Source organism: Tenrec ecaudatus, chromosome 1 (assembly GCF_050624435.1).
Source record: "Tenrec ecaudatus isolate mTenEca1 chromosome 1, mTenEca1.hap1, whole genome shotgun sequence".
Taxonomy (NCBI): domain Eukaryota; kingdom Metazoa; phylum Chordata; class Mammalia; order Afrosoricida; family Tenrecidae; genus Tenrec; species Tenrec ecaudatus.
In genome coordinates this window covers 144957858-145101441 of record NC_134530.1, presented here as the reverse complement: position 1 = coordinate 145101441, position 143584 = coordinate 144957858, and the positions used below count along the sequence as shown (strand labels likewise).

Genomic DNA, 143584 nt, shown 5'->3' with positions numbered 1-143584 from the left:
ACACCCAATCAGCAGTGAGGAGGACCCCACTCCCGGTGCTGTCTCTGCCACCCTCGCCACCTTCAGAATGAGTCACACCGCGTGCCCTGGGCAGTAACAAAGTACCACATGCTGAATGGCTTCTAGAACAGGTCTTTATTTTCTCAGTTCTGGAAGCCAGGAGTCCAGAAGAAGTGTCAGCCATATTGATTCCTTCTGAGGAGAATCTACTTCCTCCTATGGGCAAATCTGGTCCCTGACTCTCCTAGCTTCTGGTGATAGCTGGCAATACTTGGTACTGCTTGTCATTCCAATCCCGGCTGCCATCATTGCACGGCAGTCTTCTGTCTGAACCTGTGTCGGACTCTCTTCTCTGTTGTAAGAACACCTGTCGGATTGGATCGGGACTCCTCCTGTTCCAGGAGAGCCTCGTGTTAACGTCAGTGATCACTTCTACGAAGACCCTGTTTCCACACAATGTCGTGGTCACAGGGTAGGGGGCTTAGAATGTCCACAAATCTTTTTTTTTTATTGGGGTGTGGCACATAGCAGCCCCCATCACCTGATATTGTCCTGTTGCAGTCAGCAAGCCCCTTGAGGGGAGGTAGCCACAGTGTCTCGCTGTAGGCATGGGGCTTGGCATGGACTCCCTCTCTGTGTAAACACTGAGGAGCAGTCAAAACATACAGTAGTACATGTACCACCAAATGGATGACAAATTAAACATGGCTGATTCGAATCAAAATGGCTGTAGTCTTGCTCACAACCCACAGAAGGGATGAAGGCAGTGATGATGGTAGTAAAGTGGAAATCATTAATAGGAAAGACGCTGCATGAGAGTCAATACCCAACAACCACAGAGGGGGTGTGGTGGTGCCTTTGAGTAAGTGTGGTGGTGGTAGTGGTGGTGGTGGTGTGTGCGTGTGTGTGATGCATGATGTTAGGGGGCATGGAGATCACAGAGTTGGCGTTTCCCACAAGCATGGGAATGGTGGGGCTTGTGTGATGGGTATGTCCATTATCAAATAGGAGAGAGGCAAGGCTTGGGGATGGAGAGCCGAGGGTCATGATCATGGAGGGGATGTGTGACGCCAAGGGAGAGAAGGAGACCCTTAGGGAAAGAATGGAGACGGACAGAGGAGAGAAGGGCGCGCAGCATAGGAAGGGCATTGGAAGGAGCCAGTGGAGCCTCGGTTGGACAGGTGGGAACAGGTTCCTGGGACATCTGAGCCAGGCCAGGCTCACCTCCTCACTGGCAGGACCTCCCCAGCCCACCTGAGTCCCATGTTCCTTCCCCCCATCGGCACACTGGACATGGCTGGGTCAGAGACCACGAGGTCCCTGCTTGGGGTCTCCCTGTGCAGCATAGCAGCCCCGGGACTTCACTTCAGGTCAGAATGAATCACTTATCTGTAGCATCTGTAGAGTTTAAGATAATAGATATTTCAATGTGATACATTTTCACTGCAGTGACCTTGTCCTCCCCATGCATCTGTTTGGTTCCATGGACGTCGTCCAGAGATGAGAGGCCGGTATCAAGAGCTGGGCCCCGGGGGAAAGGGTAGCGGATGCTTTCAGTGGAATGATAGCTGAGCTGGCAGGGGCAGAGTTTGGAATGCCAGTGACTATCTTAATCCTGCTCAGAGTCTTCTGGGTCCCTGCAGCTTTCTCAGTCAGTGTAGGAGATTGATGAGAGGTCAGTTGGAACGTACATGGCAGTATAGTTAATTGTATAATGATTGAAGTACTCACCATGTTTCATGTACTTACTGTGTCTTCTGGCCCTGTGCAGCCTCCCATGTATTTTAAAAATGACAGTCCACTTGTCCAGAATACACGAATGATGTTGTTGGAATAAGTTGGCATAACGGTCATTTGGGAAGCGGCATCATTCTCGTACCCGCTAAACAGCTCGGCTGTTCCCTTTCTCTCTTCCTTTTGGAGTGGTCATTAATCAGGCTCAGGAACCCAGCGCAAGGACCCAAAATCGTGGTAACCTTCCCTCCTTCGTTTATGCAACAAGAGATCCTTGACTTCTCAAGCGTTCTTACTGGATTTCTGCCTTTGCTCTCAGCTCCATCTGTTACCCAAACCAAAAGCATAATGAACCCGTGGGCGTCAAGTTCATTCTAACTCCCAGTGGACCCAAGTGTGGCAGAGTAGGACTGTGCTCCATAGGAATTACAAGGGTGTGTCCTTTTAGAGATGGACCACCAGGCCTTTCTTCTGAGGGGCCTCCAGATGGGTTAACCTATTCATCTTTTCAAAGGAGACAGGCCCTTTATGCTCCCCGAGGACCCAGACATGACACGACTTCCTAACATCATCTTTCTAACACATAGCTTTGATCTTGTGGCCCCCTTGCTCAAGACCCTCCATAGCTCCCTGGTGCCTACAGAACAAAAGAAATGGAGACTTCTCAACCTGGCCAATCGGACCCCCAGTGACTCCTGGTTCACCATGCCCTTCCATACCACCTTGCTCCGGTCTCATTGCTCAGATCCAATTCCTGGGGTCGGGGAAGCTGGTTTTGTGTCCTACCCCCATGGTAGGCATTTGTTTCATTATCAGTACTGAGTGCCCACAGGGCTCCAGACCCTGTTCTGGGCACGAGGGACACAGAAGAGAAGAGAAGATGACCAACCCTCAGAATTCCTACTCCGATGAGATCCGCATGCTAGTGGGGAATGTGGCGATAACAAAGGTAGATAGAAAACTGGCTGGCGGATATACACGATAAACCAAAATCAAAACTCCGAGTTTGAACTCAGCAAGTCGGTTCTGGCTCACGGGCACCTAGAGGACAGTGGAGAACTAGCTCTGTGGGTTTCTGAGACGGAAACTCCTTAGAGGAGCAGGAAGCCTCCTCTCTCTCCAACAGAGCAGCTCAAGCAGACGGGATGCGGAGCAATGTGCGGTGCTGTGGAAGACAAGAAGGGAATGAGCAAGTGAAATGAGGGACAGGGGATGTGGATTCTCCATATGGACGGTCCCAAGCCCAACCCCCTAATCTTTTCAGGGTCTTTGTCCACTCATCCTTGAAGACACTTCTGAAATGTCCCATTCATTATGAAAGCTTCTTTGATACCCTGGTGATAAAAATTGAATTTTGCCTCCCCCCATCAAGAAGATGGGTGGAGAAAGCCCTGACTGAACCTGGGGATGTGGACTGTCTGGAAAGAGGATTTTCTTTCTTTTTTTAAAATCATTTTATTGGGGGCTCCTACAACTCTTATCACAATCCATCCATCCATTGTGTCAAGCACATTTGTACATTTGTTGCCATCATCATTTTCAAAACATTTTCTTTCTACTTGAGCCCTTGGTATCAGCTCCTCATTTCCCTCCCTCCCTCCCTCATAAATCCTTGATCATTTATAAATTATTATTTTTTCATGTCTTACACTGACTGATGTCTCCCTTCACCCGCTTTTCTGTTGGTCATCCGCCTGGGAGGGGGTATTATGAAGGTCATTTTAATCAGTGCCCCCTTTCTCTGCCCCCCACTTTCCCCTCCCCCTCCTGGTATGGCTACTCTCAATATTGGCCCTGAGGGGTTTATCTGTACTGGATTCCCTGTGTTTCCAGCTCTTATCTTTACCGTTGTACATGCTCTGGTCTAGCCAGATTTGTAAGGTAGAATTGGGGTCATGATAATGGAGGGGAGGAAGCATTAAAGAACTCAAGGAAAGTTGTATGTTTCATTATTGCTACACCGCACCCTGACTGGCTCATCTCCTCCCTGAAGCCCTTCTGTAAAGGGATGTCCATTTGCCTACAGACAGATTTTGAGTCTCCACTCCGCACTCCCCTTCATTCAAGATATGATATTTTTGTTGAGTCTTTGATGCCTGATACCTGATCCTATTGACTCCTTGTGATCACACAGGCTGGTGTGCTTCTTCCATGTGGGTTTTGTGGTATCTCAGCTAGATGGCCGCTTATCTTCAGGTCTTTAAGACCCCAGACGCTGTATCTTTTGATAGCGGGGCACCATCAGTTTTTCTTTACCACATTTGCTTATGCACCCATTATGTCTTCAGTGATCTTGTCAGGAAAGTGAGCACCAGGGAATGCAAGGTTAATAGAACAAAGTGTTCTTGTATTGAGGGAGTAATAGTAAACCTATAAATATTTGTACATAGATCTATTTCCCCATCACCATATATAAATATATTTACATATGTAAATGCATGCATTTAGACCTCTATAAAGGCCCTTTGCCTCCTAGCTCTTTCCTTTATTTCCTTTGACTTTCCTGGAAAGAGGATTTTGTTTTGTTATGTCAGTGAGAGTGTGCCAAAGTAGGGTGGGTCCTAAACCTGGTTACTTCTGAGTGTGAAAGAAAGCTAAATTGGAGGCACTGGGCAAACTAAGTGATTGGCACAGGGTTGAATCCAAATGTCCTTTCTCTGTCCCTTTTCTTCTTCTGCTTTCAGCACGCAGGCACAGAAACCCCTTAAGGGAGCCATGCGCATGAGAAAGACTGTGATGCAAATGGTTTGTTCTCAGAAAGAATACTTGCAACTAACGTGTGACGAAGTTATGGCTTATGGTTAAACAATGATAAGGATATTTCAAGGAAGGAGCGACAGTATTTGAAAGGATGTTTGTGCACATGGTTTACTTGCACAAAAAAAGTCTGCGACAGAAAATTGACTCACTGACATTATGAAAAGCTTACTTAGGAGCCATGTGTAACTTATGCATAGCCCCCAGCCTTCCTGTAGAGACATTTCTCTCCCCATTTTGGACTGCGGTGAACTTGAAATTTTACCAAGTGCTACCACTGCTTCTTGGAGGAAGATGGGGGATTTCTACTCCCATAAAGAGTCAGTCTCAGAAGCCCACGGGGGAAGTCCCACCCTGTCCTATAGACCACTCTGTGTAGGCATTGATCCAACAGCTGTGAGACTTTCTACTCCTATAAAGAGTCAGTCTCAGAAGTCCACAGGGGAAGTTCCACCCTGTCCTATCGGCCACTGTGTGTAGGAATTGATTCAACGGCAACTGTGCTTGATTTTTGGTACCCAGACTCAGCTGTTATAAATACAATAAAACACCATAGTTTTTTTTCTTTCTTTCCAGAATTCTTGTTATGGTTTTAATACTGTGACACAAATGGTGTCAGGAGTGGGAATTCAGTGGTGCATTATCTTTCATGACCCCAGAACACAGAGAGGCAAGGCTCTCCAATCCACCGCCACAATTCCTGTTACTTTAAGATAAATAAACTTGAAGTCTAGCCTTTGTTTCATGAATGTTTTTAATTTTTTAGTGTTGGATTTGTTTTCTCCTAGGATTTTGTCTCTTTTCTCTCTCTCTCTCTCTCTCTCTCTTTGTAATTGAAATTTAAAACTGGTTTAGGTTCCCTGCAATTACTGCCAAGCCATCTCCAAGCCTCTCATTAGTCATTTGTTTAGTTCCGGGAAACTGAAAGTAGCATTCCTTTCTTGCTTCTTGTTTTACTTCTGCTTCCCTGCATACATTAAGGACCACAAGAAGGAGGACTGAGCTCATTGATGCGCTGTTACATCCAAGAAGATAACAGGTAGCTCCTAGTCTCATGCTGGGACAGTTTAGAAATACATGACTTCTACCAGTACCCATTACTTTTTTTCCCCTTTCTGATCATTGGTTACTCTGAGGTTGTTTTGGTTAAGATGTGATACATTTAAAGGTTTAGTGCATCTGGTTAATAGTTCTTACAAGAATTAAGGCTTAAAAAAACAAGAAAAAAGAATTAAGGTTTGATGCATAAAGTTTCTATTTTAGTTCATTTATTTGTCTATTTGTTTGTAAGCAATGTAAAGCCAATTAAGCAGAAATGCTACCTATCATGAAGAGTTGAAGATCCTAGTTAAAGTTTCTCAACATGGGCTCCCTGACTTATAACCAACGAGTCTATATACTAATCAGGCAAAAGGAAGTGAAAACTGTGGTTTAAGCATGAAGGACTAGAACACTCTATTAAACACCATAGACACGGGCAAAACGAGAGAGCATTATGCTTAGCAAAGTTTGTCCATTTTATAAAGATAAGTATTTCATGGCACTACTATCATAAGGAAACACAAAGATCAAGAAAAGTGGTTTCCACACCTTGGAATTTTATTTTAGTCTACTTGAAAAATGAATTTTATGCGGTTTAACAAAGCTTTCAAAAAGATAAGTTATTCTACATTATTTGTCTAAGAGATCCTGTAACACACCTAAGAGATGCAGTTAGGAGAGCATAATCATTTCCCTCTCAGATGTGGCATTTAGATTTCATGTCAGCTTGATCCTGTGTGAAAGTGGAGGGCTGGAGTCCAACCTGTCCATCAGATCACAGTCTGATGATGCGTCTTCAGAGGTAGTTGTTGCCCTACTGTCTTTCCCTCGGACCTGGGGTCCACGTGACTCTGTACCCACTGGCCTGTGACCTCCTTCATTCCATGCTTTGCCTTTAAGCTGTACCACTGGCCTGCAGCTATGTGAGTCTGAAGAACACTCCGACCAGCATCAAGCCCATGGACTAGATTTGAACTGGGCTGGGGCGTCTTCTTGATATGACATTACTCCTTGATAAACGTTCTTTCTCATAGGTAGGTGAGTGTCGCTGGATTTGTCTCTCTAGACAACCCAGCCCAACACACTAGCTTTTGGTGACAAAAATAAAGGTGGAGATGGCCTGATAGAACTTTGCAAGATCAATGACTTATCCATCACGAATACTATTTTTCAACATCACAAATGGTGACTAAAAACATGGATATCCCCAGATGAAATAAATAGGCATCCTAGTAATTACCTCTGTGAAAAGACATAATGGAGAAGCTCAATAAAATCAGCCCAAACAAGGTCAAGGAGCGACTGTGACCAAGTGGTCATATCAGAGTTCAGGCTGAAGGTGAAGAAAATTGAAACAAATCCACAAGAGCCTTTCAGAAATGCTCTTGAGAACAGACGTGCTGCACTGAGCACTAATGACAAGAGACCAGACGGGCTGTGGATGACATCAGAGCCGCGTACATAAAGAAAGCTAAGTGATTTGAAAAGAGAGGGGAGGGGGGGGGAAGACCAAAGTGGGTGTCAGCAGAGATTCTGGAACTTGCTCTTGAACACAGGGCAGCTAAAGGGAATGGATGAAAAGATGACGTGAACGAGCCGGACCGAAGAGTCCAAAGGGCAGCTCCGGGAGACAAAGCATAACAAAATGTGCCAAGACGTGGAGGTAGAAAACCAAAAGGGAAAAACCGAAGAGAACTGAAGAACAATTCAAACCTAGAATTTCCATATTGAAAGATTGTTTACACAAAACATTTAGCGATGCAGGAAACGTCAAAAGAAGATGGAGTTAATGCGCGGAGTCACCATACCAAAAGAACGGGTCCGTGTTCAGCCATTTCAAGAGGTAGCATATGATCAAGCACCAATGAGAAAAAACCAGTAGTACTGAAGGAAGAAGGCCATCCAGCATTGAAGGCATGGGTGGATGGGTGGATGGTGGGTGGGGGAAACAAGGCTGCACGAACTGATGAAATACCCACTGAGATGTTTCAACAAACTGATGGAACACAGGAAGTCCTCACTAGACCACACCAAGAAATCTGGCCACCTGGCAGGAAGAGATCCGCTTTGTGTACCCGTCCCGAAGATGAATGCCCCAGCAGACAAAGAAGTTGCCACACTATATCATTCATATCACGTGCAAATAAAGTTCTGCTGAAGTTGATTGCACCGCAGTTACAGCAGCGCGTCGACAGAGGGCTGCCAGAAAGTCCATCAGAACTCAGAAGAGGGCGTGGAATGAGGGGTAGCATTGCTGGTGTCAGATGGGGCTGAGCTGAAAACACAACATGCCAGAAAGATTGTTATGTGTGCTCTGTTGACTGCGCACAGGCGCTCAGCTGTGTGGATCATAAGCTCTCAATGGAGAGTATCTCACCACGCGCATGCAGAACCTACCCTTGTAGACCAAGAAGCAATTGTGCAAGCAGAACATACTGAGTGGTTTAAAATCAGGAAAGGTGTGCATAAGGGTTGGGGGTTGTCTTAGGTTGGATTCTCTGGGAAAGTGAAACCAGTGAAGTTCACATATGTATGTGTATAGATGGAGGTCTATACCGAGGAATTTCCCACACAGCTGCGCAGGCAGACAAGTCCCCAATCCCTGGGTCAAGTACCAGGTTAGAGGGTTCTCTATTGAACCCAAGATCAGCAGGCCAGAGGACAGGCTGCTGGCTACAAAGGCAAACGAGTCCAGGGTTAGCAGGTAAGATGGCATGCTGCCAACGACTCCTAGGATTGATAGCTCAAGTTCAAAGAGCTGAAGGCCGATGTGCCAGCGGCAGGATCCAGACCCAGGAAAAGATAAGCAAGTTTTTCCACACCGTCTACTTATATTGGAAGCAGGCCACACCCGTGAAATATCTAACTCATGGTGGGGTGATTCCAAAGTCGTATCTGCCAAACCACTGAGAAGCCTGGCCCGGCTGAAATCTTCACTATCACGCATACTTTCATGATAAGTTAGTCACTCTGTTAGCTGAGCAAATAGTCCGAGAAGCTGGGCTTCATGAAGAAGCCGCAGGAGGATTGGAGTAGGGCTTATTATGAACCTGCGATACACAGATGCCACAACCTTGCTTGCAGAAAGCAAGGAGGACGTGAATTACTTCCCAATGAAGACCAAAGACTGCCGCTTTCCATCCGGATTGCCCCTCGGTGTAAAGGAGCCCAAGTTCCTCACGACTGGACTAATCGATAACATGAAAAATGGAGAAAAGGCTGGAGTTTTCAAGAAGTGGTTTTACTTAGATTCACAGTTGGTGCCTGTGGAAACAGCTGTCAGGAAATCATGCTGCATCGGGCAAATCTGCTGCACAAGATCAAGAACAAAGATGTCCCTTTGAAGACCAAGGCGTGCCTGCCAGCAGGGGCGGGGGTGCCTGTGCAATGGTGTTTGCATGGCCTCCTGCGAGTGGACAGGGACGACCGCGGAAGAATCGACGCATTGCGGTGCTGGTGCTGGGGGAGAAGATGGGAGGTATTGTGGACCGCCAGACCTGATGGACACACTAGTTTGTCTTAGAAGAAGCACAAGCTGAATGTCTCTTAGAAGCAAGGAGGTGGGACTTTGTCTCATGTATTTGGGGCACGTTGTCCAAAGAGACCAGCCCCTGGAAGTGGACAGTGAACAAGAGGAAGGCCGTCGATGAGGTGGATGGACACAGCAACTGCACCAGTGTGCTTAAACATAGCAGCCACGGTGAGGACTTCATGACGTTGTGTCCACAGTTGCTATGGGTCGGAACTGGCTCACAAAGCGGGAGCAAGGCAAGTTATTGGGAAGTGTGACACATGGTTTAAGTTGTTGAAATGGAAATCGATGACCTGAAATGTAGACCCCCACCAAATTCACAATAAAAACTTCAACAATAACTAAATCTTCTCCTTATTTTAAAAAAAAAGGAAGAAAACAGATTCACAGGCATCTAAAATAACAATGCATGGTATTACAAAACTAGATTGTACTATTTCTTCAAATTACTCTGATTTAATAAGTAAGCATTTATTAAAGTGCTTATATAAATTGAACAAGGGATACCCTTGCTGATGTCAGATGGATCTTGACTGAAAGCAGAGAATACCAGAAAGATGTTGACTTGTGACTTATTGACTGTGCTAAGACAGTCAATTGGGCTATAAATAGGCTTGAGAAGAAAGGGAATTTCAGAACCCTTCCTTGTGCTCCTGTGGAACTTGCTCATGAACAAGAAGGCAGCTGTGCAAACAGAACAAGTCCTGGTGTGTGGCAGACAGGGGACTGGTTTTGCCACCACAACCATGCACCTGCTCACTCAGCCATCTCAGTGTGCCAATTTTGGTCAAAAAACGACATGCCTCTCTGGCCCCACCCACCTTACTCACCTGACCTCGCTCCATGTGACTTCTTTTCTGTCCCCGAATGAAGAGGGACAGGAAAGGACAGCAATTCGACGACGTAGAAGAGGTGCAGAAAAAACAAGGGAGGTGCTGTCAGCCGTCCAAACAGATGCGTTTGAAAAACGTTTCCAAGAATGGAATCGCAGATTTGACAAATGTATTAAGTGTAAAGGAGAGTACTTTGAAGGTGATAGGTTGTTTTGTAAAAAAAAAAATGTAAATACATAGCTTTTGGGGGAAAAATATCTCTTTGCTCGTTCTGGTATCCCCATGTATATCTTTCTGTCTTTTGGTATATGAACCCCAGGACTGATGAACCTCTAGGGACAGGAAGTAGAATAAGGATTGGGGGGGGGGGGAGGTGTACATGGCTGAGGGGACATTGGAAGGAGACGAGGTCAAGGAGTCCTTGAAGAATATATGTTTGGAAACTGGTAATAATCGCACAATTCTGCTTGATGTGATTGAACTATGGAATGATATGGTATTTGTATTAACTTCCAATGAATAATCAATTAAGATAAATATTTTTAAATGCATATGTCAGTAATGTTTGGGCATCGGAGTATAGCCTAACTATTGGGTGTTAAGTCTCAAGGTTAGTATGTGCGATAGCGGAAGCTCTTTGAATATAAGATTAGTCACTAGGCTTAAAGATAGTTTTACCTACATTTATTTGTAATTGACTTCCTTTGGCTTTGCATTGGCTTTGTAATTACTTTCTATCACGTCTTTCACTTTTAAGAAATATTATATGTCCCATTTTAAAGTTTGTCATCTACAAGTAAGTTTTTTTTAATTTTATTGATTCTCTGAAAACACTTAACCAAAATGTTTCAACAAAATTGGACTATGTCAGGCTTAGAAGAAGAGCCAAAATACTTTTTGGACAAGTCGAGCCTCTGGAGATTTTGAAAATCACATTCAAACACCTTTGTTGCAGAAGAAGGTGACCTGTGAAGAGAACAGCTACATCTCCGGTCAAGGAAGATCTTGTGCATGTCGCTGGAGGCGGTGACCTGGTTTCGTATTTGTCAGGCCTTTGCCAGCACTGCTCCTTGTGCCTAAGAACACAGAACACGATCCCGAACTTGTCGAAAAGCTACTGACTTCATTCATGAGCCTAGCTTTCTTTTCTGGACGTTTTTAGCTTGATAGTTTTACCATAGCTTTGGCGTTCAGTTGCATTTTTTGAATTACAGGCTACGTTGATTATCTTGATGATATGAATTGATTCTCTAACATGTATAATCAAGCTACGGCTCTTTCCAACGACACGGAGAATCATGCTTCTCAAGCTGAGGTGGGGAGTGGGGGAACCTACGTCTTTGAAGAGGACCAGCGTCACACCAGTTCATCTTTTGGAAATGTTGGGGCGCTCCTCCAGGGCGGTCTCCCGGGGTTCCCCCTGTCCCGTCCTGAAGGTCACAACAGCAGTGGGTCGGATACGGCGAGATGAGGAGTGTGTCTTCGATAAGTCGAAAGAAAAGCTCCTACCAAATAATTCCATGCCGAAGAAGGCCCCTATCATATGGATCAAGGACCTCTACAGAGACGCACGATCGGAAAGGGGCAATGTAAACCCCCACAATGCACCCAAACGGAGGCACCTCGCATGACTAAGCGCTTGAGACAGTTCACATCTGAATTTCGTTTGCCCGCTCTCCTTTTTCTTCTTCTGATTTCAGAATTTGTGTATCCTCCCTTGTCTGAATCATGTATACTTAGGAACATGATAAAAAAAAAAGGTTGTGTGCTCAAGTAGAAGGTTTATAGCTAACATCTGGCAAAACGATAGTTTATGGTTAAGGAAATGATAAGGATGGCCGAAAGCAGAGCGGACGTATGAGAATATGCCCCGAAAGACGTTTGCATACGGTCGACTCACACAGAAAGCCTGTGACAGAACATAGATTAAGGGACATGAGAAGTTAACTTTCGGTTCTCATGCGACTCACGTGTGACCTCAGCACGGCTGTGTACAAACCTCTCTTCCCCTTCCAGACCTTGGCGCGCCTGGCACTTTGCCATGGGCCGCCCCAGCTGCAGCTGCAACAAATCTATCCATTGCACCGTGATTTCTCTCCTGACAGGAGTTCTTGTTGTATTGTTAATATTTTACACTAGTCACAGGGTCCCCCAGAGAGGAAGAGAGATGCCAAAGAATGCCAAGGAGCTCCCGGGACTTCCGGCAAGGGTGGACCTTTCCCAGAACCAGCGCCCTGGTTCGCATTTCTAGCCTCCAAAACCCCAGGTCAGCGAATGTCTGCGCTTCAAAGCCGCTCACGTGGGGTCTTTTTGTCGCTGCAGTCCCAGGTAATTAAGACACCTTGACAAACCTCATGCCCCCTTTCTCTTCGTTTTTGTACTTCATTTTAAACTTGAGGTCAGTTTTGTGTAATGGGTTCCTGGTTGGGCTGCTCACCACAAGGACTGCAGTTCAATGCCACCAGCCACTCAACAGGACAAAGATGAGGCTTTCTACGCCTGTACAGAGTGACCGTCCTGAAACCCACAGGGGCAGTTCTACCTGTCCGATGAGGTCACTAGGAGTCAGAATCAACTTGATGGCCGTGGGAGAGTGCCTTAGAGTCATTGTTGATGAGTCCTCTTGGTGCCTGGCTCGGCGCTTGGTTTGGAGCTATGGCTGGTGGCTTAGACTGTGGTTCGGTCCTGCCTCCATCCCCTCCCCTCCGTGCTGGGTGTGTGCCCACAGGCAAGCTACATAGCCTCACTTGCTTTCCTTTGCTGTGTTTGGGAATGAAAATGCCGCCCCCATCTGTTTGTCCCCTGTTATCCAATAAGCCTGGGGAAGACTCTTTTAGACTCTTGCTCCCACTTCCACCATGACTTTCTTAGAGATCGTGCCTCCTTCTAACTCGAGGTCCCACCTTTCTGGGAGAAAGAACTTCTGTTCATTTTCTGAAAGGCTCATAGACCAGGGAGGGGGCATCTGGAGGAGAAGGGGAGTGATGCTCCGTCAGTTATAAAACCACTCTCCTACCTGGCTCTCCATCCTGCTTCCCGCTGCCCCTGAGCCCCACTCTGCTGGCCTGGCTATGTCCACTAGACCCAGGGGAGGGCCTCTGCCAGCTGAATCCTCATCCCCTCACCATCCCAGAAAGGGAACCCAGGGGAGGGACTACAGAGGGCCCTCTCTCTTCAGGTCCACACCCCAGTGACATGGGAATCAGCAGGTTAGGGGGTTTGAGAGGGAAAGGGAGGTCTCTGGGGAAGGACCCTTCAAACACAGCTCTGTAGGTCCAGAAACCCCTTAGGAATCCTGCCCTGCATCTCCAAGTCAGGGAGGCCGTCAGAGGTTTCTCAGTATGAGTGAGTTGGAAGGCGTAGTTGGACCAAACCGCTAGCACGTTCAGCTGCTAGCCAAAGGGCTGGTGATCAAGTCCACCCAGAGGCACCTCGGAAGAAAGTCTTAGCTAGTTGCTTTCCCAAAGTCAGACACTGAAAACTACAGTCCTACTCTGACACCACAGCGGAATCCACAGCAACTGCTTTCCCTTTCTAGTTTGGTGTAATGGTTACGCACTAGGCTGTAAGCCGCATGGTTGGCAGTTTGAAACCACCAGTAGCCCAGCGGGAGAAAGACTGGGCTTTCTACTCCCATAAACACTCACAGTGTCAGAAACCTGCTAGGGGTCACTGAGTAGGCCTTGTCTAGACAGCAGGGAGTTTGGTTGGAGGTTGGCATTTTTCACAGGCACCTCTCTGCAATGCTCCAAAACGGCCACAGGGTGTCACTATTGGACGATGCTGGGATGTTAGAAGGTGCCCTGGGAAAGCGCCTTCATTTGCTTAGGCTCTGAGAGATGGGTAGGGGACGAATCATATCATTCTCTCCCAGGGGTCTCTTGACCCTCACTGGGTCCCTGTCCCTGGCTCTCCTTCACCCCCTGCCCTTCCTGGAGCTACCTTGGCTCTGCAAAGGCAGCATCGCTTCCAGGTCACACTGCAATCTTCTACCTCCTTCCTCCCCTTCTTTTAAAAACTTGGGTCAGAGAGGCTGAGTCACAGGGAACCCCAGAGCTGAGCTCTCCCGGGCAAGGCCGTGCTGCCCCCCATGCCCCCCCCCCCCCCAGAGGAGGGCTCATTCCAACCAACAGAAATTTGTTCTTGGATACGTTTCTAGCCAATCCAATTCCACCTCCATAGCTTTAGGGGGAAGGCCTTACCCAATTGATTTGTGTCATGCTGGCTCCCGTCCTGTACATAAAATTCTCCTTCAGGTCTCTCAGTCCATCCAAGGCCCCTCCTCTCAATTCAAAAAACAAACATTAAAAAATGGCCGTAGAGTTGATTCTAGCTCACAGCGACCCTCTACTCAGAGTGGAACTTCCCGATGGTTTCCAAGACTGGAATCTGTATGGAAGCAGCCGGCCACATCGTTTCCTGCTGCCTGCTGGTCGGTTCAGCCCCGTCCACCTGTAGTTAGCAGAGAGCACTTCAGCACTGCACCAAAAGTCAGCTCCGCCCATGTCATCGGGGCTCTGAAGGGGAGAGAACGTGAGCAGGGGGCAGGCCTAGCTCCTTGTCCCTGCCTGGCAGTCAGCACTTTCTCCTGATGTCCAACTGAGCCCTCTCCCTGCAGTTGGGGCCTGTTTGCTTTCCATGAAGCCTCAGAAGAGCAAACTCCCTGTGTTCCCCTTGGAATGACCCTTCCTGGGCTCAGAGAACATCATTAAAATGCGGCTCAGCATAGGTTCGCACTGTTGTGAATTCTTTTGCAGGGCTTGTTTTCAAAGTGCTTTGGCTTCTCCGGAGTCCCATCCCCCCTCTTCTAAATAAGCAGAGCTAGGGCCTGGGGGAACTGCTGACTTGGGGATCACAGAGGCCTGGGCAGGAATCCCAGCTCGGGGCCCCTGAGGAGTGAGCAGCTCATGACCTTGAGCAGGTCACTCAACCTCTTGGAGTCTCTAACCCTTTGGTTAGGATAGTGGCCAACTCAGGGACTGCCCACTTAGAAACGAACCTCCCCCAAACCAAGCCTACTGCCATCAAATCGATGCTGACTTTACAGAAGCAAACAACCTCAGCTTCACCCGCCACCCACCCCACACACAGAAGCTGGTGGGTTTGAACCACTCACCTTGTACTCGGCAGCCCAATGCCTAAGATATATGAAAAGTATGACACTCCCTTCCTTCCCGTCCCCTTCCTTTCTCTTCTCTTCTGTCTGCTTGTGGCTCCCAATCCTTCGCCTGGCAGAGTGGTGAGACTAGACAGAGGATGAGAGTCCTGTCTGTGTCCTCCAGCTTCCCCATCTTACAGTTGAGGGGACGGAGAACCCAAGAGGGCATCTTAGTTATCTGGTGAGACTTAACAGAGTGGTACCAGCCCCCACAATCCATGGAATGGGTCCAAGGGGCGGTTGTGTCATTGAGGGGTAAAATTAAAGAGACATCAGACAAGCTAAAGCCTCTAAATGTTCACCTCCAAGACTGCCATGACTTCAGGAGCCAGGTCTGGGCAGAGAGAATATCTTTCCACCCGAGGCTTACATACACTCTAGGGGCTTGCAAGCCTTCCACCCCATAATTACAGGTAATCACATTGGTAACGAAGTGGGCTGTACCCTAACCCTAAAGGTCCCTGACTACATTGGAGTACAGAACACCAGTACCGGGGCGGGTAAGTGTGGAGGGGCTGTCTCCAGAGCCCACAGAGTAAAAGCACGTGACTGCCTCTGTAGCTAGAGCTGCCGGTAGATGGCAATCAGCCACGTGCCTGTAAGAGGTAACTAAGGTAGCATGATGGGAGGATATAATGGGGAAACAATATTATGGGGAAACACTATGATGGGAGGGCATAATGGGGAAACAATATTAATTATGAGAATGTGACTGGGACTCACCTCCAATGCACAAAGGTGAAGGCCTCCCTCCAACCCAGAAACCCAGCCTGCCAGGGTCCTTAATATATGAGAATAAAGGATCCATCCGCAGACACTCTTCCCGTTCTCAGCTCCTCACAGTTAGCAGCCCAACCCATAATTCATTATGGCCTTTTGTTCGTTGTCCTTGAAAAGTGCAGTGGACAGCAGCAACAATGAGAGGGACCTCTGTGAGGACGCTGTAGGACAAAGAGGTGTTTGGTCGGGTTGTGGACACTGTGAGTTGGAGTCGCCCCGGCAATAACATCCAGAGACCCCGGCGTTCTAACCCCTGGTACCTGTGGTTGCAACCTGGGGTAGAATGGGGGTCTTTTATAGGGCATCCAATTTCAATGAGGCCCTGCTTGTCACTCAGGATGACGGGCATGCTGATCTGAGGAAGAGAAGAAACGTGGAGGCACGCAAGGGGAGGGGACACCGCTGAGGCGGTGGAGGTAGAGATTGCAGTGACGTGTCTACAGTTTAGGCAACACCAGAAACAAAGACGAAGAGAAGGAGCAGACTCACCCCTGTAACCTCCAGAGGGAGCCTGGCCCTGCCAACCCTTCAGTTCAGTGTCTCTGGAACTGTGAGAGGAGAGACGGTTATCATGGAGAGCACCCAGCTCACGGGCATGTGATGTGGCAACCCTGGGAAATGGGTGCAATTGGAGCAGCTCCAAGCCCGTGGTGCAATCGAGGCTCCGAGGACAATGGGCTGTAAGAAGCCCTGAGAGCTCTCTCCAATTTTGTAAAGTGCTCGTGTGCGCACGGTGGAAGGTGGGACCACAGGGCTCTTCTTTTTTGTCACAGGTAAAACGGGGTCCCTCACGGAAGCTCCAAGAAGCAGAATTCCAGGTTGGCAAAAGGTCATCAACAAGTTAGCTCTGGCCATGGCCATCCACGCTCCAACACAGTAGGTCTGTGATCACTACCAAAGAGGCAGAGGAAGAAGAAGCATCAGAAAGTGGGGGAGGAAAGGCCCACCTTGAACATCTGCCTCTGAAGGTGCAAGAGAAGTGGATGGTGCCCTGCAGCCATCACTGAGCATTTTGATCTGGGATTCTAGAGGAGAATTCTGAGCGAAAGGAAGGCGTGGGGCAGGACAGAACTTCAAATTTGCAATGGAACCCAGAAGTTCTGGAGCCACAGACGATGAATGACCACTGGAAACTGCTGGACCAGTCTGAAACCTCAGACCAGAAGATCGTGAGCTGGCGCTCTGCTTTGCACCCAACATCACTTTGCTTCATTGGCCATGCGTGGGCCCACCATGAGCACTGTGCTCTGCCAGGGAGTTATCTACGGGTTCACACGGACAACATTTCCAAGGGTAGATGAGCAGCCTGGAGAGCAATGGGTTTGTGTTGGCAGCGAGCGGTGGAACAACTCAGAAAAAATAGTTACACGACTTGAAAAATGTAAATCATGTCAGTGGCTTGTACATGAAGGAGCTGTTGCAGTAGTGCACCCTTTGCTCTGTGTGTGTGTGTGTGTGTGTGTGTGTATACCAACACAATGAAAATAAACAGATGGCTCTATCCAAGCTCAGGGTGCCCCTGGAGCACCGGCTGGAGGACGGAGAGTCCCAGCCCGGGGAGTCCTGGAGAGATGACTGCGCACTCAGGCCCAGCCCATAGAGTGCCCCAGAGCTAGAGCAGTGGGAGCAGCACCGCAGAGCGGTTGACAGCGTGGTTTCTGGTGCCTTCGTGCCTCCACTTAGACTCGGCTCCTGCCTGGATTTGTTGTGCGACACTGAGCAAGCCCTCCCTTGACCTTTCTGTGAAAGAGAGAGGGACCTGCCCGCCCCTACTCTTTGGGGAGCTGCCTAGTCTATCCCTCTGGGCATATTCAAGGAAGGGCTTCTGGGCTCAGCGTGGGAAGACGTGGAAGCATCTGGAAGCACGCATCTCCTGAGTGCCCCCTGCAGGGTAGGCTCTGAGATAAACACCCCGTGTGCAGTATTCCATGCACCCCTCAGCTCGTTGGGTGCTCTGATGCCCATCTTGGAGACTCAGAGAGGCAAACACTCCATTGAGGCGAATAAATGATGTGTAATAGAACCAGGACCCCGTCTGACTCCAGTCTTCACCTAATCTGCCTGTGGGGAGCCCATTCAAGCCTTCCAGACAGGGTCCAGGGGTCAGGCAGGGGGCATCAGGGCATCAGGTCGAGAGGGCCTCTGCTCACCTGGTGGCAAATGCGGGCTGTGTCAGGCCAGTGGGCATCATGGAGGAGCTGAAGCTGGAGAGCCACGTGATCCTGTTTCCTCCGCAAAGAAGGGACCACCGAGCCTGTCGAGGTGGGGGTGAGGGTGGGGTGGGGGCCAGAAATATAATGCCTCCTGAAGCTTGAACCAGGGAGAAGAGGGTATGAAGAAGCGGCAAACCTGCCAAACCCAGGGGGACTGGATATAGGGGTGTCCCAGGAGGAGACCTGGCCAGACTGCCCAGTCTGGGGGACGTGTCAAATGCTGGCAACTCTCACACCATGAGGCGGGGAGGGAGAAGATGTCCTGGGCAGTGGTGCAGATGAGCCTGCGGCTCAGGAAAGAGGCCTGGCCTGAAGACAGGGGGACAACAGGAAGCCATGGTGGCTGCAGGGCAGCTGCCCGGGACATGGACACTACGGGAGAGGAAGAACCACCTATGTTCCGGGCCTTGTCCTCGCCCAAGCCTCATCAGATTGAGCTGGTTAGCACTCCAAGTCGGGGATTCCGTCGAAAGGGATCGGATCCCTCGGAGCAGGGGATCAGAGATGTGGACTGTCTGCTGTACAGCCAGGAGCAGACAGAGGTGTTCAGGCTCCCCACAAGTCAGAGAGAATGCCGAGTCAGGAAAGCCAGGAGACGCTGCCTGGGTGTTCTGGAATCATCCCCCACAGGGCAGCTGAATCCACAGGTGCTCCAGGGGCTGTAGCCCAAAGACACCTGCTATCCCAGTTCATGCCCAACCACCCACACTCCCGCTTCGCATGGAGAGCACAGCGGTGGCAATGATGACAAGGACGCTGATGTTAAGAGTCACTTGTCATCCAGGAGGAATGTGAAGCCTCCGGCCCGCCCCCCAGCCCGTATTGGGCTCAAATCAACCCCTCCCTGCTTGTGGAGCCCCAAGACCCCGATGGGGCCATGTTGTTGTTAGGTGCTGTTGGGTTCATTGCTGACTCATGAACCCACTGACCGGGGGCAGCTGCCCACAAGATGTTCTTACCTGTAATCTTTTGGAGAGCAAATGTTAGGTCTCTCTCCCCTGAAGCCCACTGGGTGGCCTTTGAACTGCCGGTCTTTTGGTTAACAGCCAAACACTTAACTATGGTACCAGCAGGGTTCTTGGGTGATTCTGACCCAAACTCTCTAAACTCACTGCCATCAAGTCAATTCTGACTCACTCCCAACCTACAGGACAGAGTAGAACTGCCCCTGTGGGTTTTTGAGAGTGTAACTCTCTTTACGGGATAGAGAGCCTTGTCTTTCTCCCAAGGAGCACTCGGTGGTTTAGAACTGCTGATCTGCTGATTACCAGCCCAACAAGTAACCCACTCTTCCACCAAGGCTCCCTCATGATGTTGAGAGCTAACAATTAGTTTCTGTTTGCTATGGGACAAGCGTTGTTTGAAGTCTTTTCCATCCAAGTCACACAATCAAATTTTACGACTGAGAATACTGAGGCACAGATGGATACACGCCACACTCATGGCAGGGCCGGGGTGGCCGGAGACACCCTCACTCCAGAAGCCGTGCTCCACCCACTATGTGATTCTGCCTCTGCATGTTACTAACAGACCACCGGGGTTGGTAAAGAGTAAAATACAAACAAACAAAACTCATTGCCAGCAAGTCCATTCCAAGAGAGTACCAGAAAACTAAACCCATGAAACCCAGTTGATTCCAAGTCCTAGTGGTAGGACAGCACCTGCAGGCTTCCAACACTACACATCTATGGGAGTAGCAGCTGGTGGTTTCAAACTGCTGACCTTGTGGTTAACAGCCCAATGGGTAACCCACTCTGCCACCAGGGCTACTTCAAAGAGAGTACCAAACCCAACCCATTGCCATCGAGTCAATGCCAACTCGTAGTGATCCTGTAGGACAGGATGGAACGCCCCTGTGGGGTCCTGAGACTGTGACTCTTTACAGGAGTAGAAAGCCTCATCGTCCTCCCGCAGAGCCATGACCCTTGTAGTCGAGCCCAACGCGTAACCAGTGTGCCACCAGGGATCTGCTTCCAAGAGAGTAGCCGCTACAGGAAAGCCCAGTCCTTCCAGGCATTTCCGAACCTGCCCTTTCATGTGGCCGGTGTTTTAGTGCAATGGGGAGGAGGGAGAGGAAGGGAGAGTCGAACATGTTGGCCTTGCCCAGGAAGGGATGGAGGGTGCACTGGCTTGTTCAGCTAGGAATAAGCAGCTAGGAATAAGTGACCACTACTACAGGGCTAGAAAGGACTGCTTACGCGTACCTACTTGCTTAACCTCAAGGTCCCTGGTGGCACAACGGTTGAGTGTTTGACTGATAAGCTAAAGGTTTCCAGTTCAGATCCACTCGGTGGCTCCACAGGAGAAAGACCCATCATTCTGCTCGCACAGAGACCACAGCGAAGAGCACCCCAGGGTACAGATCTGCTCTGTCCCAGGGGGTGACCGTTGAGTCAGAATCAACTTGACAGCACCCAACAGCAGCTGTTTACCCTTCCAGGTGAACTAGGTGTTGCCCACCCTTTGAAACTAACTTAATCTTTACAACCCTGTGAAGTCCTTTATTGAGAACATCACAGCAACACACCAGCCACCACGTGCGACAAAGTGGCAGACAAAGCCGGGAATGACACAACGGAGAGGAATGGGGTTGCGTTCATCATCAAGAAGGACACGCCAAGGCCTCTCTTGAAGGACAGTGCTGTCTGTGATAGGATAATATCCATCCCATTCAAGGAAACCCAACAATGCAACTAGTATTCAAGTTTATGTACCAACCACCAAAGCTAGCGATGAAGAAATGGATGAATTCTACCAACATCTTCAGTCAGAAGTTGATCAAAAGTGCAATCAAAATGCATTGCATTGATCATTATTGACCACAAGAATGCAAAAGTTGGCATCAAAGAGGAAGGAGTAGTTGGGAAACATGGTCTTGGTGATGGGAACAAAGCCGAAACTTGCATGATAGGATTTGCAAGACTCCTTCATAGCTGATACCTTTTTTTAAGCAAACAAAGGGCAACGGTAGACATGAATGTCTCCATATGGAATACACAGGAATGAAATGGACCGCATCGGTGGGAAGAGATGATGGAGAAGCGGATATCAACAGCTAAAACAGAACCAGGGACAACTGTGTAACAGACCATTAATTGCTGTTATGTAAGCCCAGGATGAAACTAACAAGAATGAAAACAAGTCCACGAGAGCCAAAAATACAACCTTGATTATATCCACGCAAATTTTGAGAACATCCCAGGAACAGAGTGTGTGCATTGAACACTAATGACCAGGTGAGCTGTGGGAGATGTCGAGAACGTCGTTCATGAAAAAAGGCACAAGGTCATTTAAAAGCCAAGAAAGAAAGACAAGATCAAAGTGGATGTCAGAAGAGACCCTGAAACTTGCTGTTAATCCCGGAGTAGCTAAGGCAAGGGGACATGAAAAGATGAAGTCAAACTGAACCGAATTTTTCAAAAGGCAGCCTGAGAAGACAAATTACAATATTATAGTGAAATGTGCACAACTTTAAGAGTTAGAAACCACAAAGGAAGAACATGCTGAGCATATCTTAAACTGAAAGAACTCAAGGGGGAAAAATCCAGTTCTGAAGTTACAATATTGAAAGATTCTATGGGTAAAATATTGAGTGATGCAGGAAGTGTCCAAAGAAATGGGAAACACACAGTCGCGTTTACATCCTCTCACCATCCTAGTCTCTCTATATTCTGAGCAAGTAATCAGAGAACCAGGGTTATGTGAAGAAGAAGATGGCATCGGGATTGGAGGAAGGCGGCCTGTCTTATGCAGATGACACCGCCTTGCTTGCTGAAAGTGAGCAGGACTTGAAGCACTTGCTTATAAAGATCAAGGATTGTAGCCTTCAGTATTGTGGTAGTTACACAATTTCATGTCAATTCGAAGATATAAAAGTGTAGGGGTGAAGTCTGTCCTGTCAATCAGGTTACATCGCTTAATGGTCCCTCCTTGTGGGTGTGGCCTTCTCATAAGGAAGCTCCTGGGAACCCACCCCACCTCCACCTCTCTGCTTTTACCTTCCTGTTGGTGAGCCAAGCTGAGAACTGCAGGAGCCCTGTGATGTGGCCACCGCCATTGGATCCACACAACTCTGCACCCACCAGCCTGTGATCTCCCTGCATTCTGCATCATTGCATGTGGCTGCACCAGTTCTGAAGAGGGATTTATGGACCAGTATCAGAGTTACAGACTTGAGTCGGGCTGGGATGTTTTCCTGATATATAAAACTTCTTGATGTAAAGTTCTCTCTTAGACACATATGAGTCTCTCTGGATTTGTTTCTCTAGCCAACCTGGCCTAACACAAGTCTGAATTACAACTCAATGTAAAGAAGACCCAAATCCTCACAACTGACCCAGTAGGTAACATCATGATAAACGGAGAAAAGATTGAAATTGTCAAGGATGTTTGTCTTGCTTGGGTCCACAATCAATGCTCCAGGAAGCAGCAGTCAAGAGATCAAGTCATGCGTTGCATTGTGTAAATATGCTGAACATGAACTCTTCCGAGGTGGTGAAAAGCAGGGAGGCTGCTTTGAGGCCTTCAGTGCGCCTGATTCAATCTCCTCCTATGCCTGTGTGTTTTCAGTCTCCTCCTATTCGTGGGAAAGTTGGACACTGAATAAGGAAGGCCGTGCATTTGAATTGGGGTTCTGGCAAAGAATATTGAAAGTACCTTGGACTGCCAAAGGACACACAAATCTGTCTTGGAAGAAGTACAGCCAGAACGCTCCTTGAAAGCAAAGGTGGTGTGAAACGTACTTTGGACGTGTTGTCAGGAGCGCCAGTCCCTGGAGAAGGACATCATGTTTGCTAAAGCAGAGGAGCAGAGAGGAAAAGAGGAAGGCCTTCATCGGGATGGGCCAACACAGGAGCTGCCCCAGTAGGCTCAGGCACAGGAACAATTGTGAGGATGGGGCAGGACTGTGCACGGTTCAGTTCTGTTGTGCATAGGGTCGCTATGGGTCGGAACCAACCCAATGGCCATTTTGGGTGGGGCAGAAGGAGAGGAGATGTTATACCCCTCTGAGGCCGAGTCAGAAGAGAGGGACTGGGATCAAAGGAAGCCCCCAAGAAGAAAATGGAAGTAAATTCTGCTCATTCTTCCAGCAGTGTGGTTTGGAGGCTAGGGAGAGGGCGCTGGAATCACAAAGGCCTGATTCATGCCCCGGAGCCCCCACACCTCGGGTCGGGTGCTTCATCTCTTTCTGCCTCCATTTCCTCTTTCATGAGATGGCTCAATGCATGAACTCCCACAGAGTAACGAGGACTAACACTCCATCAGAGGTGTCCGGCTCAATGGCTGATAAGTGGTCAGCAATTAGTAATGATAAATTCTCCTTTCAGAAGTAGTTCATGCCCACATCTTTGTTTAAGAAAGGAAAAAATATCCCACTCATGATCGTCCAGTGGGCTCTTCCTTATAGCGACCATCTATACGGTTTCTGAAACGCCCTGCAACTTCAGTGGTGCAGACAGCCTCAGCTTTCCCCCACAGAGTGGCTGGTGGGCTCGAACCACCAGCCTTGCTTTCGGCAGCCCAGTGCCTATCCCACATGCAGCTACAGTGGAATGGCTAAGAGTGGAGGAAGTGTCCGTGAGGCAGGTAGAGTAACAAATCCCTGAGGTGGTAGTCAGAAGAGGCTCCCAGAAGGAGTGTGGAGCGGGGCTCTGATGAGGCCATGGTAAGGAGTGGGTCAAGTTGGGAAGCAAACAGAATGGAGTTCACAGAGTTGGTCATTGACCGCTAGAGAAACAAGGAAGAGCTAAGCTGGGACCCTCAAATACAAAGGGGATTTCGAGGGAAACAGTGGCGATTAGGACATTGGTTCCGTGTCTGCTGGGTGCTAAGCATCTTACATACAGCAGGCAATCTATTTAATCCCCAGAGCACCCCTGGGAGCTCACCTCGCTGTGCCCGTGAAGACACTGAGGCCCAGAGAAGCCCATTAGTTTGCCCTGTAATCAGCAGACTGGCCCATGCTGGTCTGGCTGAAGTCAAAGCATCCTGGCCCCTGCTCTTCCCCAGAATGCTGGCTGGCTTCAGAGCAGCCTGGCTGGCTGTGGAGGTCGCCAACTTCAACAGCACTGAGCTGAACCTCACCTCACATGATGGGAATCCCAGAGCTCACTGAGTTCACCAGATCGCCCCCTGCAGCTCTGAGGAGACCCCAGGATTTCACAGACCACCTCCATGAAATGACAGAATCCCAAAGCAAGGAACTCAGGGGCTGCAGTCCTTCTCTTACTGAGAACTAAGGGTTCTCTGAGCAGGAGGGCCCAGTAGACCTTCCCGGACTGACCGCCCCCCCTCCGCCCCCCTTGAATCCGAAACATCCCATGTGCTGCAGTCTGAGCCCAAGGACCCACTGTTGGGAACACTTGTCTGGGATGGGGACCGAGGCATAGGGAACAGAACTGGCGGGGACTTGAGGCTCTCATGTGACTCCCAGGAGCATGCCTGGGCCCTCTCCACTCCTCATGCTAGCAAAGATCAGGTTGGACTTCCCATATGCATTTTCCCCAGAGCAAAGGACACCCTTCCTCTCCCCACCCCAGGGTGCTGTGCCTGCACTCCCACGCCCAGAGTGCGGCTGGCCAGCAGAGGTGAGAGCTGCATCATGGTCCTGTGCCTGGACTTGATTCCTGCACACAGCCCGCAGAACTGCTCCACAGGGATTTCAAAGCTGCGACCTTTTCGACGCAGATGGCCACGTCCTTTCTTCCGAGGTACCTCAGGGCAAGCGCAAAACCACCCGCCTGCCTGAGAGGAGTGGATTCTGAATGACGTGTGCCCGCAAAGGTCTGCCAGGCTGCCCATTTTGTGAGTAGTTGGCCCTGACTGAGGGCAACAGTCGCCCCAACCTCCCCTGTCGGGGGGAGGGCTTTGCAGTTCTGCAGGCTCCTTCGGCTTCTCCCGGCCAGGACCCACGCAGCAGGCGACGACTTTCTGCTTCCCTGCCGGCCGCACCTGCTGCATCCATTCCCCTGCGAAGCCAGCGCTCTGGCGGGGTAAACGGGGTGCGGGAAATGGGGTGGGGGTGGGGCAGAGCTGGATCCCGGGGCGCTCTGGCGGAAGAGCGGTGGTGAGGGGCTGCAGAGCTGGTCTGGCCGCCCGATAAGCACAGCAGCGCACCTCGCCCGAGCTGTGCCCTGCTTCGCCTCGGACAGCTCCTAGCGCTCATCTCCTTGCACACTTGCTTAGGATGCCGGGCGCTTCGGACGCGCTCCTGGACTTCTGCCCCCTCAACCTCCCAGGGGACCCCGACCCAGGCTCGGTTGCACCCCAGTGAGCTCCCCCGAAAGCTCCGGGTTAGTAAGTGGGGCTCTGCCAAAGCTTGTGGTACTTTCCTCCGGGGACGGGGGAGGGGGCGAAGCCTAGGATCCCAACTGGGAGGCCGGCTCGGCGGCGGCGGTGGCGCTCGGGCGCCCGCCGGTCCCTTTAATTGGAGCTCGCGGGCGGGCCAGGTGCGGCGCTGCGTGGCGCGGGGCGGTGCGGGCGGCGGCTGCGGGCAGCGGCCGGGCGCTCCGTACGCGCCGCCCGCGGGACTGCAGAGCCGGCTCCCGCTGCTCGCCCGCTCGCCTGCACCCGCATCCGCAGCTCCGCCGGCGCTGGCCCGCACCTAGGGCATGGAGGCTCCGGGGGACCACCCAAAAGGGTAAATCGAGGTCCCGGCGTCCCGCTGCGCGTGTCGCTCCCCTGCCCAATGAGGTGCGCATCGAGAGGGGCTGCGAAGCAGCCTGCGGGCGGAGGGCTCGGAACCGGCAAGCCTGTGCCCCCCACGGCTGTCTGGCCCGCAGATCCCGGCGCGGGGCTGATGATGGGGGCGGGGCGGGGGGGCGCTCTCTCGTCTTCTCTGCAGAAGATGAGTGCCGGGCGCGGGCTGCGCGACCCTCGGGGTGTACGTGGCGCCGGGAGGAGGGGCGCCGAGGAGCCGGCGGGCGAAGGGGAGGGAAGTGCAGCCGCCTGCAGCACCGAGTCTGGGCCACCGCGCTGGTTGGTAGGACTGGGTCATTGGGGACGCGCAGGCTGCATTCGGCTCTCCGCCACTGAGTCCAGCCCGCTTCTTCGCCGGGGGTGTAGGGGGAAGGCTTTTCCCCCTCCCGGAGAGGGGGCTGCCAGGGAGCCCCGGCGCCCGGGCAGGAGGAAGCTGAGATGGGGGTATGGGGGGAGTGGGAGGGGGCGGGAGTTCAAGCCCCTCCACTCGCATCCGAGTTCAGCATCCTCGGTTTCCGGGTGTAGATGGAGCCTCAGAGGTCCCCGGGCTCGAGCCCGGAGCCCCACAGCTGGGCTGCGCCAGGGCCCTCGGTGCTGCGGGAGCCGGCCGGGCAGGAGGGGGTTTAGGCCGGGCAGGAGGGGGTTAAGGCCGCTTGCCACTGCAGCCAGCGAAGGGTCTGGCTGCCGGGAGCGGAGAGCGCTCCGGGGCCCGGTGCCTAGCGGAATCCCGGCGGGAGCGGCCATGGGGATAGGGCCCAGACCCCTCCCCGCCCCGAGGCCGGCGGGATTGGGCCGGCAGGAGGCCAGCCCGGAAGCCGGCTAGCTCCAGGCTCCCCCTCGGGCTGCTGCCAACCAGCCTCGCAGCCGGCCGGGCTGAGCGTTCGTTCTGAGCTCCCTGCCGCGGAGACGGGAGGGATTTTCTCTCCCCGAGAAGTCGGTGGTCCAGCGCCCCACCCAGCTCCAATGCCGCCGGGTCTGGTGCGAGGCTTGCGGTTCAGGAATTCCCAGGGGAGCGTAAGTCCAGGGCCCCTGTCAGCCAGGGCAGGGGCGACCTTGCTGTGTGTGATGTGTGTGTGTAGGGGAGCCGGGCGGTGGGGTGGGGGTAGGGGGTTCTCCCTAGTTGGTCTCAGAAGGTGGGGTCGAGAATGACTTGTCTTCCTGGGACCCAGCAGAGGTCAGAGCTTGTAGTGTGGCTGCAGTGTGCCCTCTCTTGGGAGACGTCGTGTTCTGGCCTGGTGATGGGGGCGGAGGGGGTGGGGGTGGAGGGGGGCTGGAATCCCTCCTGCTGGCATCAGAGGGCGAGGGCTCAGCCCCCAGGCCCCTGGAGAAGAGCTCCGGGAGCTTGCAGAGAGAAGTTGCCTTGAGAAGGCTAGAGGCTTAGGGTGGTTCTCAGGTGTGGCGCTGGCACTGAAGGGGCCCATGGGAGCCTGTCAGCCACCTCCAGCGAGAGAAGCTGCCAGAACCCTGCTTAATCTTGGCACCCGCTGTCTGCGAGCCCCGGTTCCACCTCGCTGCAGTTTTTTCCAGGCAACGTCACACCTCCCTAGGACAGCCTGGAGGACTCCGGCTTTTGCTGAGCTCTGCATCTTGCCTCCTTCCTTCCAGGGGCTGCAGAACCGAGCTTGGCTGTGTGAGGAGAGCTGCGTGGCCCTGACCAGGCACCCCACTGCGCCTCCAGCCCAACCCAGTCCGGGAGCTCACCTCCAGGACCTGGAGCCTGCCCTCCTGCCCAGAATGACTCACCATTATTTCTAGTTTGCTTGGGTGAAAAGACAAGAGGAGCGGAGCTGCGGGCATGTGTATCTAGGATTCCTCATCATCTGCCTGGCTCCGCAAGAAGGAGAGCTTCCCAGACCTGCCTCTTGAGGTAAATCAGTCCGTGGTTTCATCGCAGCTGCCTCTTGAGGTAAATCAGTCCGTGGTTTCATCGCAGCGGCATGTAGAATCACTAGGGTAGGGCCAAGGAGAGAGAACCAGGCTCAAGATTTCCCCCCTTCCCTGCCCCAGGAATACTTCCTAGGGGGCAGTTATTTGCCAGATAGTAATTTTGTTATGGGGGAAGGGCCTCCTTCCAGCCTTCTGTACTGGGGTTATGCTCCATGAGTCGGCCGGGTGCAGAAGAACCTGGACCAGCCACGGCCCCCCTTCCCTCCCCCAGGGCAGGACCTTCAAAGCTTCCCTGAGAGATTGTCACCTGCTCCCCTCAGATCTCTGGGCACCTTCCACGTGAAAGTTGAATGGTGGCTGAGAGAAGGTAGACCCAGAGCAGCAAGCCAGGCTGTGCTGCCCGTGCTGAGTGGTCTTATGTCCTCTCTTTCAGCCCGGCGAGGCTGTCTGTCCAGCTCTCAGGGAGCCTTCGGGGGTTCTCCAGCAGGAGCCCAGGCCAATGCGACTGTGCTCGCCAGGGTCCTTAGCGGTACCCTGAGCACCCCGCCACCAGGCAGCTGGAAGGTGTAGCGTGAGGCGCTTCTCGCAGACCCAATTATGACAGTGGCCACGGGAGACCCAGCAGACGAGGCCGCCGCCCTCCCCGGGCACCCGCAGGACTCCTGTGACCCAGAAGCAGACCACGAATGCTGTGAGAGAGTGGTCATCAACATCTCGGGCTTGCGGTTTGAGACGCAACTCAAGACTTTAGCCCAGTTTCCAGAGACCCTCTTAGGGGACCCCAAGAAGCGGATGAGGTACTTTGACCCCCTCCGAAACGAGTACTTTTTTGACCGGAACCGCCCGAGCTTTGATGCCATCTTGTACTACTACCAGTCCGGGGGCCGGTTGAGGCGACCTGTGAATGTGCCCCTGGACATATTCTCGGAAGAAATCCGGTTTTATGAGCTGGGGGAGGAAGCAATGGAGATGTTCCGGGAAGATGAAGGCTACATCAAGGAGGAAGAGCGCCCGCTGCCTGAGAACGAGTTTCAGAGACAGGTGTGGCTCCTCTTTGAGTACCCCGAGAGCTCGGGGCCCGCCAGGATCATCGCCATCGTGTCTGTCATGGTGATCCTGATCTCCATCGTCAGCTTCTGCCTTGAAACGCTGCCCATATTCCGCGATGAAAACGAAGACCTGCATGGCGGGGGCATGACCTTCCACACCTACTCCAACAGCACCGTCGGGTACCAGCAGTCCACTTCCTTCACCGACCCGTTCTTCATCGTGGAGACCCTGTGCATCATCTGGTTCTCCTTTGAGTTCCTGGTGCGCTTCTTTGCTTGTCCCAGCAAAGCCGGCTTCTTCACCAACATCATGAACATCATTGACATTGTGGCCATCATCCCCTACTTCATCACCCTGGGGACGGAGCTGGCCGAGAAGCCGGAGGACGCCCAGCAGGGCCAGCAGGCCATGTCGCTGGCCATCCTCCGTGTCATCCGCTTGGTAAGAGTCTTTAGGATTTTCAAGTTGTCCAGGCACTCCAAAGGTCTCCAGATTCTCGGTCAGACCCTCAAAGCCAGCATGCGAGAGCTGGGCCTCCTGATCTTCTTCCTCTTCATCGGCGTCATCCTTTTCTCGAGTGCAGTTTACTTTGCAGAGGCCGACGAGCGAGAGTCCCAGTTCCCCAGCATCCCGGATGCCTTCTGGTGGGCAGTTGTCTCCATGACAACTGTAGGCTATGGAGACATGGTTCCGACTACCATTGGGGGGAAGATCGTGGGCTCCCTGTGTGCGATTGCAGGTGTGTTAACCATTGCCTTACCGGTCCCCGTCATTGTGTCCAACTTCAACTACTTCTACCACCGGGAGACAGAGGGAGAGGAGCAGGCCCAGTACTTACAAGTGACGAGCTGCCCAAAGATCCCGTCCTCCCCTGACCTCAAGAAAAGCAGAAGTGCCTCTACCATTAGTAAGTCTGACTACATGGAGATCCAGGAGGGTGTGAACAACAGTAACGAGGACTTTAGAGAAGAGAACTTGAAAACCGCCAACTGCACCTTGGCTAACACTAACTATGTGAATATTACCAAAATGCTAACGGACGTCTGATGGAAACCTGCTCACCTCCTCACAGCTCAGTGGAAGGGATGCAGACATTGCATAATAGCCTGCACCGGAGCCCTGTGCGCCCCGCAGCGTGGCTCTGGTTCTGCATGGAGAGCAATAGTCGTACAAGTGGCTTGCGATCTTCTGACTTTTGATTTAGAACACAGAATACCTAGCCTTGGCTTTCATGCGAGTCCTCACCACCGGCTAGTGGGTCTCCAAAGACGGCAGTCACCGATGGGGAGAGGCTTCAGGCAGGCACGGGGACCGCTGGCTACCCCATGTCAGCGAGGCCACCCGCTTCATCTGTGCCACCTGGCCTCCCATATGAAGCACCCTCCACATCACAGAAGAGGGGAAGGGGCTGGAGGGGGGGGGCAGGGGAGACATCATCACAGGTTTCCTTTCAGGCTCTAGTAATGATTCAAAAGGTCATTCCCCCCCCCCTTTTTTTATTTGCACTGAAAAGAACACACAGTCCTGTGTGTTGGAATGAGTGTCTGTGTCACAGGCTGAGGTATGGGAATCGCAGTTCTCAAGCCGATGCTCTGGAGGCTTGTGTTTCGTCATGGGGCATGCTGCGTTCGGCTTTTTCTCTGCAGTGTCAGTGTGAGGGAAGCCCGGAGGAGCGACAGTGCGGATGACCCAACAGGAATTGTCAGGTTTCCTTAGACCCCCAGGGAGAAGCTGGCAAACCTAGGTTGCTGGGGGCTTTAGAGTCCACCCCCATTGTTCTTCAGGCTTCAGGGTCACAACAAAAACAAAAACAAACCCACGGCTGATTCTTTCGTGGCACTGGGGTTTGCAGCCGTCTGCTGTCCTAGTGCCATGGCTGGGCCGCAGCACTGACACTGCAGTGAAATTACCAGTGATGCAATAACGCTGCATGGATGCTTGTTGCATGAATCTCACTATGTACAACACAGGAGATGACCTATTTACCCAGTCTTCATGCTTCCAGTATTAATCGCCTTGCAATGGCTTTGATCTAGAGTTCTCTTTTCTTTTTTTCTCCTTTTCCCCCCATTGGAGGGCAAAAGCTGTCAATCAGGGAACTATATATATATATATATATATGTGTGTGTGTGTGTGTGTGTGTGTGTGTATATATGTATAGACAATTTGGGGTGGGGAACCAAAATGCCCGACCCTCCAGCACACCCCATCCCTGTTCCTCTGAATGGGAGCACAGGGAAAACCAGGAGCGCGGGAGCAGGAACCTTGGCGTCTAAACACCTCGCGTGGTTGCACCTTAGGAATTCACCTAGTCATCAGCGTGACTGTACAGCGCTACCAGGGCAGTGGGTCCGGAGGACAGGCAGGTGTCTGGATCCAATGTATATAAATATATACTGAGTCTCTCTTCCCTGTGTTCCTCTGCCAGGCTAGCTATAGGAATAATTGCATTTGAACCTTGTATAAGCTTATGCAATATTTTTGATACAGGGCAATTTATGCATGTGTTTGACTATGTGCACTGGAGTGTATGCATGTATATATATGTATGCATACATATATGTACATACATACTATATATAAACATATATATATTCATTTTCTGGAGTTCAGGTTTAGGAGCAAATCCACTGTGTGGTGGCTGGTTGGCTAAGAGGCCTCATGGGTTATTTTGTCTTATTGGTCCCCCCACTGGGCCTGGGTTTGCTGCCATTGCCTCAGAGACTCCGGTCTTCATGAATTCTTAGATGTTAGAGTTGTCTTTCTGCCCTCCACGTGCTGCAGCTTCAGTTTCCCGTGGCTGAAGCTTGTCTTACTGAGTGCACAAGGGCCCTCTGGTGCTCACGGCACCAGCTGTCCTGGGCCAGACCCACCCGGGCCTCCGGTTACACTCCGCCGTGTGAATCGTCTCCATTCTCATCTTTCCCCATGCTGTCGGGTTCCCATCGTCCCTCTACTCTGCCTCAGTCACCTTTCCCTCAGGAGCAGAGTACATTCTTTGCTTTGAAACCAAGGACCTCAGGGAGGAGGACTCCCCAGGACCAAATCCTACTGGTCTGGACTTTTAAGTGGTGCCTTCTCTCTATGGAAAGATCTTCATTCCAGGAGCAAGGGGAAGGGGAGTGGGGGGTTTCTCTAGATGATCCAAAGGCACCACTTTGATGGCCAGACTCCATCTCTCTCTCTCCCATTCAACTGGCAGCCAGAACGGATCCCAAGGATGGCTAAAGCTTTGCCGTCACCCCTGGCATGGACAGAGGCCAGCTAGCGCATTGTGCAACCTCAAGGCAGCCCTGGCATGGGTTGACCTCAAGGAGGGCTTGGCCTCGCCATGGGGGCAGGGGGATTCTTGACCTTTCAACAGCGGTGACTGAAATGCTCCAAATTCGGTGTGTTGTGGTGGCTGAGCAGTCTGGTGGTGGCTCCAGCCTTGGCCTCGCTGCTTGCTGCTTAGGACCTACAGTTGTTTTGGGTATCAGCTCAGGGTGCTAGGCCCAGGGTGCTCATTAGTTCTTGGTCGCTCACATCCCCAGGTCTCTGCAGGGCTTCCTGTGCCCAACACACAGCCTCTGCGCTTCTCTTCCTCTCCTCCATGGGAGGCGGTGCTGAATTCCCCAGGGGCAGGGGACAGGAAGGACTGGGGATACAGGAAGTAAAGCTTGCGCCTAGGTCAGGGAGAAGGTGTTCCGTCGCAACACCCTTCCCCCGGGACGGCAAGACGTGCACACACGCACCCCCACACTGGCACACGCACGCACCACACACATGTCCTCCCACTCAAAAATAGATGTTGTGTTGCCACTCACAGACAAATGTAAAACACTCAGCATCCGTGCGAAATAATGCAAAGGGCATGCGCAGATGATCGATGATAATACTTATTACAGAATATGCATGGACATACAATGTACCTACTAATACTGGACACAAGACCTGCACATGCTATATACAATCGCACAACCAGTAGCACAAACGCAAGATACACATTTTTTTTTAATGGCAATGTGGCTACAATGGATATGCCTACAAACCCACATGAAGGACACTTGGCCATTTATTCTCTGCACCCACAACGCATACGAACTCAATGACCACACACCATGCACGGGCTCCAGCTAGACACACAAAGCACAGCACACATGCCCAAGAACATAAGCACACCGTACGTGTGAAATGCCTCCAATGTCGTCAGGCACTGCCTTGCCGCCAGAGCTATAGATTTTGGGGCATAGACAAAAGGTCAAGTGAGTCCCCTTCTCTAGCCTGTGTCAGTCCCCCTCAGTCTCCTTCAAGGAGTCTCTTCCTCTGTCTCTCTTCTCCCTCTCACCCCCAGAGTTCCTTCCTGAGCAGTGGCCCCTGAGGGTTAGTGCAGAAAGAGAGGCACCCATCAAGCAGATCTCATTAGCAAAGGGATTCCCACGGGGTTTCTACCTGCTCACTTTCCTCCCACTGAAACCCGGTGACAGGAGAGGCAGAGACCTTCCATAGACTAGACCTCCCTGCTCGGCCCTGTACCCCAGGCAAGTCTGCATACAGCGCCCCTACTCCAGTACCCCGAGTCCTCTGCATGGATCCCATTCTCTGAAAAGGAATGGTGGCCCGAGGAACCAGGAGATCCCAGGCCCAGACCAGAGTGAAGATGCCGCCAGCACTTTATGTCCCCAGCCCGTCATGCTCCTCCAGCTCCATGGCTTTGCCGAGGACCAGGTCAGAACGCTGGATGGACAGACTGTCGCTGGGGGCTGCCAACCAGTCGGCTCCCAGCTCAGGGCGACCCCATGTATTCCTGAGTAGCACCGCCCCAAAGGCTTTTCTTACCAAAAACAAAAAACAAAACAAAAAAAAAAACAACCCAAACGCTCACCCAGCCTCTCTTTCTGCAGAGCCACTGAATGGGTTTGAACTGTCAGCCTTTGGGTTCGTGCTGAGTGCAAACCCTTGCATCCCCCAGGCCCCTGTTGTATATGGACTAGTCTGTTAGAACCAACCGCCTTGCCGTGCTTGGAGCACTTCCTCTGCTCTGGTGGGATTCATCCTCCATGGATCCCGATGGGGGTTCAGCTCCAGGCATGCTCTGCCCCCTTGCTGGGGCTCCCTGGATGCCCTGCCTCCGGTCCAATTGCTGTGCTTGAGGAAACCCAGACCTGTTCAGCTGAAGAAACACATGATGAAGGACATAACCCTAATGCTGAGCGAGCAAACTGCACGTTTCAGAATGCCTGCTTTTGACCATGGACCGTAAGGCCCTGGGGACACGGCTGGGTAAGCTTTGGGCTGCTCGCCACAAGGTTGGCAGTTCAAACCCACCAGTGGGAGAAAGAGGAGGTGATCTACTCCTGTGATGCTGCACAAAGCCTCGGAAGCCCCATGTGGGACCTCTGTGAGTTGGCATCAGTTCTGTGGGAGTGGGCTTTGGGTATGGTAAGGCCAGGCTTAAATATTTGGTAAGTTTATTCACAAGGAGCCCTGGTGATGTAGTCGTTGCATGGCATAGTGGCAGTTCAAAACCACCAGCAGCTCTGTGGGAGGAAGACTGGACTGTCTACCCCTGTTATCAGTGACCGTCTGGGAAACCCACAGGGAGTCGCTGTGAGTCAGCCATGAGAGATTATTCACTGTTTGGGATTACCCCTGCAGCTGGTTCTCCCACTGGTAGGATTGGCGGGGAGGTAGTGGCCATCTCCCCGTGGGCGTGTGCTGCAATGTGCCAGCGTGTTCAGGCGTTTCCTTCATCAGGTGCCTTGGTAGGTTGAGTGTTAAGAATGCTGCCGTTTTCAGGGGGCACTGAAAGCAAGGTGACAGGCTGTCAGGAAGAAAGGGACATGAACTGGTCAAGGTTCAGCGCAAACTTGGCAGGAGTCCAGGTTTCATGATTCTGACCCATCGTGAATCTGGCTTCCAGGAGCTTCTATGGGTTTGCCACACTCTTTCTTCCTCTCAATCCCGCCCAGCTGGGCTTCGGAGGATGCTGTGGGCATACTCCAGGCTCTACTGGCCCAGCATGGAAAGGGCTCCCATGGGAGTATGGATGCCCTGAGCTCCCAGCCTGAGTGTTCATTGCCCCCAGGGTGGAGAGGACTTTAGGACCAGCTTGTCCTAACTGGTCCCTCCATTGCAGTAAGGTCTTTGGCCAGCTTACTTCCTCATGGCCAGCCCGCTTTGAGAGAAGTCAAGTTGGAGGTTCAGCACTGCCCATGAAAGTGGAGAGGAGAAGTGGAGGCCGGCCTCCCCCAGGGAAGCAGCAGGACAGTTGGCAAATCGCACCTGAGGCTGCAGACTCTCCCCGCCCACCAAGACAGGTGGGAGGAGCCCAGTGCTGGGAGTTGTTTACCCAGGAGTGGGGATGCTGCTGCTGAGCCCTACTCCAGTTCTCCTGGGGCTTGTTGTCATAGCAACCTGCATCCGGGGAAATGGCTGACTGGTTTGAAAAGAGTTGGTCCAAGATGGGCTCTAATGTCTAGGGTGGTCTTTGGTTACACAATAGAGATTCCCAGCCTCAGCAAAGTGTCCGTGGCAGCGTTTGAGCCCATGACCTTAACCTTACCTGTTCCATCATTAGCCTCCTCAGCCAGCTGGCAGGGAGCCAGGTGCTGGGAACTGTCTCATCTCTGTCTTCAGATTTGGTTCTCATTGAGACCTCGCCAGTATTCCCCCACCCCCAAAGCAGCAAGTGGGTTCAGAGTGAAGGGGGGTCCCTTAAAGGTGGAATGGATTTCTTCCTCAAAGTGAACTGGTTCCCCTCACCCTTCTTTCTGGGTCCCTGCCCACCCCATCCCCATCGCTCATAGTTTATATCTGAACATTTTTAAAAGAGGACAAGTGCAATAAAATAAATAGCGACTGTTTTCTTCAGCAATAGCGATTTTCAAATCTTGCTCTCAGGACTGGAACGTGATAGGACCTGGATTAGCAGATAATGCCCTTGGCATTGGGGCTTCCGGTCTCAGTCTGTGGGATTCCCCCTGCTCCCCAGGTGTCATCCTGACTTCTGTTCTCTGGCACATAAGCACATGCATGTGCAAGGAGGCTTGTCTCTGGCCCTTTCCTGTCTCCTGGTGTACCTCTCTCTGACTCTGTGAGAATCTCGGTCCATTTCTTCCTCTCTCCTTCCACTTCCTTCCAGCCTGCTCTCTTCCTAGGTCCCACCTTCGCCTCCTGACCCTGAAGCCTTGAGTACCAGTGACCTCACGCTGGCCCGTCTTCTTGACGTTCAGTCAATCTGGCAGGGTGTCATGGGAGCCTTCGAGAAAGAGCTTACCAGTAGATAAGAATAAAGCATCCTGAGCCATTACAGATCATTTCCACGCACTAAAAGCCATTACTTGATCCATCTGCTCCCCCTCCTCCCTTCCCCAGGGAGACGGATGCTGAGGGAATGTGGCCAGGAGGGTTGGCACCTAGGATCTGTAGCCTGGGCAGCGTTGGGAACTTGCCCTCTGGCTCTCCTTCAAAATAAACTGACTCGATTAACCAGGGGGGATTCCAGGAGTGCCCCCAGGAGGAGAGGGAGCTGTGGGGGTTGGGGTGGTGGGCTCCTGGGATCTTAGCGTGGGTAGTTCAGGCCCAGCCTTGGTGAACTAACAGCCCTACCATCCCCCACCAACAGCATGCATCTGCACAAATATTTGCACACATAGCAGGGGGAACTTCTGAAGAATCCCCTTTACTGAACCCCCCCCCCAAGTGAAATCTTCAGACTAGACAATCAGGGGAGTATGGCAATACACCCCCACCCCAAAACCCAGTCACCTGCCATTCCCTTTCCAGCTACTTCCTCTACACACGCGCACACAGGGAATTCCTCAGGGAAGGGAATGTCGGGTTGAGCCATGATTCCGGTGGAGTGGGAATAGGAAAACATGTTTCGATTCAACCTTTGTTGTTGGGGAGCTAAAAGAAACGAACCCCAAGTAGCTTAACCTTATCTTTCCTGCCTTAGCAAGTAGAGTGAGTCTGAAGACGGTGGAAGGCCTTGCGTTGCTCAGGGTGTACATTCTCCACCTCGGTGCGCGTGGTACAGAGGGGCAGGGGGAGGACCGAAGAGGCAGGCGGACTGCGGCGAGCTGCGCATGCAAGGGGGCTGCTTGGGCACGTCCTGGCTGCGGACCTGTTTGCTGTCATTTGCCTCTCTCTACCTAGAGTACGAAAACATAATCCTTGTGAATCAAGGTTTCCAGCTAATTGGTCCTGAGTTCTTAAGAGGTTTTCCACAGGTGCATATATCTGTGTGTGTGTAGAAGTAGCCCTAATAGGTGAGGCATTGGGCTACTAACCACAAGGTGTATGGTTCAAAGCCACCAGCTGCTCCACAGGAGAGCTCCGGTAAGGTTGGTAGTCTCAGAAACCCAACGTAGGGTCACTATGAGTCAGAAACGACTCAATGCAGTTGGTAGTGGGTGATGTGTGTGTATATGTCTACATTTGTATAGATAGAAATATATATATGCACATATATATATACATATGTAGTATATGTATATATGTATACCATCATTTCACAAGCAGGCAGCTAAGCATTGGTCCACCCTCCTAATTGCACTTGTGTTGAACTAAGGTGGGCCAGCTAAGGAGCAGACTGCATTTATTTGCATTTCCAAACCTGCCTTTGCCACCTTCCCAGCTTGCCAAGTGGGTTCTTGCTCTGCTGCCCGGGGACCTCTCTAGCAGCAGTTATTGCATAACAAAAGGACAGCCTGCAGGAGCCTCACTTTCCTTTCCCTCCCAGGTAGCTGCCTAACCTCGGGGATCAGAGGGGCCTGTGAACTAAAGGCCTGATGCTTTGTCTTTTGTCCTGGTCTGCCCCGTGGATGGTAGTCTCTCCTGGGAGGATCAGTAACATTCTGTTCTTCCAAGCTTTGTAGCCTCGGAGGAGCAGGAAGTTCTGGGACTTTGCAAAGGATTGATGTCTTTCATCTCAGGGCAGGCCATAGGGGTGCCCTGACATTGAATGTACTGCTCTTAATGAGCAACTAGAGGACGCCTTTGTCCCACGGATGGTGACCCACCGTTCTGTGGTTGATCATGACCAAATCGTGGCTGAGGGTGTGGAGATCAGGGCGGTTATAACTCGGTTGCCTCTTTGGGAGGTGAACTGTGGAAATGCTTGGGTAGGAGCTGAAATGTGCACCCATTTCCATCTTGGTTGGCCGGATGTCACCTTCACCAGGTCTATGGGAGAGAAGGTTTCTTTCAACCTCGCTCGCCTCTGGCATTTGACTGTGCTCACTGCCTAGGCGGAGGTGGGGCAATTGAAGTGCGGCAGAGGTGTCTGTCATCTACCCATACTCTTATACAGGTGCTGTTCTGGCTATGATGGCCCAGATTAGGTAATAGAACCCACAATCCAGACTTAGATGACCAGCTCATAAACTGGGGCAACCAATACATCCTGTCAGAGTGGCCATTTCACAGAGGGCACGGATCCTGGTATAACTTCCCGTGGTCCTTTGTATTCCGAAATCAGATGCGATTCAGGTGAGTCTCCGCTCAGAACTCCCTGCTACAGTCCTCTGATGGATGCAAGTACCATGACGGAATTACCTGGGCTGCCGCTCCAACATACAGATAATTGGGGGCAGTATAAATGCGAATGGACGCTAGCACCTCAGATAGAGGGTTCAGTCCTGGGTCTCTTCTCAATCCTCCTGAGAGGTCTCTCAGCTCTGCATCTCTTTTAAAAGGATCCCCTAGACTCTCGTGCGTGTGTGCATGCGTGAGTGCATGCGTGCGTGCGTGCGTGCGTGTGTGTGTGTGTGTGTGTGTGTGTATATCCGGATCCTGGGCTGCTCAGGAAGCAAGAGAAGGCAGTGGAAGGAGGAGACTATTTAGGAACCCTTTTCTAGCAAACCGCTTGCATGCCAGCTGCTTACAGGATGGCCTTTTTGGCTGATGGAATGGAGGGCAAGGACTGTGACCTGCCAGGTGGGGCTAGAAAGGAGCAGACCAGCCCCAGGCTAAGGACTAGGGTAGAAGGGCAAAAGGAGCGAGGTCTGGCTGGCATTGGTGAGGGTGAGTGCTGGCTCTTGAGGGTTTGAACATGCTCTGTGCTTTGCCCCAGTTCTGCCTTCACGTGGGATCCAGCGACCCAGTTTCCCGTTGTTGTCGTGCCTGGATGGTTCCCTCATTTGAAGGGCCCCAGGAAGCTGGAAAGTCCCATGATCGAGCTGCAGCCTGCTGAGCAAACACCGCCCCAGCCAAATTGGCCTCTTTCTGGGTTTCTGCATCCCTGCACCCCTTTCCCCACCAAGGGTAATCTTGGATCATCAGTAGGCATTCGTGGTGCCAGCTCAAAAGGAAGAGGAGATTCCCTCATTGGCACCAGGCGCAGAGCTATGAAGCGCACGAGTGGACGTTGCTGTTGCCCTTTCCAGACCTGTGTGTGCTTATCTGGGCTGTCTCAGGGGGCAGTTATATATGCACGTATAGAATGGGGAATGGCCATTCGCTCGGGCTCAGGCAGTGCCCAGACTCTAACTGGGGCTTGCTTTGCTGCTGCTCATGCATGACGCTGCTGCTGCCCCCCCCCTGTGCCCTGTTTCTAATAATTGCTGAAAACTCAAAGAGGAGACACAGATAAATAAGCCTCCCTGGGATCAATAGGAGAAGGAACTCCAAGACTGATGGTGATGCTTCGTAAGGATGATGCCTAAAGGGAACTGAGGTCTCCATGGTGACAAGAGGCTGGGGACCAATGGTAGCTGAAGGCGGAGCAGGCCTTGCGGGGAGACTCACGGGAGTTGGGAGTCATTTAACTATTTGTAGGCTTCATGGAAATCGAGACACCAGCTGTAAGTGCATGGCACGGGATGAAGAAGGATTGCTGTCCTTGCTGGCATCTTCTGGAAGCTTGCAGGCCCATCAGCACTGCCCTGCCCCGGACTTCTGCAGCCGAGAGTTCCTGCATCAGTAGGGTCTGGTGTTTGTACATAGGTTATACATATATGTGTACATACGTGCCTCAATGAACGTTGCCTGTCCACCTGACCATGGGTGAACATAGATTTCATAGAGCTCCACCGTCTTTTGTAAATATTGACACAAGTAAATAAGTATATAAATATATATTACTGAGGATTTATTTTAACATCATTCTGTGTGAAATGGAAAAAAATGAAATAAAATTTTTGACAGACACGCCTTGTCTCCTCCTCCTCTCTCTCCTCCCTGGAGAATGATGGCCCCTGGGAGTGTGCCAGCTTCGTCCTAACTCTGGTCTCTGCAGCTGTGAGAGCCCTCCAGCCAGCTGAGCAGGACACAGCAAGGACAATCTCAGAAAAACCAGAGGGGGCCATGGGAAGGTGCGCGGTGGGAGTCTCCCATTGTATAAGCACTTCCTGTGTCTTCTGGGATACACATGGAGCAGGTGGGGAAAAGTGTAAAAGCAATGGGGTTCCTGGGAGTCATTTGGGTGCGACTGATTTGTGATTGGCTGCTGACCTAAAGGTTGGCAGATCAAACCCCCTCACTTACCCCACAGCTCCATGGAAGAAAGGACTGGCAGACTTTCTATAAATATCACAGCCGAGGAAACTCATCGGGGCCAGTCTACTCTGTAACATGAGTCAGAATGGACAGCCACGGGTTTTAGTGGCACCAACCTCTGCGGGCCCTGCCATCAAAGTCACTGCCAAGTCTGATCTCTGCTGCTGGGGCCAAGGGGATGTGGATGGACTATGCCTCAGCCCTGGGGGAGGGGACATCCACATTTGCCTCCCAAGGAAGAGGGGCCTGACTCTCCAGCCCTGTAGGAGCAGCTCTTTGGAGAAGAGTCTAATATTCCCACACTGTGAGGCACATCTGCCTGATCTCTGGTGGCTAAGCTGTCCCCTCCCCAGGCTTCCCAGCATTCAGATGGCTCAAAGTGCCCATGACATAGGAGCTGACCACAGAGCAGTCCTCCCTCTCCGCCTTCCTGCCACCCTTGAATGTCTCATCAACAATGCCCTGCCTCCATCAGGGGTCAGGGATGAGAAAGGGAGTTCGTGCCCAAGAAGCTGCACCCCTTCACACTTGGCCATCCTCTCCTGGGAAACACTGGCCAAGGGAAGCAGCCCATGTCCCCACCTAATCTCACTTTCCAAAGAATCTGTTCTTGGGCAGCAGGTGCTGAGGTGGGAAAGAGAAAGGATGGTAGGGAGTGGACCCCTTAGGAAACTGCATGGTGTGAGACCAGGAAGCACAGCAAAGAGCTCTAGACCTGAAAGAATAGCCCCATGCAGAATAATGGGGCTGGACCTTTAAGCCAAAGAAATGGGAAACTGTGGCAGATGCCCAGGGTCTGGTCCCTCCTACTAGCTCTGTCTCCAAGGAGCTAGGGGCTGGGAGTGGGGTGCTGCTTGTCTCTGTTTGGGTCTTTTAAAGGCAACCCCAGCAAGGAGACAGTAAAAGAGGGGGCAAGGGATGTGGATGATACAACATCCAGGCCCCCCAGTCCTTTCTCCACTTTGGGACGGGGAGTTCCTGCTGCAAGTGTAGACCCCCCCCCCTCCATGCCACTTGAGTTCACTGGCTCCTGTCCTGCCTGGTCTCAGCTCACCTGCCCTGGGCGGGGGAGGGCTGGAGGCCCCCAAGAGAGGGGCATGATTGAGTGGGGTGGGAGGGCAGGTCTGGTGGGCAAGAGAAACGTTGGATTAGCACAACTAAGACAAAATTCATCCCCGAGAAAGAGAGAAAGGCGCAGGAGCCCAAGGTGTGAGTCAAATTCCAGCTCCCTCCCTCACCAGCTCTGACCTGCACTAAGGACTTCCTGCACTGAGTCTCAGTTTCCTCCCCATGGTACAGGAACCAAAGAGCCCTAAGCCTTTGATGGTAGCCTAACATTGGCGGGTCAGCTCCACCAGGGAGGGAAAGAGCCTGGCCATGGGCTCCAACAATGATGGTAGTCTTGACACCAGAGGGGACTGTTTCACTCTATCGCATGGGGTCCCTGGGAGTTAGAGTGGACCCAATGGCCCACAACCACCACCTGAAGTAACCGGGATGCCCACCTTTACCTGCTGAGCAGGAAATGTGTATCTACCAGACAATGGGAGCCCAATAAAAATCTGTGCTATTTAAATAAGATGCAAATGAGGAAACTCTGCATCTCTTTGCTCTCCGATGAGTTCCCCCCGCCCCCCGACTCTGAGGCTCCAGTGGAGCAAGGACCTTGCCTCATGCCTGAGCCAGAAACGCTGGAGAATTGAAGCCTCTTCTGCCCGAAGCCCCAGTGGCATTTGAAACCAGCCACACAGCAAGAGAAGGATGATGCTCCTTTCAGTTTTTAATAGTTTCGTTGGCATGTAATCCACGTATCGTGCGATTGAATCGCTCCACTGTCTTAAGAAGAGCTGTGCTGTCATCACCACAATCTGTCTCAGGACATTTCCTTCCTGTGCTCATTGTTGTTAGCGCCCCATCCCCCCACCCCACCCCTGCCGGCTGCCTGTGCCCCAGGTAACCAGTCATCCAATTACTGCTCCCATACATCCACCCACTCCAGATTTCATATGCAGAAAAACGTATCAAAAAAGCACCCCAAAACAAAACACTGACAATAATGACAAAACAAATCACTTAGTCAAAAGAAAGCAGACAATATTACAAACTGAAACAACATTAAAGTGAGTCAAAGGGGAGATCAAGTGATAAGGTATTACATTTTAACCTAACTGCATCAGCTAGAATCCACTTTCCAAGGGTCTCTGTCGGATAACAGGCTCTTCGCCTCCCGACTGAGGTCCAGGGGATTCACCAGAGGCTTAATGCACGAGGGATTCCCTGCAAATGGATTTGGGAGTTGTACTGCCATCCACAGCCTTGGGGGAGCTTGGTGTTCGCAACTTAAACCCTGATGCCCTTCCTTCTTCAATTTTGGATTTTATTATTTACAATCCTTAAAGCACACAGGTAGGTGTGTTTTTTCCATGTGCACTTAGTTGATAGCCCACTTAGATGGCTGCTGTTTTAAGATAAGCTTTTAAGACCCCAGACACTAAACTTCCTGATAGCCGGACATCATCTCGTTTCTTCACCACACTTTGCTGCAGCACCCATGTCTTCAGTGATCTCTTCTTGAGGGTGAGTATTGAGGAGGGCCATGTCACAAGAAATAAGTATTCTTGGATGGAGATTAGAATTAAGTGTGAGCCCCAAATCCCTTCCTATATCTATGGTTTATCTCTGTCTCTGGTTCACTTTAGAGACATCATTGCCATTTTATGATAGAGATCATTATAAATCATCCCCTTGGGGGCATCGCTCTTGATAGTGTAATTAATTCAGCCAATGCTATAGAGTTTAAAATTCTGTTGGTGAAAGGAAATCATACAGGTATACGGTGGCTCTTCAGGGCAAAATACATGAATTGTTGACTTGTACAGATTAAACTCTTAAGTGACTGGACACTATTTACACAACAATGGGGGTTGGTGATCAGGCAAAACTTTCGATAACATTCATTCACAAAGGCAGAACCATGCCTACCAGACTAATACATGCCATAAGAAAGCAAGGATGACATTCAGATAGGAAATTTATTATATCCAGTGAGGAATCAAAGTCCAACACCCACCAACTCCATAACCTTGGGAGAGCAGTCTTCTGGGGCATTTCAGCCTCAAGTCCAAGGCAGTATGTCAGTTCCTTAAATCTGCTGCAGGTGCGTTTGAGGTAAAGCCCAGCGTGCTTAGCGTGGTTTCTAGATCAAGTCTTTTGGGTGTGGCCTACGAAGGATGTTGTGTGCCCCGAAAAGACAAAGTCTAAAGTCCCTGTAGACTATCACTCATGGTGTGGGTCACCAAGGGCTGCATAGAAACTAGGTCAAAGTATCCAATTAGGTACATAATACCAGGTGTATTCTCCTCTTGGGTTCTATGTAAGTATTAAGTGAGTTTTTTTGTTTTTCCTCCAAGGGGAGTTGTTCCACCTAGTTTGCCCACCAACAAAAATATAATCACCTTCTCTGAAACATGCAGGGAGTCTCGGTGGCATTGTGGGTACACGTTCAACTGCTAACCACAAGGTCAGCAGTTCGAAATCACCAGCCACACTGTGGAAGAAAGGTGGGACTTTTGACACCCATAAAACCTGAGTTTTAAACTTGACTTGGAAGCACAGAGGCAGTTCTACCCTGTCGTATAGGGTCACTGTGAGTTGGCATTTACTCAAGATATGCATGCAGGCGCCCCCAAATCCTCCCATCTTGACATTTCCATTATTTTCATAGAAATGTCTATTGATTTGGGGTGACCTTAGGACAAAGTTGTATGACAGCAACTGAATGGTCTCCCACTCCCCACATCTGGAGAAACTGAACCCAGCCGAGGGGAGGTCTCTCTGTCGAAGTGTTTTTTAAGCTGAATATGTAAAAGGGGTGATGTATGGTTCATAGGTGTTAGGCAGGGAGACCGGATTAGAAGATTACATGACCGGAGAGCAGAAGCCTGCCCCGGTCTTTGTCTTGGTGTTTATCCTTAAAGAACCTTTCTACTGCCACAAAGTGTTACACTCTCAGAAATCCTCCAGGGAAGTTCTACCCTGTGCTACAGGGTCAATGTAAGTCTGTATTGTCCCAAGGGAAGTATGTTTGGATCCATCAAGTCAATTTAGGCTCATAGTGGCCCTGTAGTTGAAGTGCCTCTTTGGGCTTCTGAGGCTGCTACTTTTTAGGGGAGTGCAAAGCCTCATCTTTCTTCCTTGGAACAGCTGCTGGTTTCAAACAGCTGACGCTGTGGTTAGCTGCCCAGCTCGTAGCCCACTGTACCACCGATGCTCCATTTCCTTCTACTCCAGGAACCCTTAATGGGGGCAAGGAAGTACGGGAGTGGCTCCCGGTGACCTAGGAACCCCCTGAAATCATTTCCTACAACATACTGTGGGACATCCATGTTTCTACCTATAGAGAGTCTGGGTGTCCACAATCCCCAGAGTTAAAGCTACTGGGCAAAGGTAGGTCCCTTGTTTTCTCCCCACTGTCCAGGAAAGGACAATTATTTCCCAGGTCATTTTCACGTACCTACTCTCTGGGCGGTACCTGTTGGGCTGCTAACCGCAAAGTAAGCAGTTTGAAACCACCGGCCACTCCAAGGCAGAGAGACAAGGCCTTCTACTCCTGTAACAACTCACAGCCTTGCGCTTCTAGAGATGAGATGGCGATGAGATGGGGTCACAGGCCTTTTGTAATGAAAACCACATGGGGCTTCATCTTCTCGAGACTGGCTGCTAAGAAATGAGACGGTTCCCTTGCCGACTGACGGACCGACGGAGCAGTTCACAAGAAGAGCTGTCAGTGAGATGAGTGAGGCGGGGAAGAGAAGGTTGTCACTGTCATGGTTTGGGGGAAATGAACCTGAGTTTTAAACTTGACTTGCATTACAGTGTCTCTGAATTGAACGTTCCATGTTGGAAGAAGAGACATTTGGGGGCTGCAGTAGAAAATTATAGAACAAGCAGCACAATCTTCTAGTTCAAGCTGGCGTGCAGGACGACAACATGATGGAAACTCTCCAAGTTCCAGCTGTTCCACCAGGAAGGCTTTCGTTTCAGGAATTTGTTTCAAGAGGAACAAGGAATGGGGGTGTGTGTGTGGGGATCAGTTTTCTTCCTCAGAGCCAGTAGGGTAAAATGGCCAATTAGGGCAAAAGGAAACCGCGAAGATGCTTAGGATCTGAGGAGCATCAATTCGGATGGCTTAGAACAGTCTGACACCAGCCTAAGGACAGGGATCTAGTAGAGCCCATTGCCGCATCCTTGAAAACAAAACGTGCCCATCAGCACGTCGCAGGAGACGAACGGAGGACAACAAGTGGATCAGAATTGTGTGGACCTTCGTGGGCAGACAGCCTCTGTCTCTGAGTACGGCAACACGTAGCGCTTTTATTTTGTCTTGTGTTTTCGTTTGTCTCAGCCCCTCCCACTAAATAGAAATGAGTGTTTAGTCTGTTTTTGACAATCTGTTAATTTATACAATAGTGGTCTTTTGTTTGATTTCCAATAAGCACAGTAAATTTAGTTAATGAGCACATCTGTATGCTCAACTTGATTCTATCTTTTTCCCCCTAAATTTCGCTTTTTTTTTTAACCACGTTTCGATTTTTCATTAATTTTTATTTTGCATTGGGTGCTTCCAACACTCTGCCCTTGTGGGTCTTCCAGGCAGAAGAGAGATACCAGGACTAACTGACAGCCAGTTAGTGGCTCTTGTGCAGCTGGACCTGACACTCACCCCAGGACTTCTCTTTACCTCCATCTGTCCCTGCGGCTCCAAATGCAGGCCTGGAGTTTCTCAGGCCTTGTTCAGCACAGCAGAGGGAGAAGGACCATACCCTTCAATGTGAAATTGGTGCTATTTCAGTGATATGCAAATGAGGCAAGTCTGCATCTCTGATCCAACAACTTGGCATTTCTGAATCTGTCAGCTCCAATTATCCTCTCCTCTTTCCCCCCTCTGCTGGCCATCCTCACGGCTCACACACACACCCCTCGCTTGGGCCCCTAAACAGCACACATCATGACTTCACAGAAAAGGGTCATGCCCTTGAACCTAACCTGGACACTAACCATGCCTCTGGATGCTTAATGGCTTGCAGTGTTGGTTAGAAGGAAAATCTCCCATCTGCATGGGTTACCTCAGTGGCTGCAACAATGGGCTCAGGCGCAGGCACGGCTGTGAGGGCGCTGCGGGACAATGCAGAGTTTCGTTCTATTGTGCAAAGGGTCGCTATGGGTCAGAACCGACTACATGGCACAAATAGGCTGCCTCTCCCAAGGTCTGTGGCAAAGGAAAACCTGCACTGTTTAATTTGCTCGTCACTTGAAGGGCCACCAGCAACCACATTAGAAGATGCGCTAGTCTGGGTAGACTAGCGAAACAAATCCATAGACACTCATTTGTATATAAGTAAGAGGTCTATATATAAAATTAATTGAGAAAACGTCCCAGCCCAGTCCAGATCAAGTCCATAAATCCAATATTAGCCCACATGTTGTCTGATACCAATCGATAAACTCCTCTTCAGACTCATGAAACACATGCAATGATGCCAAATGTAGGAAGATCACAGGCCAGTGGGTTGGAAGTCTTATGGATCCAGTGGCATTGTAAGCATCTCGGGGCTGGCAGGGGTCCCTATGTGGCTTCTCTAGCCCCAGAAGTCTGGTTGCATCGGGGTAGGTCCATGTGGCTTCTCCAACTCCCAGGGGGTAGCACCAAGTGTCCAGTAGGACAGCAGCTCTCAGGGGGTGAGCAGAGAGAGAGAGAAGTGTTTCCTGCCTCCAAGGAGGCAATAACAGACTTCCCAGAATTCTCGGGAGAAGGCCATGTCCACACACAGGTCTCATTGGTTATATCTTGATTGACCGGCCAGACTCTACCCCTTCACTCGCAAGCCCCTCAAGTTGACACCAGATTATGTAACTACCACAGAAGACAAATCAATTCATTGTTCATTCACTAAGGGTGATCATCTTTCTTCCAGCCTAAACAGGTATCTTAAGTATCTTGCTAATCTTTGGGTTCCTAGATTCTACACAATACCAGACACAGCAAATGCTTATGGAATGAACAAACGCCTATACCATGCAGTTACAATGGTGGCCAAGACTTTCATTGGGACAGAGAGAAAGGCCATGTCCTGGGACCTTATGTCTGCATATTTTTCTGACCCTTCAAGACGCTTCCAATCTTCACTTTAGGGGTCAGGCTGATTTTCAGAAGCAAGTAGTCTAACTCATCCAGATAGTCAATGTTCAAGGTGCCAGACATCTCCTAATGGCCTGTCCTCAGCACAAACCTTGGGAGAAAGATGAGGCTTTCTACTCCCATAAAGAGTTATTATGGTCTTGGAAACCCACAGGGGGAATTCTATCAGGCCTATGGGGTCACTATGAGCTACAATCGACTCAATGCTAGTGAGTGAGTTGGCATGCCCCAGGCCCACCAGTCTCAGAGAACTTGCCCTCCAAAGACCACCTGACCCCATACCAGCCCCAGGGCCCAACTCTTCACATATCTCAAGGACCTAGAAATCCTAAGGAGTCCCACAGCCTTTCCAAGGCTTTGAAGTCAGAGCTGAATTTCATTCCTGACTCTACTGTATAGGGGGGTGGGAGGGTGTCTTCAAAAATTTCCTTCAAAAACTGAAAGATAATCAAATTTTTGACAAATGTTTTGAAGCGCCCTTGTAAAGATATTATCGGTGTGACCCTAACAACACTCATCAGTTTAAACTTTGTGTGTGTGTGTCTGTGTGTATGTGTGTGTGTGTTTTGTCTCAAACCGAATTAAAGATAACTCCCTCACAGGGTCACCTTAAAGGATGAAGAGGAAAAATATTCATAATTGATAGTGCTTCTCTGAGTCCCAGAAATCAGCATCAGAGATGTGTAGGAAGCAGCAGCACCAGCCCAGAGAAAGGTACTCCCCTCCCCTTGAAAATGAGAAAGCGATACCAGACTAGGAATCCAGCTAGTGTCCCTGGCCTTACTCCATCCCCAGGAGCCTTAGGTGAGGAGATTCTTGGCAAATGTGATTACAGAACAGCTGGGCCCCAGGTGAGTACCAACCTGTTCCTGGAGCCCAAAGCCATTTCCACCTCCTAACACGTAAGGGCCCAAGGCAGCAGGGAACGGGGCACTTACTACTCTTTCAGCAGCCTGTCAATTAATGCCTCGGTATGCCCAACGCCTTTGATCCAGCCGAAACCAGACCACAGAGCCACACTGTGCCATCCTCACTTGCACCTGTTCACCTGCCCGCCATGCTCTGTGCCACACCAGAGGGGCATTGTGGCTAAGTAGAGGAATAGCGTATTAGAGGGGGTATTAGAAGTACCCGAGGAGATACACACAGTTAGACGGTGACAAACTCCAAGGACTTGCTCTCAGACTTCTTAGCCTGGCCTCAGGCCCTTGACCCCTGAAGCTATCATATCAAGAGCGAGGCTCTTTGTCCACTGCGGGTACTGGCCATGGACAAGGACTAAGCTGACTGAATAGTGATTTAAATCCAACTAAGGTAGAAGGAATGCCATGTGGTTGGCATTGTGTGTGTCATCTCGTTTAGACCTTGCATTGCTCTGGGAGATCATGGCCACTGTCTCCACGTTCAGAGGAGGAAACAGACGTTCCAAAAGGGCAAAGTAATTGCCCAAATCACACCGCTTGGGAGAAGCAAATCTAGGACCTGGTCTCCTCACACTCCCAAGTCGTGGAAGACAAGTCTAGGGTCTTGATGACCTGAGCAGGGACTTGGTAGGATCGACACCCAGCCGGGTCTTACAAATACAAGAACAATGGAATCATCCAGCTCTCCGACTCGGTTCCCCTCGGATCTTCTGACCTCTGGCGGGCAGACTCCAGGAGAAGAGAAGAGCCAGGAGTCTTGAGGAAGGGCGAACTGAGAAGTCTAGGGATTGGGAGGTGTGATGGAATCAGCTCACCCTGCTCGTGTATTTTTGTCAATGGGAATCACGAGGCTGCAAGGTGTGAATAAGCAATGCTATATTAAACATTCCTGAAAAAGCTTTCCTCCCCTGAGCCTCCACGCCTGAGAGAGAGGAAGGGGGAAGCCTGGGGGTTTGGGCCCCCTCCCTAGTCTCCCCCCTTTACTTTACATTTTCAGGGCAGAGAAGGAGTTGCTTTGCTGCCTACTCTTCATCCTCTGCTGGCCTGCCTGGGCTTCGTCATTTATAAGGGTGGGGTGGAGGACGAGGACAAACTGTTCTTCACAAGGACGCCATGAGAGCAGAAGGTAGATTGGGAATCGCCAGCATACAGGAAGAGCTCAGTGAATGCACCCACTGTGGTAGTTACATAGTCTGTTGTCAATTTGAGAGGATTAAGTGGGAAAGGGTAGAGTTTAGCCTGTCGATCAGGTCTCAGCTTGATGACCTCATTTGGAGGCGCTAAGGAGATAAATAGCTCACTGGAGGCAGACTCGTTGGGAGACATTCCAGCTGACAAGACACATGGAGCTACACTAGTGCCCTGAGCTGGAGGAACCACATGGAGACCCCTGCCAGCACTGAGATGCTTACACCACCACTGGATCCTTAGACTTCCCACCCACTGGCCTGTGATCTTCCTGTGCTCAGCATCTTTGCACGTGTTTCGTGAACCTGAAGAGGACTTTATAGATTGCTAACAGACATATGGACTAACCTTGAACTTATGGACTTGATCTGGCCTGGGTGCGGACATTTTCTCAATATTCAATTACTCTAATATATAAAGCTCTTCTGTGTACACATATGAATGTCTCTCTGGATTTGCTTCTCGAGTCTGCCCAGACTAACACCCCTACTTTTCTGAGGGAAGAAACATAAGCAAGGAGCCCAGCAACGGGCAGGCAGGTCTGCTTTGGAAGCCCGACCCTGCCCACAGATCTGGAAGGTTAAAGCCCCAGAGTTCCGTCCTCTTCGTCTGTGGAGTGAGGTGAAACCACCATGGCAGAGCCTTGTGGAGATGAGGGCCTTCTATTAAAAGACTCGCGGGTCCCTAGCAGGTCAATCGGTCCCTAACAAATGGTGCCAGGCGTCGGCGCCTCTGCCCTGTTTTGGAATCCATTCTTTCCCACTGTGAACATCTGCTGAGCTAGCTCTGGGATCAGAGTGAACACGGGGTCACCCTGGTATCAGGAATCTCACACTAGCACCTGCCCAGCCTCCAGAAGGGTTCGCAAAGGGGACACTCCGTCTGGGAGGAGAAGCCTCGAGCCCCGTAGCAGCAGGAGCACAGACATTGCAAGTCCTCAGTGGCCCGCTAGTCACCGCTCTCAGGACGGCCCGTCTGTTCCGAGCAGACTCAGCTACACGCAGTTTCTTCTTCTGTTAGTCTGAGATGAACTCCCTTGACAGGAAGGACTCTAAGTCCTTTCCAATTTACTTTTTCTCCTCTTTCTTTTCTTTCTTTAAGCCATTCACATCAGGATTTAGGTTTGAGGGAGGAGGGACATAGAGGGATTAAAAACGTTTTTGGGGGGAGGAGCTGGTAGCAAGGGCTCAAGTAGAAAGAAAATGTTTTAGAAATGATGATGGCAACATATGTACAAATGTGCTTCATACAATGGATGGATGGATTATTATAAGAGCTGTAAGAGTTCCCAATAAAATTATTTTAATTAAATGTAGTTTAAAGGGAAAATATATATATTGTTTTTAAAGGAACATACTTGACATATAATATATATATTACACAATTCATCTCAAGAGATGAAGTCAATGATATCCTGTGATGACTTCCTGTTTTCTTTCCCACCCCAATCCCCGGCCTCTTGTGGTGGTCGAAGTCCGGTCTGTTGATACACAAACCACGTTTCTTCTTTTTGTTCTCAAATGTGGTTTTCAGTGGCGCTGTTTCCAAAGCAGATCGCCTGGCCTCGCTTGCCCAGGCGCCTCTGGGTGGACTCACGCCGTCAGCACGTTGCTTGGTGGCCATACACCACCCGTGGACTCCCTGAGCCGGAATCGGCTCACCAGGATGGACAAGCTAAGAGGCTGAGGAGACGGATACTCGTGGCCAGACTGCTCCCTCCAGTAGGCTGAGCAAAGAAGATGCCATTCAAGTCAGTGAGCTAGGGCGTGGGAAGCCCGTCCCAGGCCCCGGGAGCAGCGAGGGCAAAGTCTGGGAGGCAGGCGAATGCATGTGCGTTTGCAGGCAGGGTTGCTGGAGCAGACTGAGCAGGGGCAGCCTCTGAGGCCGGCAGTTGGAGAAGGGACATAGATCCTCGCAGGCTCTGTGAGAGGTGGGAAACCACAAGGGTCTGCCGTCCGCAGAGATTGGAATGACCGTCGGATTTTGGAGGTAGTACATCTTCCTTCTCAGAGGCAAATCCTGCCCATCCTGGGAGCCACAGGTCGGAGCCCAGACAGGACAGGAGCCCAGACAGTCAGCCAGGCCTGGCCTTGAGTTAATTATGAGATCAATCCTACCAGCTGCCCTGCCAACGGAGGGCATCTGGGCCTCAACTTGGCCAGCCCCTGGAGTGTAGCTCTTGGGCTCGTCAGAGGGAGTTAGCCTCACGCACTGTGCCCTGGGTCCCATCCAGCAGGCCCCACCACTGGTCAAGTGGAACCTGAGAAGGTTCCAGGTCTAGACCATGAGATCTTGGGCACAGAGCCTACTGGGACATTAGCAACTAGGGTCCCCTGGACAGTGGGGTTCACTCCCAGAATACCACAGATTTCAAGCAGGGGCGAACCTCCAGGGTGCAAGAAGCTCAGCTCCTCCCCGGGGTTCAGGGTGGAAGAGGAAGGGCCCGTTCATATGCCTGGTCCTCAAACTCTTCCCTGGAGCCCCGCCCTGAGTGATCCGCCTGGCCATTCTCCAGATGGGCTTCCAGAAACACCAGGCTCCCCACTGCTCTGACATGGGATCATACACAGCCCAGAGCCCTTCCCCCCGCTAGAAACTCCCAGTGCCCACCCACCTTCCAGGACGCCCCAGAAATAGCCCACACCCTTTTCTTTCTATCTGACTGTAAAGCTGCCCTTGGGGGTTAGGTGAGCAGGTTCATCTGGACAGTAATAGACTATCGGGGGCAACAGGAACCTGAGCAGTCACCTGGCTTTATAAATGGGAAGCTGGAAGCCCAAGAATAAAGTGCGAGTGAGGGATGAAGCCAAGGGCCATCTCAATGCTATACCCAGGAGCTGTCATTTATCCACAGAGCCATGGGAGGAGTCTCTGTCCTTCCTCCGGTCCACGAACCTATTGGGGCTGAGAGAGGCTGCCTCTAGGAACACTGCTGCCACTCCCTCCCACCCTGAGACATTTCCTGAGACCGACCCTGCTCCCTACTCTCCCTCCCCCAGGGCCCTCACTCAGCTTAGCGATGGAAAAACAAGCAGTGTTGGTGAGCCATCCCTCCCACCCCTCCCAGCTAGCAGTCACCCTGCTCCTCTCTCCCAAACGCCCACCTGCAGTTGTTTTATGCTCCTCTCCCAAATGCATCATCTCACCTGAACTCAGCAGCTCCCCCTACCCCATAACGTAAGTATTACTATCCTCTTTGAACACGTGGAGCACCTGAGGCTCATTGAGGGTTACTTTACCCAGCTAGAAAGTGCCACAGGGAGCCTTGGGCCCAGTTGCATCTGATACCCATGGCCCGCGCTCTGTCCACGACACAGCACAGCACACTCTTCCGGTGGGGATTTCAGGAATGTAAGTCCGTTCATTCCACCTGTTCTCCTGGAGAATAAAGAACTTAGATGTCCCATGGATCTGAAATTGTGATAGAATTTTCTGGAATTATGGGATTTTTATGAGGAAGATAATGATGGTGCTGTTTTCTAGTGGAAGGTTGGTTCTGTTTTGCGTTTTTTCATTTTATGGGGGGGAATCTTACAAATATTATAACAACCCATCAACCAATTAGATCACGCGAACTTGTACCAATGGCAGCTTTCTGGAGACACTTTCAGGGCACGTATTTGCCTGGGCCATTTCCAGGGCTTTCTTTTCTCCTTCTAGCCAACTATTCCCCTTCTTACCAAAGGTCATGTTCTTACAAAATGTTTGTCATCAACAGCAGCTGCCGCTGAGTCAAGCTGCACGCATGACAGGGTAAGACTGCTCCATCGGTCTCCGGGGGCTGAGTTTCCAAAAGTAGATCATTAGACCTATCTTCCAAGGCACCCCTGGGTGGACTTGAACCCCCCAACCTTCATGCTAGTGAGAAGTGGCGAGAGGGAGAACTTGATCTCAGCAGAGACATTCAAAATAAGTTCATACCTTGATGGTGTTACAGTTCCTGCCCCCACCCCCAAGAAGTGGGAAGAATTGAGACCTCATAGTCCTTGACTGGCCAAGGCCCCTGTGTAGTGACATAACCTGTTGTCAATTTGAAAGGATTAAGAGTGAAGGAGTGGAGTTTCGCCTGTCAATCAGATCGCAGCTTGATGACCTCACTTGGAGGTGATAAGGAGATAAATAGCTCATTGGAGGCGGCCAACAGACTTGCTCCCTGAGAGACTCTACTGACAAGACACATGGATCTATGCTGATGGCAGCAAGAGCCCTGGCCCTGGAGGAGCCACGTGGAGGCCCATGCCAGTGCTGAGATGCTTCCACCAGATCCACAAGACTATCCTCCCACTGGCCTGTGACCTTCCTGCATTCAGCATCATTGAACAACTGCAGGAGAGGAATTTACAGACTGGTATCAAACATATGGACTAATATTGGGTTTATGAATTTGATCTGGACTGGCCTGGGATCTTTTCTCAATATTCAATTGCACTTGTACATAAAGCTCTTTCTTATACACATATGCATGTCTATGAATTTGTTTCTCTAGTCTACCCAGACTAACACAGCCCCCAACCAGCTGGTCTCAGAGTCAGGAGTGGAACCGAGGCCCTGACTCTTGACCCAGCTCCCACACCTGCCCTGGCAGGCATGGTGGAGTTTGGGTGAGCCCTAGAGGGATTCGACCTTGCAGAGTTCCAAGGTCAGAGCAATGCAGGACCAGGGCCTGACCAGAAAATGCAGTGACAGTAACAATGGCCAGGTTCAATGGCTCCTGGTTCTACACCCATTATTTACAGGCCTCGCCACCACTGTTCCATGGGAGACACTCTGGTTCCAGGTGACACAGGAGGAGACTTGCTCGTGGTGACACAGCTAGTAGGTGCTGAGACTGGAAGCCAGAACCATTGACCCAACCCTTGTCACGGAAACCCTGTTCTCAGCTCAGATATCACCGCAGGCCAGCCTTTTCAGAACAGAGACAGCCTCACCACCACCACCGCCCAACCTAGGCTGGGCTTCTGGTGTGGTTGGTCTCTGCCAGCATCGCTTCCCTTTACATCAGTGGTTCTCAACCTTCCTAAAGTCGCGACCCTTTCCTACAGTTCCTCATGTGGTGGTGACCCCCAACCATCAAATTATTTTCATCGCTACTTCTTAACTGTAATGTTGCTACTGTTATGAATCAGGCGACCTCTGCGAAAGGGTCGTTTGACACACTCCCCCAAGGGGTCGTGACCCACAGGTTGAGAACCACTGCAATGCCTCTTATTTGTCTGTCCTGCGCTGGCTTTCCACCAGGAGAAAGACAGGCCTTCTGCTCTGCTCTGAGAGTGACACTCACAACAGCTCACAGGCGCGGCTCTAGCCTGTCCTGCAGGGTCTCTGTGAACCAGCACCCACTCAATGGCTGTGTTTGTTTTCTAACTCACCCTTTAGACGGCAGCTCGGTGCAGGCACAGACCCACTCAGTCTGTGTGCTGCAGAATCCCGAGAGCAGAGCCTGGCACAGCCTGGCCACTCACCAACTATTTGTCGAATGGAAAATCTCTCAGAACTGAGCCAACAAGCGCCCGGAGGGCCAGCAGAGCTCCGCTGGTGGAAGAGGCGGCCCTGCGGCCCTGTGCTGGAGCCGACAGACAGCGTGGGTCTTAGAGTCAGTCCTGACCGCAGGGTTTACACATGGTGTGGCTTCGGCATTATTCAGGTCCAGACTATTCGCAAAGCACGGTAAGCACAGGCTGACTTGTGCTGATTTACTCCTCAGTTAAAGCGCACAGCCCATGGTTTTGCCTAGTGGTACGCTGTCCCTGCCAGGGAGTGCCTATTTGCAAGGGGGCTATGACTCTATAGGAAGGTGCTGTGGGGTTGAGAGAGAGACAGGTGCCAGCCACACCTAGAAGTGGAAATTTTTCCACCATCAAAAGTATGTGAACCGGTTCACGGCAGGTTAGTAAGCAAACACGAATCAGGGGGAATCGAACGCTGGGTGTAGTGATACTTGCTTTCAGGGATTGCTTCGAGACTGCACGGTGAAAGAAGGCCTTTAGCACAGACCCTGGCGCGTGGATGTTCCTCCCCCGGCAGCTGGAAAAGGTCCGGGAGCCACCTGCATTCCGAGGTGGCTCTGCTGGCCAGGCCGCAGCGTCCATCATTACGCCCCGCCATGGAGGGAGGCCACAGCCAATTTCAAACTATGTAAACACGCCAGGCTGCCTCCTCAGCGAGGGAACAGCTATACTTAGTGCAATTTGCATGTATTTTAAGCTGACTTGTTCCAGGCAAAGAAGCCGATTCATGAATTTAATGACATTCATAGATTCCCAGAATGTCAGCGCTGGAGCAGACGTCAGAGAGCACGCAGCCCGGCCGCTGGGTTGGCAGCAGTGGGCGCTGAGGTTAGCGTGTGGCCAAGGGCACACAACTTCACAGGGAGGGACTGGCATCAGCTCTGGGGCTGTGGGTTCCCAGAGCAGAGCTCTTTTCAGGGCTGTCTGAATTTCCCGGCCCAGCACTCTGCGAAGGTAGGTACCAATTTTGGCCTCCGGGTGGGCCCTCTTGCTGCCTGGACCATGTTAGCTCAAGGGATGCAGCCTGGCCACCAAGCCAGCAGCTAGCAGAGGAGGGATGTGGGTGAGGGTGTGGTCGGGGCATGCTGCAGACTGACCATGGGCACAGGACAGAGGGGGAGGCAGCGGGGACCCGCCCCATGAATCCTTCCCTGGCAGGGCACCGTGGGATCCATAGAACAGTCTTAGAAGCATCCCCTTCCCCTTAATAGCCCATTAAGATGATGCATTAGATCACCCAGGGATTTACCTCGGGCATATTTTTAACTCCAGCAGACAGCTCTTGCATCTGTCCGCCCAGGACTCTTCTTTCTCCTTCTGGTAACTGCACCCTCTTTGCTTGATGGGAACTTCCCCCACCCTCTTTGTAATTCTGATGACACTGTCAATCAAAGGACCCCAAGGCCCTGCCACAAGCCTGAACATGTGACACAGGATGGCCAATCAGCTAGCTGTCCAGAGGGAATCAGGTAACCCCCAGCTGTCTTTTGGGGCCCTGGGGTGGATGCGCAGGGAGAGGCCAGTTGCTCTTTCCTCTGACGTGGGCTGTGAGGATAGGGCAGCCCACAGAGACCCGAGGCAGCACGGCCACCCTGAGAAGAAAGCCTGCCTTGGACAGAGGGAAGACAGCATGCAGATGCTGTAAGGTCTCTCTCTCCAGGACTAGATTTCAGCCTCGGTCCTTGGCTCCGCGCGAGAAAGATTTCACGCCGAAGCCGGGCTCGTGATCCAAGTGAATTTAATGAGAGTTAAAAGAAGCTTCAGGTTTTACGCGGCACCCATAGGATTCCTCTGACCATGCGGCCTGGCAGAGACTGCTCCAGGTCACGCAAGGATCTCTCTCCTTCCACAAAGATGACCAGATCAACCAAAACAAGACCCTCTCCCTCTCGGTTCCTGCCTTCTTAAGGGTTCCCGGGGGAGGCGTGGTGAACGACCCCAGGTCGATCCCATTGGCTGAATTGCAGTCACCTGGCCCAGGTGGGCTGCTCCAGGTGTAACGCCCATCTCCGCCCACTGGCGGGAAAATCCAGCTTTGTCCTATGCTGGCTCTCCTGGGCATGCGTCAATGGACTTCCCAGTTCCCTAAGCTAAGCTGCCTAACAATGCCACCAGTGAAACTGCAGGAGGCAGGGGGCCGAGGCCCACATCAACCACCTGGCACCCCCCTGTGTCCTCCAGCTAATTGGGGGTGTTGTCTTCCCTTGTTGGCTCCTGACAAAGACTACCATCGACATCCTCTCTTGAAGTAACCGACTCAGGAGGCCACTCTGCCATCTAAGACGACGTCTTTCTGAGTGGCCTCCAAACAGCGCTTCTGAGTGGAGCTTTATGTGGGGCTCCTCTTTCTAATTAGTTGTATGTGGAGCCTGCTCTGTACCGTGTGCTCTTACATCATCTCATTTAATCACCCCCACCGTCCTCTGACAAGCACTCTTATTATTATTAAGCCCATTTTAGCAAGTAAGGAGTCTTGGTGACTCTGTGGCTTAGGGGTAGGTCGGTTCAAGCCCACCAGCCTCTCCACAGGAGAAAAATGAGGCTGTCTGCTCCTGGAAAGTTCTGCAGCTTCAGAAAACCTGTGTCGATTGCCAAGAGTCAGAATGGACTCACTAGCAGTATATATAACTATATATATGACTATAATGATATATACATACAGAGATATAGACATACACACACACATATACACACACATACACACACACACACATATATATATGCTCCAGCTTAAAGATTAGGAAACTGAGGTTCAGAGAGGTTAAAGAACCCAGGGTCACATAATGACAATGTTGGAGGTGAACGAAAGGTCTACAGTGACTCCCAAGATGCTAATAAAAGTTAGTCCATAACAACAACGAAGATGAAGATAATCAGTGTGACAGTGATTGCATTTGTCTTGTGTCAGACCCCGTGCTGAGCTCTTCATCTGTATGTTATTCTTCCCGACAACCTGGAATGTTTCCAGTTGAGGAAACCTGGGCCCAGGGTAGTTCCATAACTTGCTGGCTAGTAAGAGGCTCAGCTGGACTTGGCCCTCGCCCCAGCATTGCGGAGAGACCTGTCAGTATTCTGGATTTGAGGGGACAAGTCTGTGTTCATGCTGCTGCTCAGATCTTCCTGAATGTATTCACCCAACTCTTCGTCTTCTAAAGCGTTTGTGTTTCAGGCTTCAGAAAGAAACTATTGTCTTGGAGATGGTTCTGATACCTGTTGGGAAGCCTTGCCTTCCCTGCCACTCCTAATTACAGATGCAAACACGAAGGCTCAAGGCAATCTGATAATTTGTCTGAAGTACCTACTGATTAACAGAGCTCTCTGTGTGGACAGACTCAAAGAGAAAACCTTACGATCATCTTAATAGGTCCTCCCCCAAAATAATTAGAAAACATCATGATAAAATTTTCAGCAAAATAGGTGTAGATAGAACTTCCTTGACCTGGCAGTGTTACAGACCAAGCAAACTAAGCCCATAGCTAACATCGTACTTAATAGTAAAAGAATGGCTCTCTCTCAGACTGGGAACAAGCAAGGATGTCTTCCCTCGCCACTCCTGTTCAACATCATGCTGATCGGTCTAGTCTGTATATAACAGCAAGGAAAAGAAAAACAACAGGTAGAGATCAAAGAGGAGGAAAAACAGCTGCCTTTATCTGTACGTGAAGGGCTTGGTTACATAAAGAATCCCGAAGAATGCACACACAAACTTCCTAGAGCCAATAAGCAAGTTTAGCAAGGTCATAGGATAAAAGAGTAATATACACAATTATACATATAGCACATAAAACTTGATTGTATTTCTTTTTTCTTCTCTCTTTTTTGTTGTATGCAATTCACATATTATACAATTCAATAAGAAAAGTTGTGGAAATGGTATTTCTATAAACTGGGGTGGGGGGGACCCTCAAAAATCATGGCCACCGTGTTAATTCTGACCACAGCCATCCTGGGGGCAGATTAAATCTGTCCCTCTGGGTTTCTGAAGCTGTAAATCTTCACAGGAGCAGAAATCTTTATCTTTGTCCCTTCGAGTGGCTGGTTGATTGGAACTGCTGACCTGCTGCATAGCTGCCCATCACCTCACCCACCCACCACCTCACCCACCCACCACCTCACCCACCCACCACCTCACCCACCCACCACCTCACCCACCCACCACCTCACCCACCCACCACCTCACCCACCCACCACCTCACCCACCCACCACCTCACCCACCCACCACCTCACCCACCCACCACCTCACCCACCCACCACCTCACCCACTGCACCAATAGAACTCCTTGCTCACATACTAGCAGTGAGACCTTGGGATTTTAAAGGTTGGTCACTATTTCCATTGACACCAAACCAAAAAATTCTTAGCATTGGCTCTCTAAAACACTGATTACAGGATTAAAGGAGGCCTAAATAAATAGGCTTGTGTGCTTTGTTCATGGCTCAGAAGGCTCAACATTATTAAACTATCCATTTTCCTCAACAGATTGATTTAATACCCTCTCAATCAAGATCCCAGCAGGATTGTTTAAGTAGATGTCCACAAGATGATCTTTAACTTCTTCTACAAGTGAAAACAAACTAGAATAGCTGAAACGATTTTAAAAGAGAGCCAAGTTGGAGAACTCACACTACCTGACTGCAAGACTTACTCTAGACCTGCGACTATCACCCGCGCCATTGATGGAGCACAGGACACATAGATTGGAGCACAATGGGAGGTTCAGACCATGCACAGATGGCCAAGACATGGGCTACGAAGGTACACAGGCAATTCCAAAGAGCTAGTCTTTCCAACAAATGGTGCTGGAATAATTGGACATCCATATACAAAGTAATAAAAACCTCCACCCATTCCTCATACCATATACAAAAATAAGTCAGACCCTATCATAACCCTAAAACTAAAATATAAAATTATAAAACTTGAGAGAAAAATCTTAGTCATCTCGGGTTGAGCAAAGGGTTCTTAAAATAAGACAACAAAGGCACAGTTTTGGAAAAACTGAAAAACGTTTGCTCTGGGAAAGGGCCTTGTAAGAGAAGGAAAAAACAGTCCTCCAAGTGGACGGGAATAGTGGTCATCATGAATCCGGCCGAGCACTTGCATGGGGTATGTGTAGAGAGGACTCTCAAAACCAAACACCAAGGGAGCAAACCACCCACTCCGGCAGTGGGCAAAACTACACTGAAGAATTGTGCATGGGCAACAACTGAGCACACGGTAGGGTACGCATCAGTATTGGTTATTGACGAAACGAAGCCCTAAAAAGACACCTACGAGAAGGGCTAACAAATAAAACAGCCGAACAGAATCCCATGGGAGTGAAGAGGCAGAACGGCTGGGAGGAACGTGAGTGGCTACATCCTCAGAAGGAAACAGTCTCACGGTTGCTTATTAAGCTGAACAAACAGTTAGCAGATGACCTAGCAATCCCACTCCTAGAAACTTACTCAAGGAGAATGAAAACATACGTCCCCACAAAAGCCTGTTCTCATATATTTCTAGCGGCTTCACCCATGACCTCCAGAAAACTAGGGACACGCCGAGTGTCCTTACGATGAAATACGTCTTGGCGATACCAGGAAAGCACTGCTCTTCTAGGCTATGTGGAGCGGCACCGCAGAGTGGGTGCTCGGGTTCCGAAAGCTAAGCACTGAAGGAGATATCAGTTGATCTCAAGTCTACATCAAGATATTTGCTCAACTTCTGCAGCTTCAAGGATTAAAAAAAAAGAATCAAGTATGAGACGTGAGGAAGGAAAAAAGATCATATATTAAAATGTCAAAAACATCAATCTGTTAGTTTTCATTAATTTAAATAATACATATTGAGCACAACGTGATGGGTGACGATTTTAAATACCAAAGATGAAATGAATGAATCAGAGTTTCCATCTCAAGAGGATGCGGTCAATAGAAAGCATTTAATGACAGTTTGTGATCTGAATTTTGAAGATGGATAGGCTAAACGTGGGCATGAGGGTTGGTAAAAGATAGTGTGTTATCGAAGTAACCATCAAAGGTCTCTCTTACAACATAGGCCCAAAGGTCTTCTTAAGAAATAAACAAGGGAAAGGTGTTCTAGAAAGGAAGACTGGTGAGCGCAGAGATCTTGAGGTGGAAACATGCACAGGGACTCACATAGCAGCGAGAAGACTGGGTGGAGGGGTAATTGGGAGAAATCATGCCAGCAAGGTCGCCTGAGCAGAATCTTGGACAGTCTTACAGACCATGCATATCTTCTAGATAGCAAAAGAAACCACCGAGGGCTCAGACCAGGAGCGACATCATCTACGTTAAATCAAATTGTGGCTCTTGTTTGACTTATCTGCCGGGGTGGGAGAGGACAGGATGGGGTAGGGTGGAGAGGGGTGGAATGCAATGGAGTGGGATAGGGCAGGATAAGCTAGGGAAGGGACAGGAGGCGAGGAGAGGAGCAGGATGTGGTTAGGAGGCAAATACAATAGTAGAGGGGAGATGTGTGACAACCTGTACGAGAACGAAATCAGTGTGAAAACTATGAAGTGTCTCCTCGCGCCCTCCAGAAGAAGGAGTGAGGGAGGCCTCCCTGGAAGTATTGAGCCAGTTGACAGACTCTGCCATTCAGGCAAAATAAGGAGCTTCTCTGAAAAAAAGTTAATCAAAATAAATTCAGAGAGAGAGAGAGAGAGAGTGGTTAAAAATAACAATAACCAGATCTGCAGTTGGCATTCCATAGTCCACACTCCACAGATTGAGCAACTAGAAATTAAGGTTAAAGAATAGAAAGCCCATTAATACTAATTCCTTGGACAATGCTGAAGTATTTGATAAATGCCTTATATTGAAAAAGGAGAGAGTAAAAGAGTAATATGCTAATTGTCCCTTCTTTCACAATAGGAAGTCACTAGATAGTGTCTAAAATTAAAATTTGGCTTTAAAACTACTCTAACATCTTAATATGTATGATACTTTTCTCGTCTTTGAAGGATATTTTAGGAACTAATATCTCATACTGTGAAAAAAAACATTTATCCAGTATTCAGCAATTTTTTCCATTTCAGTTCCTTGAGTTTCTTATTGTCATATTTTTAAAATTTCAGTTAAATTTAGTGAATTTTTCGCACAACTACCATGTACAGGATGATTCCATTTGGGTAAAATTATTTTCCTATCTGTGTCCACTCATCTATTCCTCTCTCTGTGTGTGGCATATCCAGACATGGCAATGTGTACATATTGTGTTAGTCTGGATACTTTAGAGAAACAAATCCACAGAAACTCATATGTATAAGAGTGTTATAAAAAGGGTAAGTGCACATCAAGGAAACATCCCAACCCAGTGCTGCCCAAGCCCACAAGTCCAACATTAATCCATATATCTAACACCAATCCACAAAGTCCTCCTCCATCTCATAAAACACACGCAGCGATGCCGACTGCAGGAGGAAAGCTGAATCAGTGAGCGTGTAAGTATCTCAGTGCTGGCAAGGGTCTCCACACAGCTGCTCCAGCACCCAGGGCTGCATCGGGGTAGGTCCACGTGGCTTTTCTTTGGGGATATCTCACAGGAAGTGAGCCTTGCCAGCTGAAGCAGGGAACTGGCTAAGGCAGCTGCACCCTGGTCCAACCATCACAAAGTAAGAGACCCGAGAACTAGAAAAGCGAGGCTCACTGAGCCATGTATGCGTCTGCCCTTCAATTAACCCCACATGTGTCTATCGGCCAGGTTGGCACAATAAACTTGAACTAACTCACGTATGTACATTCCACGGAGTATTCATGGTGGATCTTTGGGGGGATCATATGAATTGGGCAGTTTTCCTCTCAGAGAAATGTGTGATGTCTCCACCAACCATTCCATAGGAATAAAACACATGATGTACTTTTCATCTTTGCTACTTTAGTGCAACACATTAAAGAGGCTTAAGGGGTGGGGCGGGTGGGCACGGTCTTGGTTGTTGTTGTTTTTTTTTTTAATGTTTCTATTTTATTGTTCCTTCTTGTAATAAAGGGAAGAGGGTAAAACCTTAGGGAGCCTGTCTCCCCAGAGAGCTCCCACCCAACCCTGTTGTGCAAACCAACTGCTTGATCTGGGGGTGCATGGCCCCTGATGTAGCTCCAGGGAACCCCCTCCCCAACATGCAGCCTTGGGGAGGGAGGAAGGGAGGTCTATTGTTCCTGCCTGGCCTGCTTGCCCTCTGGAGACCTTTGTACGCTTGGCTGGTGGCTCCTGAGCCCGACACGGCTGCTGTAGGTCAGCACAGAACAGCACCGCTTGGGCCCAGCCAGCATGAGGGCCCCACAGATTCCAGAAGAAGCTTCCCCGTTCCTTGTTGGCTGGGGGACTCAGACCCTTGGCCTGGCTCATGGCGGAGTTCCAACTGAAGTCACACTGGGCAATCTGCCACATGTGGATGTCCACTGGCACAGCCTAGAGCTTGTCGAAGCCCATCAGACAGATGTAGTCAGCCACCTTGGGGCCCACGCCAGGCAAGGTGCAGAGGGCCTTGTGGGTTTCCTTGTAGGGGGTTTTACGCAGCTGCTGCAGCCAGGGCAGCCCGCCCTGTTCTTCCAGGATGGCTCAGCACTGGCACTCACAAGGCGGGCACGGTACCCTAAGTCCAGCTTCCGGAGGTGGGCCTCCACCTTGGGCCCAGCCAAGGCCTGCAGGGTGGGGAAGCCATTTAGCTGGATGAGCAGAGGTCTGAAGGCCCGGCAGAGCCGTTCCACCATGCCAGTGATGCGGGTGGTGCTGCTGTTGGGAGAGCAGATGCAGGAGAAAAGACACTCTACGGGGTCCTGCCGCAGAAGCCGCACACCTTGGAATTTGGGGGCCACCTTTTGGAAGTGAGGGTCCACGGAGCTCCAGTGGTTATACACTTGAGCCAGACTGACATCCAGCTGGACATACTGGCGCAGGGTCTGCAGCTCCTCTGGCGTGGGCTTGCCCACGTGACTCTTGTTCCTGCGGTACAGGGTACACTACAGCTGCTCCTCCGTCTGGGTCAGTGTCCACACTTGGTTCGCCAGCACGCCACTCCAGTGTGCAGGGCTCTGCTCCTTCCACCGAAGGACTGCCCAGAAACCAGGACCAGGTGCAGGCGCAGTTCAGAGCATCGACAGGGGATGCAGGCCCAGAGGGCGGGGGTGGAGGCCAGAGTGCGATGGGCCATACTATTTGGCAGGAGGGAAGAGACTAAAGTTTACATGCGCAGCTCCGCCCCCTGACTGCCCCGCCCATCAGGACTGGAGCCAGTGGCCACCCAAACTAAGCAGCAAGCCCAAGCTCAGCTGGGTAAGTGAAGGGCACGCTTTGTCGGCTCCTGGAGAACATAAATAGAACAGCCCCAGCGTCATTGCCTGGCTCCAGCGTCCCTGAGTGTTTGCATACCCACCACACGGGGACGTCAGTGGTCCCGAGTGACTCCTGGGAACCATAGGACTGCCCTCGCCAGGGACTAGATAGCAGCCAGCACATGGCCGGGAGGGTGTGCGGGAGGGTGGGGGAGAGGGGAAGAATGCCCTGTTTCTAAGTTTACTGTGAGGTCAGCGACACAAACAGTTAAGTGTTCAACTATTAATTAAAAGGCTGGTGTTCTGAGCCCACTCAGGGGACTTCCAACCATAGGCTTCCAATCCCTCCTGGGAGGGTACAGGCTTGAAGACCCTAAGGAGCCCAGTAGTACTCTGCAATGGGGGTGGGGTGGGGGGACGGAGGGGTCGCCATGAGTCACAGTTGACTTGACAGCTACCAATACATTGGCTTTTGCCCACGATGGACAATAATCTCCGGTTCTCAGGAGTAGATCAAAGCAGAAATTCCTGAGGCAGGTGGGGGGTGGCTAATGAGCCTTCAGCTAGTATGTCCCTGAGTGTCCAGAATTGTAAGCAGGACCCCCTAAGAAACCAGTGACAGCACTAAAAACAATACTGCCCAGCGAGCAGAACTCCAACACACCCACTGCCCACTTATCAATGATCTCCTTATCCAACATTTCACAGGTCGGCAATAGTGTGGTGTTACGGTTATGTGTGGGCTGCCAACTACAAGGTGAGCGGTTTAAAAGCCCCAGCCACTCCTCACGAGAAAGCTGAGGTTTTCTACACCCATAAAGAAAGAAAGTCTCAGAGAGCCACACGGAGAGTTCTTGACTATGCTTACAAGGTTGTTATGAGTTAGCATGGGACAATGGCAGTGAGTGTGCTTTGTTTTTGAAAGAATCAACCTCCTGACTCGTTTGCATCGATGACTCTCGAAGGAAAAGGAACACGGGCTGCGCGGATTAAGACTATGTCACAACTTCTCTGGATCCGGGTCCTCAGTGGTTTGGCAGTTATGTAACGATGTAATGTAACAGATATGGAATCGTGTAGTTGCTCCTCATTGTGTGACCTGATGTGCCCGTTCCCCATCTTTGCATAATGTAAATGTTCACATAACGGCCTGGTCTTTACAACCTAGGACAATAAGCCAGGTGTGGGTGAGTACGTACTGAATTCAGTCGGATATTTGGCAGCTCCTCCGGCAACGTCCTTGTGGACAGCTCAGAGAAGCCTCCAAAGGACAGCCATGCCTGGGCCTCTGGTTTGGGCCTGTCCTGATCATTTCTATGGACCATTTGGATAAGGAAACACACAGCGTGCTTCAAAAACCGGAAATGGCATGAAGCCCGGAAAGATGGCAGCGTCCCTTTTAAAGGACTCGATGGCTTCAAGGTAACCAAGCCAGCTAAGTACATACAAACTGGGAACTAACTAGCTTGTGCGTATTTCTTCTGGAAGAGACTTCAGGACTCTAGTTGTCTTATTTCCAAATTAATCGATCAAATTTATTGCTCAGAAAAGCCATTACTTGTGGTTCCACAAATATATTGAACATGAGGTTTCTTTATTTTCTTCATCAGGTTCCTCTTTCCTCAAGACTCTGGTGTCAATCAGCTCCTTCAGAGGGGTCCCATCCCCCTCATGCTGCTGTTCATACTATTAGTCCAAATCTCCTATCGCTCTCACCACCGTGTACGGGAGTCCAGTGTTTTCCTTGCCTGTCTCTGCAATACTCCAGTGTCTTTGCTTGCTGTGTCCCTATCACGGAATACAGCACCCATACACAATGACCAAAGACTAAATGCTTGAGAAAGGCATGGGTGGGTGGGTGGACGGATAAATGGATCAGTGAAGTGCAACGGGCTCTCCAGTTGGTGCAGCAAGACTGAGGGACAAGTGACCCTAGTTCTGTGACTGCACCCTCTCTAGGCCACATCTCTCCAGTGTTTAGTAAAGATGGCATTAATCCCAAGTTCAGGGAAGCTGGGGGTTGATGGTTCTTCCCAAGTTTTCTAAGAGAAACCGAACCTCTAAACTCAGTTTGCTCGGTGGTGAAATGAGTAGATTGAGTTGATGGCTCTAGCCAGGTCAGCTTCCCAAGTCAGAGAAGAGCTTATACACCCTGTGCTCACAGGCTTCTGCCACCTTTAAATTCTTAAAGCTCATTGTGCTTCATCGATCCAATTAGTCATCCATTCATGCACCCACCCATCCCTATCTCGAGCATTTCTGAACAAGGAGCTCTGCATTTTCATTTGTCACTATTGTTGCTTTAGATGCCATTGAGTCTGTTCGAATTCATAGCAACACTGTACCAGAGAACAAAACTGCCTGCTCCTGCACCACCGTCAGAATCCTTGCTGTACTTGAACTCAGGTTTATAATCACTGAGCTACTCCATCACATGGAAGGTCTTCCTCTTTCTTGCTGATTCTCTACTTTACTAAGCACGATGTCCTTTCTCTGGGACTAGTCCCTCCTGAGAACATATCCAAAGCACATGAGACAAAGTCTCACCATCCTCCCTTCTAGGAAGCGTACTAGCTGTACTTCATCCAAATATCGGTTCTTCTGTTAGTCTGTGGTACTTTTAATGGTCTTTATCAACGTCATCAATCTAAGGCATCCATTCTTTTTCAGTCGTCCTTATTCACTATTTTGCGCCGAAGAGGACACATTACGTAGCTGGTCCATTCCTCTATGAGTATAAAAGAATCCACTTCTTCTTTTTTCACTATAAACTTAAACCATTTGATGACTATTAGAGTCTACGTCAACTTGCATCGATCTTTGTCAATTCGTTAGACAAATACAGCCTATGTTTAGTGTAGTGGCTATCAGAAAGTACATGCTAGTTTATCATTTCTCCACTCATGTTTATAGACGTGCGTGCCCATCCTTTGATCCGGTTCTCACATTGGTCCGTTTTGCTTGCTGTCTGCTCCCGTAAACATTTGCAGTCTTGGCAACCCCAAGGGGCAGGGCGGCTCTAGCCTACGGGGTAGCTCAGAAGTCAGGATCAATGAGGTGGCTTTTCTCATTCCACTGTGTAAACATGGTTTTTAAGCCAAATCCAGATGGCTAGGCATATGGGGTTACTTCAAAAACTTTTCAATCGTGTTTTTAAGAGGAACTAAGTACAATCACTTTGGGTGTTTGTGTTCTTCTTCCCCCCCCCCCCACCCCACTCCCCCACCACCCTTTGGGACTATTTCTGTGGAGTGTATCCATGAAAGTGGAACCATTGTATCAAAGGGCAGTACTAATTCTATAGCTCTGAAATCCTACTAACAAACTCAACCAACTTACCATGCCCTCAGCAGTAACATATTTCAGTGTTTCTGATACACTAGATAGCGTCTTATTTACTAGCTGAAGATATATGTAACGAGTTAATAGAATTTGAGATAACTTACATGTTCGACAACAAGGGAGTGATTTTCCAAAGCTCAGCAAGTTCAAATACTTTTTCTATATGGCCATTAAAAATCAGTTTTGAGGTTGATTTTTTTCTTAAGCTTTTTGTGATTTGGGTGAAAGTCTACAGAGCAAAAAACACTTGTCCATTCAACAATTCATGTACATGTTGATTCGTGCCACTGATTGCAATCCCCCCCAGGAAACAGCATTCATTCTTCCCGCTTCTTCCCTGTGTTTATTGTTTCCACTCGCCCACCTCTCTCCTCTTCCTCCCGCTGCATCTGAGGGGATCCCTGAGCAAAGGCTGCCCAGGCATTCTGACTGCTGACTGCTCTAAGGAGCACGCCCCTCCCTGGTGTGGTTGTTCGCTTTCTAGGTCTATCTATGGTTAGGCTGGAAGGGAGCGCATTTCCAGGCATAATGGATAGCCAGAGGGCGACATCTCAGGGGGTGAAATCTGGTTCTTAAAGGCACCCACGCCCCATTACCCCAACACAAAGGCAGTCTGCCTCTCCAGTCTCCTCACTGTGTGTTCCACTGGCGACCTGAAACACAGTCACCCCCAAGGCTGAGACTTTTGTGGGGGCCTGCTCCAGGGGCTGCCTGGAGAATTCAGCAGCGGGCCAGAGGAGGGGTCTGGTACTCCCTGTCTACTGCAAACCCAGTGCATGTTTGGCTTCCACTCTCCAGCTTGGGATGATAGCCTCCACTGACCTTGCAGGCTGGAGGTAGGATTCCCTGAAATCGCACCACAGGAAGCAGGCTTGAGGAAGCTCCCAAGTTAGTGACCGTTGTTATTTCCTGGAAGAGAGCCAGCCTGGCGGAGTCAGTCAGCGACCTTACTCACGTGAATGGCGATGCCCTGTGGAATCTCAGCCATCCTCAGATGGAAACCCACGGTTGGCGAGCCCGAGCTGCGCCCCTCCCAACCTGCTGCCACTCCTGCCTCCTCCCCAGCTCCTCGGCCACATTTGCTGTGTGCCGGCGCTGTGTCACCAAGCGTGTCACCAAATGAGCCCAGGGACTGATCATAACTGTCGAGGGGGGTCAAGACGGTCCCCGTTGGACAGGTTAACGAAAGCGGAGACAAACAAGGGCAGAGTGGCTTGCTCTTAATCACACCACCACCGGTTAGTGATGCAGCCAGAATTCAGGGCCAGCAGTCCAGCTCCAGGGTCCGTCTGCCTGACCTAGAAATGGCATTACCTCTCACAGAACCACGGGGCACCAGGGCCAAAATAGACCCTGCACGTCATCGACTCCAACCTCTATTTTGGAACAAAGAACCTGGAGCCTTAGCAGAGAAGAAGATGCCTGTGAAACCTCGCTCTTGTGCCGGGGCCAAGTGAATGGAAACCGGAGCTTTCGACGCCCAGGGCAAGGTTCTTCCACCTCCTCTCCCTGCGGCCCCTCAGGCCTCCCCTGGCTGGGCCAGGGGACTGAGAGGGCCTATGATTTCAGTTACTGAGAGGCAACCCCCAGAGCCGTCAGCCCTGATGGCCAAGTCACGAAGCCCGGCAGTCTCAAGCAGATGCAAAATCAGACTGGACAGGTCGGCCCTGGAAAAAGCAAGCCGAGACGGTGCTTTCTGGAGCCAAACCAAACCCACCATTTGCTCTGGCAGACAGAGCCCTTTCTTTCAGGTTATTTCTGTTCCCGGAGTCAAGGGCTGGGTGAGAGCCGCAGCTAAATCACAGTTCCTTTAAGGAACCAAATGCGCGGGGACAGAGGAAGGCGGATTCTCCGCGGCCCATCCCATCAACTTAAGCGACGCCTCTCTGCCAGGACGCGTCCCTGCACCAGGACACCATTGACTCCTGCTTCAAAGAGAGCTCTGAGGTTTCCTCCCAGCCCCCACTCCCCTGCCCCCGCCTCTGCTGATGCGCACCTTCTCTGAGCCTCTATAAATAAATGATGTCTGGATTGATTAGAGGATTCGCTTTCCTTGGAGCCACAGCCCTGACCTCTCATCTCTGAAATCTGGCTGCCAGCTAGCCTCCCTCAAGTTTCCCTTTGCACTTGAGCTGAAAGACACTTTACCCGAGAATGCGAGGATCTCAACAGGGACTCAGGGTATGAGGGTTCGAGTCCTGATCCCACCACGGACTCCCTATGTCCCTGGGCAGGTCACTCAGCCCTCGGAGGCCCTGCCCACTCAGTGGAGAGAGGGGATGATCATTTCTGGCCCGCTTCCTTCTAGAAATGAAGGAGTGAAGTTTGAAAACAGAGTTCGTGATCATACCCATGGCAAAACACCCCTTCCCACTGTTATTTTTACAAGAGTTTAAATTACCCTTAAGGAGGATTCCCCCCTCCCCCCCCCCCGTTTGTTCTGTTTTGTATTAATGAAACAGAGAAGTAGTTCTTCTACAAGGAAGACATTCAGGGCCCCACGTTGCATATGCAGCGCCCCCTGCAGGGGGAAACAGAAACACACGCACAGAGGGGAGGTTTGTGGTTGCTCTTGGGTGCTGTCCGGTTGGCTCTGACGCTTGGCCACCCTCGTGTGCAGGGCACAGCTCCCCCACAGGGATCCCGAGGCTGGGACCTCTGAGAAGCAGAGCTCCTAGTCATTGGCATGGTCACTAGAACAGTCTACACAATAAATGGAAAGATGCCAACACTGCCATCCCCTGCGATTAAGATTCAGTTAATGCTTGAGCGTTGGCCACAAGGATGGAGGTCTGCGTTTCCCCACGGGCACCTCGGAAACAAGCCTTGGGGAGGTACCTCTGAAAAACTCAGCCACGGAAACCCCACGCAACATAGCCCTACTCTGACACGCAAGAGATCACCAGGAGATGGAATCGACCAGTGCTGGGTTCCCCAATAAGCAAGGTAAGCACAGGCTGTCTTATGCATACTAACTAGTCCATTCTGAATGGTGACATCTTTTTTTTTTTCACCACATCAGAGATTCTGCTTCCAGGCCTGGTTGCCTTCTGTCCCTCTCCCCACTTCCCAGCACCTTCCTCACAGTCAAAGGCTCTTCCAAGTGTGTCACCCCTGACGTCAAGGGAGGCTCTTGTCAGCTGTTACGCATAGGCTTAGTTGTGCTTACTTACTAGTCTTTGGTAAACAGCTTCACACTTGTTTCACCCACGAGAAATTGTTCTCTACAGATTATCAGGTAAGCACAATTAAGCCTGTGCTTACCTTGCTTATCGAAACAACAGCAACCGGTCCAGGCAACCTGCTTTATGAATGTCACTCTGTTTTTCTTCTTCTTCTATAATTAGCACCCATTAGGGGAGGAATTAAGATGTTTATTATTATTATTATTGCATTTCTAAGTTGTGGAGAAGTCTTTGTTCACAAGTTCCTCACACACACACACACAAATACACGTCACTGAAAGAACTGCTATATACCGTGTGCAAAGAGGAGGGAAGGAGACCAGCCACACTAAACTGCCAGTCCAGCACCCACAGAAGCACATGCCAGTCACTTGCCTGGCCGATCACAGGACAGTAGGGCCAGAGGAAGCTCAGCAACTCTTGGTCACCTTCTACCCACCCTCACCTTCCATCCTCCCACCCTGGTTTTTAGACCAGGTCTAAGGCCAAGATGAGGAAAGCGACTTGCCCAAGATGCTAGGTCTCTTGCCATCACTTCTACAGCCCTTGTGTGTCACCACTGGGGACAGTGGGCTATTTGCTCCCCACACATGCGTCTTTCTTGTCTTTAGCTACTTCACATCCTGCTGCCCAGCCAGTTGGTTAACATGCCCACCAGGGGGTCAGAATGACTAATAGGAACTTGGGCACAATAATAGGGGACTTCAAAAAGTTTCTGAGAAAATTCCATTATCTTTTCGTGATATTTTTCTGGGAACTTTTGAAGTTTGCCTTGTGTAATTCATGATGTGACTTGGCCATGTCCTGTCCTGGAAATATAACCATTTTGCCAAACAGTAAGTCATAGAATCTAGATATCTTAACACAGCCCCCTGTGTCTTGCAGATGAGGAGATTAAAGTGCAGAAACTTGGAATGACTTGCCAAAGGTGAGGGTGTGTCCAGTCACGAACCTGGCATCTCTTATTGCCAGCTCAGTGCTCTGTTCCATTATCTCCTATTGTCCTTTCAAAATTGGCAATCAGTGCTGTGATTTAATAGGGCATCATTACAAATGAACTTCCAAGAGATAAAACAGTCAAAGGGTTAGTGTCTTAATGAATGAAGAGTAGCTATCTGAAAATCAATAAGAAAGGCAGCTCTTTGGGAAAAAAAGTGTACAAGGAATGTGGTCAGCAGCCTTCAAGTTGGCTTTGACTCATGGTAACGCCACCACATACAGCGGACGGCGGCTGCCCGGTGGTGGGGCAGACCAAGGACATAAGGACACAAGGGGTAAATTGCAAAAGACAAGTACAAAAAAATCAATGAAAACAGGCTGCACTTTTATGAGGCATCCTTGTCGAAAAAAACCACAAGTGCGTGCCAGGTGGGATTGTACTGGAAACTCTGGGCGATCTTCATTTCGTGCACTACGTGATCTGCACTATTTGAATTTTTATTATGGAAATTTTGTACTTAAAATGCTTAACATTTAAATACACGTACATAGACCTATATCCCTCTTGTTATATGTTAATATATTTACATGTGTGCATGGCTATATGTATGCCTCTATAACTGTCTTTTGCCTCCTAGTTCTTTCCTCTATTTCCTCTCACCTACTTCTGTCCGACTATTATGTTCAAATTTCATTCCGCTCTCAGTAATTCCTCTCGGCTGCATTGCACTTGACCACACCCCATCAGACATTGTACACCCTCCTCACCAGTGATTTTAGATCTCTTATTGTTCCCTTGTCCCTGGGTTTATTGGCTCCCCCCTCCCTTTCTCTCACCTCCTCTTCCCCCATGTCCCCCCACCCCCCTGGGCCCCAGTCATAGACCTCATTATTTTCTCCTTGGGATCTCTTATCCTTCCTAGCCAATCTGGATAGATATGAGAAAAAGGAAAAGAGAGAGGAAAAAAGAGGCAGACAGAAAGAAAGAGAAAGAAAGGAAGGAAGGAAGGAAGGAAGGAAGGAAGGAAGGAAGGAAGGAAGGAAGAACTCTATAACTAACTAGTTCCAGGTCTGTCTGCTGACCCTTCTGAATGTTTTCCAATTTGATCTGGTGAAGTGCCACGCCCTGTCCACCGATTCTAAGGTCTATTTTGGGGATTCCTCGGGTACTTCATTTGTTTTGCTCCCCTTGCTGTTCTGCTGCGCTCCCTTCATGTTTTGCTCCAGAGTATGTGTGTGTGGAGGGGGCGGGGGTGGTGGTCAGATCGGGCACAATTCCCACTCTGTGTTTTCAGTGCTGCCCCCTGTACTAAGGTATCAGACAGGCATTGGGTATTTACTCAAGTCCTCCCTCAATGCAAGAACACTTTGTTCTAATAACCTGGTATTCTGTGATACTCACCTTCCCAACCTGATTGATGAAGACAAATGGGTGCATAAGCAAATGTGGTGAAGAAAGCTGATGGTGTCTGGCTATTAAAAGATATAGCATCTGGGGTCTTAAAGGCTTGAAGGTAAACAAGTGACCACCAGCTTGGAAGCAACAAAGCCCACATGGAAGAAGAACACCAGCCTGTGTGATCACGAGGCGTCGATGGGATAGGTATCAGGCATCAGAAGACCCAAACTAAACAAATGTATTGATGCAAATGATGGGGGTTGGAGTGGAGACCCAAAGCCCATCTATAGACAATTGGACATTTCCTTACAGAAGAGTCACAAGGAAAGAATGAGATAGTCAGGGTGCAGCATAGTACTGACAGAACACAAAACATCCCTCTAGTTCTTTAATGCTTCCTCCCACCCACCACCTACCACCCACCCCCGCCCCACTATTATGACCCCAGTTCTACCTTATAAATCCTGCTAGACCAGAGCATGTACACTGGTATAGATAAGAGCTCTCGAAACAAAGAATCCAGGACAGATAAACCCCTCAGGAACAGTAATGGGAGTAGCGATAACACAAGTGTTGGGGGGAGGTGGGAGGAGAAGGAAGAGAAAGGGAAACAGACTATGGTGATTGACATATAACTCCCCCCTCCCCAGGGGGACAAACAACAGTAATATGGGTGAAGGGAGACAGGTGGAGGTGTACGATATGAAAATAATTATAATTTATCAATGGTCCATGAGGGCGGGAGGGAGGAAAAAAAGGGGGAACTGATACCAAGGACTCAAACAGAAAGAAAGTATTTTGCAAATGATGGCAACATACATACAAATGTGCTTGATAAAATTGAAGTATGGATTGTTGTAAGAGTTGTAAGAGCCCCCAAGAAAATGATTTATTAAAAAATTTTAAAGAATGCTGTAAAATACTGCAAAAATATCATCGTGTGATTTTAAAGCTAAACATGTATTAACAATATGAAATCATCTTCACTAGTATTTGCCTTTGTCCATAGAAGTCATTGGTGTTACTAATAAGGACCAGGTTTGTACCACTGACCAAAACTGATTGCAAGAATGTTAACAACAAAATCAGAAGTGGAAATTTTTTTAATATAAATGAAAATATTAGAAAGTTGTTTGTAGTCTTTGTTTGGGGAAGGCCTTCCTAAAGAAAAACATGATTCCCACATCACATAGGAAATACTTGACGGACTTGACTAATTAAAAATAAAAAATAAATGGAGTGAAGAAAGCTGAGGGTGCCCGGCTACCAGAAGATATAGCACCTGAAGTCTTAAAGACCTGAAGAAGCCATCTAGCTGAGAGACAACAAAACCCACATGGATGAAGCACACCAGCCTACCCCGAAAAAAACGCTGAAGACAAAGTGGGTGCATGGGCAAGTGCGGTGAAGAAAGCTGATGGTGCCTGGCTGTCAAAAGATATAGCATCTGGGGTCCTATAGGCTGGAAGATAAACAGGTGGCCATCTAGCTGAAAAAACAACAAAGCCCACATGGGTGAAGCACACCAGCCTATCCTGACATGATCACTAAAGACAAAGTGGGTGCATAAGCAAATGCAGTGAAGGAAGCTGATGGTGCCTGCCTGTCAAAATATATAGAATCTGGGGTCCTATAGGCTGGAAGATAAACAAGGGGACATCTAACAGAAACATCAAAGCCCACATGGAAGAAGCACACCAGCCTGTGAGATCACAAGGCGTCGAAGGGATTAGGTATCAGGCATCAAAGACCAAAACAAAAATAGCATAGCATTTTGAATGAGGGGGAACACAGAGTGGGGACCCAGGGCCCATCTGTGGGATATTGGACTTCCTCTTGCAGAAGGGCTGCTGGAAGGAGACAAGCCGGTCAGGGTGCAGTGTAGCAATGATGAAATATGCAATCTCCTTCTAGGTCTTGAATGCTTCCTTCCCCCCACTATCATGATCCCAATTCTACCTTACATATCCGACTGGACTGGAGGATGGCCACTGGCACAGATAGGAACTGGAAACACAGGGAATCCAGGACAGATGAACCCCTCAGGACCAGAGAGTGGCGATATCAGGAGGGTGGAGGGAAAGTGAGGGAGAAAGGGGGAACATATTACAAGGTCTACATATAACCTCCTCCCCCAGGGATGGACAGCGGAGAAGTGGGTGAGGGAGACGTTGGATGGTGTGAGATATGACAAAATAATTTATAAATATGTTCCGTGGGCAGGGGAAGGAGGAGCAGGGAAGGGAAAAATGAGGAGCTGATGCCAAGGGCTCAAGTAGAAAGCGGGTGTTTTGAGAATGCTGATGGCAACATATGCATGAATGTGCTAGACACAATTGATGTATGTATGGATTGTGATAGAGTTGTATGAGCCCCTAATACAATTATTTAAAACAAATTAAAATTTTGCCTAACAAAGGATTTTATAAACAAGGTTAAAAGCAAAAAGAGATTGGGGAAATATTTGCAACATCTATAACACCTGGAGAATTAATATCTAGTTTTAATGTAATTACTCATATACTAAATTAGAGACCAAATATACACATAATGTAGATTTTCAAAAGAAGTTCTAAATAGACAATCCATGAAATATGAAATTAAAGTGACGAATAGGATTTTTGATGTTTCACTTTGCCTGTCATGAGATCAACAGCAAGCACAGTGCTTACTTTGTTGGTTAGGGACCATAGAGTCAGTTCCAACCCATAGCATCCTACATACCACACAGCGAAGCACTACCCAGCAACCGCGGTGCCCTCCCCTCAGTCCTTGTTCTGCTTGAGCCCATTGTCGCAGTCACTGGGTCCGTCAGTCCATCTCGTCCAGGGTCTTCCTCTGTCTGCTCACTTTGACGATTTTACAAATCTCCCCGAGGGTGTTTCTAGGTTTTGCCCAACCACGCTGCTCTCTTCTAGTTCCTCCTAAGGCTGTATCCAAAGTAAACCAGCCAAAGCCTTGCTATGTTTGTCTCTAAGGAACGTCCTGGCTGTATTTCTTCTAACACTCATTTGTTGAGTGTGCAGGCCGTTCACAATATAGTCAATATTCCTCGCTGAAGCCACCGCACCATGACATCAATTCTTGCAGGCATATATGCATACATGCATATATAAAGGCCTTTAAGCACTAATCAGATGGTAATGTATACATTGTTCAGGAACGTATTTTTTAAGGAACTCTCTCTGGGATCGATGGATAAGCGTTTAGTTGTTGACCAGCAGGCAGCGGTATGAACGCACCAGGCACTTCACAGCAGGAAGCTGTGAGTGTGCTCCCTAAAGCGCAACAGCCTTGGGAACCCCATGAGGCAGGCCATTCTATCCTATAGGGTCTCTATGAATCAGAATCAACTCGACGGTAATGGGGTTGGTTTTTCTGAGTTATGTTTTAAACATTATTCCATGTTTATCCATGTAACACAAAAACTTACTGTCACTGAGTTAATTCTGACTCATAGTCAACCTATAGAGCTGCCCCTTTGGGTTTCCAAGGCTGTACATCATTTTTTACAGTTTTATTAACATATATTCACGTACCCTACAGGTCAATGGTTTGATATATTTAAGAGTTGTGCAGTCATCACCACCATCAATTTTAGAACATTTTCTTCATTTTTGTACTTATGGTTTCCAGCCCATTTCCTCCCAACCACACAGCCATAACCCTAAGAAACTATTAACCTAATTACTCTCTGTAGATTTAACTATCCTGGATTTTATACAAAGAAAAACATACCAAAAATCCTCCATCAATAACAAAATAAAGCCCAGAAAAACCTCAATCCAAAAGAAATTAGGGAGAAAATTAAAAGCGGTTGAAAGGAAAATAAACAATAAGATGTTAAAAGGTAAATGCGCATTAATTCATTTTCTGATGCCCTCTGTCTGAGGACAACGCTATTTACATCTCTAGCTAATGGCCCAAGGGAATTCACAGGAGGTATAACCCCAGCGGGAATTCTCCAAATGGAGTTTCGGCTTTCACCATCATCTATAGCCTTCCGTAACCTGGATGCTCAGAACTTAAGCTCTGGTACAGTTCCCTCCGCTGATCTTGGATTTTACTGTTTACAGTTCTGGAATCACACAAACTGGTGTGCCTCTTCCATGTGGACTTAGTTGATATCTCACCTAGATGGCTTCTTGTTTTAAGATAAGCTTTTAAGATTCCAGATGCTATTCTTTCTGATAACCAAGTACCATCTACTTTCTTCACCACACTTTGCTAGAGCACCCATAGCTTAGGTGATCCCTTCATAAGGGTTAAGTATTAAGCACAGCCACATCATCATGAAAGTTGTTCTTATGGTAGTATTTATGGTTACATAAAATCTCAAGATCCATTGACATGTTTAAGGTTTACATATTTCTTCCTGCTCCACTTTAGCAGCAGCATTACCAGCTTTGTGAGAGGCAACATAAGCAATCTCCATGGGGCCTTTGCTAATTCTAGTAACAGTATCATTCACTCGCCGACCGTATAGGATTTAAAGTACTAATGAAATAAGGGGGGTGGTCATATGTGAAGAAGGTTTTTACACTAAAACACATGAGGTGTTTACTTACACATATTTAAAAGCTAAAGGGATCGAGTCCCGTATAAGAAACCAAGGAGAGTTAGACACAAAGCTCAATAACACGGATTCACTGGAGCAGAACTATGTCAGCAGCACTAAGATATGTCTTTAAAAGATAAGAAAACATGAAATCTTAAATATGGTACGCTGTCTATACTTGAGTCAAGGGGTCTAAACTAAAGCGTAATGATTTACAATTTCACGCCCTTGGGGTAGCTGTCCTCTTCGTCTCCTATAAGTAGGGGATTGCAACTTTGAATCCCAAAGACTGTATCAGTTTCCTTAATCTGTAACAAGTGTGTTTCAGGCAAAATCTAGTTCACTTAATGGGGTTTTTGACTCAGACCCTTCTGATGTGGCCTATGTTGTATGATGTACGTCTCAAGAATACAAAATCTAAAATCCAGGTAGTCCAAAATATGGGGACTGGGTCATCAAGGGCTGAAAAGGAACTCAGTTAAAAATGCATGATTACATCTTTATGGGAGCAGAATCCTCGTATTTCTCGGGCATGGCAGCTGGTGAGTTCAAACTACTGACCTGTGGTTTGCAGCTCAACGCATACCCACTGCGCCATCAGTTTCTGGTTATACATACACACTTTGTCCATGTGCGTTACGCTACTCTATCATCAAAAGTAAGTTTCAGAGTTTTTTTCTGACTCTTCTTCGTGAATGATGTTCTTAATGTCATCCCATAGTTCCTTAGCTCTCTGTCATTAGTGTTCAATGAGTCAAATCTAAGTTCTCAAAATTCAGGTGGTCTATGCTCACTGTGATACGTTGGCTCTCACGGATTTGTTTTGGTTTTCTTCCTTTTCACCTTGAACTTTCTTTCGTGTGAGCAGTTAATGGTCAATTCCACGGTCAGCACCTGGTCTCGTTCGGACTGATGAGAGTCTTTATCGTTTCATCCCACACAGGTCATCAATGTGATCTCTGTGCAGTCCATCCGTCAAGGTCCGCCTGCCTAGTGGCTATTTATGTTGTTGAAAAAGGATTGGTCTTGCAAAATTCTCTCATGCAATCTGGTGTTATTTCTATTTTCCAACTATTGATCCTTATTCTTGGTTTCCAACTTTCATAGTCCAAGCACCAGTAATTACCAATGTGCTTGATTGCACATTTGAATGATTTCAGACTGCAGGAGTTGGCAGAATTACTTCATCACCGGCTTTAGTTCTTGGTTCATAAAATTGAATAATACTTGTATTAACTAGTCTACCTTGACTCACTCACTCACTCACTTACTGCCACGGAGTCATTTCCAACCCATAGGACAGAGTAGAACTAACCTGTGGGTTTCCGAGGCTGGAACTCTTTATGGGAGTAGAAAGCCTCATCTTTCTCCCTCGGAGGAGTTGCTGGTTTCGAACTACCAGCTTACGGTTATCAGCACAGTGTGTAACTACACTGGTTGTATACACTGGTTGTGTACTACACTACCAGGACTCCTGGTCTACCTTGGAGGCACATTAAGATTAAAAATGACCCATACCAATCTATTTCAGCTCACTACTGCCTAGGAGATCCATCGTTAAGCGTCCTGTTTCATTTGTGGAAACTTCCAGTTTCCCTTGATTCACACTCGTGCATTCCACATTTCTGTTTTGGATGTTTGCTGCTGTTTCTGCTCAGTTGGGATCGCACCACGTCAGCCAATGGCGGCCCTGAAAGCGCGGCCCCATTCACGTCAGTAAGGTTGACCCTACTTGGCGGAGGCAGCTGCTCCCTGGTTGTACTGCGAGTGCCTGGGAAGCTTGTTTTCTATGTTGGGCAATATTCCACCTTGATCCACACGGTTGTCACTGACCGACTTATTTTGGAAGTAGGTCCTTATTCCTAATCCATCTTATCTGAAAGATCTACTTAAAGTGACCCACGCTGGTGGCCCTGATCATATTTAAGGCAGCGGTGGCATTGCTCTCAGTGTCATAGCAGCACGCCGCCACTGTGGTCCACCAGTAGACAGCGTAATCTTTTCCAAGACGAATTCCCGTATTTCCTGCTTATGTCAGAACACAATTGAAAAATGGAAGATCATCGTGGTTGTATTTTCTCCTGGACAAGTCTAAAATCATCATCATCTTCTTCTGAGATAGAAACAAGACAGCCGTCTTGAGAAACATCAGGATGTTCTTCTAAGTCTAGCCCCCCCACCCCCACCCCTTGTTGCATTAACTCATTTCTGCTTGGTTTGTCCTCAGAGTGCACATAAAAACCAGTTACCTCTGTGTAAAGAGGGATCTCTTTAGACTCTCTTACAGAAGTGTCCCCACCTCCACCTCTTTGCATACTTTGCCACACGCCCACACCCCCAGCTCGAGCTCCCTCAGATCAGCGCTTCCTGCCCCTCCAGCCCTCCAGCTAGGACGGTCCCAGGTTCTTTACCAGGAAACACAGGACACAGACATTTCAAGGGAAGACCATGTGCAAAGGGGATCCGGGCAACCCTGGAGAAAAGGACACCCTGAACCTCGGATCTCTGTCCACTTCTCTTACCTGGGAGACTGAGATTTTCCTTCCGCAGCCCTCAGACCGGGAAAGCCGCTCCGCAGAGTGCATGCGCACCTGCTCCGTCCGTGTTTCAGATCGTATGCAGGGCTTGTCACTTATGGTGAAAATCCAAGCCCAGCCATGATCCCAAGGTGGGCACTGCTGCCTGTCCCTGTTGCACCTATGAGAAAATTGGGATCTGGAAGGTGAAGTTACCAAAGGTGAGTTCACTCCATTAAACAAACGTCAGTCAGGCGCTTCAGACACTGGCCCAGGTGTCCAGGGTTTATGGAAGGAGATATGTGCTTCTCACCTTTGAGAAACCCATCCTCTAGAGATAGAGACTCCACAGGAAAGAGACCTTAGGTGCAGAGTATACCTTACCGAGAGGCCCGTGTCAGGCAGACAGACTGATTCGCTAGTGAAAACCCGATTGGCACTGCTTGATTCTAAATGATCAAACTTCACCGTGTAATTTGTAGAGTTTGGAGAAAGGTACTATAGGATAGGGAAATACATGTACCCTAGTTTAGGAGTTCAGCAAAGGCTTTCCAAAAGATATAAATGAGCAAGTGACAACCAGGATTTGAGCCCCGGTCTGAGTCACTCCAGGCTACATACATGGGACCACCTGCATTTCTACCGTGTCTGCCTGGAGAATCTACTTCTCTGCAGAGAAGAAACCTTGAGGACCTCACTCAATGAGATGTCCGAGTCATAAACAAAGAAAAGAAACTTGACCCAGCTTACACAAACCACGACCCATGCTGAACGGCAGCTCCAAGATCACCTTCAAGGAGACCAGCTTTCTCCTCCGGCTGACCTTGACAAATAGAACCTCCCTTGCTAGACTCCAGTGTACCCCTGTGTCTTGGGAAGTGAGGCTGCTCTTCATGGTCTCTGGAATTCTAGAATCCGCCTCTTCCAGACTCAGTCAGAGGCATTGCCCTAAGCTCCTCTGCTTTTAACTTTCCAGCTTATCTGAATGGCCACTTCTTACAACTTCAGTTTATCAAGTAATCTGATATAATTTCTTGACCCTTCACGCCTATCTTTGGAACCGGGCCAAGAATCCACACCACTATCAGCCGTCTCCTTCCTCATATTGACTGGGCTAGTTATATATTTCTCACTCAAAGCACACACGAGCCCAATCAATCCCAGTGGGGCCACCACAACACAAGAACTTTTTTTTAATTTTTAAATCATGTTATTGGGGGCTGGAACAGCTCTTATCACCATCCATCCATCCATCCATCCATCCATCCATCCATCCATCCATCCATCCATCCATGTGTCAAGCACTTTTGTACATTTGTTGCTATCATCATTCTCAAAACATTTTCTTTCTACTTGAGCTCTTGGTATCAGCTCATCCACGCCCATCTTCACTCATGAACCCTTGATAATTTGTAAGGTGTTTTTTTTTCATGTCTTACACTGACCGATGTCTCCCTTCATCCACTTTTCTGTTGTCTGTCCCCTGGGAAGGGGTTATGTGTAGATCATTGTGCTCAGCCTCCCCTTTCTCCTCCCAGTTTCCCCTTACCCTCCTGGTGTCTATACTTCCATTATTGGTCCTGAGGGGTGTATCTGTCCTGGGTTCTCTGTGTTTCCAGCTCTTATCTATACCCATGTACATGCTCTGGTCTAGTCAAATTTATAAGGCAGAATTGGGGCCATGATAGTGGAGGGAAGGAAGCATTAAAGAACCAGAGAAAAGTTGTGTTTCATCAGTGCTATACTGCACCCTGACTGGCTCATCGATCCCTTGTGACCTTTCTTAAGGGGATGTCCAATTGTCTAGAGATGGGCGTTGGGTCTCCACTCCTCCCTCCCCCTTATTCACATCCATATGCTTTTTTGTTCTGGATCTTTGATGCCTGATACCTGACCCCATTGACACCTCATGATCGCTCAGGCTGGTGTGCTTCTTCCATATGGGCTTTGTTGCTTCTGAGCTAGATGGCCCCTTGTTTACCTTCAAGCCTTTGACACGCCAGACTCTATATCTTTTGACAGCTGGGCACCATCAGCTTTCTTTACCACATTTGCTTATGTACCCACTTTGTCTCAGCGACTGTGTTGGGAAAGTGAACATAACAGAATGCCAGGTTATTAGAACAAAGTGTTCTTGCATTGATGGAGTACTTGAGTAGAGGTCCATCTGCTACCTTAATACTTAACATATAAATATATATCTATAGATCTGTTTCCCTATCATTATATATAAATATATTTACATAAATACATGCCTATATTTAGACCTCTATATATGTCTGCTGCCTCCTAGTTCTTTCCTCTATTTGCTTTTACTTACCTCTTGTCCCACTATCATGGTTGGCTTTCATTCGGGTTTCAGTAATTCTTCTTAGCTACATTGCCCTTGATCAAGCCCCACCAGGCATCTGTGTCCTCCTCACCATCGATTTTAGATCACTTGTTCCCTTGTCCCGGGTTTGCTAACACCCACTTCCTTTCCTCCGCCTCCTCCTCTGCTATGTCTGATCCCCAACCCCCAGCCCTTCACACTCCCCCATGAAACTTCACTCCATTGTTTTCTCTTCCGGATTGTTTGTCCCGCCTATCTTATCTAGATAGACATGCAGAGACAATAATAAGAACAAAAACAAGACAAAGCAAAACAAACAGCAACAGAAAAAAAGAGAGAGAAAAGTCTATAAATAGTTCCAGGTCTGTTTGTTGACCTTTAGCAGTGTTTTCCAGTCAAGTCTGATGGGATGCCATGCCCTGTCCCCAAAGTCTATTTTTGGTATTCCCTGGGGACTTCATTGCTTTGCTCCCCGTGTTGTTCTGTTGCATGTCCTTAGTGTTCCACCCAGACGTGTTGGGGTCAGATTGGGCACAATTCCCACACGTGTCCTCCGTAGCACTATGGGTCAGTTAGGGACGGCGTGTCTCATGGTGGGGCCAGCCCTATGGTCCTCTCTATGCATTGGCAGCTCTGAGCATATCATCCTCGGGGCTTGGTGGGTCAGAATGTGTTCCACTCTCTCTCCTTCCCTCTTCGTTTGCTCCTGTGTGATCTGATCAGAAACGCCCCTCCCCCTGACCTGTAGCTTCAGTACTGTTCTCTGAAGTGCATTTTTCTATGGTGGGGTAGGGGGTGGCCATGTAGTTGGGATCGGGGCCGGCGCTGAAGATCTCTGTGTTGGTTCACTGCTTTATGCCGGTATGATGTATTCACGTCTTGGTGCACCAGATTGAAGTCTGGTCCTTCTCTCCCTCTCCTGTGGAGATATACACCACACCCTCCTATTGGGTGGGTTAGTGCTCTGGTCCCCCTGCCGCCCATGTCTTTTTCTTTCTTTTCCCCTACCTTTTAGTTGGCTGCCATGTGTATCCCTGGATTGGGCATTGAGTTGTAATCCATACTGAAGGTTGCAATCCTTGACCTTCATCAATAAATGCTTCAAGCCCTCCTCACTTTCAGCAAACAAGGTTGTGTCATCTGCATAGTAAAGATTGTTAATAAGCCTTCTTCCAATCCTGATGATGCATTCTTCTTTGTAGCATCCCACTTTTCTGATGATTTGTTCAGCGTACAGATGGAATAAGTATAGTAAAAGTACATCACCCTTTCCTGATTTTAAACCATGCATCATTTTTTGTTTTGCTCACACAGCTGCCTCTTGATCTATGTGCAGGTTCCACATCAGCACAATGAAGTGTTCTGGAATTCCCGTCCTCCTCAAGGCCATCCACAGGTTTCTTTGGTCCACACAGTGCAACGCCTTTTGCATAGGCAATAGCGTGCAACTCAACATCTTTCTGGCCGTCTCTGCTTTGAGCCAAGATCCATCTGAAATAATGATATTGTTCTATACTGTGAGCATTCTTTTTTGTCACCTTTCTTGGACATGGATACAATTATGGATCTCTTCCGGTCTGATGGCTAAGTAGCTGTCTTCCAATTTTCTTGGCATAGATGAGAGAGTATTTTCAATCCTTTATCAGCTTATTGAAACATTTCATTTAGTATTCCACCAAGACCTGAAGTCTTGTTTTTGTTTTTTTGCTTAATACAATACTTTCAATGCAACTTGGACTTCTTCCTTCAGTCCCATTGGTTTTTGCTCATATGCTACTTCTTGAAATCATTGAATGTCAACTAGTTATTTGGGGTACAGTAGCTCTGGGTATTCCTTCCTTCTACTTTTGATTCTCCTTGCATCATTCAATATTTTGCCCGTACAGTCTTTTAGAATTGCAACACAATGCTCTAAGGTTTTCTTTAGCGCATTCTGTTAAAGTTATGTTCCCACCTTATGCTCTGCCTGCTCCCTACAAAAAGTCTTCTCCAATCCATTGGGAGTAGATCTTTGCTGCTGAGGTAGTTAGGTTTGTGTCATTTTGGCTAGGCCAGGATTCTTAGTGGTGTGGCAGCTGAGACCCAGTAATTCCCATGGTGGGACCTACCACCATGCAATCAATGCTATGATGGTCTCTGCTGTCAGCAGTCAGTCAGTTGCAAGAAGACGAAGAGCGGGAGCAAACAACGCTTATTCAGGTCATAACCCTAATGCACTCAATTGACATCACATTCCCGGGGCGGTGGCCTGCTCCACTGTAGAAAAGCTTGCTGGCTTTCTTGTTGGGTCTGGATCCTGCATCTAGTCCATCAACCTCAAGTTCTGTAGACTTGAGCCAATGGCCTGCCATCTTGCCTGATAATCCTGAGAACCATCAGTGACCTGCCAACCTTGGGTTGGTTTGCCTCTGCAGCCATGAACCTGCTCTACTGACCTTGGACTCACTTACCTCTTCAGCCACCAACCTGTCATCTTTCCCATAGCTACTGTGGTAGCCACAGAATCTCACGTCAACATGAAGATAGAAAAGTGTAGGTGTGCAGGTTAGCCTGTCAATCAGGTCACAGCCTGATGGTGACTCCTTGTGGGTGTGACCTTCTCAAAGGAGGGTCCTGGGAACCTCCCTTCTCTCTCTGCCTTCACCTTCCTGCTTGTTGACCCTGATCGAGGCCAGAGCCACCACCATTTCATCCTCGGGACTCTGCACCCACCGGCCTGTGATTGTCCTGCATTCTGCATCATTGCAGGTTGTTGCATGAGTCTGAAGGGTCTTGTGGACCAACATCAGACTTATAGACTTGAATTGCACTGGGCTGGGATACATATATAAATTATTTCTTGGTATAGCGCTCTTTCTTACACGTATATGAGTGTCACTGGATTTGTTTCTCTAGTCATCCAAACCAAGCACAGCTGCACAAGTCAGGAGAAGCCCCCAACCTAACATCTGACCCATGAACTTAGCATCTTCCCCAACTTCTACAGAGCCCGGTCTAAGCCAACTATTGAGGATCCTTACAAAGTACTTTCTGTTTTGCTGCTGCTGCAGCATACTCACAGCACACACATGTTTGCAACATGCACAGCACATGCCTGCCATGTAGACTCACAACTGTTCATTGTTGTGTGCATCAAGTCAATTATGACTCATGGCAACCCTGTAGGACATGGTAGAACAAACTGCTCCATAGGGGTTTCTAAGCTATAATCTTTTTCTTTTTTTTATCTAAGTTATAATCTTTACAAGAGCAGTCGGTCACGTCTTTGCTCCCACGGACTGGCTGGTGAGTTTGAACCAAGGTCAGCCGCTGAGCGCTTAACCATGCTCCTCCACGGCTCTGTCGGGACTGTTGAAAGAAGGACATTGCACTTCGACTACCTGAGCCAGAACTTCCATGGAGCTCCCTGCCTCCCCCACCCCCGCCCCCCAGTACAGACAGCAGAAGCAGCCATTTGGCTGCCTGCCCAGGAAGCCCCCCCTTCCCTCTCCAGACCCTGCTGTGGGTACTCCAGGAAACAATCGCCTGACAAACTGACAGCAGCCACAGGCCACCCCACATCCCCCTCCCCAGCCCAGAAAAGCCCATCCAGAATAGCTAGAGCTTTTAAACCAACAATTAGCTTGAATTTTTCATTAGCTGCTGCTTCCTTTGCAGTTCCTGCCTTTATCTCTTTCACATCGCCAAGAGCTATGTAGAGTTGGGGAGGCCCAGGCAGGTCCCAGAGGAGAGTCTGGCGGATATTTGGGTTAAGGATCCCCTGAACCCATTTTGAAGTGGACCCGTAATGAAGTCGATTATAAATTAAATCCATTTCCTCCCAGTAGCCCGTGCAGGTGGCTCCTTCAGACAGGCTTTTCCGTAAGCGCCAGGGAAGCCTACAGAGCTTCAAGGGCTCGTATTCTTCCCTGCTGAGGAGGAGGAAGAGGACCAAGATAAGGGTAGTGAAGAGGATGAGATTAAGAATGGGGAGGTAGATGTCTTCCATTTTACAGCAGCCCATTTTCTGTAATCCTCCCCTACAGTGAGACTCCCATGCCAGTCTGCTTACACCCGATGGGGCCATTGTTACCATTACAATTTATGCGCCCTCAACAACTCACCTCAAGGCTGGGGATTCAAATCCATGCAGAGGCGCCTTGGAGATCTGACATGGGCTCATAGCCCATGGAAATCCTGGGAGCGATTTGGTTCTGCATGTGTGAGTTGCAATCCACTCAGAGACCACGAAGAACCAGTTGATAGAGGAGAAAACTTAGTCAGGGATGAAGGGAGTTTGTCTAAGGACATTCAACAAATGAGTGGTTGAGAAAGGATTCAGACCGTGTCTTCTAATGGCAACTCCAGCCTGGAATTCCAAAACAAGGTCACTAAGTAGTTTCCCTTTCTTTGCTGGGGTTCCAGGTCTGGGAAGCACTGTCTAGACCAGGGGTGAGGAAGGTCCTGGCCGGAGGCCGAATAAAGCAATATCACACAGCTCACCAAAGAGAAGCCGCTCCTCTAGTGGCCATTCCACTCGAACTGAGTTAATGAAATCTTGGACCACTCGGGCCCAGGAATAATGGTACAAATATCCAAATGCCCTTGGCAGATAAAATTTTCTCCACCCCTTCTCTAGATGAATGAATGGATGGACATTCAAATAGAGCTACTCTCGAAAAGTATGATGAAGAAATCAGATGGTGCCCGGCTATCAGGAAAACAAACAAACAAACAAACCAGTACCTGGGGGTTTAAAAGCTCGTCTCAGAACAAGCAGCCATCTAAGTAAGGCATCAGCTAAGTCCACAGGAAGAAGTACATCACCTTGTATGATCCAAAGATTGTAAACAATAAAGTCTAAATCAGGAGGAGGAAACCACACCAGAGCCTAAATTCTAAACACTCAGTTTACAGAATGTTATGAATAATAGTGGACCCCAAAATCCACTTGCAGGGTCTCTACATGGATGAGCTTCTGGCAAATCCCCACTGACAAAGTCTAGGCATGTGACCAGCCTTGAAATCAGACAAAGTGTTGTAAAGTGAACTGGAGCAGCTGGGATTGATGGGACACCTTGTCATTGGCTCTTCCTTGTGACCTATTTTGAATGTTTGCTAGGTTTTTCATCTTCTCTGCTTTCTTTTCAATTGAGGTTTTCCTCTGTTTTATTTGGTCATTGTTACTGGGCTGTACAGGATATCAACACGATGGATCTATGGAGACAGCAAGTGGATTAATAATTACCTGGGGGCATGGGAGGGGAGGGAGCTGTGGGAAATGGGGAGTCAACAGCAATGGTCCAAGAAGGAAGAAGACATTCCAAAGTTGATGGTGGAGATGACTGAACAACCCTTCTGAATATGGCTGAACTACTGAATTGCAAGATAAGCTAAATATATCTCAAGAAAACTATTTTAAAAGAGATGGCTTCTCTACCAGTATGTAGAGTGGGTTGAAAGGAAGAGAGAAAAGAACCTCTCGCCCTACTAAGTATATGTATTTAGAAACATAAATACATGTGTTTTGAAACACATATCTCAAAGTGTTTAAGTATCTGGGAGAAATATAAATACATTCTCCTTCAAAGAGTGAGGGAGACGCTCATCCGGACCTTAAATGTTCCCCTATTCGCCTTTGGAGATGCGGTTGCTGGTTCTGTTTCTTCCCCCCTGGTATGGATTGAGTTCCTGTGTCCCTAAATTGTGTTAGAATCCTAATCCTTAAACCTGTGGGTATAATCCTGTTTGGAAATAAGGTTTTTGTTATGCTAATCAGATCATTCCCAAGTACAAAACCAAAGAGCCCACCTCAGTGCTGTCCAGTTCACTGTGACTCATCGTGACATAACCCGATAGAGAGTTTCTGAGGCTGCAAAGGTTTATTGGAACAGACAGCCTCATCTTTCTCCCAAGGAGTGGCTAGTGGGCTCGAACCTCCAACCTTGGTGCTACCAGCCCAGCATCACCAGGGCTCCCAGGGTACAGTGGACTCTCAAGCGAATCCCTTTGGAGCTGTCAATAGAGCAGAATGGACACAGAGACAAGAGAGCATCTACAAGCCAAGGAAGGCCAAGGCTCGCTGGCAGGCACAGAGCTAGGAGAGTGGCCCACAGGAGGGATCAGTATGGTGGCGGGGCCTGCTTTGGATGTTTACGCTCCTGTCCTGTGAGAAGATCCATGGTGGCTCAGGAAGCAGCCTAGTTGTGGCATTTCTGTTGCAGCAACACCTCCATTGCCAACGATGTCAGAAAGACAAGAGCACTGTCCCTTTAAGGCCAGCCCAAAAGGCCAAGAGTCTTGGGATGATGAAGAAAGGCACCCATCCCGGGCTGAGAAGAAGTTAGAGGGCTAACAAACCTGAGTTCCATTGTTCCCACAATCTGCCCACTGCCACCCACCCATTAGAGCTGCCTTATGGCCCAAGTTGATTCCGTGAGGAGCTGGTCTGACTGATCTGGTTGCTCCCTGGCAAGCCTGGAATGTCCAATCAATGACCTTTGATAAATGAATGAGAGAAGGTCAGGGAGGCATCTCAGGTGAGGCCATCCCCCGGCCTCACAGGTCCTCCTCCATCAGAGTCACAGCTCTCCTTCTGCCCACTTCTGTGCCTCCTGGCCACAGCTCCAAGGGGCCTTGCCAGAAACCTCTCCTTGTCTGCCCTGGGACTTCTCTGCGACTGTAGGCTCCATGGGCTGGGCGCCTGCTCTGGCCACGTGCCTGTGTGCTTCCTGAGCTCAGAGAACCAACGCCCTGGGAGGCAGTCCTCATCCAGAGGGTGGAGGCGCCCATGGACAAGGGCTCCTTTGGGCTGGTGCTCAGGCACCCCACCCAGGGAGCCATCCCACGTTCTCCTCGGGCCATCCCTGGTCCACTGTGCTGTGAACCTGTGTTGGGGTTTCTGCCTTCCCTTGTGGTCTCGGGGCCTCCCAGTTGCACTACCTACTGGGAGACCTTACTGAGAAGGCTTTGTCCCCCAGCCAGAATGGCCGAGTGTCAACTGTTTTTGGAAACCCCTTGGCCCGCAGAGGGCATAATAAAAGTCCCCTGCAGGGCCGGAGCACCTACATGGAGCGCCTGCTGTCAAGGGAACCAAGCCCTTCTACAGACCTTGCTTTCACATCTCACAACTTCCCGAGGAGGTGGGTGTCCACACTTCATGGATGTCAACCAAGGTGCAGGAGAACATGTACAAGGTCAAAAGAAGAGATGTGTAGTTGGCAGGGCTGGACACTGGACCCAGCCCCATCCCGTGTCTCACTTCCAGCGAATCAGGCACATAAGCCTGGGCCAGAGCAGCCATGTGAGCCTGGAATCACTGAGAGACACCCAGTCCTGAGCTCTGGCCTCCCACCACTCCCTCTCGCTGCCACTGAGTGGATAGCCACTCATAGTGACCCTATGGGACAGGGGAGAAGTGCCCCTGTGAGAACTATAATCCTTTATGGGAGTAGCCAGCCTGGTTTTTCTCCCTGTGAGTGGCTGGTGGTTTGGAAATTGCTGGTGGTTTCAAACAGCTGGTGGTCTGAATCTTGTGGCTAACAACCCCTATGCCGCCAGCCCTCCCTAGCCGTGGGCAAATACAACAGCGGGACAGAGGCTGAGTCTGTGGAATGGTGAAGGACAAGAAGGTGGAGAGGAAACCCTGGCTGCACAGTGGTTACTCATTGGCCTGCTAACCACAAGGTCAGCAGTTCAAAACCACCAGCCCCAGACAAGGCTCTCTACTTCGGTAAAGGGTTACTGGCTCAGAATCCCGCAGGGGCAGTTCTACCCTGTCCTGTAGGATTGCTATAAGTCACAACTACCTTGGTGGCAGTGATCTTGGTTTCGTTTGATGAGCAGGGAGAACAGGCTGAAGGCTGCAGGGACAGAGGCATGGTCTCTAAGGTCCCCAAACCCCAAATCAGGCAGGGCCCTAGGTTGGGATAAAGAAAGTAGATTTTTGTGCTAAGGATAATTCAGGGCTTGAGAAGGTCATGAGAAGAGGGCATGAGGTGAGTCGTGTCTTTTAGAAAGACCCTCAGGCTGTGTGTGGTCACAGAATGGCTGAGCCCGTTGTGCCCAAAGTGGATGGTGAAGACGTGACTCAGAACAGGCGACACTGGTGGCAGGCTGAGGGGGAGCGAGACTTAGGGGGAATGGGAAGGGAGGAAGCCAGCAGCTCCGTGGACAGCCTGGCTGGCTCCACAATCTGGAGCTGCCAGCCCTGAAAAGGTGGGCTGAGCAGCTTGCCCTCTCTCCAGAAGGCCTGTGGAAGGGGCAGACCAGATACCCGGTCAGCCTGTGGACTCTGCCCTTCTCCCAAGCCTGGGGTGAGTCTCCCTTCATGCCAGGAGCACGCTGGGAGCCTCTGGGAAAGAGGGAACTTCCTGGAGCCCCATCCCAGATGTCTCTGCTGAGCCATCTCTGCCCGTTGGAGCCCGTGAAATATTGACAGGCAGCCGAGCTGGGGAAGTGAGGGAGCTGGACCATGAATTATTGACAGCTTCACTTTCATCCTGGCCCAGGCTGCGAGCCGAGCCTCAGGGGAGCCCCGCGGCAATCTGTGGGCATTAGGCAGAGTTCTGGAAGAAGTCAAGGGGCAGGTTCCTTATTGTCAGGGGGACCAGACAGATGGCCTGTCCCCGGCCCTCGAGATACCCAGTATTGGTGAAGGGTCTGTGAGGGATTGGTAAAAATGTCCCAGCCATCCCAGGCCCCTAGTCAAGGCTGGCCCAGCCACTGCCTCTCACGCCCTGTCCCCAGGCGCCCGGGAACTGGCCAGCATGGGGCCTCTGCAAGTCCGGCTGTCCTGCTGGAGGCGGAAGCTGCTGACACCAGGCCGAGGGGAGAGCTGGGCTTTGGCTTGCAGGGCACCAAATCTAGTGCCCCCTTGGGTCAGCCCCTGGGGCAGGCCTCTTTTTCCGCCAACATTTTCTCTGTTGGGCTATGACTGAGGACACAAACCCCCACACAACCGCCCTAGGAAAAGGCCTCTGGGGTGACTGGTGCCTGCTCGCAGGTGGGAAACGCCAGCTCCCTCCTCTAAGGAACAGCGTGCTTTGTGTTGCGGAGGAAGGAGCACTGCGCCAGGAGAGAAGCCTTGGGCCTAAGCCACAGCACAGACGAGCCAGCCCGGGGCCTGAGCCGAAGGAGGTGCTGTCTGTCTGTCTGTCTGTCTCTCTTCTTGCTTGTTTGTTCACAGTAGTCAAACTCGCTGTCCCAAGTCGATGCTGACTCCCAGTGACCCCTGTAGGGCAGGATACAGCTGCCCCTGTGAGTTTCCAAGCCTGTGTTTATGGGAGCAGATAGCCTGGTCTTTGTTGTGGTTTCAAGCTGCCAACCTTTGGGAGCACAGCCACAGGAGTAACCACGCCGCAAACAGGGCTTTTTCATTTGGGGGAGGAGCTGTTGTAGGTTTACAGAAAAACTATTCAGAATACAGAGAACCTTCCCATAACCTTCCCATATTTCCCCCCGCCCCCCAACCCCATATACAAACACAAAGTTTCGCCAATTATCGACACCTTATATGCCTGTGACACATCGCACTGCAACTGCTGAATCAGTATTGATACATTATTACTTGCGAAGCCCACGGTTCACATGAGGGTCTGCTTTTGGGTGATCCAGTCTGATGGGCTTGGACAAATGTTTGGTGTCCCCCCACCACCACATCTTTCAGAGGGTGTCCCTGCCCGACAGTGGCCTGTGCGGAGGGATCCTGTTTCCTTGGCTGGGAAATGGATAAGAGGACTGCCCTGCACAGAAACCACCTGTGGGGCCGCAGCCCACCCGTCCCCGGGAGAGCACGCCAGCATGAACTCTACGACAGCAGGCATATTTTTTACCAAGCCCAGCGCTCCGTCAGCCCTGGCCGCAGCCAGCACCTCAGCTTTCCCAGACACCGACAGCCTGACAGCCGAGGTGACAGGCCACCCAGCCGTGTGAGCCGTGTGATCTGGCCCCAAGACCAGAGGCTTTTTATATTTTTACATTTGTCCTTCCAGGACATGTGGTGCTCTGAGCAGCAGCCGGTGCCCACCCCTTCCCCTCCCTGCCTGCCCAGACAGCCCCATCCGAAGGGGAGGGAAGCAACCAAAATGCCACTGGTGGGGGGGGGGGGTGAGGTGGTCCTGGAGCCCACACTGGGCTCAGGCAGTGTCTGAGGGGCTGGAGTCTTCCAGGTTCCCAGGGCTCTCTGCTGGGTGCCTCTGGGGACCCTGAACAGACAGGCCTAGGAAGGGGATTCCTCCCTTAGCAGCTACCCAGAAGCCCACCTCCTTCAGTCCGTGGCCCCTCGCTCCCCACGCTCATGGCACTTTCTGAACCTTCAGAGTTAACTACTCCAAGCTCTCCCAGAGGGGAAAAGAGGGAAGAGAGGCAGGGCAGGTTGGAGGGTCTGGGGTGTGAGGAGAGGAGAGGAGCACAGCTTGGGGGGACAAGCCTGTTTGACCAAGCATGGATTCCGCTGGCCTTTGGAGGGGCTAATTCTTGCTTGAGTAGGGTAATCCTTCCTGGCCCTCCCATGTCCAGTGACACCCAGACACCCCCGTGCCTTCTCGGCTATTGCCTGCCCCCTTGTCTCAGTCAGCAGTTTGTACACAGGACCCACACCAACTTACCAACTAGGCTGATCGGGCCATCTGTCCCCCAGGCGATTGTGGACACAGTGTTCTCCAAGTGACTAATTGACTGACCACCTGACTAGTTATCAGCTGAGCCCTCGGACTGACCCCTCTGGAACAAGAATGCCCGACACCTGACACAGAACTGGCCCTAGCCACGCTCTCTGGGATGGCAGGACCCTGCACTTCCTCCTACAAGGTCATTCTCACCGCCCTTGATTCCCCTTCTCTGGGGGGTTCTCTGCATGCACACCCACCCACCTTGAGGAAGAGGGTCCATTGTCCTGGCCCCAAGTCCCCAAGCTCTCTCCAGTCAAGCCCACTCCCCAGCAGCTAAACTCCCCCACTGACTCAGCGCCTGACCTCCACCTCGGTGCTGCCTGCCTTCACACCAGCCTCGGGGCTGTGTCAGCATGAGTAATGGCCCCCAGCACCTTGCTTGGGAGCACATGATCTGCCGGTGGTAACATGCCAGAACAGCATTTCCCCAAGCCTCACCTGCACCAGAGGGGAGGCGCTTTCTCAGATGCTCCCACCCAGATTCACTGGCCTCTGTGGGATGTCAAAGCCCCTCCTCCAATGCTTCCCTCAACCTTCCAATCCCAGCCTTCTTCCACTCAGGCAAATAGCCATCCACCCATCCACATCTTCACCCATCTACCTCTTGGCCTGTTCAACCAACCACCCATCATTTGCATAGTCATCCATGCGCTCAATGGAGCTGTCATACTAGGTCTTGGTCAGTGAGTCTCTTCCTCCCATTAAAATACTTTTAAGTAGTTTTTTGGAAACTATGACCCTCAGGACTGGAGTTGTTTTCTGTTTTGTTTCGCTTCTCACTCACTCCACAGACATTTATTAAGCACCTAGGTTACCAAGAGTCAGAATTCACTCAATGACCGGGAGTTGTGTTTGATCAACTGCTAATCTAAATGTAGGCATCTCCATGGTGTGGTGGTTGCACATTGGACTGATAACCACAAGGTCAGCAGTTTGAAATCACCAGCTGCCCCTCAGGAGAAAGACAAGGCTTTCTACTTCCATAAGGAGTTACAGTCTTGGAAAGTCACTGGGGCAGTTCTACCCTGTCCTATAGGATCACGATGAGACATCATCGCTTCGATGGCAGTGAGATTGTTTGGAAGCTACATGTGGGTAGCTCAGATCCAACCAGTAGCACCACAGAGTGAAAGGCCTGGTAACCTGCCTCCTTGCAGAGTACAGCCAAGCAAACCCTATGGAGTGGTTCTGCCCTGTAACTCGTGGTGAGTTTGCCATGGGTCAACATCAACTCAACAGAAACCGCCTTGGTGTTTATGCATCCGGCCATGAGGGCAGCAGTGGTTCAGTAGTCACAGTCTCCATTTCCACGCAGGAGACCCAAGTTCAATTCCTGGCCGATGCCCTTGAAGCACAGCCACCACCTCTCTGTCTGTGGGGGGTGTATCTTGCTGGGATGCTGACTAGGACTCAGTGGAACTTCCATACAAGGATGGACTAGGAATAAAGGCTTGGTGATCTACTTCTGAAAATCAGTCAATGAAGACTGTGACCAAGGGCAAGTGCATGAGGTCCATCTGATTATGTCTGGGGTCAGCCTACGTTAGGGACTGGTTTGCACCAGGCACCCTACTAGACGCCACGGGCATGAAGAAAAGGCTACTTACCAAGAGCTAACAGACCACTGGGGAAGCGAATAGTTTTTGTGTTGTTTTTTTTTTACAAGAACCGTTGAAAAGGAGTGTAGTGCAATATCCTTTAGGAAAGCCCTGTTTGTGCAGGGGTTACAAGTTTGGCTGCATCCCAAAAGGTCGGCAGTTCAAAACCAGTGGCCACTCCTCAGGAGAAAGATGGGGCTTTCTATTCCCATAAAAAGTGATGGTCTAGAAGAACTGATACCAAGGACTCAAGTAGAAAGAAAATGTTGTGGAAATGATGTTGGCAACATATGTACAAATGTGGTTGATACAACTGATGTATGGATTGTTATAAGAACTGTAAAAGCCCCCAATAAAATGGTTTATTAAAATTTAAAATAATGATAAAATTAAATTTAAAGAAAGAAAAGTTACAGTCTCAGAAACCCCCAGGACAGTCCTACCCTGTCCTCCAGGGGCGCTAGGAGTGAGAATCGACTCCAGTGGCAGTGAGTGTGGGTTGGGGTATGGTCGGGTATTTTAGGAGCGTGGTCAGCTCTGAGTGCTAGCGCAGGACAGAGAACAGCACCGACTAGCCGCTGCACAGGACTCAGCCTGGCCAGACCCTGATTTGAATGCCATTCACTCAGAAGAGGGGCCCTATCGCAGAGGGAGGCAGGATGATAGGCTCCAGAAGGACATATAGAGGCATGTCAGAGGAAAAAAAGGAACTCTCGCCAGAGAAGAGACAGCAGGGGTTACAGTGGCGGCAGAACCGAAGACAAAGGAGAGAGTGGCCAGAGACAAAGCTGGGGACAAGGACAGAGGCCTTTCTCGTTCACTTCTCCAGCATGCATGGTATTGAGCCCCAGAGACACACCACTATGGGAGACAGACAGAGCCCCGAGTTCACCAAGCTCCGCTGCTCGTCTTAGTGGGGTTACAGAGGGTCCATGAACCCCAGAAGCTACAGAGGGGGCTTGGAAGAGCCCTAGAGCATTCTGAAGTGCATCCTCCATCTAGCTGAGAATTAAGGTGTTAAATTAGTCTATGAACACTCACTTTGTTCTGTAAGGAGAGAGGGATAGGAGGTGGGGGGGGTTAGTAGAGAAAGGGGTCAAATCATCTTCCCCTACAAAGATGTAAGAGGCTAACTGCCCTTAAAGACTGGTCAAAGACATCGGATACTGCTTGGGGCCCTTCCTGCCTCTAGCCTATTGGGTGGAGCCATGGGGTAGAGTCCAGACGTGCCCTTGAGGAGGGAGGCAGTCATTTCACAATTACTGCAGGCAGCTCACAGCTGCGTCCCAACCACCCAGGAGTACCCACATCCGATGGTGAGGGTATGAGCAAAGGCCCATACTCCCTAGCCCTCAACTGGAACCTTCCAAAAGCATCATTCTAGTCCCATGGGATCAACTGCATCACAATCAACCCTCCCCCTGTGTCCCATCCTGCCCCCTTCACTCCCCCAGGAACGCAGATGCCAAGGGCCTCTGCCATGAACCTTTAACACAGCCCAAAGCCCCATCACCGCTGTCACCACCACCACCCACGACCACCAAACAAAACAAAACAAAAAAACCCCTAAAACCCAGTTTCTTCTGACAGGAAGTCTTCCTAGACTGCTTTCTCCTGTATTCACAGCTTCCTTTTCTCCAAAAGCTGGGGGCACTTGACCTTCAAGCTGTTATTAGCTTGGAAACTTGTGTTTATAAATGAATATTTAAGATTGTGCTGTGGTTTCTGTAATGTCTATGTATATGCATATCTCTGCTTCCGGACCTCAGAGGGGTGTTTGTGTGTGTGTGTGTGTGTGTGTGTGTGTGTGTGTGTGTGTGTGTGTGTGTTGGGGGTGCGGGGAGGTAGGAGTCTGCTTCTCTAACACAAGGGAAGATTTCCCCCAAGGCTGGGAGCTTGTCTGTCTCACATGTGTTTCCCACCGTCTGCTTGACAACCACTTGGCTGTTCACAGTGGGGACTGGTGCAGATTCTGACAACTCAATGGAGACTAGAGCAACCTCCTCCTTGCCCTTTATCCCCATCAAAGGCCAGCATGCACCACCTCCCTAGAACTCTGGGTGCAGGCAGGGCAGCTAGGCTTACAGCCAGAGAGGCAAAGTGACTTATCCACGGACACTCAGCCAGTACATGGCTGGCCTGGACCAGCCTCACTATCCCACCCGCCAGCCCAGGGCTCTCATGTGCCAACCTCTGAGGGGTGGCAACCCTGTGTCGGTGACGCTGGCAGCGCGTGGGAGCTTGGAATCTGCTCTGGGGCCGAGCAGCGAGCTCTTGGTAGGCGAGGTGGCCTCAGCCAACTGGGGGCTGGGAGCGGCTGGCAGTCGCTTGCGGGGGCACCCCAACTGCCACCCTTTCCCCAGATGGCCTCATACAAAGAGCCCTTTCAGCAACCGCAGTCACCAAGAGGCCTGAGTAGCTGCCCGGGCAAGAAGAACCCGCAGTGGCCTCTGGGGACACGGCTAGAGACTGGCCCTTCTGCAGGGAACTAGGAGGTGACAAAGCACACAGGGCTTCCTTGGGCCACTTCAGCAATACTCTGTCCCTCTATAGGGCTCCCAGACCCTGGGGCAGTGGTGCCAAGGTTCCACCTGAGGCTGACAGAAAGGGGAAACAGGGGAAGAAGGCTCCCAGGCCATGGTCTGGCAAGGGGCCAAGAGTGGGTCAGCACGGGCTGTTCTCTGTGGAGGGGGGCGCTGAGGTTCCCGGCCCACCCTGCTGCGTGGGGACATAGACACCTACAGCTCTGTGGTCCCCTTGGCCCAGAGCTGGACTTAGCGAAGCCTGCCACGCCTGGCTCTCCCAGACTTTCTGAGCCCAGTTGGGTTCACGGAGGTGAAATCTCCCTCGTTCCCCGCGACCCCCACCCCCGAGTCCGTGAGGGAAGCATTGGCTGTTAGTGAACACAGGTCAGTCGGTGCTTCTCTCGCCTACGGGGTAACGCAGCCCTGCCCCCTGGCATAGGAGCCCCTCCTAAGTGCCACCTGACCTGAGTGGGAAGGGGAAAACCTCAAGCCATCTGCTGCTGAGCCGCACAGCGCTGAGCCGGCCGGCGGGGCCCAGGGCTCGGTCCGCCCAGTGCGCCGCGCGGCCCGGGCTCCCTCTCCTTCTCGGGGTCTTTCTTCGGTGACATGATTGACATATGACATCCTCCGGAAGCCCAGATTTCTGAGGACTGCGACAGGGAGCCACTGGGAGGGAGACCAAGCGGAGGCGGCCAGAGGACGGGCTTGGAGCCTCCGCGTCTGTGCCACATTTTTGCCCACGCAGTGACCTCTGCTGGTCTGGCTGGTTCCATGCAGCGGGGAGGGCGCCGCCAGCGCGGGGGCACAGAGAGCTCGCATCCCACCCTCTCCTCCCAGACAGGGCCTGTGGGGTGAGCGAGGCCCCGAGGCTGGAGCAGCCTCCGTGGTGGTGCCTGCCAGTCCAGAGTGCGGCACCTCCATACCCCCCACCCGCATACTGTTATCTTTTGGAGGGTCCCGAAAGTAAAACCACCCTGAAGCCAGGCATCCCCAACACCTCGCAGTTTGCTGGTTTCTACGGCCTCTTACATTCTGTGGGCATGCCGTCAGGAAGAACCACTCTCTGGAGCAGGACATCATGCTTAGCTGAAAAAAGGAGCAAGTCCCTCCCTTATCTGGATGGACAGAGTGGCGACAACTGCAGGCTCCTGCCTAGCAAGGATCGAGAGGGCGGTTCGGGGGCAGGGAGTGCTTTATTCCTTTGTACACGTTGTCACAATGAGCCCCAAGCAGATTGATGGCACCTGAAAATTACAACCTCACGAGAGTGGTCACTCAATCGTCCCCAGGGCCACGGGTGACTAGAGGAACCCAACGTGGTGCTATTTGTTCAAGTTCAGGCTAATAAGAGGTGGTCGTGATTAGACATCTCCCCTGCTCACCTCCAGGAGACCAGTCACTAGAACAGGACCTCTTGTTTGGTGGACTGCGAAAGTGAGTCCTTCATCTTCCTTGGTAGCATACGAGCATCATGAATTAGAGGTCTTCTGATGGCAACTCACAGTGCACCTCCCACCCACGCCCAGGCGGAAGCTGCTTCAGGCTCTGCTGCTCATCACAGCTCTGCCCTCTAACCAACAGGTGTGTGTTAGTCCAGGTAAACTAGAGAAACAAATCCAGAGACACTCACATATGTATAGGAAAGAGCTTTATATCAAAGAGTAATTGTATATTAAGAAAACATCCCAGCCCAGTGCAGATCAGGTCCATAAGTTTGATCAGGTCCTTGAGTTAGCCTATATATCTGATATTAGCCCATGAATTCCTCTTCAGGCTCATGCAGCACATGCAATGATGCAGAATGCAGGAAGATCGCAGACCAGTGGGTGGAAAGTCTTGTGGATCCAGTGGCGGTGGAAGCATCTCAGTGGTCTGGCTGCCATCAGTGTAGCTCCATGCTGCTTGTCAACAGAAATGTGAAGCCGAGAGTGTGTGTCCCACCTCTCAGGAGAAAGAGAAGAAGTTCCCAGAATCCTCCTGGTGGGAATCACCTGGTGACCTGATTGACAGGCTAGACTCCATTCCTACATTCTATGTATTAAGTTGACATGAAATTATGTAGCTACCACGGGTACCCAAATCTCGTCCCCTCTGGGCTTCACTCTCTCCACGTAGTCACTCTAGAGCATGGATAAGATTTGTCCAGACCCTAGAGTCTAGGGCCTAGACCATCACCATCCAAAGATTCTTGAATCATCTAAAGTGCCGCCCACGTCCAATGACCTCGATTCAGGCCTGAAAATCTCTCTTTTATTCCCTATGCACTTTCCTCAGGTACACAGCCAGATGTAAGAATTACCTGCTCAGATGGTCACAGGTCTTTTTCAGGGGCTGTAGGCTGGATGAGGGAAAGGCCCAGATAAATCCTGGAGCCTTGCTCTCAACCTACAGTGGGCTGTCCACCTCTCAGAGGGCAGCTGGAAGAGGTTTCTCCTGGAGCTCTTTGGGAAATAAAAGCCCTTGGTGAGCAGACAGCCTGGGTTACCTGGCCCCAATCCTCCAGCCCTTCCTTGATAACGAACCTGAGTTTTCTCAAGCTACCCCTTATCCAGACTGTGATATTGAACCTGATTTATGTGGCTCCTGCTTCAAATCCTTGAATGACTCCCCATAGAACAAAGCGCACACCCCCTTGTCCATCATCCCCCTCATCTGCCTCCCCCGCCTCTGTGCGCCGTGCTCCCCTGTTCTCTGCCTTCATTCCCAGCCACACTGGCCTCCATGGAAGATCCTTCTCCACCAGTTCCCTCGTCCAAAACTCTCTCCTCCACTCAAGTCATGCTCACCAACCTGCTCCTCCTTGCCCCTCAGGTGCCCTCCAACATCACACCAACAGAAAGGAGCCCACGCTCCAGGCCAGGGCCCCTCTTCACCTGCACAACCTTCTCTCAGCCTCTTGAGCTTTGCCTCGAGACACACATCACAGTTTGAAATGATACATCTGCACGGTTGCTTAAGGAGCCCCGGTGATGTGGTGGTTGGGTGTTCCCTGCTAACTGCTAACCCAGAGGCTGGCAGATTGAGCTCAGCAGCTGCCCAGTGAGAGAAAGGTGTAGCAGCCTGCTCCGGTAAAGGTTTACAGCCTGGGGGGCCCATGAGACAGTTCTGTCCTCTCTGGTAGGGTCACTCTGAGCCCGAATCAACTTGAGATGAATGGGTCAAGCTTATTTGGCCATATCCGTCTTCCTGCCTGGACTCAACTTGAAAAGTTGGTGGCTCTGTTTTCCTTGCTCATCGCTTACCCCTAGCAATCCGGCCAATGCCCGGGTTCAAAGCAGAGGCTCAACGCTGACTGCCAGCCTGGACAACCTCTCACCTTCTCGAACAACCACCCCCAAACCCAACCTCATGGGCATCGAGTCGATGCTGACTGCTAAGGACCTTACAGGACAGGGTAGAAGCTTCTGAGACTGTCACTCTTTACAGGAGTAGAAAGCCCATCTTGCTGGGTGATTTCAAACTGCCAACCCTGCAGATCGCAGCCCAGTGCACAACCACTATTCCACCAGGGCTCCCTCCTCTTTCTCAAGCAAGGGTGGTGCTAATTCTCAAACTCCACCCCCCCACCCCCCTGAGCGTTAGGGAAATAGGACACCTGCTCAGCACCACTTTCCACCAGAAAGGGAAATGGAACCGGCAAATGCCAGAGGCCTAAAGATGTTTCAGAAGAGACCACCAAGTCCTTAGACGTTCTTCATTTTCAACCAGCTGATTTGCAGAGAGGGTTGGACATCCTCGCTCTGCACCGTGGGTCTCCAGTAACTGGGGCGCTGACCCTGTCCTCACAGAGCTCCCATCTGCTGGATCTCCCCTATGTTTTCTTCCCTTTGGCCCTCCCTGACCCAGTTCTCCATCTGTCCTCGGTGACTGTCCAGCAGGACACCACAGGGCCCTGTCCCTACCTGGGGCTGACCTGGGGACTTCCGGAAGCTGTTATCTAGAGGGGCAGAGAAGTGTCCAGTCAGTGCTGGCCACAGGCTGCAATGGAAAGCTTCTTGATCTCAATCCTCCCCACCCCTCTTCATGAGAGATTACAGCATACAATGGGGGGAGGGAGGTCTTGCAACAGCTGCCTCAGTTTCTCCAGACTGACTGTCTTTCTTAGGCTCCTGGGAAGTGACAAGGGAAGAAACTCAAGTTCCATCTCAGACCCAGCTGAAAACGGGATGGGATGGCCCTCAGCACCCTCATCTAGTGCCTCCTTATTCCTCTCTGAAGAGCTCCCGGGACACTGGTGGGTGAGTGTCTGACAGCAAGGTTGGAGGTTCAAACCCACTGGTCATTTCTTGTGAGAAAGATGAGGCGGTCTGCTCCTGTAAAGCTTTACAGCCTCAGAAACTCGGGGGCTCCACCCCATGGCAGTAGGTTGGGGTCTTGCTGTTGTTGTTGTTTCCCCCTGAGAGGAAGCCACACCCACCGACCAGGGCAGGAGCTCTAGAAAGCTTCAAGACTGAGGTCAGGACTGGTCAGGCATCTAGGGAGGAGCTCAGCTGCCCAGTAGGGTTAAGGAGAGCTCCTGGGACTGAAATACAGGCAGGGTCTGGCTCTCACCAGGGAAGGAGTTGAGCATGCAGAAGCTGCCCCAGGCATCCCCCAGCAGTGGAGATGGGAACACTCTGAGAGTACTCACCCCAGCCAGGCCCACAGTCCAAGGTTCCAGCTCTATCGGTTTCTTTGCCTGACTCCTTCCCTCGGCTGCCCCTTCTCCGTGAAAGGTGGTCTGTAGCAGAGCCATCTTTGTTGCTAGGTAGCATTGAGCCCGGTCAGAACGGAGCACTGCCCAGTCCTATGCCACCCTCGCAGTTGTCCTTCTGTGTGAGTCCATCGATGCAACCGCTGTGTCTCTCCATCTCGTCAGAGGACTTCCTCCATCTTTTCTTGTGCCACTGCTTGACCAAGCATGCTGTTCTTCTCCAGAGACTGGTCTCTCCTGACAACAGGTACAAAGTATGTGAGATGAAGTCTCATCATCGCCTCTGAGGAGGATTCTGGCTGTACTTCTTCCAAGACAGATTTGTTTGTTCTTTTGACGGTCCAAGGTCCTTTCAATACTCTGCCAGTACCATGATTCAAATGCATCAACTTTCCATCTTCTTTTGATACTTCCTGCGTCATTCAATATTTTGCCCTGAGAATCCTTCAACATCGCGAGCCAAGGCTTGAATTTTTCTTGAGTTTTTTTCAGTTGAGGATATGTTGAACATGTTCTTTTTTTGGTTTTCTAGCGCTTCACATTTCATGATAATATACTACTTTGTCTTTTTAGCGGCCCTTTGAGATGTTATGTTCAGCTCTTTGACTTCATGATTTATTCCATGTGCCTTAATTATTCTATGATTAAGAGCAAGTTGCAGAGTCTCTTCTGACATCCGCTTTGATATTTTCTTTTTTTCTTGTCTTTTTAAATGACCCTTTGCTTCCGTTGTGGATGATGGTCTCGATGTTCTCCCACATCCCATCAGGTCTTCTGTCAGTAGTGTTCAATCCACAACATCTGCTCTTGAGATGTTCTCAAAATGCAAGTGGGAGAGACCTAAGGTCATATTTTAGTTCTTGTGGCCTGTTTTTCATTTTCTTCAGCTTCAGCCGGAACTTACATGTGAGCAATGGGTGGTCTGGTCCACTATCAGTCCTTAGGTCCCTAGCCTGGCTTTAGCTGCTGGTATTGAGCTTCTCTATGATCATGTCCCACAAATGGAGTCTCTTTGATTTCTATATTCCATCTGGAGATCACGCGGGTAATCGCCTTTTGTGTCATTGAAAAAAGACATTTGTGATGAAGAAATCGTTGGGCTGGCAAACTTCTGCCGTGCAACCTCCAGCTCCATTTCTGCCATCAAGTCCACCAAGTCCACGGTTCCCAGTCATTCACTGTCCTCTTCCTCTTTGTTTCCCACTTTTGCATTCCAGTCACCAATAATTATCAATGCATCTTGATCGCATGTTTGGTCAATTTCAGGCTGAGGACATTGGTAGAATTCTAAGACCTCTTCATCACTAGCTTTTGTGCTTAGTGCATGCATTGGAAAAGTAGTTGTATTGATTGAATTTCCTCGAATGGGGACAGATATGAACCTATATTTGGAGATAGATTTTGAAATGGCCTTTTTGTTTCATTCTCAGTAAAGGAAGCCATCGATTTTCTGATTCAAGATGGCCAATACCAGTCCATTTCAACTCACTGATGCCTCCAATGTCCATGTCACTGTTGCCAACTTCCACTTTTCCCATGTCCGTGCCCTGTACACTCCAGATCCTGATTTTCCATTGGTGCTTGCAACTGTTTCCTCTCCTTGCGTCTCACCGTGTTTCTTCTCAGCTGTGTCCCATCGGCAAATGAATGTCCTGCAGGCTCTACGCCCACAGACTTTACTCCATCCACGTCATTCCGGTCCACTCTGCTCTGAGAGGGCAGCTCTTCCTCAGCATATTTTGAGTGCTTTCTGCAGGACCTGTCTGCTGGAGCTGCCTCTGACAATGTCCTGCCTCTTTTCATGTTGTTTTCAGCGTCTGACAAAGGTGTCGGTTCTGTCCGTGAGGTTCTCCGTGGGTAACCCCTCAGAAGTGGACAGCCTGCTCCTTCTTCATAGTCTGCTCTTCATCTGGCAGCTCTGCGGAGATGTGTTCATGTTCAATGACCCTGCCATCATTTGAAATGCCAGGGATGTAGCTTGTAGCGTCCAGGAACACACAAGGCACTGCAGTAGGACCGACTGACAGACACGTGGCAGCCTATCGGAACAACCTCCTGGGAGTGCAGGAACTGGCAGGCACTGAAAGCCAGAACCAGCAAACATGGTGGAGAATAGCCACAGCTCCTTCCCTGAGACCTCAAGGTAGCTTAACTCCACAAGGTGGAGGGCGTGGGGGTGGGGGAGTGGCGAGGGAGAAGGGAAATGGGGAGGGAAAAACTCATTCAAGGAGAGAGCTGCTCTTTAATTTCTTAAATATAGTCTCTCTTCTTTCTTTCTCCTCCTCCTTCCCCTTCTTCCCTCCCTGCGCCCTCCCACCCACTCTTCCCTCTCTCCTCTCCCTCCCTCCCGGTGCTCCCTCCCTCTCCCCCACACTTCCTCCTCCCCTTATTTCCCTTCTAGCAAGACAGGCTGTAGACAATTAAAGTAGGACAGGGATGTCTTTCAAGGCATCAAAATATCCTTGCTAAGGAAATTCACTGGGAAGAATAAGTTCTGTTTGATTTCTCCGAAAATAAAGCAGTATATGGTAGCAACGGATGCTGCTCCCTGCTCTCTTCCAAGACCCCCTCCCAAGGTGAACAATCGTTCTACCTAGTCTGTCAGAGCCATCAGGCAGTGGAGGCCTGGCTGGTGATGCTCAAAACCTAACCGGCAGGCTCCCATCCGGAGAACTGCTTGATGGGTGAGCCAAGCAACAGGAAGCTGCCCCTGCACGACAGAAAGTGACATGCTTCCATCTCCCTCAAGAAGTCCTCCCCGTAACCCCAAGCTCCAGGGACCTACACCAGCCCCACCACACCCCCAACCATCTCCACAAAGCCTCACTGTGCGGGCAAGGGGCTGCGGCGGGAGGGCCAGCCCGGGGGATAAGGACACGGCTGTGTCGTTGTGGACTGAATGGCCCGAAATGGCTCGGGGAGGGTGCGTTCCATCCAATGAAAGCAAAGCGAGTGGTTAGGATCATTGTACTCAGCTCTTTCTCGGTCACTTTGGAAATCTGGTGAAAACGAGAAAACCTCCTTTCCTAAAAATACACACACACACACAGACAGAGGGAGGAAACAAGACTGAATACATGTCTCAGTGAGTCTGCGGAATCCAGGTTCTGGATCAGAGGATAGGATTGCCCGTAGACCAGATGAGAGGGGACCCTGACCTGTAGCCCAAGCTTTAGAGAACTCTGAGTAGAGTGGCTCTTGATCTTAATCCCTGCGGAGGACAACGTGTAATGGGGAAAGACGGACAGGAGAATGGTCACACGTGCTCGGGTGAAGGCAAACCCGTGTGATGCATCTGTAAGCAGCAGAGAAATGCCAGAAGCTGGGTGAGAGGCATGGGGCACTTCCTCTCTGGAAAACCTCCCAGGGAACCAACATGGCCGAGCCCCTGGTCCGGCACTGTGAGAGCATGCAGCTCTGTGCCTGGCGGTGCCAGGAAGCTAAGCAAAGCTCCTTACCCCCAGGCCCAGCATATCAGGCCAAGTCCTGATGACCCACTTCTTTCCACACCTCCATTCCTCCACCTCCCTGCTCACCTGCCCCCGCTGCCCCCCTTTGCACCCAGTGGCCTGCTTTCAGGTAGCAGACAAGCTGTCAAACCCTGAGCCCCCTGGGGAGCCTGGGGAAGTCACGACATCCGGAGGATTGTGGGGAGGCTGAGCCACCCCAGACATGCTGTCCCCGCCCTTTCATCTGCTTTCTCTTGGTGGGTGCCTTCTCTCCACAGCCCACCCCTGGTGCTCCACATTCTTTACACTTTCTGCTCTTTGTCCTCACAACCTGTCAGCAGGTATTGGTGGCACACTTCATGCAGTGGCTTTTACACACACGTGATCTTCACTCGAGGTGCGAAATCGGTCTTCCGCCTGCGTACCAGGTAGGGATCCAGGTGTGGGCAGGCGACACTCTTCTCACACCTCTGATGCATGACAGTCAAATTCCCATTTGGCGCTTATTCCGTTTAGTCCCCCTTCACTTACAGCACGTGCTGCCGCCTCCTCGTGACCCCTGGGATGACCCCAGGGAACAGGGCACACTTGAACTGTGCCTGGGAGGTTCCGAGGCTGTAAGCCTTTACAGGAGCAGAAAGCCTCATCTTTGTCCAGAGGATCGCCTGTGGATTCAAACTGCGGATGTGGAGCTTAGCAGCCTGACTCGTAATCCATCCCATGTCCAGGGCTCCTTCACCTGGTCACGACTTTGCATGAACTGACCGGCTACTTTTTCATACCGCCGTTAACTGACCTTTCAGGCTACAGCCAGCAAGGTAGATAACACATGCGGGGGCTCAGAGAGGTCTTGGTGGCTTCCATTTCTCCATGGCCGAGAGTCACTGACACCTAAGGCCTCAGCCCAGGCTGACTAGGAGAGGCAGACCCATGGGCGCTCTGGTGAGGGCCCAGGGAGGGTTACAAGATTCACGATGCCTCGTCCAATTTGAATTTCAGAAATTTCAGAAAGAAGAAATCATGTTTTAGTATAAGCAAATATGGCAGATATTGTACAAGACCCATTTATCCAATTAAAAAGGTATTCATTGTTTACCTGGAATTTAAATGTAACAGGATGTTGCATATTTCAGCCGGCAACCTTAGGCCTGCCGGCCAGGCTTGGGCTTCCGTGGACTGCTGACCCAGAGAAGGGGGGCAGCTGCAGTACCTCCACTCACCACACGTGGGCTAAGAAGACAGCTTTCGACCTGAGCACCCAGGAGAGGGCACAGGAAGTCCTCTGGTGCCAGCCTCCCTCTTCTCTCCTGCTGGTTCTACTCCCACTTGTGGCACTCTCAGAGCCCCCACTCTTTCTCCAACCCCCCCCCCCGCCGCCGCCAAGCTGCTCAGCTGCTCCCCTCATTTCTGAGCCCAGCAGATGCACACAATCCCGTTCAGCCCAGGCTGCCTTTCCAAGGGTGGGAAGGTGGCCAGGCCCCAGGACAGTGCAGACTCACTCTGGCCTGGAGAAGGCAAGCCTGCACCCCTCCCCCCCAGTCACTGGTCTTTGTCTCTGAGAGGGGGTGGACGCTGGCGGGTGTGGTTTCCCTTGTTGGCAGAAAGATCTGGATTAGAAGGCAGAGGAGATCACTCTTCCATTCTCCCCACTGGGGATGCTTCTTGTTGCTCACAAGAAACTGGAGGAAGGCGGGCAGGGGGTAGGGGGGGCACACAAGGTGTCTTTTGTTTGCAAGTAACCTCTTTCTTGGGCTTCAGCTTCTCCGTCCATCCGTCCAGAGAATGGTCGGCCACGCAGAACCCCTGGAGCAAGGCAGGCCTCAGGCTCCGGGGTGAAAAGCCCCATTGAACAGCGGCAGTGGAGCCTAGTAGTGAAGCTGATAGCCTCAGACCCAACTGCTTGGAATCAAATCCCCCTCGGTCTCTACCCATGATGTGGCCTTAGACAGCCTCCCAACCCATGTGTGCCCCCTAGCATGAGGATGGTATTGTCCCGTTGTACAGGAGACCACCATGAGTCAAAGTCAGACCCACACAGCCAACAGCAGCAGCAGCACGTGTGCCTCCGTCCCCTCGTCTCTGAAAGCAGACTGGTGTGTGGCTGTCATGGGGGCCAGGTGCATTATGGAATGTGACCATCCTAGAGCAGGATCGGACACATCCACTCAATCCACACATATTTACTGAATGCCTACTCTGTGCCAGGTTCTGGGGACCTAGCATCAAGACAGACACAAATCCATTCCTCATGGGGTGAAGGAAAGGGAGAGGGACCAGAGGGAAGAGACCACAGACCAGGAGACATGGCTAGGAAGTTGGCATGGGTTGGGTGAGGGTTGTAATTTGGGCTCTCTCTTCCATCCAGTTGATGCTGACTCACAGCGAGCCCATGGGACACGGTAGACCTACCCCTCTGAGTTTCAGAGACTGTAACTCTTGATAGGACGAGACAGTCCTATCTTTCTCCTAAGGAGTGTTGGTGACACCTTGTGACCAGAAGCCGATATGTAAGCACCACACCACCAGCGCGCCCCGCCTTGTGGGCCAGGCACCAGCAGAGGCGTGGTGGTGGTGCCCCCATGCAGGCATCTGGAGAAAAAGCATCCCACCCAGAAGGATTGGCAAGGCAAAAGCCTTGAGGGGAGAGCAGGCGGCCAAGGAACAGCAAGGAGGCTGATGTGGAACGGGTTGAGAAGGCGAGAACCCCCGGGAAGGAGAAGAACAGGGGCCATATTGCTGAAGACACTCTGAGTCATTGAAAGGACGTCTTCTTTCCTCCGAGTGAGGTTGGAGCCAGAGGGAGGGTTGGATCCAGAGGCAGGGGAGATAGAGGGGAGATGGCCTGCGTTCGTTTTGAACACAAGCACTCAGGCTGCTGTTTGGAGACTGCTGTAAGGGACCCAGAGGGAATGCAGGGGGACCAGTTAGGAAGCGACTAGAGTACTTGAGGTAAAATGTTATCATGAGCTGAACTAAGGTGGATGCTTAGAGATGGTGAGATGAGCTTCATGAAGGCGGCCGTCACCTGCTCTCAAGTAAAGACCTCGACTCAGGGGGACGTCAAGTCCCACAGAAGGAAAGGCCAGCTGGTCCTGCGCCATCCCCGGGATCGGCTGCAGACCAGACCATTGTGCGCCACGGGCGTTCACTGCATGGCTGGGGGACTCGATCACGAAGCTGCTCTCCCTGGTCCGTGTTAGACTGAACGCTTCGCGGAAACCTGCGCGGCTTCAACACAACAACCTAAGGAGCAGCGGGCAGGCAGGTGGCCTGTGCACGAGATGCACCGGCAGGGAGTAGAACCTGGGGCTTCTGCATGGAAGGCAAGAGCTCTACCGCCACCCTCCCTTGGAACAGAGGGCGATGCTATGCACTGTAGTACATTGGGTGTAGGCGATGGGGGAACAAGGGGTCAAGGGGAAGGCCAACGCGTTGGGGTCTGGAAGATTCATAAATGGGGTTGCCATTTACCGAAAGTGGGAAGAAACCAAGATAGGCCAGCTGGGTGAGGCGTTTCAGAAGCTCCGCTTCAGCCATGTTGGATTTTAAATGCTGATTAGGCATGCAGGTGGAGATGCGGGTAGGCAGTCCAAGCCTGAGGTCCAGATGAGAAGTCTGGGCTGACTAGGGTTAACGAGTCATCAGCTTACCAAAGACACCTGAAGCAGGAGCTTGTTGAGATCTCCCCAGGGAGCAAAGGGGGCTAGAAAGGAAAAGAGTTCAGGGGCTGAGCCCTGGGTGGCTCTTCTTTGAAGTCAAGAGCAACCAGACTTGCAGATAAAAAGAGAGAAGCCAGGACAGACAGCACGGCCCAAGTATCCATCCCCTGGATGGTGCAAACGGGGATCACAAGCTTGAAGGGTCAAGTCCACCTAGGGGCATCTTGAAAAAAAGACTTGGCAATCTACTGCTGGCAACTCAGTCCCGGAAAACCTTCGGGAGTCCACTTCTACTCTGACTGACACACATGGGGTCACCATGCATGGGAGCCGACTCAACTGCAACAGGTAACAGTCTTTGCAGTTCTTATTATTGTTGCTGCTGTGGCTGTTAGCCACATCTGCGCACCACCAAGGGTCAGGTCTGAGCGACGCTGTCCAAGCCTTACAAAGTATGGCTGAGTGATGTGAACATCCCATGGAAATGCCCCAGGTGGACTTTGTCATGAGACCAGATTCCAGAGAAAGAGCAGAAAGGAACACACACACACACACACACACACACACACACACACACCCCACTTTGCCTGTGGAGTGAGAAAAACTGGCACAAGAAGGAGGGGTTGTGCCAGAGAAAGGTGGAAGCGGGAAGACATTTTCCCTGTATAAAAGGAAAAGGAGGAGGAAGAAGGGGAAAGTCCTATCACCTCCGCCCCCTGCAGCCGCCCCCTTCCACCCAACAGAATGACAGAATAACAGGAGACAATGGAAGGCAGATGCATTTTTTAACTTCTGTCTTTATTTTAAAAGATCAGCTGTAATCATATAATTAGAATGCCTTGCTTGATAGTGAAAAGGCTTTCTTGATTAGGGCAGGAAATAATTAAAGAGGATTTTTAGAGGCTCTATGTTTTATAACTGGCCAGCCCCTTTGACTTGCATCCTGAAAGCCCTTGGGAAACTGATGTTTCACAGAGGCAAAGGGGTTGTGTTTAGTTTCACAGGGGACGCAAGAAATCCTCGAGGCTGGTGATGGGGTGGGTGTGGAGGCAGCCTTTACGGAGTGCAGGTAACCCTCAGGTGCAGAGGCAGCCAGTCTGTCTGCACCTGGCAAGAAGTAGAGCAAATCTCCAAACAATCCGTGGGCAACCATCTGGAAGATGACAAGATGTCTCAAGATTTCTAACATCTCCTTGAGCGAGAGCAGAAGCTGCAAGATCAAGTTCAGCCACCTTAGGACCCAAGGAACCTGGAGGGAGATGGCCGATGGCATGGCTCCTCAGTCACTTAAGGATTGGTCTCAAGGAGCCCCTCTACCCTGTGTGCATCACACGCATAGAATCAAAATGATGAAAAAATCTATACCTCAAAAAAAAAAAAAAAAGAATCAAACGATGGCCATTGGGTCTATTCTGTCGCATCCCAAAAAAGAAACCAAAAAATTGACTGCCATCTACTCAATTCCAACTCACACTGACCCTATAGGACAGAGTAGAACCACCCCAGTGGATTCTAGACTGTGAATCCTTGCAGGAACCGAAAACCTCATCTTTCCCCCTCAGAGTGGCTGCTGGGTTGGCACCACGGGCCTTGCTGTCAGCGGCCCAGCATTTCACCCACAGCACTGCCAGGGCTCCGCGTAGGATAATAAAGAGCTCCATCATTCATGGAAGGCACCCGGTGGTGCAATGGTGAAGTGCTAGGCTACTGACCCAATGGTTGGGGGGTTGAACCCACCGGCCACCCCTCAGGGGAGAGAAAAGTGCGGCAATCGGCTTCCCGAGACATGGAAGCCCTGGAGATCCCAGGGAGCAGCGCCAAGCTGTCCACTCCACTTGCCATGAGTTGGAATCAATTTGACTGCCCACAACAACAACAACAACAATTTATTGAACACTCACCAACACTGAGCTTACCTAACTCCAATGGCAACCTAGTGCGGTGGGTGCTATGTTTATCCCCCTTTCCAGTGTGTTTATACTTCACGGGATCAGTTGGCCTGCCAGAGTCAAACTAGGCCATGAACTTGGGACTGTGCCCACTCACGATCCTATGCCACTGCCTCTCTTCTAGGAGCTCCAGGCCATGATTCTGCTCTGCCCTCCAGCCCTTGAAGGATCACTCACGAGCACTGCAGTCTTCACTGCCAACAAGCCCTCATCTTCCCTGTACTCATGGTGAGGACACAGGGCCAGGAAGGAGCTCGGCAGAGACTTTCTGAGCTGGATCATTGGTATTGACTTTGAATTGGGTTCCTCAATACGGAGAGCAAGGCAGTGCAGCCCCTTGGGTTAGGGATGCAGGGAGCCAGACTGTGATGAGTCACAGGCTTGCTGAAGAGGGGCCTCGTTTCCACATGGCTCTGAGCATCCCCCCTAAACAGGCCCATGGCTTGTTCCTTGCCTCCTGCTGTTGTTGTCCAGCTTCTCCACCCAGCATTTCACAATGGAAGCACTGACCGCGGGACAATCCCACTGTGTCATGGCCGTTATGCCGGGGCAGCGTCCAAGCAAAAGGAAGAGTAAGTATCTGAAAAAGCACCATGCAGTCCCTCTGAAACTGTGTAGAGACCCCAATCTCGTTTATCTCATGTTTTAGCCGTTTGGACTCTTGTGTGATTGTGAGCAGACATAACTCATTCATGAGTACTTACTTCCTTGCCTGCCTTCTTGTCCAGAAATAGAAGCTCACGTCATTAGACACACCACCTAGTCACAAAATATTTTTTACGTTAGAAAAAATGAACTCTTAGTAATTCTTCAACAAGGGGCTTTGTGATATTAACAAGAGGATATCAGCAGATGATCTCTATGCCCAGACCACATTATTCTTATATATATATAATATAATTTACATATATCATTTTATACTAAAAATATTTTATATTTATATATATAATTATATTGGGGGCTCTTATAGCTCTTATAATAATTCAGACATCAATTGTATCAAGCACATTTGTACATATGTTGCCATCATCATTTTGAGCCCTTGGTATCAGCTCCTCTTTTTCCCATCCTCCCTCACCTTCACAGCCTCATGAACCCTTGATAAATTATAAGTTATTATTATTTTCATATATTACACCATCTACTGTCTCCCTTCACCACATTTTTGTTGTTTATCCCCCTCATGAGGCATGTAGGGGGTGTTCTCCCCCCACCTTTTCTCCCTATCCTCACGGTATAGCTACTCCCATTACTGCTTCTGAGGACTTTCTCTGTCCTGGATTCTGTGTTTTAAGAGCTCTTCTCTGTACCAGTGTACATGCTCCAGTCTAGCAGAATTTGTAAGGTAGAACTAGGTCATGATGGGGGCTGGGGGGGAAGCATTAAAGAACTAGAGGAATTCTATGTGTTTTGTCAGCACTATGCTGGACCCTGGTTGGCTCATCCCTTCCTTGTGACCCTTTTGTGAGGGACGTCCGATTGTCCATAGATGGGCCTAAGGTCCCCACTCCGACCCTCCTCATTGCCATCTGAAGTAGTTTATTGTGCCAACCTGGCTGATAAACACATGTGGGGTTAATTGAAGGGTGGAGCAATAAATGGCTAGGTGAGCCTTACCCTTTCTAGTTCTTGAGTCTCTTGCTTTGTAATGGTCAGACCAGGGTGCAGCTGCCTTAGCCAGTTCCCTGCTTCAGCTGGCAAGGCTCACTTCCTGCAGGACATCCCCAAAGAAAAAGCACATGAACCTACCCCGATGCAGCCCTGGGTGCTGGAGCAACCTTGTTGAGAACCCTGCCAGCGCTGAGATGCTTACACATTCACTGATTTAACTTTCCTCCTGCAGTCGGCATCACAGTGTGTGTTTTGTGAGATGGAGAATGACTTTGTAGATTGGTAATGGACATATGGGTTAATGTTGGACTTGTGGGTTTGGCCAGCACTGGGTTGGGATGTTTTCTTGATGTGCACTTAACCTTTATATAAAACTCTCTCTTATACATGAGTTTCTGTGGATTTGTTTCTTTAAAGTACCCAGACTAACACACCATCAATATGATTGTTTGGGTGGCCATAGTTTCTTTATTCTTTCTTTTTTTAAAACATTGTTTTATTAGGGGCTAATACAACTCTTATCACAATCCATACATACATCAATTGAGTAAAGCACCCTTATATATTCGTTGTCCTCATCATTCTCAAAATTCGCCTTCCACTTGGGTTCCTGGAATCAGCTCGTTTTCCTTTTTTTCCCTCCTCCTCCCTCCCGGTTCTCCCCTCCCCCATGAACCATTAATAGTTTATAAATTATTATTTTATCTTATCTTACACTGCCCAGCGTCTCCCCTCACCTACTTTCCTATTGCCCATTCCCCAGAGAGGAGGTTACACATAGATCCCCGAGATCGGTTCTCCCTTTCTACACCCCCTTCCCTCCCAGTGTCGCCACTCCCACCGCTGGTCCTGAGGGGTTCATCCGTCCTAGATTCCCCGTGTTTCCAGATCCCTACTGCACCATTGTGCATCCTCTGGTCTAACCAGGTCTGCAAGGAAGAATTGGGATCATGCTTCTTTCCTAAAGCCATCAGTCTGGCAGCTGATGAGAAAGAACCCAGGATTTCAGCACCAAGAACAGCGCCCACTCCCTAAAGGCAGAATGTCCTCATCCCAGCAGACCAGGCAAAAAATTTTAAAAAGTCGTAAATTCAAAATGAAACCCTCTGATACCGATGCTGTAGGCCAGCGCTTCTCAACATATGGGTCGCCTAAGACCATCAGAAAACACATATTTCCGATGGTCTTAGGAACAGAGACCCGCTCCTCTATCCGTCTCCGGGCGAGTCCGCCCACAAGCAGATACGCCCACCATGGAGTACCCGGTGTGAAGACTGTTACCCAGGCTACACCAGGCTTCAAGGCAAAATTTCATTCATTTGTAATTAGAAATCAATATTTCACACTATATAATGACATTGTTTTTGTGATTCATCGAGATGCTTTATGTTCACTTCGCAACAATGAAAATACATCCTGCGTATCAGAGATTCACGTAACAATTCATAACAGCAGCAAAATGACAGTTATGAAGTAGCAGCCAGAATAATTTTGTGGTTGGGGGTCACCATTACATGAGAAACTGTATTAAAGGGTCATGGCATTAGGAAGGTTGAGAACTACTGCTATAGGCGGTCAACTAACACAGTACTCTCATTTATCGATGAAAAATCTGAGTCCCAAGGAAATCCAATGAGCTGCTCCACATCCCAGGGCCAGAGCATCACCTTCAGGACAAGGTCAAGCAGATGGCAGTCCTGCGTCCTTTCCCTGAGTCGTATCAAGATTGTTCCTCGGCCCCTCCACAGAAATCTATTTAGGCTCAGCCGGCATTAGCGCGGAGCGTAAACTGACTGGGGGCAGGGGTTTGGAAGAGGAGACAATCCCGACTCCGCAATGAGAAAGCTTTGCTGAGTACATGCTGGGAGTGCGACCAGTTGGAGGGAGAGAACAGGTAATGAAGCACAAGTGAGTGGGCTGCTCCGGCCAATGCCACAACTGTGAGAATGCATGGCAGAAGGGAAGCCTCCGTCAGCCACACGCAGGACCAAGGAAGAGGGTTTAGAGACCGTTCCCCAACCCCAAACCTCAGCTGGTCGAGAAACTAGGGGGAGACCCCCCAAAGAAGGATCCGGCACCAGACTCTTGGTGTGAAGTACAGACATGGCTCCCACCCTGAGGGCTGTACTGGCTCCTTGAGCCAGGTCTCTGCTGAGCCAGGCACACCACAGTGGCTCCCTCCTCCGAGGGTCCAGACTTGGGTGACTTTGGACAGTTTAGAGACTGCCTGGGTCTGGGTGCCGTGCAAAGTGAGAAGATTGGTATTAAATGGTCTGGAAGGATCCCTTTGGAACCAACATCCCGGGACTGCTTTTTCTGAGGCCATGATCTTGGTATCTGTATGTCATATACATTGGCCCCCATCCCCCAAAATCTTCCTGTCACCGAGGAGCAGTCACGTCCCTGAGCCTTGCCTATGCCCAGAAAATAAGAAACCGCTGTAGACATGGAAAGAAAGGTGGCTGTCAATGCAGAAGCCACATGTGGCCAGCTGGCTTGGCATCAGCAGAGAGCTTTTATGCTGAGACACTTGCCACCAGTTCCAGCTTCATCTTTGCAGACCCACCAGGAACCCAGGTTTGATCGTATTTGGGGAAGCCAATGCTCCCTAAGAAGGCTCACAGAAGACCCATTAACAAGAGCAGCATGTCCGTCGGATCACCATGAGAAGTGGAGCTGTCAAGGGAGTTGACGAGTCACTCACGCTGACCACAGTCTCTCCTTGGGAGTCCACGTGTACAAACCTTGATGAATCGTTCAAGTCAAATGATTTCAATGGTTAGTGGCTTCAGATTCACCTGTCACATCCTTTGCCACCATTAGGATTCACTTGCCAGATTGGCTCCTCCCCTCACCTGCCAGAGACCCCTCACCTGACAGAGACCCCTTCCACATACATCAGACTCTGATTAGAGTCTCTTCTGATGGATCTTTGTGTGCATGCAAACCCTCCGCTCAATTACTGTCAAGTCTTCTTAGCCTGGTTGGCATGTCCTCTCTCTAAGTTTATTTTTGTGTGTCTGTATGTTCTGACTTATCATATGTTGGTCATAGCCTGTGCCTAGTACCTTCTTGAAAGTTTGGACATTAGAGAAGGGACGTTATATCCTTTGGATAGTGCAGCCTAATGGCCCACCCAAAACTCAGAGGCTTGACACCAGTCATTTATTTATGATTTCTCATGCCTCTGTGGTCAGCTGGTGCTGTCTGGGCTTACTCGGGTTCTGAGAGTCTTCTGGGAGTCAGCTGATCTAAGATGAGCTTGGCAGAGGCAGCTCTGGTCTTCCTGTCTCTCATCCTCTTTGGATGAGTGTGCTTTGGAAAGTCTTCTCCTGAATAGTGTCTCCTTCTCTCATCGCAACAACCTCCTGAATTAGGACGTGATATGGTTTCCCGTGCCTCTCCCAGTTCTGGGTCAGCAATCCCTGGATTCTCCACGGATTCTTGTCAGGCATCCTCCCACACTGCCCTCACTTCTGCCATGCCCGCCCCCCCACCCCCGCACCCCTACCCCTGCCTGCCACCAGCACTCCCCCAGCTGGTCTGCACTGAGCAGCACCCTCCCTGCTTCTGTCATCATCTCAGAGGATGACCTGCAGCTGTAGGGCTCTCTGTCCCTACTGCCCCTTACTGCTGTGATTCCTCAGAGCAGCCAGAGGCAGAGGGACTTCACCGTTGCACTTTGGGCAAAGTGGTCCGGAGCGGGCCGCGAGTGCTGAGCCAGCCCTGAGAAGCCGAGAATCTGGACCTGGCCCTTGAGATGTCGATTCAGAGCTCCCTTCCAGCACATCAGCTCGGTGGATCTCCTACAAGAGTCTGGGAGAGAGTTTGCATTTAAAAGACCATGGGATTTTCCCATGAACCTTTTGAAGCCCCCTTGAAGAAACTCAGGGCAAAGGGTTACCAGGTGGTGAGGACTTATGCTTTACGTAAGTTCTCACCAACTGTTTGGGCTTTTCCTGAAACCTGCGCTCAGCAGGTGGGTGCTTATGGTTTGCCAGAAATCCTGGTTGTAAGAGACCACGAAGAGGGGAATTGGATCGTGTCCTTGGCTCTGCAGAGAAGAGGAAGTACGTAATCTCCTACAGGGCCATGGCAGTAGAGAGGAATGCATCTGCCTCTGTAGAAGGCCGCACGGGGCTGAGGAACCCAGGTGAGGAGGAGGAGGTGGTGCAGCACCTTGCACTTGAGGATGAAGCAAGATCTTGCCAAGCACGAGGCTCCTGGAGAGTGGAGGAGCACCCGGGCTTTGGAGTCAGCCTGGGCGGAGTGCAGGCGTCCCACTCAGGGAAGGGTACCTGTGTCCTCCCAGCAGTGTTGCTGGAGCCGTGCCAGAAGGCTTGGAGAGAGATGGACGGAGTGAACTGGCATTAGTTGGACTGGACCTGACTGCAAGTGGCATCAATCGATCAGTCAGCAAAAGTGGCTTTAACAAAATAGATATTTATTTCTCCTTCAATCAGGGCCAGAGATGCGATTGAAAGCTGGTTTGGGTTCCATTGTCAGGGAGCTAGGCTCCTTGGGCTGTGCTGAGCTGTGGCCCAGCACTTGTTGCTAGGCCTCTGTGTCTGACTCTGAGAGCTGTCCATCCGGCCTTGGTTCTCCTGGCCTTGGTTGCTAGCAGGTGCTTCTGACTCTTGGGGCCTCTGGTAGCACAGTGGGAAACGGCTCCCTAGGGTGTTCTCCACTGGGATCTTTATGGTCTTCAATTGCCAGGCCTTTCTTCTGTGGTACCTGAGTGCATTCAAACTGCCGAGCTTTGAATCCAGGACAAACCAGTTGCTGTCAAGTCAGTTCTAACTAGGAGCCCGTGTGCTCCATGGGGTTTCCAGGGGCATTTGATTCAGGTCACAGAGATGGCAAGGGGATTCTAAAGAAGACAGTGGAGAGTGCTGTGTGGTGGCCCTTAAAAAGTGGGCCCCCCTCCACACCCCACATATAATCCTCTTAAGTTGCAAGGAGGGCTGGGGGGATTGGTCTTTGTTCTTGCAACCTCATGCCTAGCCAATTGAAAATGAAATTCACTTTCTCTAGGAAGAAAGGAGAACCATTACCTGGGGACACCAAACTACATCAACCAAGAAAGCAGTTCAGTTCTGCACTGTAGCAGATGGTGAGTCATTGAGGAGTTCTGAAGGGGAATGGGGCTGGTGGGGGGTGGGGGGAGGAGGGTGACAGTTCTGATTTGCATACTGGAACAATCACTAGGGAGGCTGGGTAGAAGAGAGATGAAAAGGGGGGAATGCAGATGCAGAAGACTCAGTAAGAGGCTCTTCAAAGGGTCAGTGGGAGCCAGCAGGGAAGGAAGGAAGCTGAAGAGGTAGGAATGAAAGAAATGGCTGATTAATTGGAATCGAGGACAGGGCAGGGAGAAGTGCCAAGGATGATCCCAAGTTTCTTAAGATACTTGGAAATGGTAAACAACAAACAACAACAAAAAACAACCGTGTTGACTAAATGAATGGAGGGTTGTTGTGGGGGATTAAATAAGTTACTATCTGTAAAACATTTGGGGCAATGTCTGTATTGCCGTGTGAGCCTGCCAAGTCTCTGGACTCAGGGAAGGTGCTACAGTGTCTTCCCTAGGGCTCAGGGCACCCTTCTCAGTGGCCATTCTCTCTCTCCCACACTTCAGATGGAATGAGTATGTGGTCAGGGGTGGAGGGGGCAAGCCAGGTCCTGGTCCTGATCAGACTTCCAAGCCCATTACCAAAGGCCTTGCCCTGACCACTCAGAACAGGTAAGTCTAACAATCCTAAAACAGCATCTTTGCGAGCCTCCTCAGCCTGGGAAATCCAGGCGCCCGAGATCTGCTCCGTGAACCAGGGAGTGGGCAGGTGAGTGCGAGGCGGCATCACTGACTCCCAGGATGGGGGGGCAGGGAGTCCTCCTCCAACCCCAATCCCAGCCAACTCAGCCGCATTTAAAATAAGAATATTTGTGAGGAAGTGATTCAGCTCCGGAGAAACGCTGGTGTTGTTTTCTTTGTACGCTTCTGTTTTTCACAAGCACCCTATTGGGCATTCTTTCCAAAGAGGAGGAGAATGAATTAGGAAAATAAAATAAATAAATAAACAGTCCCCAAAACAGCCTGTGCTGTTTCTGATGGGAAGGTGGGGCCCTGTCTGGAGTGAGAGCGCAAGCATTCTTTCCAGCTAACCACTGCTGGGAGGATGGGCCTGGGAGCAGACCACTCCTGCCCAACGTCTCCAACCGAGTCAACGGGCTCCCCTCATCCTATTGGGCAGCCCTGGTCCTGCCCCCACCCCCACCCCCAGATCCTGCTCACATCATCCAACAGTTGCCAGGTGCTTCCTGTGTGCCAGGAGTGGAAGGTACAGGGTGACGAAGCCTTGGCCCCCGGCCTGCAGGAGCTCACACAGAGAGCCCGATTAGGACTGGTCTGCTCTGGCGGCAGGAATCTGGCTGAGGCTGAATGTTCAGGAGCCATTGGCAGATGGAGCTAGAGGGGTCTGGGCCAGAAGGGAGCATCTGCGGGGACCCAGCTGAGTGCATGTCCCCTTCTCCACCTCCTGAGAGAACCCAAACTGGCGTGAACGGCCCTGGCCCTCGCCCCCTGAGGTGGTGGCCACTCTTCGTGAGCCTGCAGGACAGAGTGCCGCCCAGAGGGTGTCCTGGGGCGTCATCTTGATGAACTAGAACCCGGGAGGCACAGCGGCTGCACTCTTGGCAGTTATCCCAAAGGTTGGCAGTCAACACCCCCCAGCTGCTTCCTGGGAGAAAGCCAGGGCAGTGGTCCTGCTTCTGTACAGAGCCCCGGGCAGTCCGACTGACCTATAGCATCACTGCACCTCAGAATGGGCAGCAGGGCGGTGGGTTTCGCTTTTTGTTTTCATCTTGACGGAAGCAGATCTTTTCTTCCACAAACCCTCCACCTGTCCATTAGTCCCTGAGCACCGTGGTCACGGTGTCACTGGGGACCCCCAATGCTGTCGACCTGACTAAAGCAGCCCTTCCCCCACCTTTCCCACAGGGAATGATCGATCCGCCAGCCTGGCCTGATACTTCAGGGTTAGAAGGGGGAACTGAGAACCCTGGGCCTGAGTTGGCCCCAACGAGCATTTCTCACGAATGGGCCCTCTCTGGGAACCGGTGGGAATGGGCCCCCCATGATCAACTCCTCCCCAGCTTGGAATTCCCTCCGGCGGGGGCGCCTCTCTCCCAAGCCCCTACCCCTCACTAGTCCCTCCACCTCCCCACCTTGCCCACGTCAACCCCGTCACTCTTGTAAGACTGCCAATTGGCCAGAAGCAGGTGTTGGTGGGCATTGAGGAGGTCTGGGCCTGCTGAGGGGGCGAAGCGCCCCTCTGCCTTCCTCAGACCAGAGAATGAGTCATTCAGTACCTGATCCAATGTGTTTTTCTCCCAACCTCGTTTGATTAAAGGCAGCATCTCCTGAAACCCAAGACTAAGACCTGGCACGAGGACTCCCGGAGGCCCTCACAGCCAGGGCGACTCTTTATCCCTGGAAGGCACTGCCAACCACAGGCAGAAGGCATCAGTACCACGGGCCGGGAGCGGGGCCTCGCTGCATGAGACGACACCGCTCTGGAAAGTCTGGGCATCAATATTTCATGCCTCTGCTGCGGTCTTTGTTTTTATGCAAACGACCTGGGCTGCCAGATGGGCAGAGGCTGGCAGTGTCATCCATCACAAGGCTGCTCCATCCGCAGCCACCTCGCCGGCTGCCAGGACCCCGCAGGCTGGCCTCAGCCTTGGCTATCCTATCCCTCTGTCTGCACAAAAGGGCCTAGCCCTGTCCTCCACCCGCAGGGGGCACACAGAGGAACTAGAGACCACCAGGGATGGAAGAGGCGCACAGTGAGCCTTGGGGCAGCCTGTCGCCTCAGGGCTGGGGGTGTGCAGCTCTCATTTGCCCACAAAGAACCAGAGGAGCACGTTGCTGTTGGCCACCGAGTCAGCCCCCAAGACCTCGCGTAGAAACGCACTTGGCCGTCATCCTTAGAAACAGCTAGCCAGGCCTTTCTTCCATCGAGTGCTTTGGTAGTTTTGAACAGCCAACCGTTAGGTTAATGACCTATCACAAACCAATTGTGCTACGCAGGCTCCTTGTAGCAGATCAAATGGGCTATTATAGCTATCCATTTTTCTTTCTTTTTATTTCATTTTATTAAAAGATCACCTTATTGGGGGTTCTTACAGCTCTTATAACAATCCATCCATCAACTGTATCAAGCAACATTTGTACATATGTTGCCATCAGTATTTTCTAAACATTTACTTTCTATTTGAGCCCTTGTTATCAGCTCCTCTTTTTTCTCTCCCTCCCTTCACCACCCTCATAACCCCTTAATAAATATAAATTATTATGCTTTTCATATCTTACACCGACCACTGTCTCCCTTCCCCCACGGTGGCTGCTGCGATTGCCCACAGTCACCCAGCAAGTAGCTAGTCCCAGGCAAGTGACCTCCAGCACTCCCAGGTCAAACCTCTGACCTAAGACCACTGTGAGGGTGATCTCCAGACCACAGGGGGCTGGAGTCAGGAAGCCCTGTCTGCTCCTCCCCTTCCAGGCTGCCCCAGACCTGTGTGCTTCCAATTTCTCTCACCTCCTGGCCACACAGCAGCCTCGGCCAGGCCAGCTAACCCTTGCCTGGTTCCTGGGGTCCAAGCCTCCTCCACTTTGGAGCTCTGCTTGGCTATTGCTGGTTCTTGCTCTCGTCCCTCCTAACATGAGGACCAGCTGCCCCGATGCTGATTCTGCATGGCTGCCTGGGGGCTCCACCAATGCCAAGATGATCCATGCGGTCTCTGGTCTCTGCCCTGTGGAGCTAACTAGTGACCTAGGCCCAGCCTCCAACCCTGATCCCTTAGCTGGAGCTGCACACACCCTTTGAGGTTGAACTCTGTCCATGTGCCCATGCCTGCCCCTTCTAACAGGCACTGTCCTGACCAGGCCCTCAGACACATCTGGGCCCTCCCACACCTCCAGGGGTCCAGATCAGCAAAGGAGCTTGCCTTGACACACAGCAGAGGACAGTCTTAGGTCTCAGGGACAGGAGCTTCCAGGGATTGGTCGATTCCCCTGTGATGTCACTAGGCTGGAGACAGCTCAGCCAAGGGTGGCCAGTCACGGAAGAGCCCCACCTAGGGAAACAGGGAGAGCTGCCAACAGCCGCCTGGGCAAATCACAACCCTCCCACGAGGGTGACATTCAGGGGTCAGGTCAGTGACTGTCAAGGTCTCTCCCGAGTCCAGAATGCTGCCCCTTTGAATCACTGTCATGATCAAGACTCTCTATTTTCTTCGTCCTCTCTTGCCCCATGACACACAGCATGGGACACGATATCTGACTGCAGTTACGTTTGTGAGTCCCGTGACCCTCGCCCAAGCCCGGCAGGGCCACCAAGAGGTGACATGATGTCTGGTAATGATACCACGGAGGGGCTTCCTATGTAGAGTAGAGGCTGGGACAGACTTCTTCAGATACCTCTCCAATCCGAGAATTAGTTTCTTTGCTCCTAGAAGCAAATCCCCCACCTGCCCATCCTCCCCACCCTGTGGCCACGTCGGTTCATTTCACACTTGCATCACAGGGCGACAGCAAACCCCCCTCTTACACGTGAACAGGTAGACTCAAAAAGGCTAAGAAATGAACCCAAGCCTGTCTGCCTCCAGAGCAGCTTGCCACCCTGCCCTGCTGTGCCAAGGGGAACCATGGAACGGTGAGGTGGGACCCCAGATAAGGCAAGTCCTCACAGGGAACCCGGCCTTTTCACGGGCTCCCTCAGCCCTGTTCACACCCCTGCTCACACTCCACAAAAGGACCTCGGCTCCGCTTTGGGGAGGTCTCATGTCTCCTGGAAGACGCAGCACAGGCGTTTCCTGGGATGAAATCCTCCCTCCTCCCTCCACTTCCTCTCAGCTCCCTCCTCCCCTCCAGCGGGTGCTCAGCCAGCCGGCAGTAAACATTTCTCTGATGCCCCTGTTTCTCTCCCAGTTCCATCACTACTGTTACTGCTAACCCGCTGGGCAGCAGGCTCAGAGCTCAGTGCTCATCCAGAGATGAGCCGTCCCGTGCTCTCAGCATCCCACAAGGTGGCTCTCGATAGGACCCCATTCCAGGGGGGGATCGACACACATTTTACCTCCTGCCCCTTCATATCACTGTCTCTAATACCCAGCTCAGTGCTGGGCAGCATCTGGTGCTTCAAAGTCACATGCAGGTATGACGAGAACCTACTTGCATGAGAATGCCTTCCTTTGGGGAGCTGACAGGTGGAGCAGGCTGGCACTGGCCTTGGCAGTGGAAATAGAAATGTGACCCCGAGTCCTTCCAACGTGCTCTGGTGTGTTCCCTGACCTCACGGAAAATTGCTACCATTCACCTCCACCCTTTGACTCCCTCTGCCCCTGCCTTCCCGCTGCCCCTCTTTCGCCCTCCACCTGTCAAGTCTAGTCCCGACATAAACTATGCAGGTGGGGGGAGATGGGACCTCCCTGGGGTATACACAGTCCTGCTAACCCTCTTGCCCTAGAAACCAGAGGGTCATAAGGGCAAGTGCAGACGGAAGCTTGATAGGCCCGAGGATGTGATAGAGGAGCTCAGTTTTCATGGCTCAGTGTCCAAGTGGTCAGGTCGGGGCTGGGGCCCCTGACTCTGCCTCTAGGCTGCTGGTGGTAAAAGATCCAGAGGTCAGCGTGGAGAGCAGGGAGATTAGGTTCTCATTAGACTGTGTTCTCTGCCTCCATGCTGGGGAGAAGGGGGCATGAATCTTGGTGGTAGGGTGTGGTGGGGACAGAGTGACTGGTCAGGGGTGCAGATCACACATGAGAAGGACTGGGGAGAGTCAGTGTGTTACAGGTGGCTGGAACTGCAGCAAGGAGCCACCAGGCAGGCTCAGAGCCCCCCCCCTTCCCTACCAATAATTCAAGCTACACAGTGTCCCTCCTGTCCACTCTCCATAGATGGAATGGCTCTGCTGGCAATGCTGAGGGTGATTTGCACCGTCACTGTTCTGTGCCCGGCACCTCCCTCTCCTTCCTCCCTGGTTTGGCAGGGTGAGGAAGCCACCAGGTGAGCAGAGCATCCCAAACCCCTTCAGCCTGCCGTGGGCTGTGTGGACACCGCCCAATTTAGAAGCTCCATCCTCCTGCACAGCTTCACTCCGGCCAGAGGACTGTTGTCTCCGGGCCCTCTTACCCTCTTCTGGCCTTCCATCCCTGCACCCAAAACCTTCTTTTTCTCCGCCTAGAACATGCCCTTTCACCCCAATGCCATCCTCCTCGGGCACTGGAGGTCCCCCTCACATGCAGACCACCTCCACCTGTGGCCCTGCACACAGCACACACCTTTAGCCCAGAGGCTGCGAGTGAAAGTCAAGATCCGCATGCCCGCCCTGCCACCTCGGGAGCAATGGGACCTTGAGCAAGCTCCTTGGTGACTCGTCCTGTGCCCCTGGGAAGCGGAGGGACCAGGAGGACCCACGACGGCAGCTGTCCAAACCCGGGACATATAGTGAGGAGGCACTCGGCTGCTCACCAAAGGATGGTGGTTGGCACCAACCAGCAGCAGCCTTGGCGGTCTGCTTCCATAGAGATTACAGGCAAGAAAGCCCCTAGGTCCTTTCTACTCTCGCCCTCTCTGCTGAAATGGACGCATTGGCTCCCTACAAGAACCACTTGTGAGGGTAGATGAGCTCATGCTTGCCAAGCACTGGGCCTTCAGCTGGCAAACAGCCACTGCTCAACACATGTTGGTGCTGTTGAGATTCTGGTTGTTCGGTGCATTTTTGTGGCCAGGTTCTGCATCTTTTCCTCACAATGACCTTGGCACACAGGGCTCAAATCGATGTGCATTTCCTTCTCCGTTGACTATTTCAACAAGAATGGCATGTTCCTGTGCTTGTGAGAGTAGAGAAGAGAAGCCACATCAGGAAGAGAAACTAAGAAAGGTTGGTGTCTCAGGCTGGGTTTTTCTAGAGAAGCAAACCCAGTCATGCTGATAGATGAACGTATAGAGCAGGGGTCCTCAAACTATGGCCCGCGGACCACACACGGCTGCCGAGGACATCTATCCAGTCCGCCGGGTGTTTTTGCCCATTTTTTACTTCAAAATAAGATATGTGTAGTGTGCATAGGAATTTGTTCATAGTTTTGGGTTTTGTTTTTTTTAATCTATAGTCCGGCCCTCCAACAGGTCTGAGGGACAGTGAACTGGCCCCGTGTTTAAAGAGTTTGAGGACCTCTGGTATAGAGAGACATTTATATGAAGAAAATGACTCATGTGGTTGTAGAAGTGGTCGAATGTAGGCATGTTCCAAGACTGTGGGTCAGCTGTTCAGCTGGAGGCTTCTCCTGTCTCCCATAGCTGCAGAGTCAACGAAGCCAATATTGGCAGGAAGACCACAGGCTGGTGGCTGCAGAAGCCGGTGAATCTAAGTTCCGTGGGTCAGACTTATGACTGCAGAATGAGATGTGACTCAGTAGCAACTGGTTGGTTGGTTGGTCTGTTGGTTGGTCGGTTGGCTGACTGGCTGGTTGGTTGGTTGTTGGTTTGTTGGTTGGCTGACTGGCTGGTTGGTTGATTGGTTGGTTGGCTGACTGCCTGGTTGGTTGGTTGCTTTGAGGGTGAATTAACTGTGTCCCCATCAGTGTCTGGCCTCTTTGTTGGCCCTGCAGGCTGTATGACAGGAAGTGGGGAGCAGTCGTACCTGAGCTGAACAATTCAATTGCTGTTGACTCCAACTCGTCATGGCTTTGTGTAAGTCAGAGACAAGCTTGTTCCAGAGGGTGTCAAGGGCACCTTTCTTCCGAGATGTCTCTGGGTGGATGTGAGCCTCTAGCCTCCTGATTACTGGCAGAGTGGATTAGTCATTTGCCCCACCAGGGACTCCCAAGTGCCTTAAGGGGCATTCATATGTGTTCATGTTGTAGTGTAAGCACTGAGAACAGTTTTTGTGCTCAATAGCTGGCTCGTGACTTGATGGAAAACTTAACCAAGGGCACAAGGCTGAATAAATCACAGCTGATAAATCTTTGGAGGTGCTGATACGCCCACAGGGACGAAGAGTCCGGTTTCGAGATGCCCCGTCTCAGAGCCTGAGGTAAGAACAATGAGCCCCCCGTCAGGTCAGGGGAGATGAAAGGTGGGTCCCACCAGGTCTGCTGCTGGGTCTGAACTGGAGCAGGATAAACAGCGGGTTACTTGGAGTCAAGAAGAACTGTGGGCACAGTGTGACAGGAGGCTGTGTGCGTCAGATGGGTAGAGAGAGCCTCTCTTTTCATTCACAGCCAGATACCCACCTCCACCCGCTCAGCTGCCCTGGTGTCGGGAGCCTGGTAGTAGGAAGCTCTCCTAGGTCCATGTAAGCCTCTGGATGTCAGGAAGCAGGGCAAGCCTTTCTTCCGGCCGAAGCTGTGCCTCTTATGGTAGCCAGGAGGTCGTCGCTGCTACACCTCAGAGGTGAGGTTGTCCAAGATTACATCCTACTAGGTCAAACGATAATAATGTTTTAGCTGTGCGATTTAGAAAGGAAGGGCTCCCCTCTCCACACCTCACTCTTCCCCTTCCCCAGCCCCACTCCAAGCTGGTCTGTTTGTCCTCGGGCACCTGTGCAAGTCCACCTGATTTCCTCCCTAAGAAAAAAACACAGCCTTCCCCAGACCTCAAAAGCATCATTTGGGGGAGATTCCGGAGACTCCGCAATCTATAATTGCTTACAGGGGTGGCATTTGGCTCTGTTGAACGGGGAGGAGCCATTCCACCTTGGATGCTCGCCCAAAGGAAAGGACAGCAAACGTCCACACAAAGGCTAGTGCACGGAGGTTCACAGCAGCTTCATTCGCTGTGCCCCGAACTGGAAAGGACACGAGTGTCCATCAACCATGAAAAGTACAAACCATGTATATTATATCCATTTAATAGGCCACCGAGCCACCCAAAAGGGGGTGAATTTGTATGGACATGCGCGACACCATGGAGGCGCCTGCAAAGGACCGTGCCGAGTCGGGCGGGAAGGGTACGTGCTATGTGAGTCCACCTGCACAGGGCGCTAGGGACTCCAGCTGATCTGTCTGGACAGAAGTGGCTCCGTCGTGAGCTGGGGACGGAAGAGGGAGCGAGGAGGGAGGCAATGGGGACAGGGAGAGGGGGAGGACTTGAGGATGTTGGGGTGGTCTCACAGGTATAGATCTAGGTCAAAATGTATCAAAGTGTACTCTTCTAACATGCACAGCTTACATATATGAATGATAGCCAAATAAGGCTATATTTTTTAAAAATCACTTTATTGGGGCTCCTACAGCTCTTATCACAATCCATACACACATCCATTGTGTCAAGCACATTTGTACATAAGTTGCCATCATCATTCTCAAAACATTTTCTTTCTACTTGAGCCCTCTACCACCCTCCCTTCCTCATGAACCCTTGATAATTTACATTTTTTTACATCTTACACTGACCAATGTCTCTCTTCATCCACTTTTCTGTTGTCTGGCCCCTGGGAGGGAGATATATGTAGATCATTGTGATCGGTTCCCTCTTTCTCCCCCCACCTTACCCTTTACCCTCCTGGTATTGCTAGTGTCAATACTGGACATGAGGGATTTATCTGTCCTGGATTCCCTGTGTTTCCAGCTCTTATCTGTATCCGTGCATATGCTCTTGTCTAGTAGGATTTGTAAAGTAGAATTGGGGTCATGACAGTGGAGGGGAGGAAGCATTAAAGAGCTAGAGGAAAGTTGTATGTTTTATCAGTGTTATACTGCACCCTGACTGACTGGTCTCTTCCTTGCGACTCTTCTGTAAGGGGATGTCCAGTTGTCTACAAGTGGACTTTAGGGCTCCACTCCGTACTCTCCCTCATTCACAATGATATGATTTTTTTGTTCTGGACCTTTGATGCCCGATACCTGATCTAATCGACACCTCATAATCACATAGGCTGGTGTGTGGACTTTGCTGCTTCTCAGCTAGATGGCCGCTTGTTTATCTTCAAGCCTTTAAGACCCCAGATGCTATGTATTTTGATAGCCGGGCACCCTCAGCTTTCTTCACTACATTTCCTTATGCACCCATTTTGTCTTCAGCGATTGTGTCAGGAAGGTGAGCATCACAGAATGCCAGGTTATTAGAACAAAGTGTTCTTGTGTTGAGGGAGGACTTGGGTAGAGGCCCAATATCTGTCTGCTACCTTAATACTTAACATATAAGTATATGTACATAGATCTATTTTCCTATCCTCATATATAAATATATTTACATATTACATGTCTGTATTTAGACTTCAATAAATTTTCTTTGCCTCCTAGTCCTTTCCTCTATTTAATAGGGCTATGTTTAAAGGGGTGTTACTGGTGTCCTATGCTTGGGAGTCAATTCTTGGACATCGCAGCCCTATCTGACCATGGGAGCCAGGTCTTCTCTCTCTAGCTTGCTCTCACTTGCTCTCAGTCACTCAGTAAGCAGCCCAGTGCTTTAACTGCTGTGCCACCATGATGTCTAAAAGTGGGTCCTGCCAGGTTTTGTTTAAAGCATGTGTTCAGCAGGGCCACCACCGCATCTGTTGCAGATGGAATTATTTCTTCCCCAACAAAGTGTGGAAGTCCTAATCTTTTGTCATGGATTGAATTGTCTACTCCCCTCCCCAAATGTGTGCTACCTTGACTGGGCCACAATCCTCTCGTTTGGGAGTTTAGTATGATGTGATGTGTTAGGCAGGGGGGTCTAGAGAAACAAATCCAGTGATGCTCCTCTATGTACAAGAAAGAGCTTTACATCAAGAAATAATCTTTTCTCAAGAGGGCATCCCAGCCTGATGCAACTCCGATCCACAAGACTGATGCTGGCCAGGACCCTCGTCAGACTCCCATGGCTGCAGGCTGATGACACAGAAAGGTGATGGGAAAGGTCACAGGGTGCCGGTCAACCAAGGTCAGAAGAAACATGGCTGGGCGCCGACAGCTCTTGGAGTCAGACACCCGCATGAGGCTGCCCTGGAGGCAGACACAGAGCCTAGCAAAGATGGAGGTGAAGATCAAGGGAGAGAGAGGGAAGTTTCCAGTTTCTTCTTATGAGAAGACCACATCCCCAAGAAAGCAGCATCAAGCTGTGACCAGATTGGTAGGTTTGACTCCATGTGTTAGTCTGTGTTGACTAGAGAAACAAATCCAGAGACACTCATATGTGTATAAGCAAGGGCCTTATATACAAGAGCCATTGAATATTGAGAAAACATTCCAGCCCAGTCCAGAGCAAGTCCATAAATCTGATATTAGCCCATATGTCTGATACCAGTCTATAAATTCCTCTTCAGTCCCACACTGCACACGCAATGATGCAGAGTGCAGGGAGATCACAGGCCAGTGGGTGGAAAGTCCTGTGGATCCAGTAGCAGGGGAAGCATCTCAGTGGTGGTGTGGGTCTCCGCGTGGCTCCTCCAGCTCCAGGCCTCTGGCTGCATCAGTGTAGCTCCGTGTGGCTTGTCAGCAAGAAGGCAAAACAGAGAGAGTGTGTGTCCCGCCTCCAGGGAGGAAGATAGGAGTTCCCAGAATCCTCAGGAGATGGCCCACAAAGAGACATGATTGGCTATGACCTGATTGGCAGCCTGGAATCCACCCCTTCGCTCAAGTTGACAGGAGATTATGTAACTGTGACACTCCACCCCTACATTTTCATAAAACTGCAAATTGACGTAAGATCATCTAACTACCGCATGCCATATGTAATATGTAACATGTGGTGTGGCAGTTATGGAGCGATGCCCCATGATGTGATCTGGGGTGATAGGCCCATCAGTTGTAAGGCATGATGGACTGTAGTAGCCTCATTCCTTTCACAGCCCTGATCCAATGTAAGAGGGCCAGGGCTCCCCGGGGGGGGGGGGGGGTCTCCTGAAACACCTTTTATCTGACAAGAGATGAAAGGAGAAAGGAGGGTAGAGATCAGAGGGACCTACTACCACCAAGAAGGGGGAGTTAGGAGCAGAGTGGAGCCCTTAGAACTAGGTCTCTGTGCTGAGAACCTCCCAGACCCGGAGGAGCTTGGTTACAAAGTCCTCTCGAGATCTCCAAGGAATGCTGAGCCCGGGACTGCTGGAAGGAGACGAGGACCTTCCCACTGAGCCCAAAGGGAGAGAAAGCCTCCTCTAGAGCTGGCACCCTAAATTCAGATGTCCGGCCTCCCAAACAGTGAGAGAGTAAGTTTCTGGTTACTAAAGTCTTTGATGTGTGTGGTATTTCTGTGGTAGCAGCACTTGATAACTCAAACCCCCCTGAACTTCTAACCATGACCCTTTGAACACAGGGATTTTCTTTCTTCTTGCTAATGGTGCCATCCCAAATGAAGGTGGGTCCTAACCCCAATCCCTTCTGAGGGGTGTCTTATTAAAAGAACAAAATAGATTGAGAAAGGAAGGCAGGTGCCACAGCAAAAAAACACCCAGGATCACTAACAGAGACCAGAAACGAGGGGGGAAGCTCACGGAGGAACTCACAGGCTGAGACCCTGCTTTAGGCTTTTAGCCTTCCGAACTGTGAGAAAATAAATTCCTCTTCTTTGAAGTCGCCCATTGATGGTACTTTTTCTTATATCAGTGCAAAGAATATAAGACAGCCATCACTCCGTATGCCCGTCGTAATGGGAACCAAAGATGTTGTGGGTCTTCAAACACAGAGATGCTGGTTGGTCTGATCCGTTTAACCCAGGATTGACCTTTCCTCCTGGACCTGGCTTGGCCATGTCTAAGATGGCTGGATAACCTTAAGATGACTCATCTGATCAGTTCTAACTAACTCAGCAGAATCAAGGGCAGAGTGACTCTCAACCCACTCCCCAGCTCCTCCTGCCATCTCCTGAGATCCACTGCTCTTAACCCCTATAGGCTTCCCCTCCAATGGATGCGTGGGACCCCAGTATTGGTCCTAAGAGAAGGGGCTGGCCTGAGCACAGCTGGAGCAGCCTCCGCCTCATGACAGGCCCAGGTGTCCTGTGTGTCCTCTCTGGCACAGGACGAATGCCAGGCGTTCTGGGAACTTGCCCTTGGAGACGCCGATCAGTTGTCCACCACCCTCAGGACAGGACAATAGACCAGAGGGGGAAGCCACAACAATCCAGTGTCGCAGAGGAAAGGGAGAGGCAGAGAAAGGCCAAGGGAACCAGGAAGGCTGTGGCCGAGTGGAACAGAAAGGGCATGCTTTATTGAGGGGCTCATTAGCTCTTGATGAGAAAGGTCTTTGTGTTGACCCTGCTGCTTGTTCCAAGAAGTGGAGCTGTGGAGGGTGGAGGGGACAGGTTGTTCCTGGTGGGCCACAAACACTTAATGCCAGGACTCTGATCTTAGCTCCAGGAAGGGGTAGGGCGGCCACAGGGCTCCGTGGTGCCACCACACACACCCCCAGCCCCACCCTCCAGGTGAGTGCTTCCCCAAGTGGGTGATACCGCTCCCTAGGGGCTGCCGGAATGGTCTGCCTTTGAGTCAGGTGAGACTCAGGGCAGCAACCCTCAAGGGGTAGGGGAGGGGGCGGCAAACAAAGACAGTGTCCTGGATTGTGACTCTGGCACACGAGGTTTTCATTGCCAGGGGAGTGCTGAGGGCAGGGAGTCGGACTGAGAAGGCAAAATCAACTCAGCAGCAGTAGGAGAGCTAAGGGTTGGCCAGTGCCTGCAGGCGACGCCGACCATAGTTACCTAGCGCTGCCATCACAGAAAGACCGCAAGTATTTTTGACCAACAAATTCATTTTCTCACAACTTAGGAGGCTGGGGGCCTGAGTCAAGGCTGACTCTCCGGGAAGTCTCTCTCTGTGGGCGCTCAAGGACGGCCCCCCTCCTGTCCTCAGGGGCTGCTGTTCCTCAGGGATTGGGCCCCATCGCGTCCAGTGCCCCCATCTCGGCTTGCCTGCTTCCTGGGCTCCGTGTGGATCTCGAAAGAGATGGACATGAAACCCACCCTTGGTGGGGTCAAAATTTGCAACAGAGTTTTGGTTTGGGTTTTTTTTTGGGGGGGTGCACAGTTCAATGTCACTACAGATGGGGAGTGACCCCGGAGGTGATGCCGAAGCAGGGGTGGAGGGGTGCACGGCAGGGTCAGGAAGCTCGTCAGCTGTGGACAGGCCTGACCTGAAGCCAGTGGATGTCAAGGGCAACCTCCCTCATTCTTAGCGCAACATTCAGCCCACCATCTCTTCTTCTCGGTGGTTCACTAAGCCGCTCCTGCCCAGACCCTAATGGGGTTCCTTCCTGCAGGTGGGCAGAGCACCTATGGTCATCTTGGCTCAAGGAGACAGCAGCTGCACTTGCCGAGTGTGTTCACTCTGGGCAATGTTCTAGGTGGGTAAGTAGAAGTGATCCAGTTACACTTCACCACAGTGCGGTGAGCAACGTGCGGTGAATTGTTCTCAAGACCGCTTTACAGAGGAGGAAACCGAGGCTCAGAGAGATGCGGCGATTTGCTCAGGGTTACTAGGCAAGGAGTTGTCTGATCAGTTCAGACCTAGGACTCAACAGGAAGTCTGCCATCCCTGGGGCACGTTGACTCCACTGCGGGGTTTCTCCTGGCTGTTGCCTGCAGACTCTGGCTCATAACAACCCCACAAGGCAGAAAAGAACTGCCCCCTAGGGGTCTCTGAGAACAGATGACAGCGCTTCTCACTCATGGTTCAAACCACCCACTGTTTAGACACCACAAGAGGGGAGAGGGGCCTGGGTGGAGTTAGAGAAAGAACCCTACATCAGGCCAGGATCTGTCACCCAGGAGCCATGGGGCTGAATGAGGTCCCCAGCGGCACCCCTTGCTCTGGTCCAGTGTCAGATTATCCAATAAGCAAAGTAAGCTCAGTCTTACGTGTATTTACTTATGAATCTAGAGCAAACAATTTTAAATTTTCTTTTATTTTATTTTTAACCACAAGAAGGGTTCTGTTTCTAGCTAGGACTGCCATGTCCCTCTCCCCGACTCCACAGCACCTCCCTACAGAATGAAAGCCGCTTTTCCAAGGGTCCGATCCCTGAGAGAGAAGGAGCCTGGTGGGGTAGTGGTTATGCTTTGTGCTGTGAACGGCAAGCTCAGCGGTTTGAAACCACCAGTCAATCCACAGGAGAAAGATGGGGCTTTCCATTCCCATCAAGAGTTGTGGTCTCGGGCAGCTCAGGGGCAGTTCCACCCTGGCCTGCAGGATTGCTCTCGGTTGGCATCAGCTCAATGGCAGTGAGTTTGGGTCTTCTGGTTTTTGACAGGTATACCTGTACTTACTTACTCATCCATGTGAAGTTGTTCACTACAGAGTAGGAAGTAAGCACAAGGGAGCCCACGCTGACCTTGCTTTTTGGGTAACCCCCCTGATGCGGTCCCTCCCACAGGCACGTGGGAAAGGGACTCAGTGAAGCCCAAGGGCCCCATTAGACGATCCGTCATGCCAGGCATCAGCCACTGAGGTGCCCAGTATAATGATGGCTGAATTGGTCATCCCTCTAAGGACATGGTATTCCATGGGAGACCCCGGGGGTGGGGGGGAGATATGAACTCCCACGGCTTCCACCCTTGTGTGACCCCTGGCTTTAAGGAAACAGCTTCTGAGTCGGCAGCTAATTCAACCTCTAGGTCCTACCAGTCCTGCCAGTGTCTGATCTGTGTACCTTCTGCCACTAGCTTACTCTGCCAAGTTGCCCCTGGCACCCTGCCCCCCTGCACCTTGCCCACCAACCCTGACTGAGCATCCTCCTGAGACAGAGAACAGGACGATCCTGTTTCACCAAAGGATCGGATTTCAGGCTCACAGGCATCAGTGGGCAGGCTGCTTCCTGCCAGTCCTCCCAGCTGCCCCGAGATCAATGGGGCCCTCCACCTTGGGGAGCTGACCACTCAGAGCACCCCCAGTTCACCTGAGCTGAAGAAGAAGCACCTTCTGCTCCCTTGCTCCTGCTGGTGAGTCTGGACCTGTTTGGGTTTGTTTGTTTGTTTGTTTTTTAATCCTTCTGGCCCACACTCCCACCTTTGCATCCAGACCTTCCCGTATCTAAGGATCCTATGTGTCGCTCTCTTGGAATTCCTAAAGCATTCTGGGTCAGTGCAACTGCATGGATGGCAGCAAGCATCAGTGGCTCCTCGTGGCTTGTCTTCCAACTTGCTCCTGGGGGGGCACCACTATCCAGATGGCCACATATCTAGCTCATTCTCCTGGGAGCCTTCTAAGGACACCATCTCAGTCCCCCACCCAAGGCTTGGCCTTGTCTTTCCACTGGAAGAAAACACAACTGCCCTAAGTCTCCAGCCACGATGCCCATTTCTGCTCCAGACATTCTGGAACCATTTTGGGGTTTAAGGAGTCCCCAGAGTCCCACTATCTGTTCTCTGCTCAACACCCCACATATGGGCCAACAGAAGAACAGACCAGAATAGGCCTAGAACCCAGAAGCAGTGCTGGGCTTTAAACCAGATGAATAGACAGTGCCCTCTGTGGTCTATTGTCAGACACGTGGGCAGCTTCCACTGCCCCTGCTCACGCCCATGGCAGATGCCTGAAATTCCACCATAAGTGCTTCATGCCATTCACTCGGGCCTTTGTGTATCCTACAATGAATTATTCAACAACAACACACACACACGGGGTCTTCTCTGTGCAAGGCAGCTTAGTAGATATGGGGTGGGGCAAGGATATAACTGCTCCCCCCAAATCTCTCTGCAAATACTACTGTGAACCCTGCTTCACAGATGATGGGATCCAGACACAGAGAGTTTAGATGACCTGTTCTAGGGCCTACGGCGATAAATCCCCAGGCCGAGCTTCAACCATGGCACAAGATTAAGAAGCTAGACAACCCAACCCTAGTGGCCGTGTCTTGAAATGTGATGGACGAATAAGCCAATGGGCTGAAGGCAAAGAGATGAATGCATTTCTCCGGTAAGCACCTCTAGGGACTTGGTAGGGTTGGTGTGGTCCCTTCTTCTCATCCGCCCGCTTTCTGCTGGCCCACAAGCCAAGCGCATGACGAGCTACAGAAAAGAGCCCAGAGACGAATGCAGGCATTCAGCCCAGAGACGAAGCCCAGAGACGAATGCGGGCATTACAGAGCTACGATGCCTCTGAGGGAGCTCACAGAGCGAGCTCTACCTGACGGGAGTGGGAGCCAGGAAGGCTGCTCAGAGGAGGTAGGCTTTGAAGCAGAATTGTAAAGACTGACTGGGAAGGGAGGCTGCACCCGCCTATCAACTTGTCCTCCTGACCATAGACTTGCTACTACAAGTATCTACCACAACAAGACCATGGCCTTGCTGGTCTGTGATGCTTGCGTGTCGCTCTGACGCTGGAAACTGTCCCGCCAATAGCTCAAATGCCACCTTTGATGGACGGGTTTCAGTGGAGCTTTCAGATTCCCACAGACTAGGAAGAAAGGCCTGGCGATCTACGGGAGAGTAGCCAGTGAAAATCAAACCGCAAATGCACTGCCATCGGGTAGGTTCGACTCCACTGGACAGGCTAGGATTTCCCCTGAGGAGTTCCCAGACTGGGACTCTTGACAGCAGTGGAAAGCCTCAGCTCTCTCCCAGGGAGCAGCCACGGTTCCCAGCTGCTGACCTTGTGGCTAGCAGCCCTACGCATGGCCATAAAGCCACCAGTGGAAACCCCGTGTGCAACCACAGAGGAGCGTCGGATGCTGTGCTGAAGGGACCGCACCCCCGTGAAGGGCTGGGCCCCGCGGCGCTGCTTTCTATGCCTGGCGTTGCCCACGTGCATGGCACCGGGACCCAGCTCCACAGGGCCTAGCCACCAGGAGAAGAGGAGGTGAGGGAAGTGGGCTCCCGGTGTTCTGTGAAGCTCCCGGGGCTGCGTCCTTCAGTGTAGATGAGGGGCACATGGTGCGTGGAGAGGGAGGAGAGAGGGGAAGAACCTCCGGGGAGGAGGGAGTGTCTTCTCCTCCATCGCGAGGATGCTACGAGGCTGCTCGGGGCTTCGTTCGTTGTGCACAGGGTCGCTGTGAGCTGGGGTCTGGAAGGGACAGGGAGGGCGTTAGGGCTCGGTAGCCCCGGCACCCACACTGTGGAGCGGCTTCAGACTCCTGCCGGTGGCACTGGGGTGTCTGAGCGAGCCTGTGCTCCACTGGGGTTCCAGGGGCTCGCTTCCCAGTGAGATCGCCAGACCTTTCTTTCTGGGTGGACTCACACGCCCCACCGTTCAGCTGAGCAGCCCGGCGAGTCTTCGTGGGCCCCACCCAGGGACTGGTCGGGGATGAAGGCTGTCCATTGACCTTGGAATCTCCCACTTGAGAACCGAGCGGAAGTAAAAGCATCGCCAGGAGTGGCTCTTGGATGGGGAGGTGCTTCCAAGAAGCTAACTAAGGATCCAGGGGTACCTGCCAACGGGAGAGGATGCCCTTTGGCAGCTCCGCAGCTGCTCTTAGCCAGCACCCTGGCTTCCTTGGCCCTGGACTGCCTGCAGGCGAAGAACAGCGACGGTCAGGCAAGCCAGGGCCCAGCGAGTCCCTCCCGTCGAGTCCAGAGTGGCCACCGAGAGCCCACAGAGTCCGGCCTACAGCAGAGGTGGAGGGGACGAAGTCCGGCAGGAAGACGTGGTCCAATCCCTCAATAGTTCCATAGTCTGAGATTGCTGCTCGGGATGGGAGCCTCCTGAGAGGGGCGGGGGAGGTAGGTGGGGACACACCCACACTGAAGGCACTGGGGACAGTGACAGCCACCAAGGTGTGGGCTGCTGGCTACAGCCTGGCCCCCTCCACCAGCTACCTCCCTGTCCCCTCTTCCTCCAGAGGGGAGACGTGCAAAGAGAGAGCCATGTGCCCCTCCAGTCCAGGCCTCAAGTCACGGACTGGTGCAGCCTGTACTGGCGAAGAGGTTATATTGGATACAAGACTGCGGTGTAACGTGAGCAGGACTGAATTCCAACAACCAGAAGTGGCCAGCGGTCTGCAGTGTCCCACGGAGGATTGTTTAGGAAGCTGAAACCCAGCAGAGAAGGGCATTAGGAAACAGTGGAAACTGTTTGCTGTAAGCAGTCCCACAAAGGAGCTGAGGGTCCTCTCTGAGCAGGGCCAAACCCGCTGGAAGAGGGGCTGGGAGGGAGACCCAGCGATGACCAGGGGGTGCTGGGAGCTCCCGGGTGGGAGGAGCTGAGCGGGCAAAGCCACAGCAATGGTGCCGGAGGTGGAGATAAGCACCCTCACCAGACTCTGCCTGTCCGGAAGGACATGTCACCTCCGTGCAGACAGGGGCTCCAGAAAGACTTGGGGTCAAAGATAGAGATGGGTATAGACGTGGGCAGGGCTGCACAGGCAACAAGATCAGAGCAGTTCACAAAGTGGCAATGCGTGGGTGTGGGTAGGTGGGTGAGGACTTCATCTCAGAGGTTGAGGAGGGTGTGAGTCGTGATCAGCATGGGGACGGACCCACTGGGTCCTTCAGCAGGGCGTGAGGACCCACCCTGGGGACCACATGGGGAACAGCAGCTCAGGGAAAAGGTGGGGTGGGAGCAGGCTGGCAGTGGAAGAGAGAAGAGGCGGGTGGTGGTGACTGTGCACACAGCTCACAGCCTGCTCGCTCCGATCTTCCTCAGGTGGACCAGGGCCGGAGGAGGGATGGGGGATGAGTCTCTGATCCATCTGTTTCTCTAAGCCCCTGACATCTGTTATCACACAGGGACACGCTCATCTCACACTTGAGGACTAAGCTCCTGATCCACGGCCTGGGGCTGGGTGGGCAGGGCAGATGTCTTTAATCTCCACTCTCATGGTGGAGGAGCTGAAGCCTGGGAAGTGGCACGGACTCCCCCGCAGCTCCAGTCGATGCCAACGCAGCACGACCTATGGGACGGGGAAGGCAGCCCCTGCGCCTTTCCAGTTCTGTATCCTCGTGGGAGGAGAAAGCCTCGTCTTTCGCCAATGGAGCAGCCAGCAGTTTCAAACTGCTGACCTGGCAGTTAGCCACCCAACGTATAGCCCACTACGCTACCAGGGCTCCTCGCTAAACAGTTAGTAAGCGGCAAAAGCAAAGCTTGAGCCATGTTATCTGCCTTCACATACTCCACATTCCAGCTAACAAGTCGGTTTCATGGAAATTGGTGGCCGAGGGCATGGCTGTCCCTGATGTTTCACGATCATATCCAAAACCATCCACACTTGGATTCCTGGTAATGCCTATACACAAACCTGCCTTTGTAAGGGATGACAGCAGCGGGGGGCATGCAGAATCAGAACACTTCTGTGCCTCTCCTCACTTCACACCCACAGTGGACAGGGAGGCTGTTTGGGCCTCTGACCTGTCCCCAGAGACAGCAGCATAATAAAGTGTGAGGATGAGATTGGAGGGAGGAGAGAGGTGTGCCTCACTGCCCACCCCTGGCTCCAGCACCTTTCCAAGATTCTGCATGGGTGTAGCTGGTGCAGCAAGCCAGCCCAAGCCCACGCTGAGCCCTCTACTTCCCAGAGCCCAAAGGGTGATTCCATGAGAGACTCAAGCAGAAGAGGTGCCACTAAGGTGCAGGAACCAGAGGAACCCGCCCCCCACCCCCACCCTCCACAGCTGCCACCATGCACAGGAGTGCCATGCATTGAACTGTGTCCTCTAAAACATGTCCAAGCCCTAACTCAGTACCAGCGGATGTGCCTTCCTCTGGAAACAGAGTCTATGTAGACATCATTAAGGTGACCTGAAGTCATACTGGGACCCAGTTGCTGTCGAGTGGATCCCAGATTGGGATGACCCCGTGTGTGACCACTGAGCTCCTTGGTGCCTTCAGTGGATCTGTTCTTTAGAAGTGGCTGGCCAGGTCTTTCTTGGTAGCTGCTTCTGAGCAGGGTCAAGTCACCCACCTCTCATTTAGCAGCAGGGCATGTTGACCGGTTGGCTCCAGCCAGGGGCTGCCAGACTGCAGCAGGGAGGGCGACCACCCCCCTGTACCACCTATCACAGGAGGAGGAGAGACACAGAGAGGTAGGTGCAGAGGGAAGATGAAAGGAGAGATTGGAACACTGCAGCAACAAGCCAAGGCAAGCTGGCGGCCACCCTCAGAAGCTGAAAAAGACTAGGGAGGATCTTCCCCTAGAGTGCCAACCCTTCAATTCGGAGGGCTCACCTCCAGAAGGATGAGAGGGTAAATCCCTGTTGTGCTAAGCCCCCGTTTGTGGTGCTTTGTTGGAATGTCTCTAGAAACTAACACCCGCAGGAAGGTACTCAGGCTACGCTGAAATCCCCAGCCCTCTCTTGGACCAGAGCCTGCACCTAATATCCTCAGAAACAGACCCGCTCCGCCCTCCAGGGCCGGTCAACAGGGAAGCTGTGTGAGTTTTGAGCGTGCACAAAACCCAGAGATTCAAGGAAAGGTCCAGGAGTCCAGTCTCCCAGCTGACTTCTAGAGTCAGATCCCCCCCATCCCACCCCAGTAGCACCGGGAGGGAGCTGTCCCTGACTCCAAATCAAATCGCCTTTAAACCACAAGCCCTCCTCTCTGCACTGGGGTGAAGGATCCTGTGGCTCTTTCGAGCATCACAGCTGCAGGGCTTCCTGCAGGAGCTCTTTCTCACCTCGCCTGCCTCTTCAGAAAGCTGCCTGTGTCCTTGAGCTGTCCCTGCAGGGAGAGAGACAGGCTGCCCACGCAGTGCCCACTGCCACGCTACACAGGAGGGGAGCTGTGCCGCAGGCTTGTTGGGCCCCCGCCAGCCCTCCTTGTCTTCTTCCAAGTACTCCAAGTCACAGAACATTCTCCTACTCGGGGGGGGGAGGGGGTTCAGGGATTGAGAGGGGGGACAGAGCACCCCTGGAACAAAAACACCTGCTCACGTGGGTGGTTTCTGGGGCTGCAAGTTTGTCTGTGGAGGGCAGCGGTGGGTGTCCACGTGTTTGTACATGGGTCTCCGTGGGTTCAGGTCCCAAGGAGTTTTACGTGTGGCATGTGCTCGCAGGTGGCTGTGGTCGTGGGTCGAGAAGGCACACAAGGCCATGTCGGTACGTGGTTCTGAGTGTATGTGCCTGTGTTGTAGCCAGAGAAGCTGTGTGTTTGTGTAGCTATGTGTGACTGTTCACGTGTTGTCTGTCTGTGTGTGTGTGTGTGTGTGTGTGCCCATAGCTGTATGTGACTAGATGTGTGTGGCTATGTGAAGTGCATGGCTGAGTGTATGTACATAGTTGTGGTGCCCTCTGGTAAGTATTGGGCTGCTCACCGCAAGGTCAGTGGTTCAAACCCACCAGTTACTCCTTTCGAGAAAACCGAGGCTGTTTGCTCCTGTAGAGATTTACAAAGCCTTGAAAACCCTATAGCGGGCCTCTATACTTCAGAATTTACTCTTTTGATGTGGGCTGGGGTTTTTATTATTGTTTTGGTGGTGGTGGTGGTGTGTAGTTGTGTCTCTGTGTATCTGTGTATGACCGTGTGGTTGTGTATGATTGTGCATGAGTGGCTGTGTTTATAGCTGTGTTGTGTGTAGTTGTATTTAACTGTGCATGTGGGTGGGTGTGGGTGTGTGTGAGCATGTGTGTGTACTAGATACATATCCTGGGTCACTCAGAACACAGCACACAAGTAGTGGATCAGCTTCTGGGGCCATAAGACAGAGGGAAGAATGTGGCTTGAGAACTTGACAACTAAACCTTAATTCATCACTTACAGCTCAGTGGCCACAGACTTTCAGCCAGTCAGTTGACTTTCTGGACCTCAGCTTCCTCGCTTATAGAATGTGGGTAGTCACCCCTGTCCTGTCAACCTTTGGGGACACCATGGGGCCCGACTGAGCCAGGTGTGGAGATGCTCAGTCAGCATGAGAGCAGGTAGCTGGCGCTGTCCCCTGCTCCTGACAGGGCAGCCAGACAGCAGCTTCATACTGCAGAGAGATTCGATTTTGGCTCACATGCCACGTTCCCTGCATTCCCTGCGCCCCCCCCCCCCCCGGCACCCCACTCACTGACCTGCCCACTTATTGTCCTGGCCACCAGACTCTGCCTCAGCTGCTTCCCTAGTCAGGATGTGACCAGCTGCTCACTGGTGCCAGGAGAGGGCAAGGAGGCGAGGCTGTTCCCGGTCGGACCCCTGACCAAGCCATAAGATTGCCTGCTGCCTGCAAGGTGCTTTAAACCAGGGGCTAAAAAAGGCTCCTGGAAAAGGTTCATGATCTTTTCACTCTGATTCCCAGGAGTTTTGAGGCCCCCTTGTGTAGGGTGTCCCTGGTAATCCTCACCGCAAATGAGTGAGGCAGCTACTCAAAACCCCAACCCACTGTCGACTCACAGTGACCCCACAGGCCAGGGTGGAACTGCCCCTGTGGGTTTTGGAGATTGTAACTCTTTCTGAGAGTAGAAAGCCCTGTCTTTTCCCCCGAGGGGTGGCTGGTTTCAAACCGCTCCCCTTGCAGTTAGCATAACTGTTACACCTCACAGGGCAGAGTGGGCCAGGCAGGGCCTCCAGCAGATCAACAGCTCCCTCTTGTGTCCAGTCTTGCCAGTGCCAAGGGTTGTCAGCCATGCCATGCCTTCCTCCATCACTCACTCAACACCTGGCCGAGGTCAGGTCCACCAGGCGCACTCCCTGTCCGGCTGTCAGTCCTCCCACATCTGGCTCCGTCTCCCATGCAGCTGTGCGCTCTGCAGCCCGCAGCTCTCAGCCCTGTGGTGCGACACTCCCAGCTCTCTTCGCAAGATGACTTCTCCCACTTGTTCTGTCCTGTGACTCGGGGACAGTCACTGTGGCACCTGAATGTGTGGAAGGTGTTGAGGTTGCTAAGCAACCAAAGAAGACCCGTGGGGAAAGGCCATCGGCAGATAGGCTCAGGACGCTGCTCAGTCTGGCTGTGACCTTGAGACACCAGAGGTCTTCGGAGCATCTGTTCTGGATGCGGCTGAGGCTGAGCTCCCTCCCACAAGGCCCTGCCTGCAGAAAGTGGGTGATCATCAGGGAAGAGATTGCTAGCAGCAGGCTGGCCACAGAGGGGCCTGCTGGCACCCAGGTGGGCTGCACCAGGCGGGCAAGGAAGCCTTCCCAGAACAGACAGGGCAGGAGGTGATTTTCTTTTCAATTTACTCATTGTTGTTGAGTGGATTCCGCTGGGATAACCCATGCATAGCAGAAGAGAACTGCACGCTGTTAGGGTTTTCTTGGCTGTAATCTTAAGGGAAGCAGAGGGCCAGGCCTGCTACTCACGGGTGAGTTAAAACCACCATGATGTCATTTGTAGTCGATTGCAAACTATATGTACCACCCACGGACCAGGCAGGAGATGACAGTGGCTCCCACCAATGGAAGGCTTATTAAGCGTCAGGCACAGTGCCATCTGCTTCGCCTACATCATCGTATTCTCCCCAGGGAACCGTTGGGAAGTCACGATAGGCCCATTGGACAGAGGAGCATGCAGAGAGGGCTAGGTGCTCCAGGCCACAGAGCTAGTGAGTAGCAGGCCTGAGATCCAAGCTCAAGTTGGTCTGACACTAGGGGAAATGGCAGCCATCCAAGGCAGATGAGCAGAAAGAGTGAGAGATGCTGGGGAATGGGGAGTAGACCGGCCTGGCCCCGTGTGTGGGATGCTGAGGCTCCGTCGGTGGGTGAGAAGGGCCAACGTGCAGGGTGTAATTCAGGTGTTACACCTGAACTACAGGTGTTATTTGGAGGAACCTTGGCCACACCATGATGAGCAAACTAACACAACTACAAAAGGACAGATACCATAGCATCCCACTTACAGGAAACATGTAGGCTGTGGTTGTGGGGTGCTAACCCATAGCGACCCTACGTGCAGTAGAGCAAAAGACTACCAGGCCCTGGTCGTACCCCCTTATTCTGTTTGAGCCCATAGTTGCAAGCTCTGTGTCCATCCATCTTATGGATGGTCTTCTTCTTTTTCTCTGACCCTCTTCTTTACCAAGTGTGGCAATTACATAATCTGGTGTCAATTTGGGACTTGAGAGGATTACGAGTGAAAGGGTGGAGTCTAGCCCGTCATTCATTGCATAGCCAATGAGGCCTCTGGCTTTGCATGGCCTTCTCCTGGGAATTCTGGGAATTCCCGATATTTCCTCCTTGGAGGAGGTGGGAGATACTTTTTCTCTCTCATCACTCCCTTGGAGATGCTCTACTGACAAGGATGACTCCCTGTGAGACATCCCTGAGGAGAAGCCACATGGACCTACCCTGCTGCAGCCAGAGCCCTAGGAAGACTCACGCCAGCACTGAGATGCTTCTACCGCCCCTGGATCCACAAAACTTTGCACCCACTGGCCTGTGATCTTCCTGTATTCAGCATCATTGCATGTGTTTCATGTGTCTGAAGAGGACTTTATAGATTGGCATCAGACGTATGGGTTAATATCGGATTTATGGACTTCGTCTGGGCTGGGCTGGGATGTTTGCTCAATATTCAACTGCTCTTGTATATAAAGCTCTTTCCTATACACATATGAGTCTCCCTGGATTTGTTTCTCTAGCCTACCCAGCCTAACACACCATGCATTGACGTCCTTCAGGGATGGGGCCCCCCTGATAGATCACCTGTCCAAAGTACATGGGATGATCTTGGGCATCCCTGCTTCTAAGGAGCATTCTGGTGTAGTTCCTCTAAGATAGATTTGTTTGTTCATGTTGGCAGGCCAGGGACTCTGCCCTACTCTTTGCCAACACCGGGATTCAAACACATCTGTTCCGAGTCTTCCTTATTCGTCAGCCAGCTTTGCTGTGCATCTGAGGCGGTCGAAAGGACCCTGGCCCAGGTTGGGCACACCTTGGTCCCCACTCACAGTGACAGCTTTGCTGTTCAATACTTTAACAAGATCTTTGCTGAAAGACTCCCCTGATGCGATGCATCATTTGATTTTTTTGACTGCTGCTTCCATAAGCATTGATTATATATCCAAGTAGAAGAGACCCCTTGGCAGCTCCAGCCTCTTCAATTACCAGGACACTGTCTACTGGTTCCACTGGGAAGCTTTGTGTCTCTTTTCATGGGACTGCAAT

At 50.9% G+C, this 143584-nt stretch overlaps 1 protein-coding gene and 1 pseudogene across 2 annotated transcripts; one reads left to right on the top strand and one right to left on the bottom strand.

The window, feature by feature from the left end:
• Positions 1–26586: 26586 nt before the first annotated feature.
• KCNA2 (potassium voltage-gated channel subfamily A member 2) lies at positions 26587–31149 on the top strand. Of its 2 annotated transcripts, none has more exons than XM_075559262.1 (3): positions 26587–26760; positions 27352–27613; positions 28067–31149. In XM_075559262.1, exon 3 carries the CDS (start codon positions 28231–28233, stop codon positions 29728–29730), a length of 1500 nt encoding a protein of 499 aa, XP_075415377.1. In that variant the 5' UTR covers positions 26587–26760; positions 27352–27613; positions 28067–28230; the 3' UTR covers positions 29731–31149. The 2 variants fall into 2 exon arrangements, with proteins under 2 accessions (XP_075415377.1, XP_075415383.1); XM_075559268.1 differs by having other exon boundaries at positions 27352–27652.
• A 3250-nt stretch (positions 31150–34399) lies between these two features.
• LOC142437055 (N-glycosylase/DNA lyase-like) lies at positions 34400–139592 on the bottom strand (annotated as a pseudogene).
• Positions 139593–143584: the final 3992 nt, after the last annotated feature.

Excerpts from the sequence above, each read along its gene's own strand:
- KCNA2 (XM_075559262.1), top strand. The coding sequence starts at position 28,231 with ATGACAGTGGCCACGGGAGACCCAGCAGACGAGGCCGCCGCCCTCCCC.